Here is a 137,033-nt window from a genome sequence, read left to right as displayed (position 1 = left end):
AAACGGCAGGATATGAATCTTTCTAGAATTAAAGGACTTCTGGTTTAAACACATTAAACACATTAATCAGCTCCCATCACCCACAGTGATAGCCCATTAGAAATCTGGATTGCACACACACACATATGTAAAGATGGCCTAAAACAAGGACAGGAGTTAGCTAATGGCCAAAATAAAAAAATAAAATAAAATAAAAAATCACTTAAAGGGTTAGTTCACCCAAAAAATGGAAAATTATGCCGTTAATGCCTCATCTGAAGGATGCTCCTTTTTAAAGGTGGCTATTTAATTATTTATCAAAAATTTGCTTCTTATTACATTCTGAAGTCCAATTTGTTATGCTAAGAGTTTTGGACCTCTACAAGTCAGGGAATGATCGTCCCCTGCAGGCCAGACTAAAACTAGCTCCAGCAGCAAGCTAGTTTTCATAACAGCCAATCAGCATTCAGAATGTGTTACCCGCCTTAAAAAATAAATAAATAAATAAATAAAAAAAAAGGTAAAATTCGTAATTCAGCTGGGGAATTCATGACAACAGAATATCATAAGGCCAGTTTAATACCTCATCTGAAGGATGCTGCTTTTTAAATTCTAAAGTCAGCATTATTAAACTAGGACTTTTGCACCCATTCAAGCCAGGGAATGAGCATGTCCTGCTGGCTGGACAAAAACTAGTTGCAGCAGCTAGTTAGTATTTCAAAAAGGGTCACCCACCAGTGTATTGACCAGGCTCTGACCTGCAGCTTTAGCAAGGAGCCAGACTCTACATATTGCATGCAACAGCTACATTTATTGTCCGTGCCTTAATAAAGCTGCTCTGATAGAGGGGTAGCGCATCCTGACAAGCTCAATATGACCATCAGGATGCGCTACCACCTTATTTACTCACCCTCATGTCATTCCAAACCCGTAAGACCTTCGGTCATCTTTTGAACACTAATTAAGATATTTCTGATGGAATCTGAGAGTTCTCTGACCCTCCATAGGCAGCAACGATGTTAGCACAATCATCACACAGAAATGCAGCAAGGACATCAGTAAAATAGTCTATGTGACATCAGGGGTTCAACCGTGCACAAAGAAAACAATAATAACATAATTTATTCAGCAGTTCTTCTCCCCAATTTACTGTTTTCTGCCGTTTTGGAGAGTACTCCAGAACTTAATCAATGCAGTCATGCTTTCTAATGAAAGTAAACAATACAGATTTTCAAGTGGATTTTCTCAATATTTAAATTTTTTACACCATTAGGTTCCAGATTTTCAAATAGTTCAGCCAAATATATTCCTATCCTAACAAAACCATAACATCAATGGAAAGCTTATTAATTTATCTTTCAGATAATGTATGAAATTTAGTCTAATTGCTGGTTTTGTGGTCCAGGGACATAAATATCTTAAAATCATATGAAATATGATTATAACATCATCTAATAATATCATTTTGGGGAAGTGTCAGCCTAATGTTTAGAGAGTTTGACTCCTAACCCTAAGGTTGTGGGTTCGAGTCTCAGGCCGGCAATACCACGACTGAGGTTCCCTTGGGCAAGGCACCGAACCCCCAACTGCATAAATGACTGCCTACTTCTCCGGTGTGTGTTCACGGTGTGTGTGTGTGTGTGTACACTACTGTGTTTGGATGGCTTAAATGCAGAGCACGAATTCTAAGTATGGGTCACTATACTTGGCTGTATGTTACTTCACTGCACTTCAAGTATGTCAAAATATGGCTTGAGGCTTTGTAGTCCCTTGGTGATACAAAGTACACAGACTCCAGCTCAGGTCTTAGTTAGAAAGTGACACAACATGATAAATATAGAAAATGATGAAACTATTCTTAATCCAAATCCATTTCAGACAGCATTTTAATCTACATTCTGCTGCTGCTACGTAAAATAGTTCATTTCCATATTATTTTGTCAACATCACAATATGTATTTTCATGTATTTTCACCTGTGCATGTAAAAAGTTTTGGTTGCTTTTTATTTTTTGAAATGCATATACATAATTTATACTGCCGTAATTTATTTATTTTTATGCAAATTTCTACTTATATTGTTTTTTTTAAACCATGTGTTGTTGTTGTTTATATTGAAATACATCTCTTTTGTGCAAGTAACTAAAACACAAACTTCCAGCCCGCCTCGAGTCCCGGACACACACACAGTCTGTGGGGGAGAGAGCTCATTGTAAACAGTTGCAATGTGACGTGTGGAGGAAAACTGGAGCTCAAACGGGAATGCAGCACCTTTCCCACTGACAGAGGAATAAAGTCATGGAGCTTACACGGTGAGAACTTTATTCCAGATTTATTTAGATTCCACTAAGTGGTCTGAGATGTTTCGAAAATAATATCAGTCTGTTCTTATCATCAACAAACTTTCATTATAACCAGCTTGGAATTATTTTTTTATTCATGACGTATTTAGTCCGCGTGGGAATTTTTCCTTTTAGGGGTGTCAGCGTCATTCCTGTCAGTAACTTTGCAACTGAAATATGTGATATTTATTTATTTATTTTTTGCCGATCTTTTAACGCAAAATAATTTAACGTCAACAGTTAAAAAAAAAAAAAAAAAAAAAAAAAAAAAGATCAAGTGATAAATAAATGACACCTACACGTCAGATATGGAATGTAAAGATCTGCAACTTCCACGTTCCACTTCACGTGATCGCTATTTATGTTCGCCTGCGAATAATTATTTAGAGCAATCTGAATAACTTGTAATCTGACATATCTTTGGTTAGTAAGGCTTTGCTGAACACTATAATTATTCCCCCCTCCTCCTAAACCCCAATTATCAGATTCTTACAGGAATTAATTCCGCAGAATTAAACTCACTTAATTGAATATTTGACACATTTTGTTTAATCTTAATGTTTGCAATGTTGAATTTGATGTCATGGTTTAAATTAAATGCCTTTATACACAGTGTCATTGTGATCTTGGCCCAGTGTGTATGGCCCTCGTGGACTCAAGTCATCCACCTCACAGACATGTATGGGACCATCAAGTCTCCAAACTTTCCTGAATCCTATCCGAAAGAGATAAATCAGCAGTGGAATATAACTGTAGCAGATGGATATAAAATCCGACTCTATTTTATGCATTTCAACATAGAGCCCTCATACTTATGTGAGTATGACTACTTGAAGGTAAGTCAAAATTTACACTCTCCTTTTTAATAAAATCACCTTTACTAATTCATGTTCAATAAATATTACAAAAATACATGAATCAACGACACGGGGGCATATTCATATTCAAATACCCCCAGTGGGTGCCACAGCAGTGGACCAAAAATGTAAATTTTAAATGGATGTCGGAATTTCATTTATAGGGTTTCCATGTATTCTGTGTGACATTGCTGCGAAATGCAGCTTGTCTTGAACTTGAACTCTTTTGTCCTTTTTATATGTGTTATTAACATGCTAGTGCAACTATTTTGCTCGAGGTGGGTCTGGTGGAATAGCTGTGTAATTAGGATTCTTGCATTGGCATAAGCATGTCTCCCACACATTTTTGATTTTAGTTGCTGTATCTCTGTGTTGTCTGTGTTTGTGAGGCTGTTTTTCTGTGCATTGTGCTCAGGAATTAATTGCCTACGGACATCTTTGGTAACCGTAGGTTACCCTCCGTTCACTGACACGGGTAAAGTAAACACTCAAGCTGGGAGACAGATAAGAGACATGTCTAGGGCTGTTTGTGTGTGTTTGTAGAAGCACAATGAAGACTTGGCTGTGGTCTCAGTCTGCAATGTTTGTGTGTATGACTTTGGTTTGACTGGCAGTTTGGCTGTCTGCTGAGTGTAATTGTGTTCATGTGCATGCCAGTTTTTGTGTTTGTGCAGATATTTCTAAAATTGAGGGTTTGCCAGCATTCTTCTGGGTAATTTGTGTGGGTACATGCACAGCAAGAAGCTGGGAGTATTTATATTGTGTGGTTTTTTCAGATGTTCGTGCATGTATATTTAGAAAATGAGAACATATTCAGTCCTCATTGTGTCGTTTATTCTCTCTTATGTTGTTCCAAATCTGTTTGACTTACTTTCTTCTGTAGAAAAAGTGAAAATGTTGTGTAAAAACACAGCATGAACATTTTGTATAATATCTGCTTTTTTGTGTAATGAAAGAGACAAAGTTAAACCAGTTTGAAACGACATGAAGATGATTTAATGATTGAAAGAATTTTGCACAGAAACTGAAAGCTTATTATTTGGTACGAGTATATAAACGTTGAAAGAAGTCTCACTTGAATTAAAAATGTAGTAAAAACTGTAATATTGTGAAATATTATTACAATTTAAAATCACTTTTCTATTATGGGGCACTGTTTGTAAAGAGGCTCACACAGTTTGTCACATTTTAGCTTCAAACAATGTTTAAAAAACTGGTGTGAATTTTTTACGGTCACTCTTTAGCACATTTACAACAATTCAATTCAAGTTTATTTGTATATCGCTTTTTACGATACAATCATTACAAAGCAACTTTACAAAAAATTACGTTTCTACAATATTTAGTACTGGCTTATAAGTGGTGACTGTCAGTTTGTGCACGTATGACAGGATTTTTCAGAAAAATACATATAAGACGCAGTCAGCTAGACGATGAACATTATTAACAGCAATTATTATATGATGCAGTCACACTTGTAGCAATATTTGTTAGTTCTGTTTGTTGATTCAGGGTTAGAATAATCTGGGGTCCTCTGAGGGGTCAGCATCATCTATTCGGGGGCAGCTGTGCCCTAATGGTTAGAGAACCGGACTAGTTACCCGAAGGTCGCCGGTTCGAGTCTCGGTGCTGGCAGGAGTTGTAGGTGGGAGGTAGTGAATGAACAGCGCTCTCTTCCACCCTTAATACCCATGGCTGAAGTGCCCTTAAACAAGGCACTGAACAAAAAGTTGCTCTCAGGCACTGGATCTATAGCTGCCCACTGCTCCGGGTGTGTGTTCATGTTGTGTTCACTTCTCACTGCTGTGCGTGTGCACTTGGATGGGTTAAATGCAGAGCAACAATTCAGAGTATGGGTTACTGTACTTGGCAAATGTCAGGACTTTCTTTCTTTCACTTTCTCAGGTGTTCTGGATCCAGACTGGAGCTTGTGTAAATCCTAGTTACCATGATAGAGACATTATTAGCATAGCTGCTGTTCCAACAAAGAAAATTAATTAGTTTAACCCCGAGCTAAAGAATAAGAATGTGCAATGTTAAATCTAAATGTTAAATCTTAATGTTAAATCTAAATCTAAATCTAAATGTTAAATCTAAATCTAAATCCAAATGTTAAATCTAAATGTAAAATCTAAATCTAAATCTAATTGTTAAATCTAAATGTTAAATCTAAATGTAAAATCTAAATCTAAATGTTAAATCTAAATGTTAAATCTAAATCTAAATGTTAAATCTAAATGTTAAATCTAAATCTAAATGTTAAATCTAAATCTAAATGTTGAATCTAAAAATGTTTCGGGTGAAACTAAATATTTAACTAATATGTAAATTAAAAAAACAATAACCGGAAGTGCCAGAATAAAAGCTCGAGGAGGTCAGTGAGTGTTAATAGCATCGTGTCAAATAAGTAATGAATAAAAACCATCTCATCCGAGGAAGTTGACTCTTGGACATGAATTATCGTGATAATAACTACCTAAAATATTAAACACGTTTGGTGAAACTCTATTTGAAGAGTAGGCTAGTGTCACTTTTATGAAAAGTGCTGGACTTATGATAACCTGTAGCCATAATAGCCAGCCACGAGGGGTCTCACTTTGACTGATTGTTATGTCTTCACTCATCATGTCATTCTTTCATCACTCTCTGTCATGTTCGCAATCGCATGCTTAAACGCCAGCAAGAGCCTATATTCCCGCCCACCCCTGACCAGGTACGGTAACTGTTAACGTTACTGTCATCCAAAATGTCCAATGAATCAACGTTAGCCGAGAGCATAGGATCTTGCTGGCGTTTAAGAATACAAACATTGTCATAAAAGTGACACTAGCCTACTCTTCAAATACAGTTTCTCCAAATGTGTTTATTATTTTAGGTAGTTATTATCACGATAATCCATGTGTAAGAGTCAATTTTCAGATGATATGGTTTTTATTCGTTACGTATTTGACACGATGCTATAAACACTCACTGACCTCCTCAAGCTTTTATTTTGGCACTTCCTGTTATCAGAAAGTAAAATTCACCCCAAACATTTAGAGTCAACATTTATATTTATATTTATATTTAACATTTAAATTTAGATTTAATATTTATATTTAACATTTAGATTTTACATTTATATTTATATTCATATTTAACATTTAGTTTTAACATTAACATTTAGATTTCACATTTATATTTAGATTTAATATTTAGATTTAACATTTAGATTTAGATTTAGATTTACATTTTACATTTAACATTTAACATTTAATATTAAGATTTAACTATTTAAAATATCTCTAAATTGACAAATATTGTTGTACATGTACTAAAAAGTGATTGTCAAAAATTCATACCAGTTTTTTAAACATCGTTTGAAGCTAAATGTGACAAAATGTTGCTGTTATTTTTAGCGTGAGCCACTTTACAAATGGTGCCCTATATTCTATTTTAATATATTTTTAAATGTAATTTATTCCTGTGATGTAAAGCTGAATTTTCAGCAGCTATTACTCCAGTGTTCTGTGTCACATGATCTTTCAGAAATCATTCTAATATGCTGATTTGCTGAAAGATTTCTTATCATAATCAATGTTGTGCTGTTTAATATTTTTGTGTAAACTGTGATTCTTTTCTTTCAGGATTCTTCTTTCAGAACAGCATTCATTTAAAATAGAAATGTGTTTGCTCGCACAGGTATACTCAGACTCTGAAGAGCTGGCTGTGTTTTGTGGAAAAGAGAGTACAGACACAGAACAGGTTCCTGCTGATAATGTCATCATGTCCCCCAGAAACGTGCTCAGTGTGGCGTTCCGTTCAGACTTCTCTAATGAGGAACGATACTCTGGCTTTGAGGCTCACTTTAGTGCAGTTGGTGAGTGTTTGGAATAACAAAACAGTGCACATTCATTTCAGTTTCAAACGTCCAATTTGCTCATTCTCTTTTCTTTTTTCCTGCAGATGTAGATGAATGCAGAGACAGAAATGATGAAGATCTTGTCTGTGATCATTTCTGTCACAACTACATTGGAGGCTTCTACTGTTCTTGTCGTTATGGGTTCCTGCTTCATTCTGACAACAGAACTTGCAAAGGTAATATTTCAAAATAGCAAAATCAGAATCAGAACATTCTGTTTTGTGTTATAGTTGGATTTTCCTCTAATGTAATAAACTTGTTCATGTCAGCCTCGTGACCCACTTTATATAATAAAATAATAGGCAGATGCCAAACACCCTTTTTTTACTCGAATCAAAGTCTGACCAATTTCATTTTCTCTTTCATGCCAAAAGGTGGTAAAATTTAAACATTATTTATATGTGGCTTGATGAAGAAAATCCTAATATTCCTGGAAATGTTGGTTAGTCAGTTAAGTTAAATGTGTGTGTGTGTGTGCGTGTGTGACTCTGTCACCCAATAAAGGGTGCGCACTAGTTGTATACATAGTTTTTACCATAGTGGTAGTTTAAGTGTGTGTTGGAGTGTGTCTGTCTTATGTCTAGCTGATTGTAGCTAAGCAGCAACTGCTAAATATTTACACTGTGGTGGTCAGTGAGATGTGGATAAACTTGTGAACTTCAAACACCCGATTAGAATGGGAGCTATTACTGCAGCTTCCATGCATTGCACTGCAAACATAATTCTTTGAGGGATTTTTAGCAAAAGATTTACAGTACAAGGGAATTATTGTTTAGTCATTTTATGATAGCTGTTAATGTTTTCATTTTGAATGCTATACTGAATGATAGTGAATTATATATATGTGCATTTGTAATCTTTGCAGTTGAGTGTAATGAAAAGGTGTACACAGAGCGCTCTGGAGAGATCACCAGCGCTGATTTTCCTGAACCATACCCCAAGAGCTCTAACTGCACATATCGCATTGAGCTGGAGGAGGGTTTTCAAATCACTCTGGAGTTTGATGAGACCTTTGACATTGAAGACCACCCTGAAATCACCTGCCCCTATGACTTTATCAAAGTGAGAGTCCTCTTACAATTCCTTTGCAGCGTTTTTATAAATAAACACATACACAGTTTAACCATCATTATACAAAATAATGACAGAACATTGCATTTGACAAATTCAAATGAAGTATTTAGTTAATATATGTAAATATAATTTGTTATTTTTTTATATAATATGTCACTTAACATCACATTTACCTCAGAAAATAAATTTAATGGCCATAGCTTTTTGATTAGCTAAAAAAAAAAGAAGAAAGAAATATATATATTTTATATATATTTAGCTACATTTTTATATACTGTACACCTCAACTTTGAGTATTTAGCATTAAATAAATGTGATCAGTTAATAGATAATTTAATTCATTTTTCATTGTACATTTTTTGGCTAAATGAATACTTTCATTTCAGTTTCAGTCTTCCATTAAAAAAATATTTCAGTACATCACTAATCTTAATTAAATATTATGATAATAGTTAAAAGGTGCTTTTGAAACACTGTTCATGAAGCTTTGAAACCTTTGCGAATCATTCGTTTTCAAATCAGTGATTCGGAGTGTGTATCAAAACACAAAAGTGACTTGATTTCAGTAAATGAAGCTTTATTAGATCATAACTGTTTTGCAATGGTGAACTGTGAACTGCTAATGTATACTGTCCTCTATTTGGCTTTTAATAACAAGATTGTATAATAAAAAGGAAGAATTCTAGTTTCATCTTTTACTGGCCTGATTAACCAAGCTCTCCATAAAAAAGCAAAACAAGACCTACACTTTAAAAAAGTATACACTTCATATTTAATGGTGTTAGATTAGATTTTGTGTTTTGATAAAAATTTGAAGTTGGTTTGTGTGCTTTGAAAATGTAAATCATTTTGTGCATCAATTGAATTGAAGTTTCAAAAAGCTTAGTTTTTCCCATCACTAATGATACAAATTGATACATTTGGTTGGAAAAATAAAACATTAAAACAATATATTATTATAATGGTGCTTTATCCACAGATTAATGCAGGAGACAAGGATTTTGGCCCATTTTGTGGTGAGCAGTCACCAGGGAAGATCCAGACAAGAAGTAACATTGTCAACATCCTGTTTCACAGTGACAGCACTGGAGAGAATCTTGGCTGGAAACTCACTTACACCTCCACCGGTCAGAGACTGACCAATGCATATAACTACTAAAATGAATTACTTCATGTAAATTACTTTCCGAGTATGGTACTGTGGCAAAGGTGTAAATGTTATCTTCAGGTTCTGAATGCTCTCCTCTGGCGGCGCCCCTTAATGGGAACCTGGAGCCTCTGCAGTCTAACTACATCTTCAAAGATCACATTACGCTGACCTGTGACCCTGGATACTCACTGAGACAGGTCAGAGAGAAGCGGCCATTCACTTCTGCTGATAAAGCCAGTGAATGATGCAAGCTAATTGAAACAAATCAGTACTGTTTTACATCACACTAACGCTCACATTCTCTCTCACAGGGTGATAAAGAATTTGAGCATTATCAGATTGAGTGTCAGAGGGATGGGAAGTGGAGCAGTGATGTCCCGCTGTGTAAAAGTAAGTCTATTAACAGACACTCTGTATTTCTATTTACCTCCTGACTTTTTTTCTCACTTTCCCTTTCTCTATTTTTCTCTCTTCTTTTCCTTCTTCTCCTTGCTGCCATCAGAGAAGGAATCTCAAAGGAGACATCATTCCCTAACAAGCATTTTAACTAATAAGATGCTGAGTTAAAATCTAAAGGGATTGGTTGGTAGCCAATGAACTTCCTAAACTACAAATGAGCTTGAAAAATACACTACCATTTCCATTCAATTGATCAAATGTCATTTATGTTGTTACAAAATATTTTTTTACATGCTGTGCATCAAAGAATTTTGAAAAAAAAAAGAGTTTCCACAGAGAGATTAGACTAAATATTGCCAAAAATCAGCATATTAGAAGGATTTCTGAAGGATCATTTGAGGCTAAAGGCTGGATTATTGATGCTGAACATTCAGCTTTGATTTTAACAATATAATAAATGTTATTTTTGTCATGATTCTGCCCTCGTGTCCTTGATTTTTCCTAGCCTTGAGGCAGGATCATGACAGACCCGTGTTTTGTGTACAAGCGCATGGCCTTGTCTTTGGGCCATGTGCTTGTGTTGTCTCGTTCCCTTGCCCTGCCCCCTTGTTATCCTAGTCGTGTCGTGATTGTCCTATCTGTAACACCTGTCGTGTCTTGATTAGTACCCCTATTTAGATCTCCTAGTGTGCTCTGTCTTGCGTCGGTTCATTGTGTACTACTTATGTGTTCTACACTTGTGATTGTACCTCTGAAGTCCCTGTATAACCGTGAGTGTTATTTGTAGTTAGTGTTCTCTAGTTTTGAGTCTTTGTTTACCTTGTCTGATCGGTCCTGTTTAGTATTTGTTGTATCTGCCCTAGTCCTGTTTTCCCCCTCGTGGGTTTTTATTTTCCCCTTTTTGTAATAAACCTGTTTGTGTTGTAAATCCTGTCTGCACCTGAGTTCCTCCCTGCCAAAACCCTGACAGAATGAACCGACCAAAAGGGAACTCAGCAGACAGGAGGCAATACTGGATGTTGTCAGCCAGCAAGCGAGATTGTTTTGAGGGCTCTCGCCTTGTGGTGTTCCGGGGGACCAGGGGAGGTCGTTCCGGAGCGAGCGGGTGAGAGGAGGAGCCCCAGAGGTCCCCACCTACCCAGCTGCCAACGGTTCCAGAGGGTCGTATCCTGGCCGTGGCCACTCTGGGGGATCAGGCACATCCCTCACCGAGTCCTGAGGTGCCTCCCACACCCGTCGGTCTCCCCGGGAAGCGAGGGAGACGGTTATCGTGGGAGTCTGCCTCGGAATCGTCGGAGTCAGCCCTGCCAGAGACCGAACTCCCCCAACCCGCCTCTGACCCAGCTGTGGTCTCTGCACCGCGCCCAAGGAGGAAGAGGAGGAAGAGGGGGCCTGCCGGTCCTGTGACCCCGTTTCCTCCCGTGCCAGCAGCGGAGAGCGCTGGCGTGCCCGTGCCAGCAGCGGAGAGCACTGGCGTGCCCGTACCAGCAGCGGTGGGCGTGCCCGTGCCAGCAGCGGAGAGCGCTGGCGTGCCCGTGCCAGCAGCGGTGAGCGCTGGCGTGCCCGACCCAGCAGCGGTGAGCTTGCCCGAGCCAGCAGCGGAGAGCGCTGGCGTGCCCGAGCCAGCAGCAGTGAGCGTGCCCGAGCCAGCAGCAGTGAGCGTGCCCGAGCCAGCAGCAGTGAGCGTGCCCGAGCCAGCAGCAGTGAGCGTGTCCGAGTCAGCAGCGGTGAGCGCTAGCGTGCCCGAGCCGGGAAAGAAAGCTGTATGCAAGTCGGCAGTCGTGAGAGCGGAGGAGAGAGCCGCGGCCGACTCTGCAGCAAAGACTCTTGTACAGTCGGTTTCATCTCATAAGGAGATGCCAATTGTCCTAGCTGCTAAAGCATTTTCTGATTATTTGTCTTGTCCAAATTTTAGAAATCCCCGTCAGTCCTGTCTTGTCCCCTGACCCTGTCCCCAGAAGTCCCAAATGTCCAGCCGTTGTCTCCCCGTGTCCCGTTGATGTGGCCCCGTGTCCCGTTGATGTGGCCCCGTGTCCCGTTAATGTCCCCCCGTGTCCCGTTAATGTCCCCCGTGTCCAGTAGATGTTGTCCCCCCGTGTCCCGTAGATGTTGTCCCCCCGTGTCCCGTAGATGTTGTCTCCCCGTGTCCAGCCGTTGTCTCCCCGTGTCCTGTTGATGTGGCCCCGTGTCCTGTGGTCTCCCCGCGTCCCGTAAGTGTTGTCCCGCGTCCCTTGTCTGGTCCTGTCATGTCCCCTGTCAGTTGTCCCGAGACCCCTCCCCGTCCCTCACCACCCAGACCTGCCCGTACCCCCCGTCGTCAGCCTTCGTCCTGTCCTCCTAGGATTCCTACCCCTCCCACCCGCCCTGGTCTGTCCCCCATGAACTTTGTGGTCCCGCCCCCTCCCCTTCCCTGTTTGTTTTTTTTGATTTGTCACCCCAACCCTGCCGTTGTGTACTCATGTTTGCCTTTGTTGTTATTTGTCATGTCCTGTTGGTTTGTGTCTGTGTCCCAGTCTGTCATGTCAGTCGTGTCCCGTGTTTGATGTTCCCTTGAGGAGCGTCTGGAAGCCGCTCCTTAAGGGAGGGGTTCTGTCATGATTCTGCCCTCGTGTCCTTGATTTTTCCTAGCCTTGAGGCAGGATCATGACAGACCCGTGTTTTGTGTACAAGCGCATGGCCTTGTCTTTGGGCCATGTGCTTGTGTTGTCTCGTTCCCTTGCCCTGCCCCCTTGTTATCCTAGTCGTGTCGTGATTGTCCTATCTGTAACACCTGTCGTGTCTTGATTAGTACCCCTATTTAGATCTCCTAGTGTGCTCTGTCTTGCGTCGGTTCATTGTGTACTACTTATGTGTTCTACACTTGTGATTGTACCTCTGAAGTCCCTGTATAACCGTGAGTGTTATTTGTAGTTAGTGTTCTCTAGTTTTGAGTCTTTGTTTACCTTGTCTGATCGGTCCTGTTTAGTATTTGTTGTATCTGCCCTAGTCCTGTTTTCCCCCTCGTGGGTTTTTATTTTCCCCTTTTTGTAATAAACCTGTTTGTGTTGTAAATCCTGTCTGCACCTGAGTTCCTCCCTGCCAAAACCCTGACAGAATGAACCGACCAAAAGGGAACTCAGCAGACAGGAGGCAATACTGGATGTTGTCAGCCAGCAAGCGAGATTGTTTTGAGGGCTCTCGCCTTGTGGTGTTCCGGGGGACCAGGGGAGGTCGTTCCGGAGCGAGCGGGTGAGAGGAGGAGCCCCAGAGGTCCCCACCTACCCAGCTGCCAACGGTTCCAGAGGGTCGTATCCTGGCCGTGGCCACTCTGGGGGATCAGGCACATCCCTCACCGAGTCCTGAGGTGCCTCCCACACCCGTCGGTCTCCCCGGGAAGCGAGGGAGACGGTTATCGTGGGAGTCTGCCTCGGAATCGTCGGAGTCAGCCCTGCCAGAGACCGAACTCCCCCAACCCGCCTCTGACCCAGCTGTGGTCTCTGCACCGCGCCCAAGGAGGAAGAGGAGGAAGAGGGGGCCTGCCGGTCCTGTGACCCCGTTTCCGCCCGTGCCAGCAGCGGAGAGCACTGGCGTGCCCGTACCAGCAGCGGTGGGCGTGCCCGTGCCAGCAGCGGAGAGCGCTGGCGTGCCCGTGCCAGCAGCGGTGAGCGCTGGCGTGCCCGACCCAGCAGCGGTGAGCTTGCCCGAGCCAGCAGCAGTGAGCGTGCCCGAGCCAGCAGCAGTGAGCGTGCCCGAGCCAGCAGCAGTGAGCGTGCCCGAGCCAGCAGCAGTGAGCGTGTCCGAGTCAGCAGCGGTGAGCGCTAGCATGCCCGAGCCGGGAAAGAAAGCTGTATGCAAGTCGGCAGTCGTGAGAGCGGAGGAGAGAGCCGCGGCCGACTCTGCAGCAAAGACTCTTGTACAGTCGGTTTCATCTCATAAGGAGATGCCAATTGTCCTAGCTGCTAAAGCATTTTCTGATTATTTGTCTTGTCCAAATTTTAGAAATCCCCGTCAGTCCTGTCTTGTCCCCTGACCCTGTCCCCAGAAGTCCCAAATGTCCAGCCGTTGTCTCCCCGTGTCCCGTTGATGTGGCCCCGTGTCCCGTTGATGTGGCCCCGTGTCCCGTTGATGTGGCCCCGTGTCCCGTTAATGTCCCCCGTGTCCAGTAGATGTTGTTCCCCCGTGTCCCGTAGATGTTGTCCCCCCGTGTCCCGTAGATGTTGTCTCCCCGTGTCCAGCCGTTGTCTCCCCGTGTCCTGTTGATGTGGCCCCGTGTCCTGTGGTCTCCCCGCGTCCCGTAAGTGTTGTCCCGCGTCCCTTGTCTGGTCCTGTCATGTCCCCTGTCAGTTGTCCCGAGACCCCTCCCCGTCCCTCACCACCCAGACCTGCCCGTACCCCCCGTCGTCAGCCTTCGTCCTGTCCTCCTAGGATTCCTACCCCTCCCACCCGCCCTGGTCTGTCCCCCATGAACTTTGTGGTCCCGCCCCCTCCCCTTCCCTGTTTGTTTTTTTTGATTTGTCACCCCAACCCTGCCGTTGTGTACTCATGTTTGCCTTTGTTGTTATTTGTCATGTCCTGTTGGTTTGTGTCTGTGTCCCAGTCTGTCATGTCAGTCGTGTCCCGTGTTTGATGTTCCCTTGAGGAGCGTCTGGAAGCCGCTCCTTAAGGGAGGGGTTCTGTCATGATTCTGCCCTCGTGTCCTTGATTTTTCCTAGCCTTGAGGCAGGATCATGACAGACCCGTGTTTTGTGTACAAGCGCATGGCCTTGTCTTTGGGCCATGTGCTTGTGTTGTCTCGTTCCCTTGCCCTGCCCCCTTGTTATCCTAGTCGTGTCGTGATTGTCCTATCTGTAACACCTGTCGTGTCTTGATTAGTACCCCTATTTAGATCTCCTAGTGTGCTCTGTCTTGCGTCGGTTCATTGTGTACTACTTATGTGTTCTACACTTGTGATTGTACCTCTGAAGTCCCTGCATAACCGTGAGTGTTATTTGTAGTTAGTGTTCTCTAGTTTTGAGTCTTTGTTTACCTTGTCTGATCGGTCCTGTTTAGTATTTGTTGTATCTGCCCTAGTCCTGTTTTCCCCCTCGTGGGTTTTTATTTTCCCCTTTTTGTAATAAACCTGTTTGTGTTGTAAATCCTGTCTGCACCTGAGTTCCTCCCTGCCAAAACCCTGACAATTTTATTGAGCATAAAAGACTAGCAAACCTTTGTGTTTCTTTTTCAATATTCCAAAGCATTCAGTTATTGTCCTTCAGTCATATTTCAAATTTCCTAAATCTCTGTATTTGTACTAGGTTTGCGTTCCAGGTTACAAACAAGTTTAAGACTAGTCCTAGACTTAATGGATATGGTTTGGGGTCATTTAGGCATAGCCTTAATCTGTCTGCCTGTGAATAAAAACAAACCTAAAATTACAACAATTCTTACTCAGAGTTTATTGTAGTTTGAGGTTTGGTTCTTTTGTAAAAAATAAAATAAAACAAATAACACAAAAAAAGGCAAAAATGCATTTAATACCATGATCAATAAAGATTTAAATAAATATCACTGTTTTTAATCAATTGTCTATGAGTATGTAAGGTGCATTTTTACTTATAAGCACTAATTCTGATAAATTCTCATAAAATGATAAAATTATGATCTATCACTTTGTTTTGATGATAGATTTTATTACAGATTTTGTTGCTAAAGCTTATACAAGCTGTCTGTGCTAAACATTATCAGTGTTAACTTTACATCCTCCACGTCTAAGTCTAGTTTTATTGCTCTGACAGTGAAAGTGTGGTTTGAAGGCCGCACTGAGTTAATGTATCATAGAATGTCTCCATCTACTGGTCATTAATGCTTTTTGATAAATAGGTACTCTGAAATAAACCAGTGAGCATGTACATGTATGTATGTGAACATGATCTTTATATATATATTAATATATAAATGTATATTAATATATATATATATATATATACATATTAATATACATTTATACATCTCTTTTTCAGTAGTACATTTTACTTTCATTATTTGGTTCATTTTGAGATAGAAATACATAAATACACTTAGATTTTTAGACAGGACTAATTATAAAACTACCTCACCTTTTGGGAACACACAGCACATGTTGAAGAGTGGACACTTAATGTTTGGTATGATTGTGATCTTTACTGTTTAAATGGTTTATTTGTTCATAAAATTATTTCCATCATAAATCCTCTTATAATACACATTCCATGTCCTACTGTAAAATCATCCAATCACATTTGATAATTCCTGTAATTGTTTTTCTATACTTTATGATTCATAACATCCGGAGCCATACAGTATTCATTTTATCCTGCTCCCATCTAATCCATAATACAAATAAGGCCATACTTTCTAAATTTTGGTAGAATTTTTAAGAATATTTAATAATAAAAACTTTCACGAAATAGATAGAAATAGGAATCTAAATCAAATATGACACAACCCAAAATCATCATCCAAAGAATTAAAAAAGGACTAATATCTGTGACTCAATTTCCTTCTCATGATCTCCTTTAGTGGTTGACTGTGGTCCAGTGGATGTAGTACTGGGTGAGGTGATTTTTGAGAGCTCTGGAAACAGTACTGTGTTTGGATCCAGAATCCAGTACAGCTGCAGAGACTCTCCCCAGGTCAACAGTGAGTATTTCACTGTCAGTCATTGATGCATGTAAGTCAAGTCATATTTGATGTCACAGTGGATTTGACTCTGATTGGTCTTACAGACACTTACACCTGTCATCAGAGTGGGGAATGGGTGAGTGAGGACGGGACGCCTCTGCCCACTTGTTTACCAGGTATGGTGTTTTACTGAGAGTCACTTATTTTAAAATCACTGTTGCATTAATTAAGGTCTATTCAGTTTTGTTTAGTTGCTTTATTATAAACATGACTTTGTGTTCATAGTTTTGGAATGGTATAATCTATATGACTACAGTGTCTGCCATCGTTGTTTATGTATTTACTGTAGGAGATTTCGAAAGAACCTTGAGTGCCAATGCGGAATCTCAGCTTCCTACTCCACTAGAAAGCACTCCTCTTGGTAAGACTCAAAGTTTCGAATGGAATGCTTTGGAAATGTATTGCAGGATATCAGACCATGACTAAATAAAAAAAAAAAACTTGCCATTTTGGATCATTCAAAATCATCAAATCATCGACTGGCCTGGGAAACATTTACACATTCAGCTTCATGAGACATCATTTTGTTTACTTACTAACTGTTTATGACAACTAAAGATATGAATTCACAACATTGTTATACATTATATGTGTTACATGATATTATATATTATTTAAAATAAATATTTATTAAACTGTACGCTGCTTTTCAAAAGTTTGTGGTCAATAAGAATTTTTTAATGAATTTAATAGCAATAATGCATTAAATGGATGTGACACTAAATACACTTTTTTTTTTTTTTTTTTTTTTTTTTTACAAAAAAATATATTTCAAATAAATTTGGTTCTTTTGAACTTTTTTTCATCAGAAATTCGGAAAAAATATTTAACAGTTTCCACAAAGAATATTATTAAAATATGAATTGATGTTAGAATGATTTCTGAAATTTCATGTGACACTGTCTTCTGAAAATTCAATGTCAAGAATACATTTTTAAATTAAATATATATAAAAGCTGTCAGTTCAAATCATTACTGTTTTTCTTCATTTTTAATCAAATAAATGCAGCCTGCATGAGCATAAGAGAATTCTTTCAAAAATATTTAAAAAATCTTACAGAACCTATTTTATTTTTTTATATTATTTTAACTTTTTTCCAACAGGCAGACCAAATTCATATTAAATGCAACTGAAAAAGTGCTGATAAATAAAACGTTAAATGTGTAAAATATAATAAGGATTTTTTATATCTACATTAGAAAATTTCCAAAGTAACACAAAGCACAAAGTAACTATTTTCATCCAGTGAATCCATTGTCTGTCTAAAAAAGTAATATGTCTAATAATAGGATCCTTGTGTTTTTATTTATTAATTTATTTTGGTTTGGCACCCTGTGTCTCTGTTTGCTTTAAGTTACTTGTATTTGTTTCTTAGATTGCTATCCATATCTGTGTTAACTTGCATAAGTTTTTGTTTCAGCATGTGGTGAGCAGTCACAGTTCTTCCCAGCCCATCAGAAGCGAATCGTAGGTGGGAGAGCAGCATCTCCCGGTCTGTTCCCCTGGCAGGTTCTGCTCTCAGTAGAGGATTTGTCCCGTGTCCCTGAGGACCGCTGGTTTGGCAGCGGCGCTCTCCTCTCCTCCACTTGGGTTCTCACAGCCGCTCACGTTCTCAGATCACACCGCCGTGATCTTTCCGTTGTCCCTGTCGCTTCTGAACACATCCGAGTGCACTTGGGCCTCACAGACATACGGGATAAGCACCTGGCCACCAACCGGTCCGTAGTGAAAGTCATCCTCCATCCTCAGTTTGATCCTCAAAACTATAACAATGACATTGCCCTGATTAAACTCAGCCAGGAGGTGGTGCTGTCTGCGTTAATACGACCCGTGTGTCTACCAAGGCCTGGTGTAAAAGGTCATGTCCTGATGCCTCTGCCCAACACATTGGGTATAGTGGCTGGTTGGGGCATCAACACAGCCAACGCTTCTGCTTCCACAAGTGGCTTGACCTCAGATTTAGGCACTGCCTCCGAGCTGCTCCAGTATGTGAAACTCCCAGTTGTGCCTCAGGACGAATGTGAAGCTAGTTATGCATCACGCTCTGTCAACTACAACATCACCAGCAATATGTTCTGTGCTGGCTTCTACGAGGGCGGTCGGGACACCTGTTTGGGGGACAGTGGGGGAGCGTTTGTCACCCAGGACACCCGCAGTGGGAGATGGGTGGCACAAGGACTGGTGTCCTGGGGCGGACCAGAGGAATGTGGCAGTCAGAGGGTGTATGGTGTGTACACTCGGGTGGCAAACTACATCCTCTGGCTACACAGGCACATGGATGTGGACCGCTCATGGTGAGGAAGTTACAAAAGTGTAGTCGAGCTGGAAGTCTCTCCTTATTTTTGTCATCTTATTTGATCAGTCTTACCATTTTCCACAAACTAACTTAAAGCAAGGCAAAAATTACACCCAGAGGTGTTCACAATCTTAGGCTATCAGTTTGTGAATTGATTTGTTGTATAGATGGTACGAACTTGCTCTGGGCGATTGAGTCAACTAGAAAGAACCATATATTCATCAAGATAATAGCATTTTACTACTCTCATTTTTTGGCCTTTAGCTTGGATCCTTCATAATTTTTCAACATCTGCTGTTGTTTAAAACTTATACTATACTCTTATAAAATCATATTACCCTTTAGTACTTGTTAAGGTTTTTAGAATATAAAGACAGAATGTATTGGTGCAGCCTTGGTATGAAATTTCTTTCAAAAAGCAAAAACAAATTCCTTTTTATACAATTGAAGTATTTCAATGAAACTATATAGTACATAAGAAACATAAATAATATACATCTTTAAATTTATAATAATATAAATCATTTAAACCTAAATAAATGTATTTCAGCACAAATATACAATGTTATACTTTTAGAATGGTTACACTCCTATTAAAACTAGACATTTCTATAACAAATGCAATGATATTGTTATATTTGCACAAAGTGATGTAATATGAATTAAAAAATTACAAAAATTAAAACCTGGTGCATTACTTGCTGTATTTGTCTAACATTGTGTGATGGCTTTATTACTAATATTTGCCTGTCAACTTCTTACCCACAAACTAGGAGTTCGCTTTCATTGTGCTTCTATTCCCTAAGTAGGCAAAATATTTACTTGTACAATAAAGTGTCTTCAATTACAAAAAATCACAAGGGGTTAACCAAAAGGATCAAAACCAGCCAGATATCCTATCAACAATCATAAATGCATATGGTCACTAATCAGCACCAGAATTGAGTTGCAATCTCGTTTATTCTGCATTTTGTTTTAGCAGCTTGCATTAATAAATTGAAATAAGACAGACAGATTTTGTAGATTTCTATCTGTTTTATTGTCAAGGCTGAACAGCCTCCAGTCAAAGTGAGAAAATGACAATAGTTATGTATATTACAGCAAGCAAGAAGTCTTGAGGCGCTGGAGTAAATATTGAGATGTGCAATAATGGAAGCCATGAGCTAATTCCTCTCTGATTGGCTAATGCTTCTGACATCATAAACAGAACTCATTTTATGAAAGCAATACAGTTTAGATGTTTAATTTATATGATGATGAGTCAGAACTGGAAATAAACAGTTTGATCGGATATTGAAGCTCTAAATCAGTTATCAGTGAGAAAGAACAGCTCTGGAGCAGATGATTAATGGTCGTTCAGTGGTTAGTGAGTAGCCAGCTGGTGTGCTTATCATGCATATCATCTACCTGCGATATTACCCTGTGAAACAAACAAAATACATATTTAACATATAAATACAAAATACAAGATATTATTTTGAATATAATTAGCATTTTAGTTTTTCTATTTTCATCTTACAACACATTTAAACAAAAGATTTCCGTTGCTCTTACGTACCTGTTTGTGGGGGCGTGGTCAGAGGCGGAGTCTATCCTCGGCTGCTGGGAAGACGGCCTACGCCAATCCGGTCAATCGGAATATTGACTCGTCGCCGCGGCAACTCAACGACCTTCCTGCAGACATAACGCAATGAAATCAGCCATATCCTTTAGATTACCTTTTACTCACTCAGTCACTATCGTGAGTTACTTCTTTTCCCCTTTTCCATCACTCACTGCTGATTGGAAAGACATGCCAAGGTGAGTATCGTTAAGCATATGACTCTTAAAGGTATAGCTCATAATTAAATATTTATAAAAAAACTATGAGAATACTTTTTGTGCACGAGGAAATAAAAAATGATGACTTTATTCAAGAATTCTTCTTCTTTGCGTCACTCTAAAACCATTTTGGAGAGTCACAGTGCTTGCTGTGGTTGGTGTTGCTGACCTGTAACAAAGTCCCTTTAAGGCAAGTCATGTGACTTGACGGCCATCTTTGAAATGCCTCCTGGGCATCCAAGTGCAGCTCCTATCTCTTTTAATGGGGAAACATTAAATTCTCCAAAACTTGTCGAGAAGCTTATGATTAAATTTCATATTTGAATTCACCAATGAAAGCTGACTACAACTGTATCATAAATTAGGGTTGAAGTAAATGTCCAGACCATATTAAATGTCCATGTAAAAAAAAAAAAAAAAAAAAATACTGGCAATATCTAATATATGTGTTTGTAAATTATTATTATTATTTATTTTTTATTGAGTGTATACTGAAGTATTTATTGAGCAGGAGGCACATTTTCCAATGATACTAATAATAGTCTATTATTAGTGCTACCTAGCGTCAGAGTTTTTTAAAATTATTTTTTACTATGGACAAATCTCAATTTTTGTCTGGAAAAATCAAGCTTTGGAAGAAGATCTGAAAAATATATTGAGAAAATGTAGATGCCTAGTAACAAAATCTAACATAGGCTTTCAAGGTGAATATCTTTACTGAGGATCCATGGAACAGTCGCATAACTACGCAGCAGTTTTCATGAGCTTTCATGTGTTTATCAGGCTCATGATAGATAGATTTGTGTGTTGAGATTTGATAATGCATGGCGTGGTGCTTTCGCTGCTGTTCTTGGCTTCTGTCCTGATCTTATCAAGTGCTGAGGATCATTTAGATGCAGCTTTGTGAGAGCCTCAGGCCATGCTGAGTTACACTGCATGTTCCATCCAGCAGGGAGATCAAATCATTCACTGAGATAAAACAGTTTTGATCATTGACTGGAAGTCTGATGCTACAGTCATCAGCACAGTTGGACTGTCCGTTCCCGTAAAGCAGCATCAGACACTTATTATGTCATACAAAACCTCAATCCACACCACAGTGACTCCACCCAAGAAATAGAAGTACTTTAACTGTGGGGTTACAGACAAAACATTAATTGCACTTAGTGAACTGTAAAAGCACAAACAGGCTCACACAAAGCTATCAAGCTGTGCATGACAGACTTCAGCCAATAAAAACAAGCCATGGCCAGTCAAGGCTACATATGGTTCATCGTCTGTTTGGGATCATAATAAGTAATAATTCATTACATTTATAGTGCTTTTCTAGGCACTCAAAGCACTTTACATTGTCAGGGGGTATCTCCTCATCCACCACCAGTGTGCAGCATCCACCTGGATGATGCGACAGCAGCCATAGTGTTCTTATTGGTGGAGAGGAGACGGAGTGATGAAGCCAATCAGTAGATATGGGGATTGTTAGTAGGCCATGATGATCAGAGGCCAATGGGCAAATTTAGCCAGGATGCCGAGGTCACACCTCTACTCTTTTCGAAAGACATCCTGGGATTTTAAATGACCACAGAGAGTCAGGAGCTCGGTTTAACATCTCATCCGAAGGACGGCTCGCAAATCAAAAGTTTGTTTTGTATAGGTTTTTCAGACTTAAGCCAGGGTTGACAATAAAATTGCAGTGCTGTGATTCAACTGTGAAGATGACAAATCGTCAAATGTAAACAAATGTAAACATATTTAATTATAATCCATGAAATATTTTAATAATAATAATCATATAAGTATTTATATTATTTCACAGGCTAGAATATTTTTTCTTTCTGTATCCAAACTAAAAGTGTGTTTCTTTGTTCTCATTTCTTACCTCTGCTTGTTGCTTTTGGGATCCATGGTGCTGATTGACAGACGGTCAAGAGGCGTGTTGGATCCCGGGAAGCTGCGTTTCCTCTTTGTCTCAATGACATCGTTCTCCAGTCGGACCAGCTGGTTGTGCAGGAGGTGTTTAGCGTTCACAGCTCCTGAGGTCTTCTGCTCGGTCTGGCCTCGCTGGACGCTGCGACCCTCCATGACAGATGGCTCCACATACTAGATTGGAAATAAATGGAAATGCATGGTGTAATGCAAATTATGTCTTCATCAGTTACACCAGTTTTTAAATTTGTCAGAAAATTAAGTTTTCCTAAAAATAATCTTCATTCTCTTTGATGGACAATTCATCATCAAAGCACAATTTTAAGGCGTTAGACTGGTTTTAGATGGGTTTTAGCTGGACTAAGCTAGATATTTATGGTGCAAAGTTCACTGGGTCCTGCTGATGGATATGGTTCTGACCTTTATCAAGCAATTTATAGCTGGTCGACCAGTTTGGGCTTGTAAAAAACAGAAGCTTGAACACCCCAAGCTGTTGAGTTGAGAGACCAACTCAAGATCATTTAAAATGCAATAATAAAGTTGGCTCTTTTCCTATGAAGAAACAGGAAGAGTGACAGACTGGGTGACCCAGTGGGTCAGTTCTCAGACAGGTAGCTCATGTTCATAAGGAGAGGGTGATGGTTGCCTCCTGCAGAGACTCTCAAGGGGAATCCCCACTGTATTTAGAGAATACTCAGCCATTTGCATTCAGTCTGTTTTTGTGTTTCTGAGGACCAGCAGAGTGAATTTCCTCACAAAATGCATAATATAACATTATTTTCTCAATCTCTCATATACAGTTTGTATATTTGTATATCAGCAAGACCTGGACTCACCTCTGATCTTAATTGGGGTAGAAGAAGGCTTTCCGCACTACAGTGGAACAAGGTCAGTGTCAGCAGACCAGAGAGCAGCACACATCCACAGCCCAGCATCTACAATACAATTAACAATGTGATTATTGGGGTCTTGGAGTCTCTTATGCTCAGCGAGGCTGCTTTTATTTGATCAAAAATGCAGTAAACGGTTATTCTGTGAAATGTTATTTACACATAAAATAGCTGTTTTCTATTTTAACATATTTAAAAAAAAATGTTATTCCTGTGCTAGTAAAGCTGATTTTTTTGGCACCCATTACTATAGTCATCAGGTGTCACATGGTCCTTCATAAATCATTCTAGAATGCTGATTTGCAGCTCAAAAAACATTATTATTATTATTATCATTTCATTTTTAATTTTATTTTGTGGAAACTATAATAACTGTGTTTTTTTAGTCGCTTTTGATCAGTTTTAATGCATCCTTGTTAATGAAATTTAATTTCTTAAAAAAGGTAGTGTGTACAGTATATATATATATATATATATATATATATATAGAGAGAGAGAGAGAGAGAGAGAGAGAGAGAGAGAGAGAGAGAGAGAGAGAGAGAGAGATGGATACTGCATCATAATTTAATTTATTACAGTTTTTATGTCTCTGTGTCAGTGCACTGTCAATTGAGCGTGCACACACACACTTCAGCTTCAGTACCGTGTTGAATTACTGTGATACAGGGCTGTGTTTACATTCATCCAGACTCCATCTGTGAAAATACACTCTGACTGGGCGGTCCGGCAGCCGCGAGAGTGTGAGAATGCTTCTAACACACACCCTCTACACAAACACATGAACTCAGCCCAAACACACACTCTGACCTGCACCCCTACCTGTGTGTCCCCAAAACACACTCTTAAACACACTCATACAAAAACATCCTCACAGCAGGACTGCACATTACTGTAGTTTCGCATCACTTGAGTAAAAGTTTTATATTGATGGTGATCAAGTAATTTACAGTAAATAATTTATGAGAAAACTTTTGTCTTAGCTCTTTCACTTATTTGATTTCTAAAACCACCTTATTTAGATAATGATGCTGCACCGAATCTTATTTTTTGACTGCCACCTGCTGGCACATTAATTGCAACTGTAAAAATGACATTCATCCTGATATTTGTGACACTTTCCTTTAAACATTATTTATTTTTAAATTAATTATATATATATATATATATATATATATATATATATATATATATATATATATATATATATATATATATATATATATATATATATATATATATATATATATATATATATACACATTTACATTGAATATTAAAATCCAGTTACTAGTAAAAACTAGTAAAAAATAATAATTAATATAATTAAATAATTAAATAATTAATAATAAATTATTAAAAACATAATTAATAAAAGGCTATAGATAGACAGATAGTGCTTAAAAGTGTCTGCTAAATGCATAAATGTAAATGTAGATAGATTGGTAGACACATTAAAAAGTGGTCTTTGAAAATATCAAAAACAAATATGAAAAACTAAGATTGTTAGAATACGTTATACAAGAAAATATTTTTTTCCCTCTAATTCAACATTTCGTGCTTAACTCATTGTGTCCCTTGCAATTTGTTTGTAAGTGTAGAGTTTGCTATTGTATTTTAAGTGACAATTATTTCTACACCAATTTTTTGTATAGTTAGATAGTTAGATAGATAGATGGATAGATAGATAGATAGATAGATATAAAAAGTTAAGATAGAAAAATCTAAACAAAACTTAATGTAGCATTTAAGAATTTCTGACCTTGAATCATGTAATCCATGGTTTGCATTACCCATTATTAGTTTTGACATTTTATTAATTCTTCATTTAAAATTTTTCTCACCTTAAATAAACACCTGCTACAGTATTTCTCCTATACATTTTTCAAAACTCTTTACTATCTGTAAATACTGCCCAGTAATGCATTCATCTGACCCAGAGTGTCCCGTCCTTGGCATTTGAGGTCTGGTGCGCTGAGTTGAGCAGATGCGGCCCCTCTCCCGCCCCACGAATGGGGAAATGCATTGTCCAGCAACATGGGCTAACTTTAGCATTTTCCGTCCCCAAAAATAAACAACTCCAGCCATCTCCCATTGCCCACACACACTTCACTGGACACCCTGCATGCACATACACACACACACACACACACGCTCTCTCAAAGACGCTCTCAACGGTTCTCTGATACCAGGCATGATTTCACACCTCTGTGTCACTATTGCAGCAATGCAACATCACCAGGATGTTTCCGATACTGGTTCATCCGTAACCCTGAAGCTCAAACAAATTCACAGTTGCTTATCAAACAGCAGATTCTGTAGCAACTAACCAGCGTTATTCTACTGCGACTCCTGACAAACGTGTTCAAATACACCTGTCTGCTCACCCAAACACACACACTTAACACAGCCCTGTAGGAACATTCAGGTTGCTCTTTCTCCAAGGCTCCTTACCCTTAATCTGATTCGGTTTCAGTCACACGGGGATGGACAGATGGACACTGTGCAGTTCCTGGAATTTCGCACGTTCTCTGCCTTTGCTGGTTCCTGCTGTTGTCTTTCCTGGTTTTATAGGCTCTCGCCGGGAATCTCCACTCCAATCGGTGGTCGCGATTGCTCTGACATCATTTCTGCAGGTTTTCCACTGTGGCTCGCCCTGAAGCCGCTCTCCCCAACTCTCTCATCCTCATTACGATTGCAAACTAATAGCAACCGGAGGGAGCAGCTGGACACGTTTGAATGTGCGTGTCACTTCTGTCCTTCTTTCTTGGCCAAGAGTGCCTGGAAGGTCATCTTCTAACTGAGAACCTGCTGTGTTTCCACAAGTTTGAGAGTGTGTGTGTGTTGGAGGACAGTGTGTGTAGGTGGTTTATCTCTCTCTGGCGTGCAATCCTTTCTCTTGTGTATAAACGACACCGTATCTGGCCACATGAGTGTGTGTACGGATGGTGGTTGATGACCTGCATCTTGTAATTCACTCAACTTTCCTCTCGGTCTGAGAGAGTTAGGTGGTGTTAGTTGTGAAGAGTTCCCCTCATACTGCCTGTTCTCACACTATATTTATCTGCACACACAGAGCTCATCTCTCTTTACTCCCACTGTTAAATAAAGAGCAGACCGGCCAGGCCTGTCTACCACACCAAAATTTCCACAGACCCCATGATGATCCCTCTCTCTCTCTCTCTTTCTCACTGGCTCCTTCACTAAGATGTTTTGGAAAATCAGAGGACACCAAAGAGGGGAAGCCAGGAGACGTGCATGTGTGCGTGTACAGATACAATCAGTGTCTTTGTCTGTACCAGAGAAAAGTTGTATTGCTTTTTCATCGCTCAAGAGATTCAATGGGGTTCACAGTTAAGCATGTTACTCCAACAATTCCTAAAGAGAAATAAAAATAGAGAAAAATGTTAATTAGACAAGAGACAAGTACAGTTATCATTCAACAGCAACTGACAACATAATAAGATTAGAGAGGTAAAATGGGGTTTACAGATTTGCTCAGATTACTTATATAATTTGATACAAAAAATGATACTGAAATCTCTTACTTTTGATTGCAGACTTCGAAATCTTGGAACATCTAAGTGAAAAATGCTTGAGTTAATACTGAAATCTTTGATGTTTGATTGCACACTTTAAAATCTTGGAAAATCCAATCATCGTTTGAGACTTCAGACTCAGATATCCTTTGGAAATCTGAAGGAAATTTGAGATTATAGGGTCTTTCCTCAGAAGAAAAATCTGAGAAGCAGGAGACTTAAAGATGCAATGCAAAGAAAGTAGCAACAGGTCTCTTGTTCCATATTACGTCACCCAAAATGTATTATCAAAAATGAAAAATAAATTATAGTGGTTGATAATTGCATTGAGACAGATCTTAATGCGATCTTTAAAGTCGGGCAGAGGTTTAAGTGGACTTAATGACTGGAGAAGTCTAGCATATCAAGAGAAAAATATCTTGTCCCGCTGAAAGTTTTGATATTTCAACTACAGATTATGAGGTAAAGCTGGAACACATTAAACACATGCATGGGTGAATCATTTACAATAAATTCAATAACAAGGATTTAGAAAACAGATATTTCATTCATACCAACCTTTAAGGACATCCATTTGATGTCCATCTACTCTCATTGCTGTCTAGAAGATCCAGTTATAGCAGCGATGTCTAATTTGTGAATGAATCATTATTTTGAATAAGAACATTTCAATGAATCGCTTGATCCAGTTCGCAAAAACCTGAATGATTCACCAGTTGATTCACAAATTAGACTGAATCAGTTTTCAAACTCACTTACTCCACGTGTTTTTAGCCCGGTAGAGGCAGAGATTATCAGAAAGTATACCAACTTAAATTTCTATGTTTTGCAACACAAAGCTATTGTACGACTTTAAAAGACTTAAAATATAGCACACACTATTTAACGCTTTTTGTATGTATTGAAAGCTCCTGGCTTCAATTGCATTTCAATTCTGTTAATAATCTTTTCTTTTTTGTTTTACAGAAGTAAGTCATACTGCTTTGGAATGACATGATGGGGAGTGAAAGATGATAATAGCTTCATTTTATAGGTGAATTATCTTGTTTTCTTTAGTTAAAAACTTTTGTCTTATGGGCATGATACAGAAAATGAACAAAAAAAAAAAGCAAAATCCATTATGTTATGAGAAAAATGAGAGTAAGAGATTGAAAGAAAGAAACGGGATGAAACGCGAGAAAGGAAACCTGTTTCTACACTTATTGAGATGTGGATCTGCAGTGTTCCGTTACCCAAAATCCTTAGGGTGAGGCCAGATCTGTGTGTATAGCGACCAGACTCAACACAACCCCATTTAACTATAATCGGACATGAAGGTGTGTGTGTGTGCATGAGATCGTATCTGTGTTTTTGATTGCTTATCTTCAAGTCCATCGGCTGGCAAGCTTCTCGCTGAGACTGTAATATCCAGGTGGATGTGAGATGAAGAACACCTCTTTAATTGCACGCATTTGCTGTGTGCGTGCAACCGAATATCTCTTGTTGCTCTGCCATTTAACGTTGTGTGGTGTCGGAAGCGTCTCCATGACGATGCTCTTTTAAAAGAGGAAGACCGTCATGTCTGGCCTGAGCTTTCAGGATCCCCATGCTCTCTTGAACATGATAGCTTTCACAGTGATCCAGGCGTCGCATGAGAGTGCAAGTGATTTGGGGAGTTTTGAAAGTACCGAAAATAAGATAATCCTTTGGTCCACCAATGTATGCACGCATACATCAGTCTACATCTCAAGAACAATGATCAAAAATAAGAAAAATGCAAAAATAATATAGTTGTTTCATGTAATCAAATCTACAATCCAAACGTAGTCTATAAAGTTAGAATTTTGTTATGTTGATACATTTCAGATGAATATATATGTACAAAAATGTACAAAAATTAATGAATATACTGTACGACAAAACACTGACTAAATGTAATATATATATATATATATATATATATATATATATATATATATATATATATATATTATATAAAGTTTTTAAATATTTGTTGTAATTTTTCACTTTCTCATAATTAAAATGTAACTTGTGTCATTTGAAAATAGTTGATATTTTAAAATGAAAATGAATGAATATGAAGTGACAAAACATTCCGTAAATATAAAGGTTGTTTTCATCAACACAAAAAATATGACTACAACAATATTACATATAACATATATTGTTCATATGCATACATTGTTCATGTAATGAACATATAAAACTGGAGTACATGCACAAATGTACATTATGTGTCACCAAACAATAATGAAGACGAGATGGACCATAATGAAAAATGTAAATAAAAACATTTTAATGTTTTACTAAACACATTGTATATTATGTGTCACCAATAATGAGATGAACATTTTTCATAAAAACATACTGTTTACCAAAATATGACAAGAAAGTCATATATATTTTTAGTTATTATAAAAGTTAAAACATATAGTTTTATTTAATCTTAAGCAATGAAGTCAGGATTTTGTTAAATGTAAATATGTTCAAAGTACATAAAATGTTGTTTTGATATTCCCATAATTCTCATTAAGTAAAATGTAATTGTCATCAAATTAACTAATTACTTTAGTAAGATTAAAATGAATATGACAAAGGATGAGTATGACATAGGACAAAGTATGAATGCACATTATGTGTCACTGCATCTTAGGTTCATCATTTGTGAACTCAGTTTGACTTTTGTAGGTTCATGGTACATGTGTGAGAAGAGTCTCGTGTAGGCAACACGGCGCCCTGTCCCATCTTGGCCCACATAGCGTCTATTCAGAACGACGAAGGGTTTGCTCACTGTGAAAACACACCTGGCCTAATAATGACACTACTAATACAACAATAATGTGGGAGTAATGTCAGAATAATGTCGGAAAAAACAGCCAATCCCCCTGCTCGTCATTAACGGGACCCTCTCCGATGGTGATGTCACCCATCCCACCTGCCGTAGTGAAGAAAGTACTTCCGTCCACTCCAAGGAGACAGAGGTCACGGGGTCAACCACTTAGCGTTCGCATGAAAGGAAGGCTAAGAAGAGTAGTCAAGCTAGTAACCGGAATGACGTTCCCGCACACAAACACACTCACCTCACAGTAGCCCGAGCTGGAAAAAGTGAGCATGTGGCCGTGTAGTTAAGTGCTATGCTAAGCGTGTAAAGGTGGCTTTCTCTCTCTGCTTCTGCCTCCCGGCTCTTTGAGGTGTTGTTTTAGTGGTCTGATCCTAATCTCCTTTGAAATGTCAATTTTCACGTAATCAAAACACCATCTATATTTAGTTTCCTGCAGGCGGGCCATTATGTTTTATGTGTTATGCTTGATAGCCTAGCTGGACACACTCATTCGGACATAACTACAGCTTTAAAAACTATTAAGAGCTTGTCGTTTGGATGCACTCTGTAGAAAAGGTCTCAGTGGTATATTTGAGTCACCTTTGAGGCAATTTTTTTTTTAAGTTCACTGTAATTGTGGCAACTGACAGGATGTTAGCGCTAATGCAACTAGCTAGTTTCTATGGTAATTCCACCCATGTGTTTACAATCACAGAGTTTTCCCCCCCTTGATTTCAATTGGTGTTCAAAATTCCTGGATTGAATCTATGGGATTCTCTCTTAAAATATGCTCTGTCTTTTCCTGGCAATTCTTTAGAATACAGATGATAGCAGTTGTGTGTGTGTGTGTGTGTGTGTGTGTGTGCGAAAGAGGTGGATTAAAAGAAGCGCACAGCTGTGCAGAGCGACTCCGGGAGGGAAACCCGATCGGATGAGAAGTCCGGACAGAAGACGAAACAGGGTGCTGAAAATGAGAGAAAGAAGGCTCTTTTTTTCAGTCCGCAGATACAGCGAGATAGTTTTCTCAGGCTGTTGTTTTAGCCACTGAGAGAAAAACCATGTGTGTGTTTTTCCATTTTTGTGTGAGAAGACCCTGAGAAGCAGAGAAATTCCCACTCTCTACTTAATTCCTTTGTATGATGGGACTTGTCATTTGGCTGGCTGCAGGGTTCTGTGCACCTGTCCCAAGCTTTAGATACAAGAAAACGTCATGCTGTATAGCAGTGGTGCTCAACTGGAGGCACGCAGGTCTGGACAGAAGAACGAAAACAATGCTTAATGCAAAACAATAAAATGCAAATATATAAACATGAGGGGAAAACACTGAACATTTCTTTTGTTGTAGGACTTGCGTAACTCATCTGTCATTTAGTAAAACTCAAATTAGGCATATGCCAATATCAACAGGTTGTGTGGGATGACCCCGTCCTCAAAAACCAAGAACAAAACTACACGAGGTAAAAGACAATAGATCCCAGATTAAATATATCATTGGCAATGCATTTAGTGATTTAACAACAGCGACAAAATTACTTTTAGAAGGTGAATTCTGTAAAAACCACAAACCCCAAAATAAAAATGACTTATTCACTGTGCATATTATTTTGCATATTATTCTAAAAATGTGCAATTATTCTAAAAAAATCTATGCCAGTGTTCAATATGTTATTATAAACTACCATTCAAAATTTTTGAATTATAAAGTTGATCAAAAGTAACAGTAAAGACATGTTACGTTACAAAACTGATTGTTTCCTCAAAAATATTAAGCATATTATATTATATTACATATAAACGGTTTTCATCGCTGAAAATAATAATAAATGTTTCCTGAGCAGCAAATCAGCATATTAAAATGATTCCTGAAGGATCACGTGACTGAAGACTGAAGAGTAATGATGTTGAAAATTCAGCTTTGTCATCGTCAAAATAAATTAGTTTTTAAAATATATTAAAATACATAACAGTTGTTAGAAATGCTAATGTTTCACAATATTACTCTTTTATTGTATTTTTGATGATGGGGAGCATAAGAGATTTCTTAAAAAAAAATACCTTGAAGAATCTTACCGATATATGAAACAAATTTATATATCTGAAAAAAGGTCTAGTTTTTAATTTTTTTTTTTTTTTTTGCATATTATTAGCCTTTATGCAGAGAAATTGTAAATTGCATTGACTGATTTTAAGAACATCTGCTACCTAAAAATATTAAAATCCAGCTCCCAAACAAACCAGTTTTTATGCAGAGATTGAGATCTTTGAAAATAATTATAAATTACCATTGATTATTTAGAATTATTCATTAAACAGAAGGATTACAAATACTGATGCATGTTTTGCTAAAAAGAGATAATTGATAAAAGAGAAAGAACAAAATGAAGGAAGAATGTGGTAAGAGTGTCAATAATAAGAGAGCATTTCAGGGGAATAGTCATATGACATTAATATAAAGGGAAAAAAGAAGCAAGTGATTAGCGTGACACACATTTTCCCAATCTGAACTCACTTGTTTCAAACCACTGGGGACTGAGTCCACCTCACAGACAGAGAAACAGAACGAGAGAGCGAGAGAAATTATGATGACGCTCATCACCCTGGAGACGGGCAGTGGTTACCCCAGTTTAAGGTAAACTTCCCGTCCACTCCATCTCTCTGCTTCTCGTGGAGGAAATTGGGGTTACGCTCTTACCAGAGGGCCAAATCTAAAGTTTCCCCACATTTATTCTGAGGGGAAGCAAAGCTAGAGCAGTGCCTCGGGTTATGGCCCAGACTGAAAGAAAGACACACAGAGAGAGCTGAGGACGGAAAGAAGGGAGTCAAAGTGTGAAGACGGGAGAGAAAAAGGATGGAAAAATCGAAGGATTGTTCAACAAAACGTGCCATTTGTGTCCTTTGTATAAATATTAGCTGATGCTGAATTCCACAATTTGTTTTTACAAAAAAAAAAAAAAAAATGCAATGATTGTTTCTAGTCTTGAAGAATTATACTTCCAAAGTTTGATGGAGAGAAAAAAAAAGAAATTAAATATAAATTCACTAGTGTTTGAAAGTTTGGGTAATTTTTTTATTTTTTGTTTTTGAAAGAACTCCGTTATGTTCACTAAAGCTGCATTTATTAGATCAAAAATACAGTAAAAATACTAATATTGTGAAATATTATGACAATGTGAAATAACTTTTATATTTTAAAATGCAATTTATATTTGTGATGCAAACCTGAATTTTCAGCAACTTCAATTTCATAAACGTTGATCCTTTAGAAATCATTCTAATATTCCGATAGAAATAGAAATCTTTTGTAAAATTATAAATGTCTTTACTGTCAGTTTTGATCAATTTGAAGGTTCACCCAAAACTGAAAATTATCCTGTATCTAACACTCAAAAATTATTCTTGCTCTTCCAATGTTTATAATGGCAGTAGGTGGGTGCTTTTGTACACAGTCGAAAAGTAAATAAAGTGCATCCATCCATATTAAAACATACCTCACACAGCTATGGGGGGTGAATAAAGGCCTCCTGGGGATTTCTTTTGCTAAAATAAGGAAACTTTCCTTCCTTTGCTCCTGTAAACATATCTCAGAGGAGCATGCGCTGCACATACGTCCTGCGTCACCCGCCGGAACAGCTTCCGTGTATGCCACTCAGCGGAAGTGAGAGAAAAGTGTTTAGAACTTTTTAAATATGGATATTTTTCTTACCAAAATGCATTGATTCACTACAGGAGGTCTTTATTCACCCACCGGAGCCATGTGAGCCATGTTTTATTATAAATGGATGCTCTTTATTTAACTACTTTTGGACTTTTGAAAAAAAACAGCCTACTCCCATTCTAACGCTTGAAAAAGCATGGGTAATTTATTTTTATATAACACCTAGTTGGATTCGTCTGAAAGAAGAAAGCCATATACACCTAGGATGCCTTGAGGGTGAGTAAAACTTGGGCTAATTGTAAGTTTTGAGTGAAGATTGAGTTTTAAATCTTACAAAAGCACCATTTCATATGATGACCCAGGAATCGAGGGAAGAGAAGTGAATGAGAGGGAGCTGAAGGTGCAGTCTGGGTCCTGAGGTTTGTCGAGCCGTTGAAGCATGTGATTGCGCTCATTGCTGAGTAAACATCGGCTGACAAGGAAAACAGTAATGCTTCCTCTTTCCCAGAAACCCACTAAGGCTCCTCAAAGACACCGAAGGACCACAGCATGTGGCTGCAGAGCCAATCAGATAACTCACAATGTGTGAGGGGAATTTTGAGTAGAATTTCAGGATAAAGATGTGCACATGATCGATAGTGGGCCTGAGAGAGAAGAGAATTATCTTTTAGAATAATTTCTTATTATTAGCAATGCTCTTGTGCTGCTTAATATGTTGTGGAATCTGTTATACAAAAGTCTGTTGTAAGACAAAAAAATACTTTTATTCAGAAATTATGCATTGAATTAATAAGAAAATAACAACAGCAAAGACAATAAATGTCACATAAATATATATATTTTAAAAACTGCTGTTCTTTTGATCTTTCCATTCATCAAAGAATCCTGAAACAATTATTTGTAAGTGAGCATTAATAATAAATGAGCAAATTAGCAAAATATTTTAATATATAAAATAGGGTAATAATAATATTTCATAAGATTGCTGTTTTTACTGTATTTTTGCAACAACTCCGTATCCGCCTAAAACAGCTGAGTGCATATAAACATGCTAAAAACACTTAGCACTTCTACAAATACAACCTAGCATTGTGAGCATTTTCTGACAAAACTTGAAAACTTTGTTTAACCAGTGTGACTGATTTGTCCCCGTGCAAAGGCCAGTCAGGAGTTTTTATGTGTATGTGTATATTAGCGTGTCTTAAATCAACATGTGCATCAGCTTTAGATGGTCTATGAGCCAGCTTCCTTTTAGCTCTTTACTGGCGGAGACTGATTTGCATTGCAAACAGTGAAAGGCCACAGGGCAGCTCTTTGAATCACAGCCACAATCAGCTGTAAACATCTTTACTGACACACAGTATAATTTATGAAGTATGTTAAAGCCTTCAGCACTGCCAATCATTCTCTCTGAGTCTCGCTCACACGCACACGTTCACAAGATGTAAAATACATCGCTGTTTCATTCAGTTTATCAAAGAAGTAAATGTTTTCTGTGGCAACTCAGTTATATACCTGTTTTATAGCAAATTCTAAATATTTGGAGATCACATGAAATTTCAATTTAATTATATTTAATCAGAATTAATGTCCTGCATTTCTTAAAGTGGTCTATTTGTTAAAAGCCGTTCTCCTTTCAGTTTAGAAAATGGTTTTTGGCGCCCTCTAGTGGTTACAACGATAACATGGTTTGATTTTTGGAGGATTTAAATTTGTCGAAATGTGTGAATTATTACCTCAAATAAAACATTCCTTCTACTTATAGGTGTACAACAAAGCAATAAAAAGTAATTTTTATTATTTCGACGTCCGATAGAGATCCCATTGTGCTGTTACAACTCAGGCAAATGCGATTTACTTTCGCAAGCGTTTATTTAGTGCCACAGGTCTACGTGATGCGAATATGTATACCCTCTAGGAAAGGTCAAAGAATTACGTATACCCACTAAAAAATTCGTGCGGATACGTAACAACATCGTTTTGTGACAGACCTTTCACATGTTCATTAATAAATTCACTCTGTCTGTGTTGCGAAGCACTGACTTTTTGATAGCCTAGGCTGTTTCTTTTTCTTTCGTGCAATTTTTGCGCTGCATTGAGTGTGCAAGCATGAAATTAACTAATGTGAATCACTAAAGGAGTTATGAAATGATTATACTTTTTCAGTGTTTTCGTAAGCCTGCCCCTGAAGCTGCTGCTGCTAATTTTTGAAGTTAATTGCACCCATGCAACCTTAAATTAGGTCATTTTCGTGACCTAAAATGTGGCAAAATGACGAGAAATGTATTCTCTTTCTATGAGAATATAAGTTGACACAGTCTAGTGATATAACATAATGTCTACTAAATTGCAACAGACATTTCAATGCACGAATTCTGAATATGGGTCATCATCACCATGGTTGAATGTCACGTCACTCACTTCAATTTCTAAACATATTTTATCCACTTGTCTTGTAAGGGTGTTGGATGCAGATCTTGTTTCCACCAGCAGATAGCGCCACATCACTGGTACCTCATACAAATGGCATTTCATTCATGTTAAGCGAGTGTTTGTAGGCCTGCATGTGTCGGGAACGCTTCCCATAAGGTTAGTAAAAGGCTTGTAATTTCTGGATTGGTTCCTTTTTCCTCCTTTGAATCTTTTTTCCCCTTCTCTTTCTCATGTCACCCCTTCAGGCTTGGCTCCTGTCCAGATCTAACCCTTTTAAATCTGGCACACTTGGCGTCCAAGACACACACACACACACACACACACACACACACACACACACACACACACACACACACACACACACACACACACACACACACACATTTTAGGGTCCAAGCCCTAAAAACAAATATATACACACTTGTGCCACCCCCACACACACACACTACATTCAAATTCTATTACACACAACAGACATACACACTATTGTCCAAGATTGCCTACACGATAACATGAATATGCTCACACTGCACCCCACAGATTTAATTTAGGACCTTTACGTCTACAGATCTACCAATACAGTGTTTATACCTGGCTACAATGTTTGGATTGAGATAACATAATTGTATGCTATGCATTATTTTATTTTTTTTTACTTCTGCCTTACAATTTAAAAGCATTTCTGGTGAAATTTTAGGCCCGATTGTTTTCTTTTGAAGATGTTGCAAACTAGGACTTATGACAGACTGAAGGTTGCTCAACACTGTGAAGGTGCTCCAGTTGGGATGGTTGAGATTTGGACTGGTTTTGGGTCTCATTATGGACTGGAGAGGGGGTTATTTCTTGGGGTAATGGGGGTGCAGCTGGGGTCCATGCCAGGGCCCCCTCGAAGCAAGAAGTGCACAACAATCAGGAGCTCTGATTGGACAATAGGTTTATCATCCGAGCGACGTTGACAGCCGGCATAGAGCCACACACATAAACTCCCGCTTTCTATGTACCTATTTTTCTTTCAGTCACGAACAGGGTTTATTTAACTTTAAGTTTCCCTACTTGGTATCAGTTTGCTAAAAAAAAAAAAAAGTGTCATATTAGGAGTGTATTAGTTTGTTTTACATGTGTACAAAGATTTAGGATTAAATCTCCCACCCCAACCCCCAACACACAAACGCACACACACATAACTCAGGTAAAATAAAATAAAAAAATACAATTACAACTTTTGGGCAGGAAAACTAATTCCAGCTTCACAAGTTGTAGTGTATTTGTATTCGTTCAGACAAAGGGAATACAGACCCCCTCAAAAGACCCCCAAATGTCTGAACTCTCTCAACTTTCTCCCCTCCCTTTCTGCTTCAAACACACACATATACAACTATAAAGTGAGGTCACCTGAGTTCAGTAAAGCAGATAAATCCACTAATAACACACATTACAATCATACATTCATTTAAAGCATTTCATCATTCTTTGATAATATTATTAAATCAGTGTTTTTACACTACCATTTAGCTTTTTTTTTTCATTCAGCAAGAATTTATACATTTGACTGTAAAAAGAAGTTACGTTTCAAATAAATTATATTCGATTTAATCTTCTATTTACCAAACAGTCCGTTCAAAAAAGAAACTTTGATTATAGGAAATTTTATTATAGGAAAATACAAAAAAAAAAGGGTGTTTTTGCAATAATAGCATTGATTAACCTTTGTTTTATAAGACACTTGTAATACCTCCCCCACTAAATTTACTTGATCTTCCTCTCTCAACAAAATATGCCACTTTAATATATCCATAAGTCATCTGAATTCCCAATAATTAGTCTATAACATCTCATAATTAACCAAAACCAATTTACTAGGAAGTCTATGAAATGTAGAACCTTTTAGATCATCATTTAGACAACTTTTGAAACTTTATTAATCCTGTGTTTTGTTTCCAAACCCTTAACGTCTCAAAACATTATTCTGTTATGCCAACAAATCAATGAAACATATGATCCATAATAGGCGTAACCTAACACTTGAGAGTTAGTTTTATATTTCAAACATCAGGGTGGAGTCCTTACAGAATCACAGTCGTTGTTGTTTAAAAGCACTTGTCCTTTACCTTTCATTAACTGTGGTTTGAAATCTCAGTTCCAGTTCTCCAGCATTGCATTTACACTCGAGACAAATGTTCAGAGGATTCGGAGCTTAGAAAAAGATGGAGAAGAGAGAAAGGGAATCTGGCTGAGCCAAAAGGGATGCTGTTGGAAGATTAGAAAGATGAGACAGTTAAACCCTCATCCTCCCCCTGTCAAGACACATTCTGCATCATTTGTTTTGCTTTAATGTTCAGTGATCAGTACAAAGTGTGTGGGATTTACAAGCTATCAATTATGTGATCATGTTTTCTCTAAGACTTTCAATACATGCAGTTTGAAATCTTTTATGTCATGTCAGATTATCTGATTGTAGGATTTCTCTGTCATTAGGTCTCGGAGACACTCCCGTAGATCAGATAAATGACAGGCGTTCATCCCAAGTGCTGACGTCCCAAGACGGTGCGTATGACCATTCAGGAAAAACAGACTCTGCAACACGTTGCTCAAATGGCAAGGGTTGTTTAAAGGTTAACCTCAATAAAATGAACCTCAGAAGTAGTGCAGGTCCTCCCCATTAGGGTAAAAAAGTAATTCTTTAAAACAATACATATCTAAAGGAATAAATGTAGCTCTTGAGGGATTCATGCTCCCAGTAAAAGACAGCAATATGGTAGTTTGTCACAAAAAACACTCTCTTAAAAATAAAGGTTCTTTGATGACATCATTGGTTCCATGAAATGAACATCCATGGAGCCTTTTCCATTCAACAAAAGGTTCTTAATAGTTCAAAAAAAGCATCTTTACATTATACAAATGTTTTTCACACTAAGAAAATGATTATTTTAAGACCTCACATTTAAAAGTTCTTCGGAGAGCCAGAAATGGTTCATGTCATCACAATGGAAACTGCATGCAACTTTGAGTAAAGTATTTAGACACTTAAGCCTCATTTAAAAATATACCATGCAACAATGACAAAAAACCAATTGACATTTTTTTTTTAAAGAAAATTTGTGGACATTTTGGCACCAAGACAAGTGTTTGAATTATTCATTCAAATAATCATAAACTTCTTCCTGCTTCTATGTCTTTGTTGGGATGGTAATCTAACGGCTAGCTCACTGCCTGACGGTTGCAACAAGAAACTCATTGTCTTGTTCAGCATCACTCCATTTGTGCTGAACATTACAGTGAGCAACTGTTACTTTCGCTTTTCGTGTTTCTTGTATCAAACATTAGCTTCTGTTGTTCTGATTTCATCGCACGTTTGATAAACTCTGTATTTTTTTTTTAATGCTCACCAAGTATTTGTTTATTAGATGAAATATATAGTAAAAACTAAACTAGTCCAATAAATGTATTTCTGTTATGCCAAAGCAGAATATTTTTTCTTCAGTCTTACGTGTCAAAAAATCTTACAGACACCAATCATAATGTATGTTGGGCTCTATACTATTGTGATGGATTCTGGTTTAACTCTATAGCAAAATCCAGAAACACTACTACTTAATCCGCTAGTTGTGTCTGACATATTTGATTTTCATAGATCTGTACTCGGTTCAGATTTTCAAAAATATTTTAAGACCACCAAATAATAGGAGATTTGTGGGCAGGTTTCAGAGTTTATAAGATTCTTTTTGGGATTAGAACAGTTGTGTGACTTTTATGAATCCCTACAGGGGATACATACTGGGGAAGTCGTGGCCTAATGGTTAGAGGGTCGGACTCCCAATCGAAGGGTTGTGAGTTCTAGTCTCGGGCCGGACGGGATTGTGGGTGGGAGTGCATGTACAGTTCTCTCTCCACCTTCAATACCACGACTTAGGTGCCCTTGAGCAAGGCATCGAACCCCCAACTGCTCCACTGTGTGCTCACAGTGTGTGTGTGTGTGTGTGTGTGTGTGTGTGTGTGTGTGTGTGTGTGTGTGTGTGTGTGTGTGTGTGTGTGTGTGTGTGTGTGTGTGTTCACTGCATTTCGGATGGGTTAAATGCAGAGCACAAATTCTGAGTATGGGTCACCATACTTGGCTGAATGTCACTTCACTTCACTTCACTACAGAGATTTATTGAGATGACCTCTAGAGAAGTAAAAAGTTAGGCTTCCAAGTTCTAACAGCTCTTTCAGTCTGTGTGTGTTTGTGTATATATATATATATATGAGAGAGAGAGAGAGAGAATCCCTAAAAGTTTCTTAAGAGTTCAAATAGTTTGAATAGATTATATATAATTATAAAAGTGGACTAGAGAGTAGACAAGTAAACCTGTTTGACTTGATGACGTCTGATGTAGCCCTACTGTATATAGCCACTTGTTAGCAACCACCTTTTTTCCAGACAATTCAAAAAGATTCAAAAAGGAGCGTGTTGATGTATTTCATGTTGCAAAATGAAAAATGAATATATCTTGTACTTCAGGCATTTAATCCATTAAAAAAAAACATTGACTCCAGGACAATTGAACTGGAAGTGATAAAATGTAAATTTATTAAACTCATTCCTTTGGCTTTCAAAACGTCATCATTCCTGCAACACTCTATTACACTCCGTTATTATCAGTAAGAATGTCTACTTATAGTTTTGTTTTTATGATAACAGAAAGATTCATGAGAATAATGCACTAAACAGTTGACTCGCATCATAAAAAATGAGAAAATGTGTAAACCGACTTTGTAGCTTCAGGCAGCAAAGCACAAATATATAATTCAGCTCATTGGTATCAAGTTTAACTCTAAAGCCACTAACAAACTTTTGACGAATGCATTACTCTTTTCCCAAAAGCACACATCAACCTGGTACCTCCATAACACGACAAATCATTTTGTCAGGCCAGAACAAATGAGGCCTTCAACACCCGCTAAACTCCAGTGTGTTTGCAGCTGAAGTGATGTGAACTGAATGAATGATATCACTCATTTTTCCAACCATTCAGTGTTCCTCTGTTGTTTTTTTAACAGTCAGAACATTATGCTCCCTACTTTTTTTAGTATATCTTTGGCTGACCAACAGCCACATATTTTTGACTGAATGCCCAGGTGAATGACCCTAGAAGAGGAACACCATAACCCGAACACACACACTGGCACACCCTCAGTAGTGGATTAAAGACAAAGACATCACTCCGGTCGTGCTCTGCTGCCTATCAAGTCCTCCAGGAACTTTTCTATTCCTCACGCTTCGCTGCTCCTGTAGAACACTTTGTCTAGCAAAAATTTCAACCTGCAACCTTCTCTCTGAACTACATCACATGATCCACCTTGGCAGCCAATCAGAGGCCGAGGAGAGGATTAGGTCATGCTTAGGCGGCAGGCCCATTGTGTTCGAGGGGAACCGAGTGGGCGAGCGGAGGTGTTGTCGGCGCTGGGTGACACCTGAGATCAGGTGTGTTCTCTCTGAAGTTTATGTTGTAGGTGCCAGACTGGGGGAAGGTTTAAGGCATTCCACCATAATCTGTCTTCTCATTGATCATCTAATAGTTTCATTAGAATAAAGAGAAGAATTGAAACACAAGCACATAATCAGAGGCAAGTGCACTGGGGTGGGTTGCGTTTCGGTAATGCTCACATTCCACACTTAAACACCCAGACTGCATACATCTATACCTGCCAGAAGCCAAGAGGGACAAAGTTATGCAAGACAAGTGAAGCGAGTTGGTAAAAATTGGTTAGAAAATTGGCATTTTTTTTGCATTTTGATATCACACTCGGTCTTAAAAGGTGAAGTGTGCCCTGTATATTCCCATTCACAAGTTCAGGATCTGTAAGATTTTTATCATGTTTTTTGTGGGAAAGATGCATTTTATTTTCACCAGGACTGCATTTCTTAAAATGGTAATATTGTGAAATATTATTATGATTTAAAATAGCTGGTTTCTGTTTAAATATATTTTAAAGTGCGGTTTATTCCTATAACGCAAATCAGATTTTCCAGCAGCAAATTTTCCATTACTTCAGTCTTTAATGTCACATGATCCTTCAGAAATCATAATGTGACCAATTGTTGCTCAAGAAATATTACTTATTATTATTATTAATGTTGAAAACAGTGCTGCTTAATATTTTTCTTTGATTAATAGAGAGTTCAAAAGAACACCATTTATATGCAATAATCTTTTTTAATTATGATGTTATAAATGTAATTTAATGCATTCTTGCTTAATACATGTATTAATTCCTTTAAAAAAAAAGACTGACACCAAGCTTTTGAACGGTAGTGGTTTATATCTCGTTTGAGATTAGTAATCTGACTCTTGGCTAAATGTGTTTAATTGGCAGGCTTCAGCTTCATTGTCTGTATAATGTGAATAACCTTTAATAAATGCATTGTACAAGTCAATATATTGCTCAGCACCAACAAAACAAGTTTGTCTGCTGAAATGTATTTGTTACTCAGATTGAAGACTAGACTGAAATCTAAGATTAGAATTTTTACAATCATTTTATTTCAGATGACTGAAAGGCAGTTACGCATGTGTTGCAAGGTTGCACAACCATAGAATATTACATTACTTTGGAAGCCTTAGTGGAATGTTTTTATTTATTTTATAAAATGCACCAAGAACAATAATTGTATACATGGCTGTAGCCAGGTTTTTAAAATTAGTGAGGTCCAGGGGGTTATAGATTGTGTCACATCAGAAAAGCATTTATTTTCAATGAAAATTAAGCAAATAATCAAAAAGTTAAGGGTAGGTTTAGGGATGGATTTATTGTCCCAATAAGGTGGCATCCATTAAATTAGACTCAAGTTATTATTGCATACTGTGTTATGATACTACAATACTCAGCGACCATTTTCATACCACGGATGCTACAAATTCTGAATTATACATGCAGACATTCATATGAGGAGTTTAGCAGCAAATTAGTCAGAGAACACATTTTATTTTCGAATAGCTATGAAAAATTTACAGAGGTCCGGACCTCTGTGACCTCATAGCTGGCTAGGCCATGATTGTGTACATTACTGTATTTTTAACTTAAAATCAAAAGAAACTAATGACAAAAGACAAAAAAGTAATGATGCTTGGCTTCTTAGTGCTTCTGTACATATTTTATAGTTAAAACGTCTTACTGACAAATACATGTTCAGAAAACAGAGAGAAGTCAGTTCTGATGCAAACACGCATATACAAGTATTCCAGTATTTTGGTATAAATACAAAAAGTAACTTGTTATTTTACTTCTAAAAGTACCAACTTCTAAAATCTAGAAGTATTTAAAAATGGATTGGACACACCACAGATGAAGTCAGGCCTGGCAAAGGGAAAAGAGGGTGTACCATTAAACGGATGTTAGCGGAGAAAAGAGACGCTGTGGCACAGACACCGTCGGCGGTACTTTTATCTACGCAGCGTCAAGTTCAGCCCAAGAGGGGGGCTGTGTATATCCCGCCGAAACCAATATGGCTTTGCTCATGCCACACAAAAGGACCCCTGCTTAGGGCTGCCCTACATGTGCCTGTAGTGAGGGAAGGGGCGTTCAAGATCGGGCCGGAACATGGGTAGCTGTGGCAGGCGGAAAGAGAGCCCTGGGCTTAATTGGCAGCGTGTGCTCGGCTGGAGGCCATTGTTCAGGTAAAAGAGGCTTAGCATCGCAGCATGCTAACAGCACACCGAGTCTGCTTTGACACGCGTATGGAGCGTAATCTCGATGGAAGGGGGCAATTTTCTCTGAGGGAGGGGGCTGGTAATAATGAGATGGAGGACCCCCGTGAAGAAGTCAAGGGCTATGTTGACTTTGTTTTGACTTTACGTTGATGTGTGATTCTCAGTTAATTGGCCCGTCTGTGTTCCAGAGGTCTGAGGACCTTTAGCTCAGATTACTTACTGTACAGAGAGTTTTACATCAAAACGGCACTTTAGAAACAAATTGATTTCCTGAACTCCATCAAACTGGAAAGAAAATTCACAAAAACACTGAGGCCTCTTAAATATCTGAACTGTTTCTTTTAGACAGCAGTTATATTAAATGGAGGGAAAATGGAGACCTGTTTCTTAGTTTTTCTTATGTGGACAAATACTTTTAGCAATCTCAAATGTATCTTTTCTAGAGGTAACAGACAGAAAGTAGTAACAGCAGTAACAGAAGAGGGCCTGCCGCCCATTGAAGATAGGCAGAACCTACTGTAGGTACACGAATAAGTTCTGAATTAGAAGACCGGAGTACGTGAGAAGGTATATAAGAAGAGAGTAGGTCAGAAAGATAGGAGGGAGCAAGACCTGTGAATGCCTTAAAGGTGAGCAGAATGATTCTGTATTTCACACGAATAGATACAGGCAACAGGTGAAGATTAAATAGAATAGAATATAATTTTTTTTTTTTGTGGAAGTTAATAATCTGGCAGGAGAATTTTGAATGTACTGCAGATGAACGATGGAGTGAGCTGGTAAGCCAGAGAAAAGAGCGCTACAATAGTCAAGGCAAGTGGTAATAAAGGCATAATAGTTCCGCATATTTTCTACCGAGGAAAGGAAAAGTTGCACAAGTTACATCAACATAACAGTGGTAGTTAAAATGACAAATTATTTGACCAAGAGGCTGAATGTAGAAGATGAATAATAATGGTCAGAGAACTGAGCCCTGGGGAACGCCCTGTTTGAGCAAGACAGTGGGAGATTTAGAATTATGGAGTGAGTTGAAGTATTGCCCATCTGTGAGATATGAGGAGAACCAGGATAATGCAGAACCAGAGATGCCAACTTCTGCAAGGCGAGAGAGCAGTATCTTAATGGCAAACAGTATCAAAAGCTGAGCTGAGTTAAAGTAATAAAATAATTGATAAACTTCCTGAATCACCAGAAATTAATAGATCATTGACAAACTTTACTAGAGCAGTTTCCGTACTGAGCCGTGTGCGGAAACCAGACTGAAAATATCAGAGAGATTGTTACGAGCTAGATATGACTGCAGCTGCGAAGCAACAGTCTTTTCCATGATTTAAGATATAAATGGCAGGTTAGAGATTGGATGGTAGTTGTATAGTTTTACAAGATCCATATTTGTTTTGTTGAGAATAGGAGTAACAGCAGCAGACTTGAGTGATGTACTTTATGAAAAGAGGAAGAAATTAATCATCAAATCCCTTGCACATTTAATATTCCGGTGAATCAGACTTCATGTATGTAAGTGTCCAAACACTTACAAAGACACACACAAACACACTTAAACAAGCATTTAGCCTTTAACCAGTTTAGTGACCACTTAACATATCTAACAGGTTGCAAGTCCACATGAGTCCAGCTTGTTTGCCAACAAATCCTGAGCAGCAGTGTCTGGTTATTAGAGCCCTCGGTGGGGAGCTGCACAGGAAAATGGCCGGGACCCATAGACAGCTGGGCCGGGGGCAGAGGGGTTAGACGCCCAGGTATCTCCACCTGTACCACCATCACCGGCCCTGAGAGAAGGCAATTAATTCTCCAACTGCTGAAAGAGGGAGGCAGGGTGGGGTGTGTACAGGGGTGGGGGGTCTGATGGTGTGTGTGTGGATGGAAAGAACTGAGTTATTATATTTGAGAGTTTAGTGAAGTGATATTCATTGTGTATCTGTTCTGTATAAACTTAAGGGTCTTTGATGTGTCTGACTGAACCAGAATTGGTTTTGCGTGCTGTTCTAAAGTCTTTTGATTTCTTAAGCCGCTTGACCCTCCTCTTCACTCCCACTGTCTGCAGTGTCAGCAGGGGTCATAGACCCCCCCCCCCCCCCCCCCACACACACACACATACACTTTTTGCTTCTATATGCTCCTCTTATACATTAACATTCATGGACACTTCTGTCCAAAGCGACAAAAAAATATTCATACAATCAATACAAACTTCCATCATTGCTTCAAAATAGTTTGAGTGCTTACCTGACATGAAGCAGATTGATGTGCTTGTGCCATCAAATCATATTAATTGTGAAATTATATGGGATATTTTCACATTTAAAAATATTTGTTTGAGGTAAAAATGTAAGGGAAATGGTGACTACAGGACCTAACAGTACCTAAAGTTTATAATGTATAGCAATTTGTACACACACACACACACACACACACTCATACATACATACATACTAAAACCCTAAAAAAATGTATGCTATATATTATGCCATATATTGTGTTAGACAAATGTTCAGAAAATATATTATTTATAATGACAGTTTTCTTGTAGCTAGATGCTTTATGAGCTTTTATTCATGTATTTATGTTCATGTATTCAGAGCTGCATATTTTTACCAAATATCCTACATTATGCATCCATTTCCGGGACATAAATCTGCCTTATAAGAATAATCCAAATGGAGAGAGAGAGAGAGAGAGAGAGAGAGAGAGATCCACTAGCATTTGGATTATTATTTTCTTTCTGGCACATAGTGATCATTTTATTAAAGTTTTTTTTTTTTTCAAACTTTCATTAACCTTGTTCACAGCATAACAAAGGCTAATGAATTCATTCTGATAGTTCAGCATGGTTGATAGTTTAGCTCATCAGACATAATTCATGCAAATAAAATATTGTTCATTCATATAACTATCCAAAAAAAAAAAAAAACTTTGTCTGCTCTCAAACTGACATATTCAACCAAGGAAAAAAAAAAAAAAACTACATAAATGGAGCTGTAAAATCAGACCTGTCAACAGACAGAACGTCAGCCCTGAAAAAAAGGACTCTACCAGCAAACAGATTGATAAACAGTCAGAGCAGCTGACAGCAAAGGACAGAGGCTGTTTAATAGAGGTAGGAGGAGAGTGACAAACTGCCATTCATGTCATAATGAGGCACCTGACAACAGCTCCGCTCTTAATTACCCAAGCTGCCAGTTTAGTTAGCACATAGAGGGGTGCACCAGCACACACACACCAATTTCACACTCCTCGAGAGCTGGCTTTCTTTAATAGACTTCAGCTTAGTCTGCCACACACTTGAAGTAATATATTCTGTGGTTTGTATTATAATTTTAAATATGCAATGATTGAGTGCACTGTCCGAGTCATATTTTCATTCAGTACATCACACATAGTAAGTACATTGAGGCTACTTCATCACTTTCTAGGATGATTGGCATGAACCTCACAGTTCACATCCTGAAGCAGCATTCATTTGAAAGATGTACAAAATGATCAATCGTGATGCAGGATCACTGCAATTACCATTTGAAAGTCCGGGGTCTGTAAGATGTTTTTGAAAGATTCTTATGCTAACCAATGGTGTATTTATTTGATCAAAAATGCCGTAATATTGTAAAATATTATTACAGTTTAAAAGACCTGTCGACTGTTTTAATATGGTTTGAAGTGTAATTTATTACTGCGATTCAAAGCTGAATTTTCAGCATCATTACTCCAGTCTTCAGTGTCACATGCATGATCTTTCAGAAATTGTTCTAATATGCTGATTTGCTGCTCAAGAAACATTTCTTTACTTTCATCCTTTACTGTCATTTAATTGAATGCATCCTCGTTTAGATTTATTTGGAACTATATATGCATCGATTTCTCATAAAGTGTTTGCAGACTGTTTAGGAAAACTTGCACATACAAAGATTAGTGCATGCTTCTGCAGAATCTGAGTTACTGGGTTTCTGTATCTCTGGTATTGGGTGAAAGAGGACTAGGAGAGAAAGACAGAGAGAGTGAGACTGGACAGAAGATTCAGATGAAATGACAGAGATTTCAGCCTGTTTAATTGGCAGTTATAGTGTAGTGAATTAAACACTATCACCATATCCCTCCTCTCCTGTCTCCGCCTCCAGCTCCTTTCTACACACAGGCAATGCTGCTCCCGAAACCTGCACAAAGTCATTCTTAAACCTGGCAATTAATGCCCACAGGCCCCCTGTACATCTAACTGGGAAAATATCATAGATCTATTTTGTTTTTGTTTTTATATAAAGCCGATTACAATTACTATAGACTTTATTCCTTTTTATTAAACAGTTTTCCAATTACATTTTTTATTAATATTGATTAAAATTAATATGAACATAATGTTAAAATAAATAAATAGCCTATATTTTATAAATTGAATTCCAGTATATATATATATATATATATATATATATATATATATATATATATATATATATATATATATTTTTATATAATCACCCTTTAGTTATATAAAATAGAAGCAATTTCCCTATTCTTATATATTTCAACATACCATATCATTAGCAAATCTATCTTTTCTAGCCATAACTTCATTTGGTGATGTCTTCCCAATCAAGTGCAAAGTACAAAAACCCACGTGAGCATGATAATATTTCAGTTCTTTGAAAAAAAAAAGAAGAAAAGAAAGAAGGTTGACAGAAATGCTCAAAAGTATGTTAATGTGTCACTCTGTGGTATGCAACTTTCATTTAACTCTGTGAGAAGGGGTCATGAACATGTCCTTTAGCTCGTTTGGTTAAATTAATTCATCATGCTTCTAAACTATCAGTTGAGCAATTATACATTAACCCATTGGACAGCGCGCAGCAGCCAGATGCGCAGAGAATACCATCTAGCTCTCCATCCCAAAGCAATAAAACCGTGCATTAGTAAAATCACGCCTCTTAAGGTGAACAAACCACGCGCACTGCCTTCTGCTCGTGCACATTGCGCATCTACGATCCAACAGTTGAAGCCTCACGTCATCAATTTGACAGCTTCACACCAAATCAGGTTGCAGCTGCGCTCTGGAGAGCGAGTGTCCAAGCAGTTTGAATGAAGTTTTGCGCACTCGCTTCTCTAGGTCTTTGGAGAGCTCGCACCTACCCGACTCATCCTGCCCCAAAACTGGTAAGTGCTTCTGATTATTTAATATGCACTTGTGAATTGGAGTTTTTTTGGGTCTCCGAGTGCCATATGCGAACATTTTAATGTTTAGAAGTGTCTGATACATTGACAGTTATTTGACATGCATAATTAGAAGCCTACACAAAAGCAATGTCAGCGCCAATGATAAGCCATTAAAATGAAAGCAGGTTGTTGCAGTCAGTGCAACACGTGGGTACTGTGGGGCATATACATGGAAAGGATGTCAGTTTCAATAAAATATTGACTGATAACGCGAGTTTTTGTAATTTTTGCAGTTGCTCGTTTTCGTCAGTAACATCCTTTTTCCATTCATTTATTGTGACATTCATTTATTATGTGTTTAATGATATAAAATAAATAAATTAAACTGGATTAATCCGTTATTAAGCTCATATGAAATAAAAAGATAGGCTATTAAATAAAAAAATAAAAAAACTTCTCACTGCAGATTGTGACTTTGGCACCACTTCTAGGTTGAGATATAAAGTAAAAACATTGTAAAAACATTTAGCATAACATAGCAGCGTTTTCAAACAACAGTTTAGCAGCCCCAGAAGTTAAATGACTTGTTACTCGAAGTGCAGAAGTCACGTTCATTGAGTAACCATAGCAACAGTAGTGCACGTTGCTCGAGAGGTTTCCGCTAGGATCCGGATGGACAAAACAAAAATACTGTCAATGTTTACCATTTACGAAACATTTGATATCGCAGGTAATAACACAAAAGTTATTGAAAAAGTTCAGATGGTTCACGTTTAGGTCCTCGGGGCGCCAAAAGGCAGACTTATTGCGCAAGACTAACTTCAACAGATTGAGAAAATGGCAGAAAGTCCCTTAAAATGTAAATAGTCATAACGTGATAAGCTAAATAATTAGCTATAATTGATGTTTAGTTTATTTTTGTGAAGTTTTCAGTTCCTAAACGTTGCTTGCAAGACGTAGTCTAATGAAGCAATTTATGTCACAAAGTGCTTAGTTTAAATGACTTTCTTGGTGTTTGTGTCCATTTTTAACGTAGACTTGACATGCTTAAATACTCAAAATAATAAAAAGTGAAATAACTGTCTCGCCCTGTTATGATGGGATTTGTAGAGCACCATGCTGTCCTGCCAAGACCTGAGCTTTGCGGGAGGGCAGCGCTACGACTTCTCCGTCTCGACGTCAGTTGACGGTAGTGTTGACGTTTCCACAGCAACGCTCGTCTCCCTCTGGGACGCCGGTCCCCTGGACAACGCTGCCCGCCAGCACGAGCCGCCTCGGCGGGGTAAGTCCTGCAACATAAGCCGGGATCAGCGGCGCGAGAGGCTTCCCGCCTTGACAAACTGGAATTTTTCCATCTGGGATTTTTTTTTTCGTCATGTTTTGTTAGAGTAGCAATGGACTGTGGAGTATCTGGCCACCTCCAAAGTGTTAGTTCTTTTGGGCTCTTTCTTTTGTTTTTAAAGTAGCCTATTTATTTAATTGATGTTTTTTTTTATTCTTTTTAATCTCACATTGCTAGACCATTACTAATCAGGATAACGCCTGTGTTTCAAATGTACTGTTTGTTTTAGATGCACTGCCTGTGTCTGAGCATGGACTGGGACATCGGCCCACCTGGCCTGACCAACTGTCACCTCAGCTTCAACGAAATAAACAGGTATTTAAATAGATCAAAAATAGATTATAATATTACTCAACCAAAGCTGTTGACATATTGTTAATGATTGTGGTAAAATCTTGTCCCATAAAGCTCCAAGACACCCTTATGCAAAGAGAAGAAGAGCTGGCCAGACTGCAAGAAGAGAACAACAAGCTCAAAGAGTTTTTAAACTCCTCATATGTGAAGTCTTTAGAGGAAAAAACTAAGGTAAATCACACTATCCATCTATCTGACAAGTGAAAATGGATGGATGGATGGAACAGACATATCATACGGTACTTCTTAAAGGGTTAGTTCACCCAAAAATTAAAATTGTGTCATTAATTACTCACCCTCATGTCAACCCAAACCGATAAGACCTTCGTTCATCTTCAGAACACAAATTAAGATATTTTTGAAGAAATCCTAGAGCTTTCTGACCCCGCAATAAACAGCAAAGCAATGCAACTGATGCATTTAAGGCCCATAAAGGTAGTAAGGACATAGTTAAAATAGTCTATGTGATATCAGTGGTTCAACAGTTGTTGTTTTTTTTTTTTGTTTTTTTAATGAAACTATGAGAATACTTCTTGTGCATAAAGAAAACAAAAATAAGGACTTTATTCAACCATTTCTTCTCTTCAGAGGAATGCACATGTATGGGTCATCATAATATTGTCTTTCCTGCACATCGAAGACTGACAGGGAAGAGAGGAATTATTGAATAAAGTCACTATTTTTGTTTTCTCTGAGCACAAAAAGTATTCTCATGCTTCGTAAAATTACAGTTGAACTACTGATGTCACATGGACTATTTTAACAAAGGCCTTACTACAGTACTTTTACATGTTGAACGGCATGAGGGTGAGTAATTAATGGCAGAATTTTAATTTTTGGGTGAACTAACCTTTTAAGGGCCATTCACACCAAGAATGATAACTAAACGCAAAAAGCCAATCAGAATCCACTATCATGCATTGGTGTGGATGTTAATATATTTATTTAGTTTTTGGCATGAACAGCACTGTACTGTCGCTCATGTCAAATCTTTCCTCAAAATACATTTGTAATCAACTTTTACATTCTCTTTTATACAAATCACAGAAACTCCTTTCTAACTGCAAGGTTCCAGATGGTTCAGGACATCGAAAGAGAACTCATGGTGATTTCCGGAACCTGAGCCAGCTGCTTCATAATGGTGAGGGAAAGCGGACATGCCGCAATCTTTCTTTGGAGTTCTGCTCTGCTGAAGAGCTGGTGGCCACTCCACCTCTAGACTCATGGATACTAGAGACTCTAGGCCTGCAGGACGAGAACACCATAGACCCAGAAAGCAGTTTCAGCACCCCTTCTTTCAGCTGTCCACTTCCTACAGAAGATCCTTACAGTACGACAAATGTAGAATACAACAACATTGTAGACTCATCAAGCAACTGCAGTCTGGACACCTCCAGTGGCTACAGCACCTCTCAGAGCTTGGGTTCTGATTATTCAACCCTAGACCCTTCAGCTCTCTACACTATCGCATCTAAAGGGTCACTGGTCAGCTCTCCATCATCAATGACCACCACCCAACACTTCACACCCCCACGAGCCGCCTCCACTCCATATCGTCCCCAAGATGTAAGTCCTGGTCCATACTACAACACACCAGCCTGTGGTTCCTCCAGTCCACCAGGGGGCGACAGTCTACTTTTCTCCACACCTCGTATGTCCCGTAGCAGGACAGACTTGGCATTTAGTATGTCACTAAGTCCACAAAACAGTGTGAAGACGCACAGTTTCCCTCAAGGACAAGCTTTCACACGCAGAGACGCACAAGGAGGATGGAACTTCACCTGGGTTCCTAAACAATGTTCCTAAAGACATTTTTTAAGGATTTTGTTGGAAAAAAACAAACAACTTTTTTTGAGGATTGATAACCCAACTTGTTCCATATTTACAGGAAAAAACAACTTCACTTCTACGGGTTATATATTGTATATTTTGATAGCTTTGTGATATTAAGTCATGAATTTGTATATTGTGTTTTTTATTCATTGTGATTGAAAGGCTTTGATATTAGATGCAGGATTATGACTGAATTAATTAAAATCACACTTTTTTTTTTTCAAAATAAATGTTTCCTTTAAGTTTTGGTACTTACAAACTGTAAAAGAAAACATTAAGATCTGTCCCCTTGAATTAACATTGTCACCACCCTTGATGTTACAACACTAACTAACACACAAACACAGCATATGTCACTCGCTTTGACACCTGGATCAAATACAGTTCGCATATGTCTTCTATTGAAAATAATAGCTCACCGTAACAGAATAATTGTCTCTTTAATTGTGAACCGACGCATTACAAGTATCAACGTGGTGAGTCCCAAATCTTATCGTGCTACGGCGTTAGCCCTAACCTGTCATTCACGCAGCTGTCCCGCTTTCCTTCCCTCCTTCCCCTATCACTTTCCCTCCCTCTGTTTCTCTCCGGTACGTCTTCTCCATTCTGCCGCCACTGCGAGACAAAAGAGAGGGCCGGCTGGTCTCGAGGGAGACTTCCTCCCTGATCCGCCCCACAGGTCTGAGACCCCCATGGGGGTCTAACGTGGGATACTTACACCCTTCTATCCCTCCCCTCTGCCTAGCCTCTTACTCTCTGCTCTGCCCTCAGGGAACTGGGGACGACAGGGAAAGTTTGGGCCTGGAGTTAGCCATGGAGAAGCCAGGGTGAGTGGTCTATCTCTAATGATACGGTTAAGCCCCCTGCAGATGGCCTCCAGATTGAGAGTTTGACAGGCAAGAGCACCTTGAGAGGTACAGGAGCCTATAAAATAATGGGTACAGGTGAAAGAACAAGGAAAAGGAGAGAATCCTTGGCTGGGGGTGACAAAAAGGGAATTTGACAGATTCTGGGTAATAACAATGACCTCATTCGGAAACTGCAATTCCATATTATACATAAAACATAAATATGTTTGCATATTTCGTATTTTAGATAAAAAAAAATTGCATGCTCCCATTCAATACAAGGGTTTGGGACATTCAGTTCAACGGAAGAGAGTCTTTTATTTTATTTGAATTTTTAGACCAAAACCCAGAAACAAGTTTGCATTTTAGCACTTCTGGTTTCATCATACTAAAGCCATTGTTTTTTTAAGGGATTTTTGATTAAATAGTATAAATAACAAATAAAATATTTCTAAAAGCATGTTAATATACAAAAGCAATACAAAAGTAATATAGGCCTAGACCAAATTAGTCGAGAAAAAGGTGAATCTCTGTGCCAGTCTCCCTCTGGTATCTCCCTCTGAAGATATAAGCACTACTTCAAATTCATTGTGATCAAAGGCAAGAACATGCATGTAATGTGTAGGCTACATGCAATGTGTGACACGCATCTACAAAGCTAGTGGCCAAAAACACTTTTCTTACAAAGATAATACTTGAAGTGCAGGATACAACTCTTGCTGTCTGTTGACGTGCAATACATATTGAAAGTTACGTACCTGTCTGTTCTACTCATTTCAACAGACTTGTGAAAACTGCGAAAAAAATTCTCTGACATGTACCAACTTTTTTTTTCTCCAGTAACGCAAATAGTTACTTTCCCTGGTAACGAGTTACTTTTATTATAGAGTAATTCGGTTACTAACTCAGTTACTTTTTGGAACAAGTAGTGAGTAACTATAACTAATTACTTTTTTAAAGTAACGTTCCCAACACTGCTGGTAGCTGATTTTGCAGCTAGGAAATGTAGGAGTGTGCCTCTGTAGGGCCTCTGAAAACTGATGGTAGTTAAAATGTTTAATATAGTTCTGTAGAATAGCAAGAATTTGTGCTTAGGGCACCCAAATGGCTAGTGCCGGCCCTGATTAAATGCCAAATTAATGTTTGTGATTAACGCAAGCTTAAGATATTTTTCATGTTTTACTCTACATAAAATTAATCAGGAATGATTACAAGTCTCTAAAAGGGACTAAAGTGGTTGTCAGGGACATTATACAATATAATGCCAAACAGGTACACTTGTATTTTGCCTTCATAATTCATGAAGGTTGTATTCATTTGTGAAGTCTGAAGCCATGGTGAAGAAAATGTTCATAAGAATCATAAACATTGGTTACAGAGGTTTATCTGCACTTCAAAAGCAAATAGAAATGTCCTATTGAGATTTTGTTGAGGGAACCAGGGTCAGGCTTACTTTTGGTTTGGCCCAGAACAATTTGCATCACTCTATACAATGAAAGGGACACTACAAGCCAGCTGGTAGTCTGATTGTATAGGATATTGGTACCTTCACAGTTTGTTTGCCAAGATGGAGTGGATAAAGGTGTGTTCACATTTGGATGTAATCATTCCAGCATCCAGAGATTGGAAACCAAAGGATGGTAAATTTTTGAATGTTATACAGTTACGTGGGATCATTTAATTACAAGGTGCCTAAAAAACAAAAAGGTAAAAACAATAGTGAATAAAAAGTATATCATTATGGGTATTCTTTTAACATATTCCCGAAGAAAGCCTCTGGTTAACTATGTAGACAGAGAGGTGTAACATTAACTGCATGCCTCCATAAAATTCACACAAAAGAAGAACAGGTGTTAAAATAAAATACACTATGACAAACCCTATACCTAAAAGAAAACCTTTTTTTTTTTTACTCAAATAAAGCTTATAAGTACAAGATCTAGCTGTTCTCTTGTGGTAATTCAAACACCCACAAATTATAGTCAGGTAAACCCCAAACAATGGCTAATGATGGTTATTCATTATCTCCAGTCTCTTAGCTGTTCCTTGCACCACTACTATTATAACCAAGAACACCATTTACACTATCAACCGTAGTACAAAAGGTAGTATGAGTATCAGTAGAAAGAATTATTAATATTACTACAGATTAGACTGTCAAACTAATATGGGTTTTCCTTTGGCTAACAGAATATAACTAAACTTGTCTACATCTCCTGGCATAACAGTTCAAATAGCTATCTGTGCTGGGGAGAATTACTTATAAAAGAAATGCATTACAATATTGTGTTACGCCATAAAAAAGTAACTAATTGCATTACTTAGCTGCTTTTTATGGAAAGTAATGCATTACATTACTTTTGCTTTACTTTTTATCACCTGGGGTGTTGGGGTTGCTTATTTGTTTTTGAATAATGTCATTACTAAGCCCCCAGCTAAAGAAAATGCCTCTTTGTCTGCATGTCAATCCCATTTTCTCTCAACATGGAGACAGGAAAGGTGTCAATGGGAAAACTAAGTAACTGGCATTACTTAGGCGATTTGAAAAAATAACTCTATTTCATTGTACATTTAAAAGTAATGCACTAATTTACTAGTTACGTCAAAAAAAGTAATCTGATAATGTAATTAACGTTACTTGTAATAGGTTACCCCAACACTGGTAACTATTGTGAGGCAAACTAATTCAGAAGCAACAGCTATGCATATATGTTTGAGTATAAGCAAATAAAAATAAAAATCATACCTGTATCTTGACAAAGTTGGTGTAGGTGTTAGACATTGGGAGAATTCGCAATAGAGATCAAGTTAACGTTTAAGCAGGCAGTGTGTGCATCTCTAATTAAGGAAGCCCTGTTATCTTGATCTCTAATAGGCCTGAAGTAATACATCATGTATAAGGTGGAGAGAGTATGCCGGAATGCTGCTCTGCCTGGTGTGATAGTTAATGTGTTTCTATGGTTGTGAAGCTTGAGTAACTGTACACTGTAAACTAAAGCTACAGTTTTTTGTGATTTATCCCTTTTTCTCTCTGTTTAGTCAGTGAAATACTGGCTGTGAGACCCATTCAGTGCAGTGTGCTGTGATAAATACTGGTTTCAATGCATTCATATTCTGTAAACAGTTCTGATACTATATTCTGAAGAAAACAGTAAGTGTATCATGCTATTCTGAACATAGCCCTGGTTTAACATAATCATCAATATAAGAGACATACTGAACAGGACTATGACTATGTTCAAAATAGCATACTAGCCACTCACTGAACACTACAAAACACTGTATGATACCTGCTAAAACAGTCACAGAAAAACAGTAGGCATTATTCCATAATGAATGTTGGCATGTTACCTTATCATATTAATTCAGCAATGCCATCCTGTTATTATATTATATATTAATTAAGCATATTTAATAAAATGTTGCAAAAACAAAGTACTTTGGGGCTTAGTAAAAGTTATTTTTATTAATATTGTTCTGTTATGTTTATATTTGTTTTGATATTTCAAATATTTTATTTATTGTATTGGAATATGCATATTTTCTATGCTAAAATTGAAAATTTTGTCTTGTTTTACCTCATTTGCTCTATACTGATACACTGTCGATAAAAAAAATAATTACAAAAAAACTAAATATATTTAAGCATCGGAAATAATGTAACCAATATTTTAGTATGCTATTGGAACATAACCATTATAAGTGTGTCCGGCTCACAGCGCCACCTACTGGACTCAGTTACACACACGCACACACACACACACACACATATATATGTAACCAGCAAACTCTGAAATAAGGCGATCCTCATTTTAAGAGCTACAGAATATAAAACGTCACTTTGATTAACAGAAGTTCAGACAGGTTGAGGGAAAGAAAGAGAAAGACATTTCGTTGGTAGATGTAGGCGTTTAGGTGACAACACAAAACCCACTGAGGTGTAGCTGTAATATAATGAAACGCGCGGAGAAATCGTGACAGAGAGCAGTTAAACTATTGTGTGTGTGTGTGTGTGTGTGTAGTGTTCCGCTCCGAGGATCGTGTTGCTGCTGTCGCGTGGCAAGTGTGTCTGACTGGAATGCGACGTGACCACATTACTTGACCCCTCATGCAGCTGGAGAGCTCACGTCGCACCACATATTCACAAATACTAACAATTAAATCCTTACAGCCACTGATATAGGCCTATGCATGGACAAATAAAATATCACATTTGAAAAGTAAGAAAGTGTCATTGTACAACAGAGGACTAGAAAGACATTTGCAGCCTTGATCATCAATACTTAACCATTGAGCTGTCAATCAAACCGTTCATCCTTAACTGCCACATTGCACAACAGTGGAAGCTTATCAACTATCATCAGCATTAAGCAAACATGGCACAGACCACACACTTTCATATATAGACTATTACTGAGACTCAAATATGAAACGAAAATCACATTTGCAAGTCCAAATGTGCCCAGTGGAAATCGCTTAAAACACTTTTAAGGGATTTTTTTTTTTTTTGATATACTTACAAGTTTACTTTAAAAAAAAAATTCCATCAGTGTATTTACAAACATCACAGGAGGTCTTTTTAACCTCATGATTTATGAACAAGTGCCATTCCAATACATCTCAACTCTCATTTTCATTTTGTGGTGAAAATTCATTCAATAAATTTTTGTTGGATGAAAAAAAATGACCCTGTGTTTCACTAATGCTAAAAGTTCACAGCTAACGTTAGCATTTCATGTGTCCAGAATACATTACTTATATACTTAACATTTTCATACTTTTTAAATTATTTACAAAATCATATCTTGTTTGTAAATGTCACCTTGAAATGTACCTTCAATTCTCATGCATGCTGAATGAAACATGATATTCACTGGTAATTAAGAACTTTTGAAAATCACTTTGTGTTTTTAACAGTGGAACATGACACTTTGCCAGTCATAATTGTGTGTGTGTGTGTGTGTGTGTATATATATATATATATATATATATATATATATATATAAAATCTAGATCCTAATCATGTTTTTTACATAATAAAAATTAAAATGGTTTATCTAATGGTTAATAATTTTAATGGTTTAATGGTTTAACTTTTTGTTTAGATCATAAGTGATAATTAAATGCCATTTAAAAAGTAGCAACAATAATTGAGGTTAGTGTTTTAAAGCAACTTATAAATAGAAAGTTATCTGTTAATAAAAATTATAGGACATGCAGAGACTGTAGCTGAAGAAACAAAGATGTATGTCACACTGATGTTCACTGGTTTTATAAACCCTGGATGTTATCACATTTAGTCACTCAGCTTTCACTGTACCTAAAGGACATGCTCAGAAATCTGTACAGAGTCCCATGGGATAAATGTTACAGAGATCATGATGGGACTATGATGTTGGTATTTGCGTAGGCACACCCAAGTGATTAATTAATGTGCACGCGCGCACACACACGAGAATTCAATACTTCAATAAACATTCATAGGTCCTGATTAGCAGAGAGGAGGAAAGAAGAGAAGAAACAGATGCAAACCAAGAGCCTCAGGAAAAAATAAATTTTGAATAATCCTTTTCCTGAGCAATGATGCATTGATTGGAGTGTGTTTGTCTGATGCTTCCCAGACTAACTTGACCACTTAGTGCTCATACTTCGATATTGCTACCTATTATTAACATTATGCAACAAACAATCTATCTATCTAATCTACATGACCTTTGAACTTTACATTGCTAAGGTTGCCAACATGCACCTGTTTTGGCTATGGCACATACAGTGGGTACAGAAAGTATTCAGACCCCCTTTAAATTTTTCACTCTTTGTTATATTGCAGCCATTTGCTAAATCATTTAAGTTTATTTTCCTGTGTTTTTCTGTCAATATGGGGTGCTGTGTGTACATAAATGTGAAAAAAATGATTTTGGCAAATGGCTGCAATATAACAAAGAGTGAAAAATTGTGAAAAAGGAGGTCTGAATACTTTCCGTACCCACTGTATATGCATACATGTAATAAATTTAACCTGCTCATCTTCAGATGTTTACACAGTTTATCCTGCTAATCCTTCGCAACCAATAAACATCCTCAGTCATGTGTAACGTTAAACCTATAGACTGAAATGACACAAATTTACTGAGATCCAAATCTTAATATCAGTATCAATCTTTGTCACATTAGAGTGTTGCACTTAGTTGCACTTACGTAAAATGGAAGTGAAATTTTGGAACTCTTACAGATTATCTCTGATAAACAGCTCTCTCTAGTGGAATTATGTGTAATTGTCTCAAGCGATGTCGACACCAAAACACGTTGTAAAACTGCGCTGACAGAATGCAGACACTAGGTGGCAGTAGTTACTGAATTACTGGACCGAAAAAAAAGACAGATTATCATTAAAAAAACGTCTTTTAGCTGGAATTATGTACTTCAATTATTTAAAGTAGTCATTAAACCACAGTTGCCAGCATCTGCAGGACAATAAGGGTCAGAATAACGTTCTATCCGTTTCACATATTTTAGTAGCTTACATATTTTTGTTTATGTTAGCAGTAGGTGCGTATAAAAATATCACAGGTTTACTTGATTAAATAAAATGTAATATTGGCTTGTCAAGTCAAGCCACCTTTATTTATATAGCGTTTTACCCAATACAGATTGTGATAAACCAGCTTTACAGTGTTAAATAGGAAAAAGGTGTGTCAATAATGAGGACAATATAAAATAGGCCGTTTTGGGGGGGTTCATTGTTGATTCAGTGATGTCATCGTCCAGCTCAGTTAAGTTCAGTGTCTGTGCAATTAAGTCAATATTATTGCTAAAAACTGTGTTGTTTGAACAAGAACTTTGTGTAGGATACATTCATTTTAAAACAATCACATTCCGCATATATCAGTTTAGCTTTTACATAAAGAGAGAAAAAAAAAACAGACACAAAAGATAATTCAAGTTTTGAGAGAACCTTACAAAATTGCAAAATTGCTTAAAACCGTTAACTATGAAATGTAAAAAAAATTAATTCAAAGTGCAATGGCATTTTGCTTGCTACAGTATGAGGAATTGATTACAACATGGATATTGTCCAGCTTGTTGCTTATGTCCTTGTGGCATGCAATGTGGAAAACTGACAAAGGTTAGTGTCAACAAAAGTCACTGGAGATCTACTAAATAGTCTAACTCAATACTAAATAAATCTCAGTCTAAAGTACAAAGACTTCAATAAGATGGAGTGAAAGGTCTCATTATCAATTTCTTTACATTTTCAGATATATAATGATAATTTCAGTGCAGAAGAATAAGAAAATTGTATTTCTTTAAATGCTGGTCTGCATTTAAAAATTATTTTTTCCAAACTGTATTTTTTGGAGTTGATAGTTGGGGTCATTCTTCATAGCAGAGAACTGCTGTATTCTTGAATCTCCCAGATTGTTCATGTACAGATCCAGTTCTCTCAGGTGTGAGGGGTTCGATCTCAAAGCGGATGCCAGAGCATCACAGCCATCATCTGTGAGACCACAATATTCAAAACTGCAAGGACAGATTTTGATTAAGGAGGACTGTTTCATTCACCCTATCAGAGAAGATGTAGAGCAAAAGTAATGATCTTACCGCAGTATCTCAAGTTTGCTGTCATGCTTTTCCAGAGCTGTAGAGAGCATTTTAATCCATAAACTTTTTAGTTTATTTTGAGAAAGATCCAGCTCTCTCAGGTGTGAGGGGTTTGATGTCAATGTTGAACCCAGAGCAGCACAACCTTTCTCTGCAATTTTGCAATCCCTCAGTCTGTAGATAAAAAAAAGAATTGTTGATTTTTATATACATTGTTTTTTTGTTTTTGTTTTTTGTTGGTAAAAACAAATAAAGTTGTGTCAAACAAACAAATTTCTACATAAAACTATTTTGTGCTCTTGCTAAATAACATGATCTTTAGCTGGAGAATGTATTTTCATTAAAACATAATTTTGAAATCCACTATGCAATAAATAATTATGTAAAACTGAACAGATTGATGACTCTCTCTGTGATAATAAAAATATGGAGTGCCACAAGGATCCGTTCTAGGTCCCCTTCTATTTTCAATATACATGTTGCCCCTTGGTAATATTATTAGAAAATACGGAATTAGCTTCCACTGTTATGCTGATGATACTCAGCTATATATCTCAACGAGACCAGATGAAACTTCTCAATTATCTAAGCTAACAGAGTGTGCTAAAAATTTAAAAGATTGGATGACAAATAATTTTCTCCAATCAAATTCGGATAAGACAGAGATATTAATTATTGGACCAAAAAACAGTACACAGAATCTTGTAGATTACAATCTGCAACTAGACGGATGTACGGTTACTTTCTCTACAGTCAGAAATCTGGGTGTTATATAAGACAGCAATGAAAATCTTTTGTCTTTTGAAAATCATATTTCCAATGTTACAAAAACTGCATTCTTCCATCTTAGAAACATTGCCAAGCTACGAAACATGTTATCTGTTTCTGATGCAGAAAAGCTAGTTCATGCATTTGTAACCGAGGCCAGCGAGTAGTGCTGTGCAGGTAAACCTCACTCCCCGATCTCAAGAGACGCACTAGCGACAGACGCTAGTGGCTGTAGCCATTTAGCCTCCTTGTTAGTGCGTCCGCCTCCCATGCCGGAAGACCCGGGTTCGAGCCCCGCTCAGAGCGTCAGAGAGGACCCGGGTGAGAGGGGTTACATTGGTGCCGTGACCCGGATGGGAGTGAGGTTTAGGGGGGTGAGTGTAACGGAGGCCAGCGAGTAGTGCTGTGCAGGTAAACCTCACTCCCCGATCTCAAGAGACGCACTAGCGACAGACGCTAGTGGCTGTAGCCATTTAGCCTCCTTGTTAGTGCGTCCGCCTCCCATGCCGGAAGACCCGGGTTCGAGCCCCGCTCAGAGCGTCAGAGAGGACCCGGTTGAGAGGGGTTACACATTTATGACCTCTAGACTGGACTATTGTAATGCACTTCTAGGTGGTTGTCCAGCTTCTTCAATAAACAAGCTACAGGTAATCAAAAATGCAGTGGCTAGAGTCCTTACCAGGTCAAGAAAATATGATCATATTACCCCAATTTTACAGTCTCTGCACTGGCTACCTATTAAGTTCCGTATCAGTTACAAATGATCATTACTTGCCTATAAGGCCCTAATTGGTTTAGCTCCAGCATATCTAACTAGCCTTCTACCACGCTACAACCCATCACGCTCCCTAAGGTCACAAAACGCTGGACTTTTGGTAGTTCCTATGATAGCAAAGTCCACTAAAGGAGGTAGAGCTTTTTCACATTTGGCTCCCAAACTCTGGAAGAGGCTTCCTGATAATGTTTGGGGTTCAGACACACACTCTCTGTTTAAATCTAGATTAAAAACGCATCTCTTTCGCTAAGCATTCAAATAATGTATCTCTTAAATTGTGAGTGTAATTCAGTGGTTCCCAAAGTAGGGGTCGCGACCCCATGGTTTCAATTAATTTAACTCTTTCGCATCGCACGTACGATCACACCGGTGTGATCAGTCTAGGCTAGTCCCTGGAGTGTACGACCACACCGGTCAGTGCATGACGTGAAATTCAAATGTGCTCTCGCGAGTTGGCTGGCGCTGAGCCAGAGACAAGTGCGCTCAGAGCTGTCATCACAACCTTTCAGTGTTTTCAACCACATAATGTTTATTTTAGGTTTCAGACATATAAGTACTAGAAAAAATAATACATTTAGAGTTTGTAAAATACACACTGATGTCAAAGGAAGAGGCAATAATAATCTTTTTCATTATAATTAGACACATTTTATTCATATCAGATACACATTGTGTAAGTAACTTTAAAGTTTACTCCATTATTCTCCCAGTTCACCAGCCACTTACTTTTATGTATTTCGGGAGAAGTGGATGAATTCACGTGTTGTAAATCCAACAGATCTGATTCTCTGAACTGCGTCTGCGGCACAAACTAAGATGGCGGCGCCCAACGCGCATACAGCTCAACTAACGCGATCGTTATAAAGGTGTTTAAACAACAAAACACTTCCACTTGCATATATTTGACAATCGGAATATCAGCTATTTCATACCATATCTAACAAATTTGTTAATATTTTGAATAAAAAAGGAAAAATGACAAAAGCAGATCATTCATTCAGCTCTGTTGTTGCTGCGGTATGTCACGTGACAAGCAATGACGCGTCACCATGGAAAGCATAAAGTGACACATCTAGCGGATTAGCAGGAGTGTGTGTGTGCGCGTGTGTGTGCGCGCGCACGGGTGTGAGCACGCGTGTGAGCAGCTCAGACTTACTCGACTGGTTCCTGATGGCAGAATAATGAACGAGTTCAACCCAACATAGCTGCACAGTTACTTTCCGAGAGAGAACAGGTGGATATCGAGCAGCTCATACAGAATTGTAACACTGATTTTGCACACAGAACAATAAAATATAACTTCGTGTGCTTTGAGACTGGGCATAAAATCGATTTGCTGTACTACATTTCACGCGACGAGAGGTGTTTTTTTTTTTTGGGGGGGGGGGGTGGTGTTGGGTCGCGGGGCAGCAGCGCATTTATCATGGGGTCGCGGGCTAAAAAGTTTGGGAACCCCTGGTGTAATTGCATCTGATCAAATGTGCATTTTTATTCATTAGCTTGGGTTAAACTAATTTTACTTTGTTGGATCAGCAGCTATGCTAATGATGCCTCTATTTCGTTTCTATGTTTTGCCATTCACAAGCTCCAGTCTGGATCCAGAACACCTGAGAAGAGATGATGCTAACCCTGAATCAACAAACAGAACTAACAAATATTGCTACACATGTGACTGCATCATATAATAATTATTAATGAATACTATTAATAATGTTTGTCGTCTAGCTGTCTACGTCTTGTATTCATTTTTTCTAAAAATCCTGTCAAACGTGCACAAACTGACAGTCACCACCATAAGCTACTACTAAATATTGTAGAAACATAATTTTCTGTAAAGTTGCTTTGTAACGATTTGTATTGTAAAAAGCGCTGTACAAATAAACTTGAATTGAATTGAATGATATGATGAATTGAAAATCAGTGGACCGTCTGCAATATGAAAATAAAGAAATATTTAAATCTGCATTTTCAGCATGATTTTCAAATTAACTTACCGCAGAACTTCCAGTTTAGAGTTTGGATCCTTCAAAGCTTCAAACAGTGCTTGCACACCTGAGTCACCGATCTTATTCCAACCTAGATCCAGTTCTCTCAGGTGTGAGGGGTTTGATTTCAAAGCTGAACCCAGAGCAGTACAGCCCTCATCAGAGAATTCACAATGATTTAACCTGCTGAGAGAATTACAATCATTTCTGTTTCTAGCTTTCGAACAAAGGACTTATTTTGACAAATGTGGTGAATGCAAATCTTGCCTGAGTGTCTCAAGGTTACAGTCAGAATTCTCCAGATCATCAGATAACTTCCGCAATCCAGTGTCTCCAAGTTTATTGCAAGACAGATCCAGTTCTTTCAGGTGAGAGGGGTTTGATCTCAGAGCTGAAGCCAGAGAACACAACCTTCATCTGTGATACCACAATCCCTCAACCTTCAAAAAATATACAGCATACAATATTCATTAATGTGTGTCAGATATGACTCTCCGTACATTAGTCTGTGAGATAAGCTTACCTCAATATCTCCAGTTTACAGTGAGGATTCTTTAGTCCTTCAGCAAGCTTCTTTATTCCTGAATCTCCTAATCTATTCCCAGACAGATTCAGCCCTCTAAAATATGAATGCTTTGATCCCAGAACTAACGCCAGAGATGCACAGCCATCACTTGTGATACCACAAAGTCTAATCCTGAAGAGGAAATGAAATCAAATGTAGATTAATGGACACCTTGTTTATGGTAACAAAAAACCAAATGTCAAAATATGTGTTTTAGGATCATTTAGAAGTATTCTTACCACAGATTCTTAAGTTTACAAAGAGGATTCTGTAATTCAGCAGAAAGAATCTTTAATCCGGAGTTAGTGAGTTTATTTCCAGACAAATCCAGCTCTTTTAGATGTGAGTGGTTCGATCTCAAAGCCAGAGCCAGAAAATCACAATCCTTATCAGAAACACCACAAAACTCCAGTCTGCAAAACACACACACACACACACACACACACAGAGAGAGGTTTCTTCATTTAAAGACTTTTTCTCAATGTCAGTTTTGCAATAATTCTGAACCATGAACCAAGAGAAAACATTACCGTCTACAGCCGCCAGAGGGTGCTCTATGTTTTCAGTGTAGGCTACAGGAGCACTGAGCAGCATAGAGCGCCCTCTGGCTGCTGTAGACGGTAATGTTTTCTCTTAGTTCATTTCTCTTGGTTCATTTCTCTCAGTTCATGTCAAATTAATTTTGATAAATTAGTCACACCTGACTATAAGTCGCAGGACCAGCCAAACTATGAAAAAAAGTGCAACTTAAAGTCTGGAAAATACGGTAGATAACTTTTTCACTGCAGAAAGCAAAATTATGGATAGGGGACGTATTTCAGCTGGAAGCAACAGTTACAAAGTTAACAGTTGCTACCAAGACATCAACAGGAGCACTCAGCAGCAAAATTTTTTTGGCAAAATCTTTAGTTTTAATCTCTTTTAATCTCTAAGCCTTTATTTTTAAGATTGAAGGTACATTTTTATGATTACTTGCCTATTACAGTTTTTGCCCGTTGCTTGAACACATTTTGCAAAACTTTGCTCATTGTGCCAAAACTCTACACACAAGTAAACATGACACAACACTGGGAAATATACCATTCACATCTGTGTCAAACTGAAGCTCTACTATCAAAACCTAAACTCTGCTATCAAAACCTAACATTCCTTTGTCAAAGTGTAACTCTGATGACAAAATGACACATACTTGCAATCTTATGCATACACTTTCAGATCAGGGGGAATACACTAGTCTACTTTATATAAAACACTTCAGTTTTGAGGCACATTTTCAAACAACCAAAAAAAGCAAATAGGCCTACTCAATTTTGTACATTGTATCACTGTACATTGCAGTAACATTAATTCAGATAAAGCAAAAAAAAAAAAAAAAACAAAAAAAAAAATATATATATATATAATATAAAAAACACTATACTGTAAACACAGAAAATCATGGCAATTGTGCATTCGTGGGCTCATGGATCCCGCCGTCTGTTGGCCTCATCGACATCGCAAGCAATGTCTTCTCCCACTAGGCACCGGGGAAAATATCCCCTTGCATGTTGAAACCATCCATGGATTGCTGTCACCTGAATGTCACCACTGTTACATTGCCTGCAGAAGAGACATGCGGCATGTGGGTGGACTCTCTGCCCAGCTTCCCTCACAGTCAGGCCATGGTTGATGACATGGTCCACCAAAGTTGCTCTTATATCATCAGAAATATGGGTCCGTGCATGGCCTCTTCGACCTCCTCATCCTCCTCTTCCTCTTGCTTTTCCTCTTCCTGCTTTTCCTCTTCCTCTTGCTCTCCCTCCATCCATGCATGCAAAGTTCTTGAAATGGCTAAACTGAGGGCTTTTTGTAGCTGGCTGATTGGTGTTCAGTTTTGCAAGTAAGTGCCTTCAGTTGCGTATTTGAGTGGTAGCAATTACCTGATGTTTTGAACGAAGTGTCTTATGTATGAAATAGAGTCTAGTATGCAGAATATGTGTGTTGCATAAAGGAGTAAGTGTGTTGCAGAATTGCAACTAAAGTGCAAAGCAGCGCTTTTGTTTAAGGTATGGGTAAATGTGTTTGAGGTATGGTAACAAAAGCTTCAAGTTGTGTTACTTTAGTCTAAGCATGGGTCTATAGTGTTCAAGCAACGGGCAAAAACTGTAAGACTTTTTCATAGATTGCACTTAACGATGTATTTTGTCTTGTTAAGCGTGAACTATATTTACTACTTTATTATTATTTCATTTTGGCAATAAAGGAATTAGGTAAATAAACCAAATCTATGAAAATGAAGAAAAAACAAAAGAGGAGGAACTTACTTCAGTGTTTCTAAACGACATTGAGGATTTTGCAGGCCATCACAGAGTAGCTTAAGTCCTGAATCACTTACATTACTCTTAGCCAGGTTCAGCTCTCTCAGACATGAGGTTTTTGATGTAAGAACAGAAGCTAGAGTGGCATAGCTTTTTCTTGATAGGTTCTGATCACCAAAACTGGAAGAAAAATAATAATAAATCCCACCATGTATAGACCGTATTGAGCAGATTAATTCTGGAATTTACACAAATCTTTTAGATTCCAGAGTTTTAATTAAGATTAATCAAACTTTCTAGATTAACCAAAATAACTTAATGCAGAAAAATCTTGTGCAAAATCTAACAAGATAAATATAAATATAAGGACTAAAAAGGATTATTACTGGCGTGACATACTTTGCCGTTCTAGATGCTTCAAGCACTGGTTGTAGCTTTTGAAGACTTTCATCTGGCAAGACATGTGTCCAAACATACTTCTTTAAATCAAACATATCTAGTTTTTGCCCTGAGGTCAGCAATACAAAGACCATAGCTGACCACTGTGAGGCTGTAAGTGTGGTCTTTATTTCTGACCCTGATTTTAGGTAATGCTGGACTTCCTCCACTAGTGAATGATCCTTCAGTTCATTTAGGCAATGGAACAGATTGATTGATTTCTCTGGAGATGGATTCTCTCTGATCTTCTGCTTTATGTAATTAACTATTCTCTCTTTGCTGTCAGAGCTAAGTATGCCTCGTAAGAGCATCTGATTGGCCTCCAGTGAGAATCCCAGAAAGAAGCGAAGGAAAAGGTCCAGATGTCCACTTGTACTCTGCAGAGCTTTCTTTACAGCTTTCTGATAGAGGTCATATATTGATAATGAACCTTTTGTAGCACAAGTCAGAACACTGGGTAGAAGACTAGGTTGGTCTATCACATTTATACTTAGGTTCACAAAAGAGAGGTACACATACAAAGCTGCAAGATGTTCCTGAACACTCAAATGAACAAAACAGTAGACTCTCCTCTGAAACAGCCCTGATTCTTCTCTGAAGATCTGAGTGCACAATCCTGAGTACACAGACGCTTCTTGTACGTCAATCTCACATTCCTTAAGGTCTTCTTCGTAGAAGATCAGATTCCGTTTCTCCAGCTGCTGAAAAGCTAATTTACCCAGTTTGAGAACCATGTCTGTATCTTTAATTTTCTTTTCGTAGTCCTTCTCATGCATATTTCTAATCTGAAGGATCAGGAAGTGTGTGTACATTTGAGTGAGAGTCTTGGGAATGTCTCCACTCTCTGCTTGACTCAACATCTTCTCTAGAACTGTGGCTGAGATCCAGCAGAACACTGGGATGTGACACATGATGTAGAGGCTCCTCGATGACTTCAGGTGTGAGATGATTCTGTCTGAGAGGATCTGATCACTGATTCTCTTCCTGAAGTATTCATCCTTCTGTGGATCATTGAAGCCTCGTACCTCTGTCACTCGATGGACCCCCTCGGAGGGGATGAGATCAGATGCTGCTGGTCTGGAGGTGATCCAGATGAGAGCAGAGGGAAGCAGATTCCCCACAATGAGGTTTGTCAGCAGCACGTCTACTGAGGCTGATTCAGTCACATCACACAACCTCACACTGTTGTGAAAATCCAAACCCAGTCGACACTCATCCAAACCATCGAAGATGAAAATGAATTTACGTCCATTTGGAGAGATTTCAAGTTGTTCTATTCCCATGAAAGGTTGCAGAAGTTCTTGAAGACTGAATGTTTGGTCCTTTATCAAATTGAGCTCTCTGAAAGGAAGTGGAAATATGAGGTAGACGTCCTGATTTGCTTTCCCTTCAGCCCAGTCCAGAATGAACTTCTGCACGGAGACTGTTTTTCCAATGCCAGCGACTCCTTTAGTCAGCACAGTTCTGATGGCCTGATCTTGTCCAGGTAAAAGTTTGAAGATGTCATTCAAGTTGATTGGCGTATCATCTGAGGTTCCTCTCCTAAATGCAGTTTCAATCCACCTGATCTCATGCTCATCATTGATCTCTCCACTTCCACCTTCTGTGATGTAGAGCTCAGTGTAGATCTCATTGAGAGGAATGAGGTCACTCTGTCTTGATATCCCTTCACACAAACACTGAAATCTGCCCCTCAGATTTGACTGGACTGCTTCTTGAACTTTATCAAGGGGTGAGGCAGCACTGAAAAATCAAAATAAATCTTGTTATGCATTTAAACTAATTTATAACACACATAGCAGACCGTTTAATCCACAATTGTTAAAATAGTTAACATTATCTCTTTTTTATTTTATTTTAAATGATATTGCCTAAAATTAAAAACTGAAAAGTGATAGTGAGAAAAAAAAACTAATAAGTATTGATGTACCTGGATTCTTTTAAATTCTCTGGATGACCCATGGAGTGATCACTCCTCATGGATGCATGGCTAGGAGATGGAGATGCTGATCTCCCTTGCTGCTCTGAGCTGCAGTGAAACAGCGACATTACAACATTAATTCAGTGGATCTCCCTGTCATTCAGAACCAAGTGCTGCGCAATGAACTAGGTGTAATTGTGACATTAAAAATGTGCAATTGAGAGTTATAAAACATTTTGGCTTTAATATAGTTACATAATACTAAAGACTAACAAAGCTTTAATTTAAATGGAGTTTGATCAAGATCATTTACCTGGGCTTTTCAACCTTGAGTTGATCCATTGAATGATGACTCCTAATAACCAGGTCTTTTTAAATATGATCTCCCCTTCTGGGATGTGCTTCAGGAAAACAGAAATGGCGATTAACTACCAGACTAAAGACTAAATATTACATGAAGTAAGAAACCAATTTGTCTATAACTATTACAATGTATTAATTGAAAGTATTAATGCAAAGTAATAATTGAGGGGTTACTTGCCACCCATACAATTAGCCAAGCATTTGCTTACTTACTAGTGGGCCTCAGTATTCGGTTACATTTTCAGAACTCATTCCAGCTACAATCATTCTGCAAATATACCAAATAAAAGTAATAGTAGCAGCAAGTTAACCAAATGGTCAAAATATGGCCAGAAACCTAATTCATCATACAGACTATCCTAGATTATGAAACAACATGTACAAATGTAAGAAATGCAACATACTGGACAGAAGTCACATACCGTAAACATTTTTGTTTTTAAGCAAACTTGTTATCTCTCAAAACAATAGTTTTTGTCAGAGTAAAAGGTGAAACATGTAGCCCAACTAGTTGTGTACGTCATGTGCCGTCCTGTTTTTTTTTTAGACAGATGAACTGATACAGTCTTTCAAATTCCAAATTCCTCTCTGAAGGCAAAATAGAAAAATATAATAAATAAATAAATAAATAATAATAAATAATCACTCAATTAAGTCTTATTTCAGTAAATAAACAACATTCAGTTTTACTTAGTATTATAATGCCTGGCTGAACCATATTGCTTTTGCAGGTTAAGGAAACAAAAGATAAATATGTAATTCGGAACACCTTTATAAAAAAGTGACAAATGACTGTTTAATATCAAGCTAATAAAACAGCAACATCGCTCAGCCTCATCTCTAAAGATCACGAGGATCCTTGACAAACCAGTTTCAGCGATTAGTTGTTAGGCAGCGCAAGGCTTTTTAAACTAGTTACAGTATTAAAGTACTTTTTATACAGCAACCTGAATAAAATTGGCCTGAAACTCATTACTCTGTAATTAACGCGATGTCCTGTTCAGTCGTGTTGTAAAGCACTATGATCACCAGCGAATTAGTCATTCAGGAAACATTTGTCACGGCGATTTTACTTTAAGTAATATGTAGTCTAGGTCTAAACAATATCTTTCATAGTGGTTTTCATCTTGAAGAATTTCAAAACATTAACCAATACTTATGAGTATAATAAATAACCACGACCTACCTTTTATGCAGACCTTCTTCCCGAGAAGCAACTTACTGTAAATGTTTTCACTTTCTGATTTGTGTACTTCTCATCTAAACAAGTCAATGGGCGTTCACAAAAACAAACAATTGATACGTTTCAAAAACTTCTTGTAAAAATTAGTTTTAAATGATGGGATTTTCAGTTAAATCCACACAGTTTGAATCGACAGCAAAACACGTGGGGTTTCCCTAAAACACATTTAAAAAATATTCATTTTAAATAAAGGAAGAAATACTGAAATACACACTGATAGCAACTTTTAAATAAATTAATCACAAGTTGGGGGAAAATTGCCCATTGAAACCTTATCACTCTGCAAAATGTAGAATATATTATATAATTGCAATATAAACTAAACACAAAAGTATAAAATGATTAACTATATGTAGTTGCATTATAAACAACTATATTTGGTTATAAAGACATAAAATAACATTAAAAAGGTAAAGATTTGACATTTAACAGAGAACAGAAAGAAATGTTCTCCATTTCATGACATGGCCATCCGCCGGGATAATAATCTCAAACACATTCAGAAAATATTTCCATCACCTAATGTGTTGGACAGATTTTAAAACACCAAAAAACAACAGATCACATACATTAGAAAGGGTTTAATTGTGAAAATGAATGAATTATATGCTAAAACATAGTCCCAGGTACAGCTTTACTGCAGCAACGAATCCGACGAGCAGCCCAGTTCATAGCTGAACTCTCTTCAAATGTAATTTTTACAAAAAGAAAACATTTAATGAAAACACATCCATTATTACAGATAATAGTGTAATTCTTCAAAAAAAAAAAAAAAATGCGTTGACAATCTTATTTTCCTAGTGCAACATTTGTCACTTGGTTAATAAAGATTGACAAAAAAAAAAAGATTCATAAATATATATATAAATATCTCAAACATATTCTACTTTCTCCAGTTTATATAGTGGATCCAATTTTATAGCAGAGAGCTGGTTTGCTCCCATGTCTGTGATATTATTTTTAGTCAGATCCAGTTCTCTCAAGTGTGAGGGGTTTGATCTCAGAGCTGAAGCCAGAGCAGCACAACCTTCATCTGTTACATCACAATCTCGAAGCCTGGAGACAGAACAATGACACAGCATTAACCCTCTCATTTCATATATATATATATATATATATATATATATATATATATAAATATAAACACTTTATTATAAACTTTTTTTTTGCCTGGTACTTACAATTGGTACTTACAATTTGCCTGCTTTAAATAAATTTTCCATCAACTAAAAAGGTTTTTATCTCACCTATCTTGAACAAAATTCTTACCATAATATCTCCAGTTTACAAAGAGGATTTCTGAGTCCATCAGAGATAAAGTTAACTCCGTCATCTCCCAATACATTCTCAGACAGATCCAGCTCTCTCAGGTGTGAGGGGTTTGATGTCAGAGCTGAAGCTAGAGCTGCACAACTTTTATATGACAAGTTACAAAATCTCAGCCTGCAGAAAAGAACAATGGGACACACTGTAAAATTCTTTACATTTGCTCAGAAGCTCTCAAAGTATACATTTACAGCACCCCAGGAGAGTACAAACATCAGTAGGACAGATTTAGACATCTACATTTATAATTAACTTTTTAACATTTTTTTTTTTTAATTCTAACACATCAAACCATTTAATTTACTTTTCTATTTTTAGCTTTTGAATAACATACTTTAGTGTCTCCAGTTTGCATTGAGGATTTTTTAGTCCATCAGAGAAAAGCTTCACGCCTTGATTTCGTAGGTTGTTTTCAGACAGATCCAGCTCTCTCAGATGTGAAGGGTTTGAATTCAGGGCTGAAGCCAGAGCGGCACAGCATTCGTTTGTGAGACCACACCGCCACAACCTGCTCCAGACAGTTTTGTTTGCTCACATTCCAGTTCCATTAATACAGCGCATGATACCAGAGTATGTACAAATTCTATTTTAACTGTGCAGGATCTATTTGTGGTTTTGACAAATTTCAGGACTTACCACAAAGTTTCTAGTTTGCAGTGAGGATTTCCCAGTCCAACAGAAAGGAGCTTCACACCTGAACTCTGCAGATTATTGAAGTTTAAGTTTACTTCTCTCAGACATGAGGATTCGGAGCTGAAAACTGATGCCAGATCAGCACAGCAATTCTCTGACAGGCTACAACAGCCAAGCCTGAAAAATATAAATAAACGAATAAAATAAGATCGCTCACATAAAAACAGGAGAAATTACAGAAACGTTATTTATTTGTTTTTTATATGATCATTAATATATACTAGAAATACTCTTAACATCTCTTAATGTCACAAGGAAATATAATTAATGCTAGTAAAGTCCTAGTCAAAGGCACATATCTGTACATGTACAGCAAGTTCAAAACAAGGCCCATTATGTACAAGAAAATATGGAAATGTTTAGTCAAATCTAAGCACATATATACAGTACTTTTTACTCACTGAGCTGATCTGGACAGTTCAACCACAGGCAGTAGATTATGGAGAACTTGATCTTGTGTGAGGTGTTTTTGGTTGAACTCATCCCTGATGTATTTGTTTAGTTCAAACACTTCCAGTTTTTCTGAGGTAAGCAACACAAAAACCAGCGCTGACCACTGAGACGGAGACAGAATGGCATCTTGGATCGTTCCAGCATTCAGATAGTCTTGGATTTCATTTTCCAGAGTATGATCACCTAGTTCATTCAGACAGTGAAACAGATTGATGGATTTCTCTGGAGAAAGGATCTTCTGTAATCTTCCTCTTGACATACTGGATAATTTGCTCCGCGTTGTGAGATGTTGCTTCTGTTTGTGTAAGTAGGCACTGAAAAAGAGTCTGATTGGACTCTAACAAGAGACCCAGAAGGAAGCGAAGAAAGAGGTCTAGATGGCCATTCTTACTTTTCAAAGCTGTTTCCACAGCCCGCTCATAGATTGTGAAACATACTGGGTACTGAACATCCTGATTTAAGGACTGGTATTCACTGAGAACATCTAGGTTTTTCAAATTGAATGAAAACATCACGTACACAGCTGCTAGATGTTCCTGAATGCTCAGATGAACGAAGCAGAAGACTTTCCTCTGACACAGACCAAACTCCTCTCTGAAGATCTGAGTGCACAACCCAGAGTACACTGATGCTTCTGTCACATCGATGCCACATTCTCTCAGATCTTCTTCATAAAATATCACACTGCCTTTCATAAGGTGCCTAAAAGCCAGTTTCCCCAGTTTGAGGATCATGTCTTCATCTTTCACTTTCGTTTTAAAGGCCTTCTCATGCATATTTCTCATCTGAAGGATCAGGAAGTGTGTGTACATTTGAGTGAGAGTCTTGGGAATGTCTCCACTCTCTGCTTGACTCAACATCTTCTCTAGAACTGTGGATGAGATCCAGCAGAACACTGGGATGTGACACATGATGTAGAGGCTCCTCGATGACTTCAGGTGTGAGATGATTCTGTCTGAGAGGATCTGATCACTGATTCTCTTCCTGAAATACTCCTCTTTCTGGGGGTCATTGAAGCCTCGTACCTCTGTCACTCGATGGACCCACTCGGAGGGGATGAGATCAGCTGCTGCTGGTCTGGAGGTGATCCAGATGAGAGCAGAGGGAAGCAGATTCCCCACAATGAGGTTTGTCAGCAGCACTTCTACTGATGTCTCTTTGGTTGCATCCAGTAGAATTTCATTGCTGGGAAAATCTAAGAGAAAACGGCACTCGTCTAGACCATCAAAGATAAACAACACTTTATATTTCTTACTGAAAACGTCCACTTCCTTTGTTTCAGGGAAAAAAACTTGGAGAAGATCTAAAAGACTGAGCTTTTTGTCATTTATCAAATTCAGCTCTCTGAAAGGAAGTGGAAATATGAAGTGGACGTCCTGATTTGCCTTCCCTTCAGCCCAGTCCAGAATAAACTTCTGCACAGAGACTGTTTTTCCAATCCCAGCGACTCCTTTAGTCAGCACAGTTCTGATGGCCTGATCTTGTCCAAGTAATGGTGTGAAAATGTCATTCAGGCTGATTGGGGTATCTTCTGTTGCAGCTTTTCTTGATGCTTTTTCAATCCAACGGACCTCATGCTCATCATTGATCTCTCCACTTCCCCCTTCGGTGATGTAGAGCTCAGTGTAGATCTCACTAAGAAGTGTTGGGTTTCCCTGCTTTTCTGTTCCCTCACATAAACAGTGAAACATTTTCCACAGATCTGATATATGTTTGTTGTGGGCTTCAGCATGTTGACAGTCAGTGCTTCAACATAAGTTAGAAAACACAAATTAGCAAGCAATAACAGATGTATACACCGGCAGACATGTTTTTTAATGAAATGTATTGTTAAAAAACTAATCAGTGGTCAATTTTAATTTACATGCATTTATATGTGTGAATACCTGCACTCTCGGAGTGCTGGCTTTTTCCCATCACAACTCTGACATTGTCTTCTTGTATGTGACCTGAGTGAGCACATTACAGACATCAGTATATGGACAGTCGTTACTTTAAGTAATTATACACAGATCAAGGTTCAATATTGAAAGATTCCTTGGGTTTACATTAAAGAAATGCCTCCAATGTTTTACTTTTTATTTTGAAACATACCTTTGTTCATTCCTGAAGAACACTGGAAGCTCTATTGACTGAGCACTGTTTATGGACACACAGCTGGGCGCCAGTGAATCTGCTCTTTCTGACTGCATCAATCTGAAACATGACAAATGAATGACTGCTCCATTCAGAACACTTTATCATACAGTAATGTTCTTGTGATCAGAGCAGACTTTATTGATAAAAACATATTAGAAATGTTTTTCCGAAGTTGTAATTTTGAAGGACATTTTTCTAAATATTTTAGTATTTCTACTTCAAGCTTTAATGCTTAATTCAGTGTATTGCATGCTGTTTATTTGTATTTGTGAAATGTATTTGGTGAGATTTGTTTTCAAAATTAAATTAAAATTAAATGTTAAAAATTAAATTTATGCATTTAGAAGAAGCCTTTATCCAAAGCAACTTACAGTACATTCAGGCTAACAATTTTTTAACCCACAACCCTGCGCTGCTAATGCGATGCTCTATCACTTGAGTCACAGGAACAGTGTACATACTTTTTCACCCACATTACTCACCTGTGTTCAGAAATGTCTTTATTAGTGCTTTCAAACTCTATCCAAAAAAAAAAAGTTTAAAAAAAAGCATAATATTTGTGTGTGCTATTTATAATTATGTACACTCTAAAAAACGCTGGGTTGTTTTTTCAACCCAACTGCTGGGTTGAGGCCGTTTGATAGGGCTTTGGGATGTTTTAACCCAAGTTTGGGTTGAAAATAACTTTCTTTTTTAACCCAGCGGGGTGGGTTGAGGACGCGGACGTGAAGGAGAGCACGCACGTCACGTCAAAATCGTACGTCTCCTGTGCGAGCAGCCGCCATTTTCTCAGCGTGATAGAAGCGAGAAGCGAGTGAAAGACTATGGTAAGTAACGTTAAATATTCAAAATGTAAAGTTATCTTTTATTGTTTACCTGGTTGTATGAAAGGCGGAAGGTTTTATGAAAGGCGGAAACAAAGGAGCTTAACGTTATATACGTTATATATAAAAAAACGGACGCGGTTTTCGCCTCGAACACGGAGGTCTTAACTGCCTCATGTAACGTTACTGAACGGAGGACGTACTTTGAATATAACGTCTGTGAATGTATTTTGTCATATTTACATAAGATTTTACATTATCTGTTCTCTTTGAGGCGTTAACAGACGGTTATGGTCACGGTTACGCTCATGTGAATTTGTCTTTTTTTTCGCGGTTAAACTGAATGTATGTTTGTCTCCTAAAGGAAACGGCATTGTGTAGTAAAGACTAGCATAATTATTTTGAGGCTGTTGAAGTGGTAACTGTTAAAAGTATGTTTTACATGTAATATTTCAGACTTGTCCAGCTCCTGTCTTCATTGTCCTCGCGCTGGGAGTTAAAGACACAGAAGCTGTTTGTGTGAGGAGTCACAGACCTGTGTGAGGATGAGGAGGAGTTGTTCTTCTGAAGAGTGGGGCAGACGGGTTAAGGAGAGTAAACTTCAGAATAACATCAAGTTATCTTTATTTTTACTAAGACTAAAATAATGTTGTTGTTTTTTTAGATGTTGAAATCCAGAGACAAGATAACTTCATTCTTTTGAGACTGATGTGAGTTAAATTATTATTACTTTTTTTTTTTTTAGAAAATTAATGTTTCTGTTGTGTCCTGCCTGTTAACTTCACATTTTGATGCAAAAACAGTGTGATTTTATATATGTATGTGTATGTTAATATTTTATTGAAACCATTGATGCCCCTTCTTTGCAGAACTCAAACTAACTGAAGTTAAGGACACACAAGTGCTTGTGTGAGGAGGTGGTTTTCTCAGCTTCTTCTGAAGACAGGGAATGATCGTTTAAGGCAAGTAAACTTCATAATTTCATGTTATCAGTTGTTGTGTTTTACTAAGAGTAAAATAATGTTTGTTTTTTGTTTTTGTAGATGTTAAAAGCAAGAGACATGGGAGAGCATCATTCCTTTGAGATTTTATGTAAGTTATTTTTAGAAAATAAATTTTTCTGTTGTCTCCTGCCAGTTTACTTCACATTTTGATGCAACAACAGTGTGATTACGTGCTCATTTCATTAAGACCATTGATGTCTGTGTTTTTTATTGCAGAACTCAAACCAACTTTGGAGTTGTCTGATTTGGAGAGTCATTATTCTTGGTCTTCGCTCTTAGAGGCATACCTGTCAAGTATCCCGTTTTGGCCGGGAAAGTCACGTATTTTACCCTTCTTTCCCGCCGTCCTCCCGTATTAGTATTTTCCCGTAAATCTCCCGTATTTTTTATTTTATTTTTTTTATTTTATTTTTTTTTTTTTTTTTTACCTGCGTTATTAATAAAATAATAATAATAAAAACATTCCCAATCTGAGCTCTGTCACTAGTCTCACGATTACTCCCACCTGTAGTAGCCTGTCGCGAGGGGTGTGTGAGGTCAGATGACATGAGTTATAACGTGGGAAAAACAACAACAACAACAAAAGAAAAAACAGAGACGGATGATGGATGCTACAATAGAGAGTGAAGGCACACCTGCCAAAAAACCAAAACCCATGTGTAAATACCGTGATAAATGGGACAGCGAATTTACTTTTTTTAAAGAATGCAAAGTCTGCAACAAATTGGTACAACAACTCACTAAAAGAGTAAAAGAAAAGTTATGTGAAATGAAAAGAAAAACTGTTAAAGAAAAGCAATATGAAATGAAAAGAATGTGTGGAATTAAAATAAAATGTAAATGTAAAGACATCAATGTTAAATTAACAGAAAATATGCAAATAAGCCTTTAAATAAATGCTCTTCATATATACCCTTTTGTGTTTTAATTTGGGCTATAACACCTGTCTTAAAATGTAAGGGATACTGGAGCTTTGTTGGGGTGGTGGGACTGCTCGCAATGGGCGCTGGAAAATTTCCCTTATTTTCAAATCCAAAACTTGACAGGTATGCTTAGAGGTAAAGTTCACACAAAAAATAATTTACTTGCCCTCAAGTCATTCCAAACCTATAAGACTTTTGTCTGTCGTTACAACATAAATTAATATATTTTTAGTTTTCTCATAATATTTGTTAATCCATTTATAGTTTAGATAATCAGTATTTTCAAGCTTCATAAATATAGAGTTATTGTAGAAGTAAATTCTGATATTTATATATGAATACATCTTAAATTATATGATAGCAAACATGTATGTTCAAAATAAAATAACACAAAAAGAGAATATTAAATATATTCATACGTTTTCCAAAAAATTAGCAGATTTTGTATGAGTCTGGAAAAACATGAGGAGAGTAAATTATAAACATTTTAATTATTTGGTGAACTAACGGTTTGAAGAGCAGCCCTCCATGTACATGAATATTGTGAGGTATGTGAATGTCATGTCTGTTTTAATGTTTCAGTAAAGAAGCTTTCTGAAAGCGATATTTATTCAAACAATATCACCTGCCCTCACACTAGTGCTGCCATTATAGACTTCATGAGAGCTGTGGTGGACTGAGACATTAAACAACCACACAAAGTGTTGAAACTTTAAAACCGATTATTTACCTATCCTTACAGATGTGAATACACCTCTACCTGAAAATGGATAGTTTAATTAAATGTTTAATTTTTTCAAATGTGTTTCTCTTAGGCCACTGATGAAGAACAGGCGGTGACTGGATGAATCCTGGTCAGAGAGGAGAATCTTCTTTCCCCTAAACAGCAGTGGTTTTAAAGAAGGACGCTGCCCTGGATGATGTAGAAGATGTCAGATGCTGTGCAGATGGGGTTTCTTCATGATTACTTCAGTTATGCTAAAGAGATCGTGAAAATTGACTGTGATGCATGATCTGTATTCATGGACTTTGAAACAAACTGTAAGTGTATAATTTGTTAAAAAAAAAGTTAAATGCTTTTTCTGTGTTGTTTAGTAGAAGAGTTTACACACTGTCATTCATACACCTGCTCACATTCTTTCACACACACACACATGCGTCTGTTAAATGTTATAATATCAAAGTTAATGTTGTGATTTATTTGTGTACTGTCATGCCAGAATAGTTGGAAAAAAACCTAACTAATTGTAAATTTATTGTATGTGTTTTCGTATATTTTTATACAATATATACAATTGAACAAAGGCCAATTTGATTTTAAGTTATATTCATCAAATGTTCAATGCTTTATGAACTCTGTAGCTGTTAATGCCATCCTTTTCTGCATATCTTCTAACATGTTACTTTTTGACTTTTCTCTCGTTTTTAATAAATATTTTCCTTTTGGTAATTATTATTTGTGTGTAAAAGTGATATTTAAAATGAACAACATTTGTAGGTTTAATGCCTAACTCAATTTGGGTTAATTTTAACGTAGAAATGCATTGTTTCCCCACATGGCTGCACTCTGCGAGTTTATTTTCTGCCAGCAGGAGGCGCTAAGAGCGGGAGGTAGGTTTCTCCGGTAACGGCTGCAGAGCGGTGCTGAGCTCACAAACGCTGCCTTATCAAGCACATTCGAAATGATATCGAACATTTTCTAAATACAGTAGTTTTCCTTCTGAAATACAGTGATAAAAAACACCCGCTCTGTTTTTTTAAACCCTGCAATATAGTCATTTTGAACTATAAAAAAAGGCAACCCAGCAGGCTGGGTTAAATATGATAACCCAACTGGTTGGGTTAAAACAACCCAGCGCTGGGTTCGTCCCTTTTTGACCCAGCGCTGGGTTGTCAAAATAACCCAAATTGGGTTGTTTTCAACCCAGCAGTTTTTAGAGTGTAAAAAAGTGAAAGTGACGTGACATACAGCCAAGTATGGTGACCTATACTTAGAATCCGTGCTCTGAATTTAACCCAAAGAACCCATTTTTGTTATCTATCTATCTTTGCTATTAACATTTTTTTTTTTAAGTACCTTAATTCTGGGTTGCCACTGGCAGCATCTCTACAACATCTTTTGCTTAACCCGTGCTTTATGGGTTCACAGCATGGCTCTAGTGAGCCTGGTCTTTCTGGCTCCATTGATCTGTAACAACAGCAATAAAGCATTTCTTAACATACACACACACACATATACATATACATATATATATCCAAGACTATTCTCTTTTTGTGGACGGAAACACGTTTAAAATGCATTTTACAGTTTTGATTTTTTAATTTCAAAGTGGCATATAAACATAATAAACGAGAAAACGCATCAGAGGTCTACCCTGTTGAAGCAACTACCTCTAGCAACTTTTTCTTCCAAAAGCATCTAGCAACAAATTTATCTATTTTTAAAATGTATTTGGCTACTTTTAGAATTTTTTGACACAAATGGTAAAAAGGCACACATTTTCCATCTAAATTACAGAAAAAGAGAAAACCAAAGGTGCCTGGCAGTACATACGTAACGTGAATTTATTTAACTGCTATTTCCAATTGTTATATAATAATAATAGGCGTGTTTGGTTAGTATATTTCGGTTAACATGGCGTACAGACTTTTCTGAGGGTAGCTAATAAAAGCTATATATATAGTGCTGTCAATCGATTAAAAAAAATTAACTAATTAATCGCACAATTTTTAAAAATTAATTGCGATTAATCGCGATTAATCGCAATTAAAAGACTGAAACTTTTTGGATATGTAAATGTAAAATGTAAATAATTAATGTAAACTCAAGACAAAGAAACTATTTAAATTCAAAATATGATTGTTTATTGGAATTTTTGTTTAACTTGTAACACAGATTTTCTCATGTAAACAACATACCTGCAATAAACCATCAATATCCTCCAAATTAACTGTTGGCTTGAAAGCCATATTTATTACAGAAATAAAAACACAGGCATGTAAGTACCATTTGAATTTCAAAACAATCAATGCCAATAAAAAACAAAAATGATTTCCATGTTGAATTCTAAGTGGACTGCAAAAAAATTCCAAAGTATAGTCATTGCCAGTGCTTTAAGTGGGCCGGTACGTACTGGTACTCAGTACCGCCACTTCCAAATATAGCTCTTGAGCGTACCGCCACCTCTCCGTGCGCCCAGAACGTGCTTGTAGCGTACCGCTACGCTCATTTGGACATCTGTTTTAATAGAGGTTTTAATCTTTTACCTGCACTGCCGATTTTCAGAGCGCCCTTCACAATGCAAGCTTCCTAATTCATCCCACCCAGAGCAGAAACTACATTACCCATTCACCCTTAAGTTATACAAGTGAATAGCGCATGTGTCGCTTTTTCCACTGTTAAGTGTCAACAACTCAACGTGCCCGGAGAAGGTGTGTGAAACTCGTTGTGAGTTATACTAAAGCAAAATCTTGAGTATTTATTGTGTGATAAACATTAAAAACTGTCTGCGGAGGTTGAGTCGTCCTGCAGCCCCCGCTGGCTGTTCATTGGCTGCAGCATCTTTTTTCTAAGTTCTAAAAAAATACCGTAGACGGCAAGGCACAAATTTAGATATTAATTTATCTAATAATCTAAAGCCTATGCACAAAGACAATATGATCTTTTTGTCCCCTTTTTGTTTTAAAGCCTGATGAAGATGAAGTTGAAGATGAAGTTGCTGCAGCTGAGGAGGACAGTGATGCACGCGCACAGGAGTGATTGACAGTTCGCGGCACTGTGTACAAAAAATACTCCGCTACACACTTATTTCGTTATTTTCGCTTAAGCTTATTAACGTTAGCGTTACAGAAAGGTCTGATTTACGCACTGTTACAGTCATTGGTTTTTTTTTTTTAAACAATGACATTTGAGTTCATGATTTTAATGTTGCTGTTTCTTGTGGCAGACTAAATGAAGAGTAATGTTTCTTGTGGCAGACTGAAGAGTAATCCGGCAGAGTTTTATACTGAAACTATCCGTCTAAAAGTCCTTCCTTGGTCTTATCCATATTTCTTTGCACGTTGAACACACATAGGCCACAACTGGAAATAAAAAAAACTGCAACCGCGTTAATTGCGTTATTTTTTTTTTAACGCGTTAAATATTTCAAAATAATCGAATGCGTTAACGCGCTAATTTTGACAGCACTACTATCTATCTATCTATCTATCTATCTATCTATATATATATATATATATATATATATATATATATATATATATATATATATATATAGTAATTGTTCAAAAAAGAGTTTAATAATTCGATATTGTATTTAAATTATTTGTAAATTCATTGCTACTATTAACGTTACTCCCATTGCATATTTGTAGACTCGATCGTCATCTCAATTTGCATATGTTACTGCTGCTATTGTTATCACGTTGCACTCAGATTGCACGTTGGCGATTATAGTTTTTTTTTTTTTTTGCACAAAATAGTTTCTATTTAGCGGTTATATTATGTGTATATATGTGCACAGTTTTGCAATTGTCTTGGCATTCATTGTGGACGGCAAAGAATTTCATTGCTCGGGGAAACTTGCTTTTCTCATTGGGCATATGACAATAAATGCTTTGAATCCTGAATCTTTGAAAAATCCAGGTATTTATATCTTAATAGAATGATGTATATCATTTAACAAACACATCTAAATTAACATATAAAATATATATTTTTAATGAGATCTGATGCAGTGCAAATTTTGCGTCGTGATTACGTGGACAGACCTTTGCAGTGTGTGTGTTTCTGCTCACCTGTGTCAGGTGGATCTCGCTCCGCCTCGGTTGTTTGTTGATCCAGCACAACGGTGATGACGGTCCAGTTCAGTTTACAATGCGTGAGGTAACTGAAACAAAAACAAGACAAAACAAAGTTCCCCCAAACCGGGGCTAATTAGCGCGACTCACACTCGACTAACTCCAAGACTGAAGCTGTGTGACATTATCTCCAAATATTATTGCGGTCACAAAGACTTTCAAGCAGAAGAGCATTCCGACGCGAGTAGACTAGGCTTTCACTTTAGTGGGGGAAGTTTAGGGGTGGGGTTAGGTATTCATAGACTCCGCCTCTACCTGTTCCCAACCGTTTTTAAAAACAATAAAATATAATTTTATGAAACGTACATGCTTACTTTGTGACACAGCTGAAAGTCAGGGTTTTAGCAATAATTGTCAACAAGTTTTTTATGTAAATAATAATGATACAAAATGTATACTGACAATATGGTATTTTAAAACAGTGATGTTAACGGTGTAATAAAATAATGTTAAACGGTGGTAAGGGATTTCTTCTACACACAATGAACTTCAGAAAAACATCCAAGCAATGTAAAAAAAGGCATTGTTGAATATTGGCTGGATGTACAGGGATAAGTTATAGTAAACAGGTAGGCCTATAGTATGCAGTGCAGTAGCATAAATACACGTTTACCTCAAGCGTTTCTTCTGTGCTAACACATACATCACTTTCTTTAAAGTGTAGTGTAGAAGGAATAATAAATTTTTGTTCAAATATCTAATCTAACAAGTTTTTTGTAGTTCTAGCTCCGCCTAACTTTAAAAAAGTCCTTCAGTGAAGAAACAGTAGGCCTGAGGCATCTTTTAACTCGAAGTATTTCCATGACATTAAGAACAAAAAACAAAACTGCAGATAAAGGAGACAGATACAGGGAGGGTCTGCTGTCAATAAAGATTAAAAAATAGTAAAAGAGAAAAACATGCCTGGTAAAACCCAAATTAGAAAATTAGGACTGGCTATCTTAAATACCTGCTACTGCTAAGCAACCAAATAAGAAACACAAAAAGATACCCAGCCTTTTTTTAATTTTTATAAAAATAAAATAAATAACCTAATGGTTGAACTAATAACGATATAGCAGCATCCCCATCTCATAAGGGGATTTGGAAATAATTTAGGTTTTGCACTCTATGATCATTGTACTCTCTTAATAATGAGACTCCAGTCCAGAAGTCATTTGTGAACATGCACCTTGTCGACTTTTTCCGTTTCAATTCAGCATACTTGTTTTCCCTTCAATATGCTGTATGAAAATTCTGTCCATTTAATAATGTTGTTCTGTTTCTTGTAACCATCTCCTCTATCTTTTCCAGGAGTTCAGTGACCTGAGATCCACCACACCCCAGTTCTTAGTATTGAGAACATGATACCTGTTCCCACAGGGAATGAGCCAATGGAGGGCATCAACATCACTTGCAATGTATAACTCTATGGGAGGTTCTCCTATAGTTAATCTCCAACAGCTAAAAGGACCAATGTGTGATTCCAGACTCTTTAACCAAAAATAATTTCTCTTCTTCAGCAAAGGAAGACTTAACGCTCTGGACTAAAATTAAGTGTAACAATCAATATTTATCACCAAACTGAAAAACCTTTTGAACTGTGGATTCATGGCACGGAATAATGACATTTTAATGGATAAATGTCTGGATCAGTCATTTAAAATAATGCATTAACCGCTGTTATATACAGGTAATGCGTTTTCAGAGACATTTTGTTGCCTAGTATAGCTTGATTACAGAGAACGTAATTTTTTTCCTTTATTACTGCTGCCTAATTGAGCCAAGTGGTTAAAAAAACAGTCAGGTGTGTTGGTTCCCTAAAACAAAAACAAACAGACCCATAACAAAGGAATCAATGTGAAATACAACATTTAAGCTCCACAATCACATTTACTAAATGAATTAATGAATGAATAAATTGTGTACATATTGAACATAGTGAGCAAAGGTGTACAAAAAAGGAGAAAGTGCAAAAAATTGCTTTAAAAATTAAAAGTTGTGTTTAAAAAGCCAAACTTTTAGAGATGTTGATGACATATAGCTGTACACAGAATAGAGGTCCAACCTATTTTAGCCAGGTCCACTCATTTGCAGATTTATTGCCTCACCACTGGTAAAGATTTATAACTACTCAGAAGATTCTCGAATCACTATTTAAGTATTTGCCTTTATGAAATGTATGTTGCCCTCTGCTGGTAAATGATTTACATTAAGTCCATTGTGTCCTCAGAACAGTCACTCTTCCCTGTGACTCCAGTAGGGGCATCAAAACATCATATGACTAAAATTGAAAAGAAACAAAATGAGAGACACTGCAGTCTTTATGGCCCAATCATCATTTCACATCTGGGGAATAAAAAGTCATCAAGTAAAAACCAAAGAAACATTTATTGAGGGCATTTATTTCAAGTTACTCAAATCTGCTAATGTGATCCACATATAACCACAGAACTGAATAACGTTAGAAAATAAGTAAACAGCCAACATGCCTTATTGTAGTATCAGTCTGGATGACAAGATCTTACCTGAATATTTCCACTTCATTTAAAAAATGCTTAGTAAAACGCATCAAAAAGCAGCTGCACTCCTAGATCCTCAAGTTTATTAAAAGACAGATCCACATATTTCAGATATGACTTAGCTGATCCAAGAAGAGCAGCCAGAGCAGAACATCCTTCATATGTGAAACCACAATGTTTCAACCTGTAAAAGAGAGAGCAGTAAGAAACTCGTAACTTTATTTATATCAAAGTCATACACGAGCACTACCACTAGGCCACATCTCCAAAAAAACACACAAACAACAGCAAAAAAACGGTGTATATGTTTCTTTTCCGTCATTAATTAAATGATCACACTTGTGTGTTAGAGATATTTACTTAAGTATCTCCAGTTTACAGTTCTCCAGTCCAGTACTTAGACGATTCACTCCTAAATCTCCTAGTTCATTATCCGACAGATCCAGTTCTCTCAGGTGTGAGGGGTTTGATCTGAGAGCTGAAGCCAGAGCAGCACAACCTTCATCTGTAACACCACAATCATGCAGCCTGTGGAGAAAACAATAACGCTTTATTCTATAGGAGAATAGGTTCCTTATAAAACAATGGTTCATAAGTGAATGATCTATTTATAGAATATTATAATGGGTTTGCTTCAAAACTAGTCAATAAAATATTCATGCATGCTCACAACAGTAATATAACCCATTTACTAGTGTACATATCATAAGAAAAACTGTCAAAAGATACCAAAGCATCTCCAGTTTACAATGAGGATTGCCCAGTCCAGTAGAGAGCAGGTTCATTCCTGAGTCTGACAGTTTATTTTTAGACAGATCCAGCTGTCTCAGGTGTGTGGGGTTTGATGTCAAAGCTGAAGAAAGAGCCGCACAACCTTCATCTGTGATGCCACAACTCACCAGCCTGCAGAGAAAACATTTTTCATTAAAGACAAACTTAAAGGGTTAGTTCACCCAAAAATCTAAATTATGTCATTAATACCTCACCCCTCATGTCGTTCCAAACCCATGAGACCTACGTTCATCTTCAGAACACAGTTTAAGATATTTTATATTTAGTCCGAGAGCTCTCAGTCCCTCCATTGAAACTGTGTGTACGGTCTACTGTCCATGTCCAGAAAGGTAAGAAAAACATCTTCAAAATAGTCCATGTGACATCAGAGGGTAAGTTAGAATTTATTAAAGCATTGAAAATACATTTTGGTCAAAAAATAGCAAAAACTACGACTTTATTCAGCATTGTCTTCTCTTTCGGGTCTGTTGTGAGAGAGTTCAAAACAAAGCAGTTTAGTGAGCTCCGGTTCACGAACGAATCATTCAATGTAACCGGATCTTCTTGAACCAGTTCACCAAATTGAACTGAATCGTTTGAAATGGTTCGAGTTTGAGAGGGACTGAGAGCTCTCGGACTAAATTTAAAATATCTTAAACTGTGTTCCAAAGATGAACGGAGGTCACACGGGTTTGGAACGACATGAGGGTGAGTTATTAATGACATAATTTAGATTTTTGGGTGAACTAACCCTTTAAGTCTTAAACCACTTACCAGTATGCAACCTTAGATGTATAGAATACTATATATAATAACCAGATTCACTCAGAATTGTGAAAAAAAAAAAAAAAATAATTCACTCAGAATTGTGAGTGATAATAAACTAAATAGTGTTTGGCTAAATAAATATTATGATCTCACCTCAGTGTTTCCAGTTGGCAGTAATAATTATCCAGTCCACTAGAGAGCATCTGTACTCCTGAATCTTCTACTTCATTGCCAGACAGATCCAGGTCTCTCAAGTGTGAGGGGTTTGATCTCAGAGCTAAAGCCAGAGAAGCACAACCTTCATCTGTGATACCACAATTCACCAACCTACAGAAAAACAAAGCACAATCTTCAATGGTTTAGTTCAAGACACATAGCTGTGATGCTGACCTCCTAGAATAACTTAAAACAAAAATCACAATTAAAATGGCTTAAAAATAGGTCTTAATAAAAATTAACACTGGAAATTATGATCTTACTTAAATGTTGCAAGTTTATATAGATGACTCTCTGGTCCAGCAAAAAGAAACTTGACTCCAGAATCTCCTAGTTTATTATCAGACAGATCCAGCTCTCTCAAGTTTGAGAAGTTTACTATTAGAGGAGAGGCCAGCGAAAAACAATCTTCATCTGTGAGATCACAGTCCTTGAGTCTGGAGAAAGAAAAATTACACTTTTCCTTTTCTCAGCATGGCAAACACTTCCTCAGTTGTAGACAGAATTCCATAAGGACTAAGGATAAGCTTCCTTATTCCTTAAGAGTTAAGAAGGAACATCCTGATCAAAGTGGGATTACAGTCTAACCGTGCATGCTTATGTATCACAATCATTAAAAAAATAAGTGTGTATTAAAAAAAAATGTTTTTTGAGACCCAATTCTGTTGCAAGACTCAAAGCAATGATCTTACTTCAACGTCTCCAGTTTAAAGCAAGGATTCTCGAGTGCATCGGAGAGTAGCTTTATTCCTAGATGGCCAAGTTTATTCCCAGACAGATCCAGGTTTCTAAAGTGTGAGGAGCTGGACCTCAGAGCTGATACCAGTGCAACACAGCCATTTTCTGTAATATCACAACTCACTAACCTGCAGAGAAAACAATAACACATTGTTCACTTTTTCACAGTTGTCTCTATCAGATTAAAGTTGCTTTGCTGTAACTACATAACTGAATGTAACTAGCTTTTATTTGACACTCAAATTAATCTTACTTGAGTGTTTCAAGTTTAGAGTAAGGGATCTCCAGTGCAGTGGAGAGCATTTGTAGTCCAAAGTCTCCTGCTTTATTTCCAGACAGATCCAGCTCTATCAGGTGAGAGGGGTTTGATCTCAGCGCTGAGGCTAGAGCTGCAAAACCTTCCTCTGTGATACCACAATCTTTTAATCTGAAGAACAGCAAAATGCCATCACTGCATTTAGGGCACAAAGCTCATTTCATAAGATTTTGGAGAAACCACTCATTAGTATGTCACTATAGTTTATAAAACATATTGTAAGAATTTACCATACAGGACCACAATCTAGATATTATATATATAAAAAAAATGTTCATACTAGTATAGGTGAATTACAGCACTCAAAGAGATGATCTTACTTCAATGTTTCCAGTTTCCAGTAAGAACTTTCCATTACAGCAGAGAGCAGAATCATATCGAAGTGACTTAGGCTATTCTTTGACAGATCTAGCTCTCTCAGGTGTGAGGGGTTTGATCCCAGAGCTGAAGCCAGAGCAGCACAACCTTCATCTGTGATACTACAACTCACCAATCTGCAGGAATAAAACAACAAACAAACACTTTTTTCCTTTTGTTTTTTTTTTACTTCAAGACACACTGATCCTGTGGTTTATATTCTGCATATAATATATATATATATATTAGTGGTGGGCCGTTATCGGCGTTAACGTGCTGCGTTATCGCGAGACTCTTATCGGGCGATAAAAAAAAATATCGCCGTTAATCTATTCTCAAAGTTGGGTTGGGAGCTGGGTCTATACTAAGCAAGCTATGATGACGTTCACCTTGATATTTTATATAACCGACTGGCTGAGGCCAGCCTAAAAAGATGCTCAGGACAGTTGACGGGCCACTGTTGCGCATCGTCACGAAAGCTTATATTTTTCACATGTTTTTAAGTCTTACCGCTTGTCGATTTAAACATTAAAGCAGAGAGAGAGAGAGAGAGAGAGTGAGCCGCGTCTGACAGACAGTAACACTGAACCGAGCTCTCTTCTGCGAAGTTCTCCTCAAAGTCCCTCCTGCATCTGAACGAACAAATACATATCGCTGTTTGAACAAACAAAAAGATGTGAAAGATCCCAATTCAGTACTCGCAGTGTTCTGGTGTTCAGGGCTCACACAGAGAAAAGAGTCACAAAACACTTGAACATCGAATTTGCTTATTTTTGCTGTAGTGCCGACAAATACATACAAAATATGTCAAAATATCCAACTTGGAAACTGTGCTCGAAAAAAACTGTCAGTTATTTCTTAAGTGAAAGTAAACAGTTGAGGAAAAAAAATGGGATGTGTATTATATTGGATGCGTTCATCGTCTCTTAAAGGGACCGCGCCTAATTTAGCTACTGGCTGCTGTAATGTTAATCCAAGAAAATGAAAATGAAAATCACTCACTGCTCTTGACTACTTTGTAGTTTTAACAGTCAAACCAAAAATTACTCAAACACCAGATATATTTTTTCATATAAAACTCTAATAATGTGAGAAATGTTGAAGGTGTCTGAATAAATGTAGGTTTGATTGTATATTTCATTTTTACATTAAAGACACACAACTGGTGCTTTTTTACATTTAATTATTTAGTTTCTGTACCTTGACACCTACAAACTTGAAAAAACTTAAACATTGTGTAAATAGCACAAATAAATAAAAATAAACAAACATACAAATTAAACAATTTCAAACAGGGCCCACTGGTACAACCTTCACCGGGGTCCCGCTTGTGCAATGTGGAATTAGTTTACAGCTTTTTCAAACAGTTTGTGATGCATTTTGGAAACAGGAGATGTACATTTCTAATGCACCACCTAGCTTGATAAACCCCTTCTCAAAGACTTACTGTTTGTCAATTTTATTTGGGTAACACACATATTCTGAATGCCTTCTGCAGAATTCGAATGAGCCATTTTAATCTAGATTAATTTCAAGATCACAGTGAGATTAATCTAGATTAAAAAAAAAATAATCTATGCCCACCTCTAATATAATATTTTGAGATTTTCTTGGATTTTATTTCCCATCTCAGGTTTGCAACTTCAATTCATGATCTTACTTCAACACTTCCAGTTTCCAGTAAGGATTTTCCATTACAGCAGAAAGCAGCATCATATCGAAGTAACCTAGGTTATTCTCAGACAGATCCAACTCTCTTAGGTGTGAGGAGTTTGATCCCAGAGCTGAAGCCAGTTTAGCACAACCTTCCTCTGTTAAACCACAACTCAACAACCTGCAGCGGATGGAGAAAAAAACAGTACATGTTGCTAAAGGTCATAATCAAAATATACATGTTTATATATTGACATTAGAATGGGGTTTCTCAAAAGTTGAAAATTGTTGCTTAAATTATTACACTTGGTCCAACAATATGTTATCTTTTTAGTTCAAGATATCGTGGGCAGTACAAGGGTGAGTTTCTGGGCTTAAGTCTTCAGTGTTTTTTGTTTGTTTGTTTCTCATTTTTGTGACACTCAAAATCTTAAATTAAAATTATCTTACTTAATTTTCTCCAGTTTGCATGAAGGATTCATCAGTCCAGCAGAGAGCATCATCATGTCTAAATCATTTAGGCTATTCTGGGACAGATCCAGTTCTCTCAGGTGTGAGCTGTTTGATGCCAGAGCTGAAGCCAGAGGACCATAACCTTCATCTGTTATTCCACAACCAATCAGCCTGCAGAGAGTAAAATTATATGTTCCTTTTTCTCACTTCCATATCAGATAAAACAATAACCTTACACAACAATTTTAGTATGTTCCCATAGATGTAACACGATTCTTAAAAAAGACCCATGCATCACTTAACCAGATTAATGCATATTTAATTGTAGTGGTTAACCATATCAGCATTGTCCATTAGTTTGTTTTTTTGTTTTGTTTTTTTGATGACGATGAGTTGGTTTTAACAATTTCTTTCTTTGTGGAAAAAATACAGGATCATAAAATTGAAGAACAGAATCAAGTTGCTATATAAATCAGAATTTTAAGTTTACATTTTGTTTTAATTCTAAATTATTTCAGTACATAGTAGAACACTTTTAAATATAAAATTAGTGCTGGCAACAATTAATCATGATTAAATCACATAAAATAAAAGTAAACAAATATAAAAGTAAATAAGTTAAAATTGTTGTGCACATAATATATGTGTGTATACTGTGTATATTTATTATGTAAATACACATGTATATATTTTTGAAAAATGCTGTTTATATATAACAATTTTTAATACAATAGAAGTTATATGAAAATAAATACATACATGCAAATATTTTCTAAATATATGTGCCTTTATATATAGATAAGAAATATACACAGTATACACATTTTGAAAGTTAAATTAATCACGATTAATCATTGTCCAGCACTAATAAAAATGTATTTCAGCAATGCTGTGTATGTGCTATTTACCATCTTTAAATTAAAATGAGTGATATCATTTTAGCTAAAAACAGCTCAAATGTAGAGGGGATCGAGTTTTTTTAGTGGTTGGGCATCGATTATGGATTACTCTGCCACTTGAGATTGAAGTGGCACCTTCCCTATCCATTTGGGAAGTCGTGGCCTAATGGTTAGAGGGTTGGACTCCCAATCGAAGGGTTGTGGGTTCTAGTCTCGGGCCGGACAGAATTGTGGGTGGGGGGAGTGCATGAACAGCTCTCTCTCCACCTTCATTACCACGACTTAGGTGCCCTTGAGCAACGCATCGAACCCCCAACTGCTCCCCGGGCGCCGCAGCATAAATGGCTGCCCACTGCTCCGGGTGTGTGCTCACTGTGTGTGTGTGTTCACTGCTCTGTGTGTGTGCATTTCGGATGGGTTAAATGCAGAGCACAAATTCTGAGTATGGGTCACCATACTTGGCTGAATGTCACTTCACTTTCATTTTTAAGTCTCTTTTAAAAACACTTGTTTAATCTGGCCTATTAATATCCCATTTTATTACATTGTGGTCTTGTTTATATGTAATCCCTTGGGTTTTAAATTCATGTTTTATTCTTTCTTTTATGTGTTTATTGTTATTGAGAACCATATATTTTACAAAAAAAAAAAAATTACATCACCATTTTAAGGATTTTAGTGGTCTTACTTAAGTGTTCCAAGTTCAGACAAATTATTTTCGAGTCCAGAGGAAAGCAACATCATTCCTAAACCTTCTAGTTTATTTCCAGACAGATCAAGTTCTCTCAGATGTGAGAGGTTTGATGCACGGGCAGAAGCCAGAGCTCCACAACCTTCATATGTGATACCACAGTCATTTAACCTGCAAAACAAAAATATAACACGATTGAACCTTCAGGGACTGCAGAACAACCTGAATCTTGAACTGATAAAGTTGGCATTTCATGGTCATTTGACTTCAAAAGAGAACCTGATGATTTACCTCAGTGTTTCCAGTTTACAATGAGGACTCGCCATGGCACCAGAGAGATTTACTCCTGTGAATCCTAGATAACTCGTCAGATCCATTAATGACGGCTTTGGTCAATGATAACACAACACACTTCACTCTCTCTGAAGTTAGTTCATCCCACTTGTAAAAAAGGACGGACAAATTTGATTTAATACTCAAATGCATAGAGCCAACAACAACAAGGTGTCAGTTCTCGTGCACATTCACGCAGCAGTAAACCATTACTGATATTAGCCTACACAGAATGATGCTAAATGTAACAGTCATAAAACAACCGATATTAAAATAAAGAAAAAATTTTCAGCGATGTACATAAACGTAATCTTTCAAAGAGTCACGGTTAATTATACATCTGTAACAAAAAATAGACGTATTCCATCTATTCTCTGAACTTAAAGTTTCGTTTTCGATTACTGTTCGTTTAACATGAGGCGGACATAATTTTCCTCCTGAAAGATGCCTCATAGCTCAGTTTGATCTAAATAAATATGAAATGCATGCATAAATGCATACGTTTACAGGCAATTCCACAGGATATTGACACACGTAGACAGATTGTTACCAGCTGTTGTGTAGGCGTTACGTCCGAGAGGCAACCTCCCGCTCTCGTAAAGCCAGCAAACAAGGAAGTGACTAAAACTGTAATTCATCGACTGGCCGCTAGAGGCTGCTGCAAAAGGGAGTCAGTCCCAAGGATTTCCAAAATTAATATAACAAATTTACCGCTGTGCCTCTGTCAAATCACACAGTTTATATTAATAAATGGAATGTTGATATAATGTCAGAATAATTTCACAGGATTCTGTCTCTGAAGAGCTAAAGAATGAGATGAGAGTGCTGGATGTGTGGACACTTTGACTATGAAAAGAAGGGGAAGTTTTTAATATATCTTATGCATTAAGTTTTTCTATATGTTTTATTCAGTGGCCTATACAGCAACGTGTCATGCTTTCTCTTCACATAATGTGTTGCAAGTGGTTTCCCAAAAGATTTGTAAACAGTTCTGAGTCATTTAAAATTAAAGAAGAAATGTAAAAGATGATAGTCATAATTTTAAACGGTACAATAGTAATACCTTAAAACATTTTAAATCATTAGCAACCTTTTGTTCATTATAAATTAAATTCACTACACTTGCACAACATGCCTAAAATAGTCTGAATGAATGGCAGATTCAAATGAAATGAATTGTTTATCTTTTAATATAATACATTAGACAAAGCACTGTGTATGTATAAATATGTTTATATAACTTTTTACATTAATGTTTTATTTAATACAAATAATGTATTTAGTGAAATTAGTCACATGACAAAGTATATTTGTATGAATTTATGGGAAGATTACTATGAGTCCTGTTTATGATCTGAGTTCTCTTTGAATTTATGTAATCTGAAAAAAAAAAGACACACACAATAACATTTTGATTAATTTACAATTTAAATGAAAATATGGCTCAACTGCCTATAGAAAAGTAAAATAATAATTTATATTTATTTAAAAGTTTGTAACTTACATGAAATCTTTTACTTTTCTACTCATATCATCATCTGGCAAGGGTGGATTCTCTATGAGAACTGAAGACAGAGCCGCTAAACCCACACCTGTGATGTCACAACCATACAGCCTGCAGAGAGAACTCATTTTTCAATCTACATATCCACTCATCTTTGAGAAACTTTATTACCAGAGTGAATGTAGATGGCTTGTTTGTGATTGAATGATCATCAGTTTGACTGTGATGTTGAGAAAGCATAATTGGTAAATATCGTTATACCTCAGTGTCTCCAGTTCACAGACAGGATTCTTCAATGCGACAGAAAGATGGCTCACTCCTGTGTTTGTTACTTTTTGGTCACACAGATACAATATTTTTAAATGTGAGAGGTTTGATGTCAAAGCTGAAGCCAGAGCTTCACAACCCTCATCTGTAATGGCACAATCAATCAGCCTGCAGAGAGAGAGAGAAAAAAATTATATATATATATACACACACACACACACACACACACACACACACACACACACACACACACATATATATATATATATATATATATATATATATATATACACTGTCCACACAAGATATGTCTTACGGATACAGATAGGTCCATATATATTTGGACACAGCCAGAATATTTATTATTTTAGCTGCTGTAACACATTCAAGTTACAGTTGTAGTATATAATGAATATGGGCTTAAAGGGCACACCCTGATCTTTAATTTGATATATCAAAATTGGAGGAAAGGTTAAGAAATTACAGCTCTTTAAATATTGTTTATTGTTTAATTTGTTATTTCTACATCAACTAAGCAGGTAAAAGTTATGGAGTTGATTCTAAATCTGCAATTTGCATTTGAAAGCTGTTGCTGTGAACCCACATCATACGGTGAAAGGAGCTCTCCATACAAGTGAAACAGACGATTGTTAGGCTTGAAAAACAAAACAAATCTATCAGAGAGCTATAGCAGGAACATTCGGAGTGGCCAAATCAACAGTTTAGTACATTTTGAGAAAACAAGAAGAACACTCTCCAGGAGGCGCACTGGGTTACTGGTGTTTACTGAGGACGTGAATGAGGAAAGAGGCAGCCAGATGAATTTTGAAGTGTATAGGGATATACTCTCTGCCCAGACTCAGTCAAATGCTGTAAAGTTGATTGGAAAGCTTTTCTTAGTACAAGTGAACAGTGGCCATAAAAATACTGCAAAAGCAACCCAGGAGTTTTTGAAGGTAAGAAAGAGGAATAATCTGCAATGGCCAAGTCAATCTACTGATCTCAACCTGACTGCACATGCATTTCACTTGCTTAAGACAAAACTAAAGGCAGAAAGACCCAAAAACATTCAATAACTAAGTCAGCTGCAGTAAAGGCCTGGCAAAGCATCACAAAGGATAAAACCCAGTCTCTGGGGATGTCCATGAGTTCCAAACTTGAGGCAGTCATTGTCTGCAAACGATTCTCAAAAATAATAATAATATTATTATTTTATTATGATTATATTTATTTGTCCAATTACATTTGAGCCCCTGAAAATGGGGGACTGTGTAGGTTGTAATTAAGCATTTTATTTAATATTTTTGATCAACCCCTTGAATTAAGGCTTAAAGTCTGCACATTCATTTCATCTTGATTATTTCATTTTAATTCTGGTGGTATACAGAGCCGAAATTATGTAAATTGTGTCGGTGACTAAATACAGTATATATGGACCTAGATGTATGAATGCCATGTAAAATGAGTTTACCAAAGTGCTTCCAGTTTGGGGTGAGGATTCTTAATTTTAGAACAGAGGTGTTTAATTCCAGAGTCTCCGAATTTATTTTCTGACAAATTTAGCTCTCTCAAACACAAGTTGTCTGAACTCAGAGCTAAAGCCAGATCAGCACAATCTTCTTCTGTGAGACCACAGTCTATCAGCCTGCAATTGATTGTAAATAAAACAGTGACACACTCTTCATGCTTTCTGTTCAAGGTATACTGTTGATATCTTAACATTCATAAAATACCTTTAAACAAATAATAATTATAACGGTTTACGATGCAGTGATGTGTGAGACTAGATAATGCAATACCTTAGTACTTCCAGTTTACAGTGAGGATTGTCTAGAGTAAGGGAGAACAGCTTTCTTCCTGCATCTCCTATATTATTATGAGACAGATCCAGTTCTCTCAGGTGTGAGGGGTTCGATATGAGAGCTGAAGCCAGAGCAACACAACCCTCATCCGTGAGACCACAATCATTCAGCCTGCAGAGAAAACAATGATTAATTATTTTATTGCCATAGAAAAAAATGGGTAATTTACCATATTTAAAAAAATACATTATAATTTGAGTAGGCTACTTGTACAATATTTGGTGAAGAATGTTGATAATATAACAAAATGTTAACTCCCTGACAAAAACAAAACAAAAATCTAGTTAGCAGAACAAAAGTTAGCTCTGAGAAAATCTCTAGCAGCATTTGTTATATATACCTACATACGGGCTTCCTTAATAGCCACCATGTCTATACGTAAAAGAAAAATCTTACCACAGAGTTTCCAGTTTGAGGCATGGATTTTTAAGTATAGCAGAAAGCAACTTAATTCTGGAATCTCCAAGGTTATTTCCCGTCATATCTAATGCTTTCAGGTGTGGGTTTGAATTTAGAGCTGAAGCCAAAACATCACAACCTTCATCTGTGTAAAGGTCACAGAATCTCAGCCTGCATAGAGGGGGCATAATTTAGTTTTAGAAAATTTGACACAGACCATTAATTTGCAGTTTAAATAGGCCTTCATTTATAGAAAGTGACTTACAAACTCAAATAATGAGAGATTTAATTGTACCTCAAAATCTCCAGTTTACACCAAGGACTCCTCAGTCCATCAGAAAGGATGTTGATTTCTGCATCTCCGAATTGATTATTAGACAGGTCCAGATATTTTAGTTGTGAGAGGAATGACAACACGTTATAATGTCATGGTATCAGTGAGAAAATTAAAAATCTTTTTAAAACTAGAATTTACTGTGTATGGAATGTCAAAGAAAATCATACTTCAGTTTTTCCAGTTTACAATGAGGGCTCAGTAGTGCACCACAAAGCAGCTTCAATCCTGAGGCTCCTAGTTTATTCTCAGACAGATCCAGCTCTCTCAGTTGTGTGGACTTTGATTTAAGAACTGAGTTCAGAAAAGTGCAACCTTCGTTTGTGATGTCACAGTTCCTCAAACTTCATAAAACAAGTGGTTTTAATGACTTCAATGCTATGGTTTTGTGTAAATAACGACTATATTAAAGAATTAAAAACATAAGACACCACGACATTGACAGTTACCTCAGTATTTCTAGTTTACAGTGAGGATTCTGCAGTCCTTTAGAGATAAACTTGACACCTTCATCTTTCAGTGTATTTTCACTCAGGTTCACCTCAATCACGCATGAAGCTTCTGAGCAGAGAGCTTTGGCAAGAGGAACGCAGCTTTCTTCTGTCAATTCACACTCAGCGAGCCTAAAAATACAAGTTTTGTATTTATTGTACCTCAAATTAATAAAATAAAATAAATGTAAATGTGCAGTATGTGATAGTGTAGTAGTTGAAATGGGTACTGCAGTCCGAATTCTAAATATTGGAGAGAGGCATTTCTACAGCCCCCTCCTTCTCAGACTCTTTGCTCACATGGGTTGCTAGATTAAGGATACATACTGTAACAGAAATGAGCGCAGCTAATAACGGAAGGTAACAAGCCTTATACAAATTTCTTGAGTCGATTTATCCATGTTTTAATATGCCCCTGGTCATAGAGATTTTAGAGATCTTTTTGGGTCAAGGAGAATCTAATCTATGCAGTTGATTGGCTTGCTTTCATGGCTGCAATTAGCTGTGTTTTCCACCAACTGGCGATCAAAATACTATTGAGTTAATTGGCAGTGGGCAGAATCACATTGTCCAAAACAAAAACAGACATTCTGACACAGAACACACATTTCAAAGTAGAATATCTGGCTTTTTTTTTTGAAGAAAAAAGTATGTTGTGAACTTGGAATGTTTCCTTAATATCTGCAAAATATGGTATTTTCATGCTTCAGTGCAGTCAAAATATAGGCACAACACCTTTAATATTGCTATTTATAATATTTTGTTGATATGGCTATTGTTATTATTACTTACTGAACTGATGTTGATGCTTCAATCACAGGCAGCAGTTTAAGGAGAATTTGAAGCCTTTGTTCAGGATCCTTAACTGAAGCAAAATTCTTAAATTTAAACACACCCAAGTTCTCTGAGGTCAACAGAACAAATATTAGAGCTGACCACTGTAAGGATGACAGGGTTTTTAGGAGAGATTTAGAGCTTAGATAACACAGCATTTTATCTAATAGCGAGTAATCACCCATATCATTCAGACAGTGGAACAGATTGATGAATTTATCTGGAGTGGGATGTTCCTCTATCTTCTTTCTGATGTATTTGACTGTTTCCTCTAAATTATGGAAACAACAAATTCCTCTAAATCTGCTTTCTGTCTGCATCAGAAGACCTTCTAAAAGCGACTGATTGGAATCCAGAGAAAAGCCCAGAAGGAAGCTAAGAAAAAGGTCTAAATGTCCAGTTTTACTGTATACAGCCTCATCCACAGCTTTCTGATGTAGGTCAAATATTAAAATCTGTTCATTTTTTGTTTCATAAGTTGGTACCGTAACATTAAACACATTAATGTTGTTTTTCGTAAAGGAGTGATGCACATACAGAGCAGCTAGGTGTTCTTGGATGGTTAGATGAACAAAACTGTAGACTCTCCTTTGATGCAAGTCCTCTCTACAAGTGCACAACCCTGAGTATACTGATGCTTCAATCACATCAATGCCACACTCTCTCAGATCTTCTTCATAGAACAACAGATTGCCTTCAGTAAGTTTCTGGAAAGCCAGTTTCCCCAGTTTGAGGATCAAGTCTTCACTGTTCACTTTCTTTTCGTAGTCCTTCTCATGCTTGATGTTGGTCTGTATGATCAGGAAATGTGTGAACATTTGAGTGAGAGTCTTGGGAATCTCTCCACTCTCTGCTTGACTCAACATCTTCTCTAGAACTGTGGCTGAGATCCAGCAGAACACTGGGATGTGACACATGATGTAGAGGCTCCTCGATGATTTCAGGTGTGAGATGATTTTCTTTGCCAGGATCTGATCACTGATTCTCTTTCTGAAGTATTCATCCTTCTGTGGATCATTGAAGCCTCGTACCTCTGTCACTCGATGGACACACTCGGAGGGGATGAGATCAGCTGCTGCTGGTCTGGAGGTGATCCAGATGAGAGCAGAGGGAAGCAGATTCCCCACAATGAGGTTTGTCAGCAGCACGTCTACTGAGGCTGATTCAGTCACATCACACAACCTCACACTGTTGTGAAAATCCAGACCCAGACGACACTCATCCAAACCATCGAAGATGAAAATGAATTTACCTTCATTTGGAGAGATTTCAAGTTGTTTAGTGCCCATGAAAAGTTGCAGAAGATCTTGTAGATTGAATGCTTGGTTCTTCAATAAATTGAGCTCTCTAAAAGGAAGTGAAAATATGAAGTGGACATCCTGATTTGCTTTCCCTTCAGCCCAGTCCAGAATGAACTTCTGCACAGAGACTGTTTTTCCAATCCCAGCGACTCCTTTAGTTAATACAGTTCTGATTGGTCGGTCTTGTCCAGGTAAAAATTTGAAGATGTCATTAGAATTGATTGGTGTATCTTCCGTTTCTTCTCTCTTGGAAGATGAAGCAGTCTCTCCATTTTCACCTTCTGTGATGTAGAGCTCTGTGTAGATCTCATTTAAGAGCGCTGCATTTCCCTGCTTTGCTATTCCCTCATGCATATGTTGAAACTTCTTCCTAAGCTTATTTTTGAGTTTATTGCTGTTCAAATAATTAACAGACACAGAAGAGAATGAGTAGGTTACACTGACCGTAACACAAAAAAGTGAATAAGATCAATAACCCTACCTGTGATCACAAGTGCTGCCAGTTTCAGATTTAGCACACAGAACATGCTTTGATGTGTCACTCTTCTTGAACATGTAACTGGACTCCAGTGAGTTTGGTCTTTTCTTTCTATAACGCAAATGTACCTTACTTAATGAACAGCTCATTGAGTCCATAGAGACAAAAAACAAAAAACAAAACTGCTGATTAGACTTAAAATGACCGGCCAGTTGCCTGAAATTATTTTCACAGCTTAAAATAAAGGATGGACTCTAAACCGCAAATCATTTATTTACAATGAAGTTGCATGAGAAAGATCATAAAATATATTCCCTCCAAAAGTATTGCATTGATTTGTTCCATCTGAGTTCATTATTGAAGCAAGCACCTTATCTTGAAACACAAACAGAAAAACTGAAGCTTCACAAACAAACTTAAAGAGAAGGATGAAAAACTGTCATTAATGGAAGGGTGAAAGCTAGTTATGAACAATAATAAAAAAAAAAGAAATAGCATTACCTCCTAACTGTAAATTTACCTGGACCGAGAATCACTGTCAACTTTAAATACAGAAAATGGCAGATCTTTTGATGTGTCACTGCTCATGGACACACAGCTGGGCTCTGGGGAGTCTGATCTCTTCTGCCTGTAACAGAGAATACTGTAGATTATGCTTAAGTGAATCGCAAAAAATACCACGGTGAGAAAACTCTATGCTTCTCCATTTAATAGGTGTAGCGGTAAGACCATGCATTACTCCGGATTTAGGAGAGATAAACTGTAAGTGTGGGTGTGTTAATAAGGTTATTTCAAACAATGTTCAAGTATTATTATTAACATATTTGGAATGACATGCTCTAAAATATACCTGGACTGAGAATCGCTATCAACTTTAAATACAGAAAATGGCAGATCCTTTGATGTGTCACTGCTCATGGACACACAGCTGGGCTCTGGGGAGTCTGATCTCTTCTGCCTGTAAACAGGGTGATATAATCTTTATAAAACTAAATTGCATAGCAAAATTTACTCAGTCATGACCCTCCTTGTCACCCCTAAACTGAGTTGCTACAGAGTGCTTAAATGTATTCACACCTTAATAGTTAACAGTATGTTTGGGTTTCAACCTGTTAGACTAGTTTCTTTGACATTTTTTTTTCTGTTCACCTGAATGCAGGACAATCTCCATGTTCAAAATGATTTGGGGGATCCATTGACTGTTCACTCTTCAACAAAACACTCCTGGGCTCTTTCACTCTATTACTGAGTTAAAGAAAAAAAAATAGTTTTAATTAATCATTTTGATTACATATGGCAGAATTAATATAATTAATACAACTTTATTGTAAAATGTAATATATGTGGATTAAAAGAAAAACCTTTAGTAAATTCACAAATATCAAAATCATAGTAAGAGCTCCATATTTTATTAACACTTTGAATACTTTATATATAACCTACTTTTAGACTTATGATACATACAGAGTACATTTATTACAAGCTCTCATGTTAGTGACTTAAGTATTTCTTTGTCTAGTCTAGGATTTATCAATTAACAATATTTATTGAAATTTAGGTAAATAAATTACCATACATATTAAAATCAAAATCAATTACAACTTAAATGTCAAGATATTGTAATATTAATAATACTTACAGTTATCATAGAGCCTTATGTTTCATCTGCCAGTGTTAACTAAAATGAAAGTAAAAGACCTCTTATAAGGGACTTTTTACCAACATCAAATCTTGCTTTTCTGGAAATGTAGCTTTGCTTAACCATGTAAAACTTATCTTTGAATGAGATGGTGTTGCACACACACACACACACACACACAGAATGGCTGAGAACTTGGTAAAGAAAGGGGTCTTTATAAAAAAAATTGTATAGTCTATCAAATTCATAATAGAGGTTATTATTTTTATTTATTTATTTAAAGTTGCTTGTAACTGAACAAAGATAAACTTTTTTTTTTTTTACCCTTTTTGTACCTTTTCTTCTGAGAGTGTACATACCTAAAGTACTTCATGTCCATTCTGTTAATTTATTTAAATGGAATCACAAACCTAAGTTATACTTCTATAGTCACACACTTTGTGAAATTACTTTTATAAAATGTGAAACTCACCATTTGTGTTGAGAATTAGGCCTTCACCTGAAGCACAAATAAAGACTCACCGGCCACACTACAACCTCGATTTAATAGTCTGTCATCAATTATTCCACTATAACATAGCCATTGATAATTCTGTTTATTATTTTAATTATAAAAAACAAAACTATTTAATAAACAGCAAATACGTAAACATTAGCACACAAAAATATTTTCATCATACAGTTGATATGACAGAATATTAGAAGACACAACAAAAAATGTTCTTCGGTTTATTTTTAACCAAACGGTAGCCTTAAAAATAAGTTTTTTTTTTAATTATAAATAATTGAATAGCTAAAAACATTGCTATTGTGAAATAGAAACACATAGATTGAAAGACAGACAGATAGGGCAATTGTACCATTTCTCTTTCTTTAACAGACCTCTACAAATCCACCTGTCATGTTTTGTTATAATAAACATGCATCAACAGTTATTGTCAGATTAATACTCTATATATATTAGTCTTCATATATTTACTCATTAGTATATACATTTTATAATGACATAAGCATTAGAGGGTGACAAGGTAGTAGATATTCAATGCATATAGTCCAGGGAGAAGCCCATAGAGAGCCCATAAAAGCAATGGGACAAAATTATTCAACAACGTCTGCAAGATTCGAGGGGTGATTCAGATTTCTCTTGGCACAGCGATTAGAAGACTTACAGGTTGCTCACGTGACATCTACGTCATCAAGCTCAGTTTGAGTCTGCGCAGTACGCTCAACCCCCAGGAAGTGCGTGCTTCTAATTGACTTCACTTGTCTTCGTTGAATGCAATGGGGTCGCTGTGTCCATTTCTTTTACTGTCTATGATTTAGAGCGCACTATTGCGATGCTGTTGTGTAGGCTTTGTCTAAATGCTGCGATGGTTCCTTAATAAAGTGACCATCAAGAACTTTTGGCTCCTCAGTGTTTCCTCTTCTAGTTACCCAAGATACTACAAGGCTACAGATCACAGCATGCCCATCTTAAATAATGCACAATGAAAGTGACGTGACATGACATACAGCCCATGTATGGTGACCCATACTCAGAATTTGTGCTCTGCATTTAACCCATCCAAAGTGCACACACACAGAGCAGTGAACACACACACCCGGAGCAGTGGGCAGCCATTTATGCTGTGGCGCCCGGGGAGCAGTTGGGGGCTTGTTGCCTTGCTCAAAGGCACCTAAGTTGTGGAATTGGTGGCCCGAGACTCGAACCTACAACCTTAGGATTAGAAGTCATTCTTTCTAACCACACGCCAAACTAATATAACATTGTCAGCATTAAAAGGCATAACTCCTGCTTTCTTCCGTGCAAATTTAGTTTGTAATGAAAAAAACAATTAATTTTCATCAGTTATTTTACCTACAGATTGATGTATTTCTTACAGATTTCTGCTCATTCAAAATCAGATACAGATGAAGTAGCACTGTAAGATTACTACTTTTTTTAATGCATTATTGCAAAAGCGACTGTGTATGAATGTGCTTAATCTGTTTAAAACATGCTTTAACCCGAAAATATTCTGTAAAAGTAACAGACAAACTCCTTGAGAATTAGCCTTTAACTTCCCGATCGGTTATTATACTCGTGATGGAGCGGTGGTGGAGCGCACTTGGAGCGAGTGAGAACCACGACGCTCCGACTTTAAAAAAAATCTGCTCCTCGCTCCAGTCAGAATCACACCGCTTCACACACATACTCTCGTTGGGTGTATGCGGCGCTCAGAAAAAGCACAAGTCAGAGCAGCGTGCAAATAAAACATAGCTTTTTTTACAATTTTTCTAATTGTAAATTAGAGAGCGCTGAGTTAACTGCTGTGAATGCATGTGGTGTTGCTCAGTAGCTATATGACAAATGCACCAGTGTTTGGCTTAAAACAAGGGTAGAGATTCTGAAGAATGTTTCTATAAAACAGCTTTGACTTGCATAGTATGGAAAACTACTATGGTCGTGAAATGGTGACAGAAACCCGCTTGTTTGCAAACATTCTTCTAAATTTCCTCCTTTGTGCTCAGCAGAAAAAAGGAATTGATGCAATTGATGACAAAACAGTGGTATTTTAATTACATCCACTTCACCTGCGATAAAATACGCGAAGGCGATCTTCTCCTCCATTGAAAACATTTGCAGTCACAGCGAGATTCAGGAAGTGTCCGACTTTAAAGTTCTTTTTTGACCCCTCCCCTTACTGCAGCCGCCTACTTTCGCCTACATTTCAGGCGAGGCAAGTCGCATCTCAAACAAGCCTAATGTCAGCATCTACTAAGCACACTGTACACATTTATTTCAGTGCTGTAAAAACATAAATGTAAAACATTATTGTCAAAGATTAGGCCTATTGGAGTATGTTATATACAGGAAAATACTATAGCATTTTTTGTACTTTAATATTTCATGTTTCAAATGTGTTACTAGAGATGTAAAAAAAAAAAAAAAATCACCCAATAATAGATTGTTCAAAGTAAAAGAATGAATGCTGAAAAGTTCAGTGCTTATTCACAAGGGCGAGGTGGATCTTGTGTCAGCCTGTCAAATATGAGTAGTAATTCATGTTTAATTGTGCAGCAGGATCATTGTTGCTCCTGATGTCTCAATACTCTGAGTAAGATTCAGATCTGCAATTGGATAGACTGAAAGAAAAGCAAAGACAAGTAACAAATAAATTACATCTCTCCAATATATAATTGATAATGAGTATACAGATAATGAGAGAATAAATCTACAAATAACTGCTTAACTAAAGTCTGTTCCTCACAGATAAAGTGATGGCTTAGAAAGGATTGCAATAAAGCTCAAGGGATGTATGACTACTTTGACATTTAAATGCTGTTTAAAATGCAAAAAACAATGTAAATTAATATTATTAATAATTTTATGAAAGGGTAGCTTTCTTTAAAATAGTACTTGCATGCAGGATACGAAATGTTCAGGTTTTGGTAAGTAAATGGTTTTTGAAAAATCATTTTAGGTGAACTATCCCATTAAAACTTAAAACTCACTTGACTTTTTTCAGCTTATTATCTGGATGTCCCCTGAGAGCTAAGAGGCGATCCTCTGTTGACTTTTCAATTTTATTCCCAGACAGATGCAGCTTACTCAAGTTTGAGAGGTTTAATGTCAGAGCAGAAATCAGAGCCTCGCAACCTTCATCAGTGATACCACAATCATTCAACCTGCAGGAGAAACAAAAACACATCCTCACAGTTAAGGACTCAGACAGATTTGTTATTTTTGAGTTTGAGTTTGTGAAGTTATGTGACTCTACCCGAGTGTCTGCAGTTTACAGTGATGACTCTGCAGTACTTCAGAAAACAGCTTCAGCCCTGAGTCTCCTATGAGATTGTTAGACAGATTTAGCTCTTTCAGCTCCGAGAGGTTTGATGTCAGAGCCAAAGTCAGAGCACCACAACCTTTGTGAGTGATACCACAACCAGTCAGCCTGCACAGAGACATTTATTAGAATACACTGTACTTGGGGACAGGTAATGTGTAACCCAGGAAAGTTTTCATACCACAATTGTTCAAGGCCAATAGCAGGATACTTTGGTCCTTTCGAAAGAAGCTTAATTCCAGAGTCTCCCAGTTTATTCCCAGACAGATCCAGTACTTTCAGGTGAGAGGGGTTTGATCTCAGAGCTGAAGCCAGAGCAGCACAACTTTCATCTGTGACACCACACTCCATAAGCCTACAGACACAACAAAGATAGATCTTTCACCTGTTTTATGCATAAAACACAGAACAGTTTACCAGTAACCACTTGAGCAGACTAGATGAGTTCATACCTCAGAATTTTCAGTTGACATTTAGGATTCATAAGAGTGACAGACAGCCAATTCACTCCCACATCTCTTACATTATTTTTAGTCAGATCCAGCTCTCTCAGGTGTGAGGGGTTTGATGCCAGAGCTGAATCCAGAGCAGCACAACCTTCCCCTGTTACATGACATTTCCTCAGCCTGCAGACAGAACAATGACAAACTTATTTGTGTGTAGGTCTATTGTGGGCAGACTTAAGTCTTCTGTCAACACAATGACCAAAGAGATCATACTTCAGTTTCTCTAATTTACATAGAGGATTCTTTAGTCCATCAGACAGACACTGTACTCCTATATCTCCTAGTTCATTAAATGACAGATCCAGTTCTCTCAGGTGTAAGGGGTTTGATATGATAGCTGAAGCCAGAGCAACACAGCCTTCACCTGTGACACCACAATCATTTAACCTGCAGAGAAAACAATAAAATGTAGCTCTTAGTTCAAGCAAGATCAAATGTTTTTTCACTTCTTCATTAAAAGTGAACCAACAGTATGCACATTTAAGTACTTGCTAATATATATATATATATATATATATATATATATATATATATATATATATATATATATATATATATATATATATATATATATATATATATGTAGGCTTATGCATCAAATAAGAACCGTTACCCGAGATTCTGTAGTTTGCAATTCAAATTTCCCAGTCCTTCAGAGAGCATCTTCACTCCTGCATCTTTTAATTCATTTCCATTCAGTTTCATTTCCATTAGACATGAAGACTCAGAGGCAAGAGCTTCGGCCAGAGGATGGCAGCACTTTGGTGTCAATCCACAATGAGCAAGTCTATGAAAAATTGCAAAATTGATAAGGCTTTATTTCAAACTAAATCAATTGATATAAACTAAAATGTAAGACATTTTGTATCGTGGAATTGCATAAATGCATTGTCATTATGACATACCGAACTGATTTGGATGCTTTAACCACAGGCACAAGATGCCGAAGAACTCGCACCATTCGTGCACAGTTGGTTTTCCAGGCAAATGCCTTCAATTCAAAGACATCCAAGTTCTCTGAAGTCAGAAGAACAAACACGACAGCTGACCACTGTAAAGTGGTTAATTTGGCTGTGGTAAGAGCTCTTCGATTGAGATAACGCTGAATTTGTTCCACTAGTGAACTGTCACCCAGATCATTAAGGCAGTGGAACAGACTGATGAATTTATCTGGGTCGGGATTTTCCTCTATCTTCTTCTTGATGTATTCGACTGTTTTCTCTAAATTGTGGCTTGTGGGTTCTGTCTGTGACAGAAGGACTTTTAAAAGAGTCTGATTGCAATAAAGCGAGAAGCCCAGAAGAAAGCGAAGAAATAGGCCCAGGTGTCTATTTTTATTTTGTAAGGTCTGATCAACAGCTTTCTGATGCAGGTCAAATATTGGAATCTGTGTATATGTTCCTTCTTGAGATGGTTCAGTAATTTGGTGTAACACATTACAGTTCTGTGTTGTGAAGGTGTGATGCACATACATAGCAGCCAGATGTTCCTGAATGCTGAGGTGAACAAAGCAGTAGATTTTCCCTGAATCCAACCCAAACTCCTCTCTGAAGATCTGAGTGCACAACCCCGAGTACACTGATGCTTCTGTCACATCGATGCCACATTCTCTCAGATCTTCTTCATAGAAGATAGCACTGCATTTCACAAGCTGCTGATAAGCCAGTTTTGCCAGTTTGAGGATCATGTCTTCATCTTTCAGGTATTTCTCATAGTGCTTTTCATGTTTGATTCTGATCTGAATGATCAGAAAGTGTGTGAACATTTGAGTGAGAGTCTTGGGAATCTCTCCACTCTCTGCTTGACTCAACATCTTCTCTAGAACTGTGGATGAGATCCAGCAGAACACTGGGATGTGACACATGATGTAGAGGCTCCTCGATGACTTCAGGTGTGAGATGATTTTCTCAGCCAGGATCTGATCACTGATTCTCTTTCTGAAGTATTGCAATTTCTGAGGGTCATTGAAGCCTCGTACCACTGTCACTCGATGGACACAATCAGAGGGGATGAGATCAGTTGCTGCTGGTCTGGAGGTGATCCAGATGAGAGCAGAGGGAAGCAGATTCCCCACAATGAGGTTTGTCAGCAGCACGTCTACTGATGTCTCTTTGTTTACATCCTGTAGATTCTCATTGCTGGGAAAATCTAAGAGAAAACGGCATTCGTCTAGACCATCAAAGATAAACAACACTTTATATTTATCACTGAAAATGTCAATTTCCTTTGTTTCAGGGAAAAAAACTTGGAGAAGATCTAAAAGACTGAGCTTTTTGTCATTTATCAAATTCAGCTCTCTGAAAGGAAGTGGAAATATGAAGTGGACGTCCTGATTTGCTTTCCCTTCAGCCCAGTCCAAAATAAACTTCTGCACGGAGACTGTTTTTCCAATCCCAGCGAATCCTTTAGTCAGCACAGTTCTGATGGGCTGGTTTTGTCCAGGTAAAAGGGTGAAAATGTCATTGCAGTTGATTGACCTATCCTCTGTCACTAATTTTAAAGCTGCCATTTCAATCTGTCTGATCTCACATTCTTCAGTTATTTCTTTAGCATCTGTGATGTAGAGCTCAGTATAGATCTCATTTAGGAGTGTTGGACTTCCTTGCTGTTCTGTTCCTTCATGTAAAAACTTACATTTTTTCGTCAATTTCATTTGGAGTTGAATTCTGCAAAATGTAAATAATCACACATCACTCATATGTAAATGTACTGTATATATGTTGAAGACTTGTGATGTATTATGCAAAAATAAAACATTATTAAGACTTTTATTTGATAATTTTAAGTATTCCTCATGTGTCAGATGCCTTACTTGCACTGTGTGTATGCAGATTCCTGGGAATCATACTCATTTATGGACACAGCACTGCTTAAGTCCATTCTTTCCTGCTTTGTTAACCTAGAGTAATAGATTTAGGAAGCATAGACAGAGTTACTAAATATCCAGAAAACTACAAATATGCATCAGACCTAATAAAGTTTTATTTAAAACAGCTGTTGTTAGTATGTTTGCTTCACATTTAACTAGCAATTACTGTTTGTTTAAACAAATATTTATTTATACATTATTTGTAGATAGTTTCTAAATAAATACTGATGTAAAAGCTGTAAGGATAAAATAGTAAAATAATTTATGTAAACAAATAATGAAATGCTGAAATGTACAGTTTTGTAATATATATATATATATTTAATTAATCTGAATGTTCATAGACCATTAAATGGTTAAAGACACACAGCTGTGCTGAATCTGATGTTCCCTGTTGACTAAAAACTGAAGCAAAGCACATATTTCCTTCATGCAATAAATAACATTTTGGAAAACAGTGCAGTAATCATAGCAGCCATTTTATTTTATGTGTGAAAAATATTTGTTACATAATGTATAATCATTGATACATGTTTGTCCTATCTGTAAATTTACCTGTGTTTATATTGTTTAACAGACGATGACAGGTGGTTTTCACTTCTAATGGACACACAGCTGGACACTGCTGATATCTTCTGCCTGTAAATGGAAATATTATACTTCATATAAAACAGTAAATAAACAATAAACTTTAATAGACTGTTCAGAATAACAGTAACAAAGATAGCTGCACGCAGCAGTTACGGGGTCAAGCACTACAGAAGCAAGCATCAGACCAACTGCACAAATTAGTAATTGAAGCCATTTAAGGATAACTTTAGTCAAAAAGGCAGAAAAATCCCAAATACAACCTCTAGTAACATGATTTATTGCTTATCACATTTGACCAATAGGTGGCACTGTTATCAAATTGATGTGCTGGGTTCTGTGTGAGTTGGCAATGGCACACATAAAGTTTGATGTCAGTATGTCAAACAATTGCTGAGATACAGCCTCAAGTGTCATTTTGGCATCATGCCTTAAATTCATTGCTGTGGTATGCATAAAGGGTTTTGTCTATCAACTCAAAATTCATAACTTTTTGTCAGCATGGTCTGAAGATAATATTATTCAATTTGGTAAAAATCAAACCAGCGGTCTAGGAAGAGATCCAAAAAGTAGTAATAGAATCAAAATGGAAGACAGGAAGTTTGGCTAACAATGGCAACACTTATTACTCAACATGACCCAAGGATTCTATTAATACCAATCCCATTACAATAGGCAAAATGCACAGAAATGCATCAGCTGTTTTAAAACTGTTTGAGGTTATGGTCTCGATGATACATACAAAGTTTAGTAATTGTACACCAATGCACTCGAATAATATAGCATTCTATATCATAATAATCTATTGTGGTCAATGTCAATTTCATGTTTTGTTCAATTATAGCGCCACCAAGAGGCACAGTCCCACCACATTTTGTATGTGTCCTTAGAGTGTGCCCATTCATATTTGTGTCAAATTTGGTGAAAAATATCTTATTTTGTTTTGGAGTTATAGAAATTTTTATGAAAAGAGAAAAAAATACTGATGGACGACTTTGTTTGCATTTTTTTTGCCACTTAATATCAATATTTTGACAATTTGGCATTAACGTTTAGCCAGGCATGCTATGTTCTCATATTTCCTATGGTGGTTTTGTGTCGATCGGAGTTAAGGTTTCTAAGATATTGGCACATGTTTTATAAGCGCCAAAATGCAATGTTTCACAAACCTATAAGGCAAAACCTGACATGTTTGTTATTGCTGGACTCGCCAAGGATTCAGGAGTCTAAAAAAGTGTCTCTCCTGAAAATAAGTTGACTACACCCGAAGATATAAGCATGTGAATGTTTGATTATACCACTAGGTGACACTGGCTCAAAACATCTCAGGCTCCTTTAGGACATATTATTGATGACCCATACCAAGATTCATAACGATATGTCAATATGTTTGAAAATATAGCATTTTAATAAAAAAAAAAAAAAAAAAAAAAACAACATTACAAATGGCCGATGGCCAAAATGGATGACATGGGAAAATTGGGTATCAATAAACTCGGTATGATGTTATTCTAAATCTAAAAAACCTAATCTAAAGAAACCAGTTTTCTGATTTTTGGCCAAACCATTCAGAAGTTCAGATGGTTTTTTTCATACCTTCTGACCACTGGGTGGCACAGCGCCGAAACACTGCAGGTACTCTCATGTCATGCTTGGTATAAAACAAACCCAGTTTGGTCTCAATACACCACACTGTTGCAGAGATGCAGCCTCAGATCCATTTTAGTGTGCTTTTCATCAAATTTGTTCACGTGTTATTCGAGAATGGTTTGAAGTATCCACTTGAATTCCATATCTTTTTGAGAGCATGATTTGAAGATGAACTGAGCCAATTTAGTTGAGAATCAGACAAACAGTCTATTTATATAAATAGCGAAAAAACTAAACCTTTAAAAAATGTTATTTTATTTTTTGTGTTAATTCGACTTGGCATGAGTCAAGGATTCAGAGGAATTGTTTATTTTTATGGTTCATAAGTCATTATCATAAACATGAGTAAAGTTTTGGACAAGTGGTGGTGCTGGAGAGTTTAGAGACCCCAAAATTTGCTATGGTTATGGTTTAGACTGTCCTTTATCAGTGTCCCAAATATCACAACTTTCCCGTAAGTGGTTCTATGGGCTTCCATAGACTCAATCGTGGTAGAAATATAAGAAGAAGAATATTAATGCCAGTGAAAACAGTAGGTGTCAATGCTCGTCCCCTAATAAGCAATCGCACATTTAATTTGCAATCTTAATAAAGATTTAGATCATTTCCACATGTGTCACACCATGTCAATTCAAATATTTGATTTAACAAATTAAAATATTAGCAAAATAATTAATTAACATTTAATTACCATTACATGTATTTATTACAAATTTAAATGTGTTATTAACTGCATCTAACGTTGCAACAGTAAATTATACGTTGCAACAATACGTTGCAACAGTAAATTATTAATGATGCTTTTTTTTTTAATGAGTTATAATTACGTGTAAAATAGGTTTTTATATAATTTTGACATTTTAATGAGAGATAAGAAGTGATAGTGACACAAGATTGTCCATAAAGGTACCTGTCTTCAGAAATGCTGCCACCGTTGAATTCATTATACAGTTCCTTTGATGCGTTGCTCTTGAAGGACAAACAGCTGGGGTCTACAGAGTCCGATGTGTTCTCCCTGTAAAGGTGCAGTTTTTACTTCATTTATAAAAACAGCAACAACTATGTGCTCTGAATACATTCATTAAACTTAAAACTCTCTGTCGGGACTTAGCCTGCCTCAAATCTATATTTCTGAAATAAATATGTGCAATTGTTATGTCATGAGCAATTTTATTCATTGATGCATGTTTGTCCTATCTATAAATATACCTGTGTTCAGAACTGTGGACACATTTAGAAGCAAGTGGCAGATCCTTTGATGTGTCACTGCTCATGGACACACAGCTGGACTCTGGTGAGTCATATCTCTTCTGCCTGTAAACAGAGAATAGATTATACTTCATATACAGCACTTAAATCCAAACAAAACTAAACAAAAAATACCACGTTCAGAAAAACTGTAACAATAAGTAACAATCACACATATTACTTGCAATGTAAACTTAATAGTTTTACATAATTCCCACATAAATTATGAGATATTAGTGAAATAATTACATTTCTGAAAAACTAAAAAAAGCATAAATAAATGTCTACAAATTAATATATTTATTATTACAAATTTAATATTAAATATGATTGATTGCATCTAAAATTAAGTTGAGATTAATAACAGGAAATGATTTATTCATTTTTACTGATTCACAGTCATAATTATATTTGTATGTGTTTCTCCACTAAACTTGTTAAATATCTGTTTTTATATTATTTTGAGATTACATTTTCGGAAGAGGAAGTGAGTGAGTGAAAAAAGATTGTCTATAAATGTACCGGTCTTCAGAAGCGTTGTCATCTTTCAATTCAACACACAGTTTATTAAATGCGTCATTCTTCCTGGACACACTGGGCACTTCAGAGTCTAATATCTGATGCCTGTAATAGTGCAAATTTGACTTCATTTATAATAATAAGGAAAAAAAGCATAATAATCTGTTCAAAATTAACTGTTAATCAACCTGACTTCTCAAATTTGAATTTTTTTCTTTCTTTCTGTATGCTTACTCGAGTGCAGGAATTTCACTTTGCAGTAAAGGGTCCATTGCAGTTTACTTTAAATCACAGTCACTTGTTCTGAAAAACTCATGTTACTGGGCTACAGGAAAAAAAAGGGTTTCAGTTAGAAATGCATTTTATATACAGCAGTGATTTAAAATGACTTTCATAAAATATTTAAAACAAGTTTTTAAAATGTATCTAAATATAAATTATATGTTTAATTAATACGTTTAATATACCAAAGATTTTTCTCTTTGAACAGCCTAACCCATCACCTGTTGAGCAAGTTTAAAACAACAAACTTCAGCCTTTACAAACACACTGTAATCCACTGTTATTGAACTTGTGTGACAACATTTTTACATTTTATGTTGGCATTCTATTTAGGTTTTATTTTATAAGCCTAAAGCTCTTATAAAATAGACATGACAAGAGTTATGGTAGTGATACAATAATTTTATTTATATATATATATATATATATATATATATATATATATATATATATATATATATATATATATATATATATATATATATATATATACACATAATATCTTAATACAGCTTTTTGAATTTTGGCACTTTTTTCTCTCTATATAGGTGTTAATATGACAGACAACCAGCCTAGTAAATATGCAGCTACATTTTATGCTAGCACGTATGGAAATGTTTAACACCACGTAGTTTGTGCACCACGTTTTAAAACCACTTTAAGAGAGGAGGAGAAAAGATATACAAAACCAAAAGATATAGGCCTACAAAAAACACTTACAGCCAATTAACATGTGTCTAAAGCGAGCTCTGAGGGTTCAAGACGATTCAGCTTGCGCTTAAAATAAAGAAACTAAAAGTAAAATAAACTAATCGTCCGTTTGAATGCACAACAGGGAAACAGGCTTTATTTCTTCGGAGGGAGATTCACTTATTTTTTATATGTATATTTCACAATCTATTTCATTTACATACTGTAATATTTAAAAACGTAATAAATTGAACTTACCCACAGTTTTACCCGAGCTTTTTTTCACGAAGTGAAAGTACATGTTCTGTTTTCAGCAAATAATGCATTCAAATTGCTATAACCTGTCTTACTGGAAATATAGCTTTATTGTTACATTTTCTAATTGGGCTGAGTTTTAAAACAGACAACACCCTCATAGCTGCAGACAGTGACATGATGTGAGTAACAAAATTCCAACCTTATTTCTCCACGATTCAAGTTCATCCATCCGTTTGCAAAGACCAGAAATTAGACGATTTTTCTTTTCTTTCTTTAATTCTTTCTTTAATTTTGCAAGTAAGTGGTGTTTTGTAAGGAGTGTTCAGTTTCTATAGTTCAAATAAAAAATGAACTGTATTATTCTGAAATGGCTTATAAGCAGGATTTGTGGTGACACACCATTACAGATGCATTAAACATAAACAAGTGATCAATGATAGTTCAGAAAAGCCTTCAGTTTACCTCCTATTAATCTTTAGTGTTTAAAATGGAAGACATTTTACAATGAATAAATGTCTGCTTTATATATATATATATACATACATACTGTTTTTGGTAAATCATTATTTAAGTTGGTATGAAAATGACGGCTGAGATTTAAGTTTCTGGATTTAACATTGTACTAAGTACTTTGTACTGTAAGTCATATAAAAATAAATTTAATAAAATATTTTTGTATCCGTAGTAACAGCATATGCACTTTCAGATTTATTAGTTCACAACCTGTTTGTCTTGTTCAAAAATAAATAAATGAATAAATAAATAAATAAATGAAATTAAATAAATAAACACTGCCCACTTAAATCTTGCTGGAATGTTTATTTTTAAGAAATCTTAATTGAAAATTTTTATTTTACTTTATTCTTCTAATATGCTAATAAGTTTTTGCCATTTGAAATAATTATCCTATTTGAATATGCTTTTTAGTATATGTTGATTATTACATTGTTGAGTGTATGACACTAGGGGTCGCTCTTGGAAGCTCAAACACCTCTGACATCTTTGAGGTAAGGCTAATGAAATTGTGTGTGCAGAATTTGCATAGCAGGCCACAGCCCCGACATATGGGTATAAATAGGACAGCTTGGTATCTGCTCACTTGTTCTATTTTTCGGAGCTGAATGCAGCATCTCTCATGGAGAAGTTTTTCCCCCTGGGAAAATTTCCTCTAAAAGAGTACAATATCTTTGAAAGAGCTACACGGGTGAAATTGTGTGTTTCATCATGCCTTTCTGTCTGTGTGTTTCTGGTTGAGGTTGGCACATCTCAAAAGACGAACAGCATGAGCATTGTATTCAGTGTTTGGGCCATGCTAATCCTATTGCCAAAAATGTATTTGCCAAAAGACCCAGAGCTGCTTGCTGGACAGGCACCTGTCTGCTTCTACACTTAAGGTGTACATTGCCACGATTGCAGCTAACCATGACACTGTGGGAGGCACTGTGGGGAAGCACGATCTGGTTATAAGGTTCCTCAGAGGCACCTTCTATGAAGACGGCCCTCCTGATTGCGCTCACTTCTATCAAGAGGGTGGGGGACAGACTCTCACTTTGTCCTGAGACCTCTGCCTGGATATGTGCCCAAGGTTCCCTCAACTACTTTCCAGGATCAGGTGCTAACATTACAAGTTATCCTCTTCCAATAAGGAGACCCCAACCTGTCTCTGTTGTGCTCAGTGCGAGTCCTACGCACAAACCTTGCACTCAGAGTTTGCACTCGATCCATCAGGGAACAAGGGTTTCCATACAAAACAGAGATCTTTTTTTTCTACGCTAAATAAGAAACACAGCATTTATCTGTAATGGAAACCTTCCACAACGACATTATACTTTACTGTCCATTTTTGTCAATTTCAGTGCATTCTGGCTAAATAAGAAGACAGAAAACAAAAACAAGGCCAAACTAGATGAAGACTTACGACGACTCTCGAGAGTTCACCTCGTCTGATGCTCATTATCAGGTTGTAGATGGTCACAGTCAAATTCTTGATGTTCGAAACCCTTGTGTTTCTAACCTGCTCATTCTGTGTGTACACAGAAAAATTCACCAACCCTCCTCCAGCTCTATCACATGCATAATCTTAAAAAAAAAAATATATAGTTAGTTATTCATGGCAGAAAGTGGCATTTCTCCACGAGTGGACCATTGATATTTTGACTCTGACATGTGGATGCGTAGGCTGCCACTGCATCGCACAGCACAATTCTCTTGGTAAGCTCCAGGATCGATCTGCTTATGACATTCTCTGAAAGGCCCTGTCCGGTTTGTGATGATCTCACAATAGCGCTGGGCATTCTCTCTTTGGTTCGCATTGCAGGTTGAGCATCCAGCACTAAGACAACCGGCTGAGGAAAAGCCAGCTGCTGCAGCAACCTGCCAGCTCTGTCCCAGACACATACTATGAATGCCAGGGTGTGATTTTTTTATTATTATTATAGATCAGAACTGACAGGAAGTGGTATCACTGTCACATTAAAAGGTACAAGACTCATATTATCAATGCACAGGGCTGCTAACAGGTACATACACGTGCCCTGGAACTCAAAATGGAATCGTTCGAATGTGTGATAATGTGGGTCTAATGAGCCTATGCATACAGTGCATTCAGTGGTTGGCAGCTGCGACTTCCATTAACTGTACAGCTCTCACAGACAGCACAGGACGAATAACGACACACCAAAGCACTTAAGTTACTGTCACATGCGTAAAGCCAATGGCACTGCTCATCTGCCAAGAAAGTTTGGCCTTGCTGGCAGTAGCCACCTTCGTAGAAGCAGCCACATTGATTGGTGGGACAATCTACTGTCACACTCACAGGCTTCCACACAGGTATCAGTGCAATTCGGCTGCTGATTTGGGTATGGACACGTTGCTGGACACGAAGACGGACAGGCCTCATAATGACTGTTGGGTGGGCAACTCATAGCTGTAAAAGAACAAGAAGAGGTCCATGGTTAAAGTTAAGCATACAAACATATGCTCTATGAGAGTTTAAACAAACATACATCAATTAAATCTTTCTCTCCAATCTGTAATAACGACACCCTCTTGAAGACACTGTTGGACGTATGTCTCCAGAGCCTGACAGAGAAGTTTTCGGTCTCCGTAATTGAAGAAGAGATCGTACACACAGCTTTGCTGGAACACCTGTGGGTACACTTTAGCATGACATGCACTAAACACATTCTGGCCTATATATGTCAGGACACCACAGAAATGTCTGTTTCGTAGAGGGCACGTTGATCAGGAGGGCAAGCAGAGCAGTCGGTCTCGTATGCATCATGACACACTGAGGTGATACTGTCTTCTGCTCTCCAGCTCTTTGCCCTCTGGTACAGACTGGGCAGAAGGTTTCCAGCAGGGTCTCTCAGCTCATCTCCACCGTTACCGTTGAAATTACCACACAGGCCACACACAGCTCATAGTAACTACTGGTCAGACGCAGATCAGCACTCCGTGCCCCAGATAAAAGAGACGCATACCAAAGTCAGTTTCCAGCATAGCAACTCTGTCTCACCTTCACTCAACCATCATGATGGTCAAAAGAAGATAAAATCACAAACCATCCACCTACATAAGAAACACAGAATGAAAGTGCTTTTTAATGTAAATACATTTTGATAAAACTTTTCCATAGGGTGTTATTTTATATTTATGATTACCAATTGTTTTATTATTGCAGGTAAAATATTTTTATATCTGTCATGAACTGGGAGACGTTTTTTAGCCAGGACCTCATAAGCAGGAAGACTATTATTTTGCTGGCAGTTCCTGGTGACAGCATAAGTCCAAGTGCTCATGAAGTCAAAATAATGCCAGTCAAATGTGCTATAGTGAGGGTCACCTGTTGTCCAACAGATTCCAAAAGGTTTCTTCACACATCATCTGGCACTCCTCATCCTCACTACAACAGTGACGTGCTAGGAATTCTACTACAAATGGAGAAGATATACATTACATTTTAAGCAGCATAAACATAGAGTCAGTTAAGCTATTACCAAAATCGGAACATTTAATTATTCTGCTGTAATTAAGACTACTGTCTTACTCATTTAAAAATACATTATTGGATAGGGATTTTCTTAGCTTCAGACTGGTTGCACCAACACATATGTTTTAAAACTGAAGGAAGAATTTTTCATTGACGTACCTGGATCAATGCATGCAGCTGGGGCTCCGTACCCATTCACTTGCTGTTTTCCCACACTATAGACTCCAAAAGAAGCATTTGGATGGGTTAATTTGTGCCCACCTGCCCCAGGTTGGTAAACCAGCTCAGTCTTAAGAGTACTCACAGTTTTAATGACCCTCCACTGAAGGTTTCCAGGTAAAGGCAAGCTATCAAAATGAATCACTGCTTGTTCTTTGGTAGAAACAATCAGAAGAGCTTGAATGTCAAAGCCAGCTATCCCATCAAGCGCATACGAAGAACAAAACTGGTCGTTGGGCAGAACATTTATAAGAAACGGGTCATATATGACACCATGGGATGTTTGAACACCATTAAACAGAAAAACACCTGGATTCCATTGTCAGCAACAATGTTGAGACCATTTGGAAACTGGATTTTGTACTCTTGGTTGAGTGTGAAGCTGTGAATGTATGTGTGTTCCCGTAAGATCTCCTTGGCTTTGAATTTATGGATTTTCAAAAGGATCCATAACCACAACTTGTTTACTGCCAGCACTGTACAAATGTCCTTTGAACCGGACCACTCGAAGGAACAGACTCCTTCAGCATGGATGGAGGGGAGCTGGTGGGGGTGAACACAAAATATTCAGTACCCCTTTTGTTCATGGGGTAGACCAGGGACGTATCCACCGTGAACTGCTTTGAGTTTAGCAAGGAAACCGTTATGTCATCAGATGCCTGAATGAAGACCTCCTGGTGCCAGACAGCTCAATTGTTTTGGGGAGAGTCACAGTGAAGCCCTGACCTGCAGTCCGTTGCACATCCTGGTTAAAGTTGAGACTGGGCACACTGACCTTCACCAGGCAATTAGAATTCAGAGAGGTGATGTAAAGCTCAAAGAGCGACAGGTCAGAAGAGGAAACACAGTTCTGCATGAACGCGGTGCAAACTCTTGTCCTGCAGATCTAGCCTGGCCGCCATCTTTAAGCAGTCAAAAGAGAAAGACTGAGAGAATTAATGCAACAACTACAAAAATATGTTTGGAAATTTTTTTGCATTACATGGCAGTGCATCCAATCTTTATAATTTAACTGGTTAAATAATAATAATAATAATAATTTAATATTTTAAAATAACAATTTCATAATTTTCAACATTTCATAATTATTTTGTCTCAATAAATTATTTTAAATAACATATATTTTTACTTTTAGTTTTTTTTTTAAATGCATCATGAAGAAATAGCATCATCCACTAAATAAAAAAATAATAATATATGGTTATATTATTTATATAATATCAATATCAATATCAATCTCTCTCTCTCTCTCTCTCTCTCTCTCTCTCTCTCTCTCTATATATATATATATATATATATATATATATATATGTATATATTCTTTTGGAAAAATAAACTAAATTATACTTCTTATGCCACATTTAAAATAAGTTTTTAATGCTGCTTTCTTCCATGGGAATCAATAATTATGCAGTCTATCCTATGCAGCTTTTTAAATCAGACATCCCAACCTGCAAAAAGTCATTTCAGGGAGGTATTCCGAAGACACCCCCCCCCCCCCTCAACAAAAAAAGGAAGGAAATACATCTCAGCTGTAGTCACCTTCTCAGTGAGACTTTGCCTATCTGAATGGGAGAACTTCCCTGCGCTTAGCCTCCCTAACATGTTGTGGTCCCTAAAAGATATAGCATAAAATATTATTTCTATAAGCTATAGGCCTATGTAATTATTCGTTATTTATGTTTAAATATGTAGATTACTTTTACTATTTATATAATCTGCTTATACAATTTATGTAAACTGCTTTTATTTATTTTCCATTGCAACTTTAAACAGGTCTAAAGAGTTTGTCGTTTTCATGTAGCCTTGGCAACTAGCCTGAATAATATGCAGATGAAATGAAACTTGTCAACTCACCTCAACATGCCTTTTGCAATAATTTAACCTCCCATGGGCAATGCTTGAGCAAGACTGTCATTATGTTTTACATATATACATGGCCGCGGGAAGTGGGGGTGCTGGGGGTGCTGCAGCACCCCCTAGTGACGAGAGGGAGATAAAAAAAAATTTAGGCCTATTAAAATATTTGTAACGCGCTTGTAACATTTATTTTTTTGGCAACAAGTGTGGGATCAGCTTTGACTAGCCAAGCAATTGTAAGTAGTACACTATAGTATTTTTTTAAGGTGGTGGGGATGGAGATGGAGAGTATTATTTCGTTCGTGTGTTCTTTGTGTAATGGTTGTGGAGAACCGTTAAATAACGTTTAAATAGTAGGGCTGGGTATCGATTCAGATGTTCCAGATCGATTCGATTTCGATTCACAAGCTCTCAAATCGATTCTATTTCGATCCTCGATTCGATTTCGATTTTCGATTCGATTTTCTATTAGAGATGTAATCGGGCCTTAAAATATAAGCCCGACACGTCCCGAGCCGACACGTACATTTTGATTGACAGCTTTTTAAGAGCCCGAACCCATTTACAACCCGACATTATTCAAATGTGCGCAGCACACAGCTCTTTTGCCTTTTGTCAGGAATGAGTCATTTATACATAATTTAACATAATTTATACATGACTAACGTAATAGGCCACTTTGAAGTTTGAACAAAGAAATAAAATAAGTCCTCTGTAACATCGTAACATCTCAGCACTCTATAAATAGCCCTAAGGTATAGGCTCATTTAGCATATAAATAGGCCAACGCACCAATAAAAACAAGTCTTTCTTAAAAAATTTAATTAAGATAAATTATAAATTAAGATGGGTATTTGGCAATAACGAAATGAATTAATATAAAGGCTCTGCCGGATTTGCTTCGCCATAGCAGCTGACATAATAAAATAATAATGCCAACATTAGCTTATATAGCCTACTCTGTCTACATTATGCATTTAAGACTCAAGTAATATTTAGTTATTATTTGAAAAACATTTACTCACCAAGATTAGGTAAGGCTTAAGTGTTTATGTGGAGGAAAATCACTGAATCCACTGTAGATGTCTTCAGCGCGTTCCTGCGCTCACTGATGGTGCGTCATTATTCACTCATTATTCTCATTATAAACAAGGTCAAAACTTTTCCAAACCTCAGACTTTGCTTTAGTTGCTGGTGCTACCAAAACGTAATCGTCAGAAGCAAGCCTCCGTTTCAACTACTCAGCATACATTTTCGCATATTTCTCGCGCTAATCGAAACATTACATGACCGCTCATTTACCGCACAAGCCCGAGCCCGGCACGATTAGTTCGATTGGCAATGGGATTCTTCACACTGCCTGAACATGTGCAATTGTGCTTTTGAAGACTACTGACCACGCGCACCTGTCCGCGCGGTTGTCTGCTCTGCTCAGACTCGGTACACACTCTCCGATGGCGATGTTTACATCAAGCCTGCATAGCGGACTCGAGGACGCAGAAAGTATAAGAGGCTTTAAGATGCAGTCTGTAAGACGCGAACGGGAGCATGACCTGACGCACATTGCAGAAAATGGAACCACTGCTTTAAACTGAATGAATGAATGATAGGTTCGTTGGTAACATCGCACAAGGCAGATAAGAGGGTGGCATCTAGTGGAGGAGATTTGTAATTAGATTAACGCTAATCTTACGTTCAATGTATGCGGAAATAAATACGGAAAATAAATCGATTCATGGCCTTTGAGAATCGATTTTGAATCGACCACATTTTAAAAAACGATTAATCGAAAAATCTATTTTTTACCCAGCCCTATTAAATAGTCGGAGATTCCTTGTGGTTTGTGTAAAAAGGTTGGAGATGGAGACAGAAAGCTTTATACTGTGCGTGTGTTCTTTGCGTAATGGATGTGGAGAACTGTTCAATAAACAAATTGCTTAAATAGTCAGAGATTATTTCCTTGTGGTGTGCGTAAAAAGATTTTGGAGTTAATAGAGTTGCGTGTGACATAAACGTGCAGTGACTCAAGCCAGCTGACCAAATCGATTGCATTGTTTTAGCGTTATTGTGAAGTTTGATTAATATTATATTTTGTTGTAATATTATTTGTTGTATCTAAATGAGTTGCATGTATATATAGGCTATCTGAAATTGTAATGAAAGTAATTATTTCGTTTTTTTCGATTATTAAACTATTATTTAAACTATTATTTTTGATTCTGCTTCAGATTAATAGCGCATTGCGCATATCTGAGAACTGATGTCTGTGTGTTTCAGACCCTGGCTGGCTGTGCACTGAAGTGTATATGACAATAAAGTAGTAAATCTCAATGTATATATTTTTAAAATGTATTTTAAATAGGCCTATAGGCTCATAGGTTTTTTGTAAAAAAAAAAAAAAAAAAAAAAATTCACAGCACCCCCTGTTCAAAATTACTTCCCGCGGCCCTGCATATATAAGACAGGGGTACACTTTCGTGTAGTCTGCCGGAAAATGTGTCTTATACTTTTTTTTTTTGTGGCACTTTCCCTCTGCCATGGTGCTCCTGTTTCTAGATAGACATAACCAGGGCTGTGCAGAGACCTTTGGAGGGGCAATACAGCAATATATTGTGATGCATTCCTTGCCGATTTGCGTATTGATATGGATGATTATGTATTGATACAGCAGCAAATGCTGTGATGCAGTTTTGAAAAAGAAAAAGATTAGAAGAGACAATTTTAAGTTTAAAAGGAAAAAAAAGAAAAAAAAAATCCAACTAATAATAGCTCTGGGATGAGAAACTGAAATGTCTTAAATTGTCCCAACCTGATGGCTTTTTCTTCTCTGTTCTACAGAATAATTAAGAACAGCTGTTATAGTAAAAACTACAGAAAACACTCTACATTTTCCTCTTTCTCACCAGCCTCTGTCTCCTGGCTTGCTTACCTGCTTTCTGTCACTTGTGCGTCTACATTTGCCTCTTTTTCTTCCTCTATCTCCATCTCCTCATCTGATCTATTACTTTCCAGTCTCTGTCCATCTAGGAACAAGGCACAATCTACTATTTCATTATCAATCTATTATTTTAACCATCACTACTATTCTTGCACCTAATCAATAAGTCCACCTTAAATATTGATACAAAACAACAAACAACTGAGTCATGCAATGAAAGCACTGTATAACTTATATAGGCTTATGTTTTATTTATTTTTCCTTTTTATTCAAAACAATTCCAAACATGCTTAATATATCAGGAAATATCTCGATTCTCAAACGTGTAAGTAAACGCGTTTTGCACCTTTATAGATTGTTATTTGATCAATAAATGGAAAGTAATCTATTAACTACACATAAAACACCGACTTTTTACTTAAGTAAAAAGTTTACTTAAGTTTACTTAAGACTGAATTTGTATTTAATGTGAATTTTAATAACAATATTGTAAGTTACTTATTTTAACACTTTCATTTTACAGAGAGTAAAGAACATTTACATTATCAAATAACATTTTCATTCAGTCTAGCCAGAGTTCAGGCACTCTCAAAAACTACCATTACAATCACTGAAGCACTTTACAGTACATTACGCACATCAGGATTTTTTTTAGTTTTCTCTCTCTCTCTCTCTGAAGAAAGAATTCGCTAAATAATTCAGTCAGCTAGCAAGTGAACAAAAACAGCGCGTTTCATGATGACTCTTCTGCACGTCTCCGATTGGCCATTGTATTTGCGCAACAGAACCATTGATTGGTTATCATGAAGCGTTGTACGAATGTCTCTGGCTCAGCGCCAGCCAGCGAACACAGATTTGATGCTGCACTGAACAATCTAATCACAACAGTGTGATTATATAAAATATATAAAAAAATATTATTATGCTGGTTTTTTTTTTGGTCGTTTGGAAGCTGCATTTAAAATCAACTTGGCTCAGAAATCTTTGAATGGGCATGACCAAGGGGCAAGGAACTCGACCGGAAGTTGAAGTCGGGTGGGGGCTGCCATCTTTTAGCAGAACTTCACTTGCGTTAGCATTCCCATTGACTCCCATTCATTTTGTCGTCACTTTGACAGCGAATAACTTTACATCTGAGGCGTTTAAAGACACTGTTTGTCCATTATTTATTTCTAAAGATACACGACAATGTATAAAGGGCTCCATTACCTTCTATGTTACATTATGGCCCCGTATAAACAGTTTTTGTAAAAAATAGGCTAACGATTGCGTCATAACCACTCGGCTCTCTGTCGCATTACCGTACAGACAGGTGGAGAAGCTCGCAGGCAATTAACTTAATATGGCGTAGTGGCGTTACATTTTAAAATACTATACAAAATAATTAATCAGAATACTTACTCCTGCTCACTCACGACAAAGAACTCCCCGCTCAAGCTCGCCGTCTCTGCAAGATTAACGATGGCAGTTTGCACGCACAGCTACTAGAAGATTTACATCTGTCAGACAGGTTGCTGACGTCGTCAAGCTTCGTTTGAGTCTGCGCGTCAGAAACGGAAGTGCTAAAAAACGCTAAAACTGGGCTTCATTTGTCTCAATTGAGTTCCAATGGGGTCGCTGTGTCCATTTCTTTTACTGTCTATGGGCATGACGCCTCTGCCCTCGATGCCTGTGAAACGTTTCTCCCTACAACAGCACGCTAACGTTACTCTACACTACAGGCTACACACCGCAATATAAACAACATATCTGCATGTTCTCACATCACGTCGTTCTTGTAAAATAATAATAAGTCAATAAATATCAAAATCACTTCGCTGAGTATGAAACACCACTTACCAGCTTCCGTGGTGTTGAAAATATCCTCTGACAATTAAAAAATGTGCGCGTGCGGCGTGACGAATCGTCCTGGTCAGATGAAGAGGTCGTCGTCGTCAGGTCAAAGGTCATCATGTTGGTCATTTTATTGATGGCTAAATTATTATTCAAAATTGTACTAATATTTATATTGGGCATGAGCAGGTATTCACAAAAGGAAACGTTATGACAAAAAAAAAAAAAAAATTAGAGGAAATTTTGCTTTGACAAAAGGGCACTTTGGGCACCAAAGGGCAAAGGGGCAGGTGCTCAAGCACCTTTTTTTTTTCTCATCGTTTTTTTTCACAATACATTTTACTATGTGTGCTTCTACCAAGTTGAGGAGTGAGGAAGCAGGGCTGCGTCGTCGTAGAACCAAACGCAGGTCGTTTGCGAGGCGGCTGGTTCTGATGTTCATGTGCAATGTGTGTAAAAAAATAAAATATAACTTTAATTAGGGTTAAACATTTGAATTCTTACACTTAAAAGCTGAGGGCGCATCTCCGCTGCTGCACCCGGCTGCCATGTTTACATCACCACAAAGCCATCGCAAAGCTCCTCCCTCCCGTACGCAATGGGTTGTGGGCAATATTAGCACTTAGAGTGTGCATTGATCTGCACTTCGAATTCTAACCGGAAATAGTAGATTCTAGTTTTGCATACTATTTAGGACGGATAGTATGCGAATTGGGACTCAGCAACAGTATTTGTTTCGCATGCGCGCTTTTGCTAGCTCGGTCTAGATTCCGGGAGATTTTAACTAATTTGCGGGTCTCAGGGAGCCGCTTTCAAAATGCGGGAGACTCCCGGAACTTCCGGGAGACTTGGGATGTCTGTTTAAATACCTATTATCCCAAATCTTAAAACCATCAGAGCACTGCCACGTTTGGATCCTGGAACTGGGGACATGACCTATTTATATTTATATATACAAAAAAAAAAAAAAAAAAAAAAACATGCGATCTTTGTATCTGTGTTTTATTTCTGAGCACACAACAAATTACACTGTTAAGTCATACAAATAACATGTATGTACACTGTAACACTGATATAACAGTATTGGGGAAATAAACAAGAATGCAGAACATGAGAAATGCTACTATGCAGCATTTCTGAAACATTTGGGCTTGTGATGGTAAATGATGCAAATTATGTGGGTTTGGTTTTCATCAGAATAAAACAATTACATAATATTTAAAATTCACCAGGCTTCTACAGCAATCTGTCTCCGTCTAAAATATTCCTTTCCTAAAAGCATCTGTTTGCACCTCTCCATGAATACTTTCTAACAACTGTTGATTAAATTAGGTTTTCTGTTTCTGTCAAAGCCTGCAAACAAGGCAGCATTACAAACTTATAATCTGTCTTATAAAACAAGCATAACATTCCTTTTTCTAAATGTTAGTCTTTTATTATAGTGCAGAACAAGACTAATGGTCTCATAAAAATATTTGCAGGAGTCTCATTTTTCATGAGATCTTATTCAGATTTGAAATAGAAAACTCATGAAACATGTGACTTTCAACCCAAATACTTTTCTAGATTGCTCCAGGACTCATTTCATGTATTTTTATATCAAATAAAAAATATATATTTAAGCGTGGTATAACTTTTTATACGTGGTATAATATTTTTGAGCATTATCAAATCTGGTTGATAAAAAGGTAAAGCCCAAAGGGTCTTCTTTCCAAAGACACCAAAATAATGTTTGTAACACACTGAAGTAGGAAACTGTTACAATTGTAAGTTAGGTAAAGCACTTCAGCTGTGAGTCCCATAATAGGGGGTGCTGGCCAACAGGTTAAAAATAAATAAAATAGACAATATTTATTATTAATGTTATCTAAAAAGTACTTAACACACACAAAACGACATGATTTTTATAAAAAAATATATAATCCGGAAATATTTTATAGAAAATACAAATGTTTGTTTTCAGTTTTGTTTAATTAGTATTTAATTATATGCAATTCCTCGTAGTTGAAAAGAAGGTGTTTGCAGAAGGCAATGCAGAAGTGTATAATTTCCGTGTGGTTACCACTTCCTGAAGAGCCTTCTGTAGTTTCAACATTCATGTGCATCTTCACACACAGCATATCGGTCTACAGAGAAAGCTTTTTTATTTGACCTTTGTACACACATGTGCGCAAATTGCATGCAATGATTAATCAACGCTTCTAGGTTTTCCATAGTTTGATGTCTCTGGAAAGATCAGTGGGTGAGTAAGGAAAAAACTTTCTTTCTAATTAACCTCTGAGTTTTGTTTATGCTTTTGCTGATCAGAGCTGAGAACCAGAAGTTCTGATGCAAGTGGTGAAGTCTGCCAGTTGCAGTCTTATTGGTCTTACTGTCCAGTGTGGATCTGAATAAAGAGAAAAACAGAATCAAATACTGATCAATGCAAAAAAAAGGGAAAAGAAAAAAGGCAATTTATAAGAGATTAACATCCAGCAAAGAATAATAAATATACAGTTAGGCTATTTAAAAGTGTCTCTAAAACCTGTAAATCAAAATCAAAATATGTAAATAAAGTTAGAATGCTATTAATTAATAATCACAATAAGTACTTACAAAGAGCCCAAATCCTCCACTTACAGTTCTCAATACTGTACATTGGGCCAACACTGCCATCTAGTGATGATATAGCTTAGGTCTACACAACTCCATTTAGGCTTTATTGGCTGCTCTGTGAATAGAAAATAGATGCCAGGATGAAATTGCTAATCTAAATACTTGCCTGTCAATAAAGGTGGTGCATTAAGAATGCATTGCACAAAGCCGCCAGAGCTCAGATCTGAATACAAATAGCCCAAACGTACAGTTTAGTGGCATTTACTCTGCACTAGTGCCATCAATATCATCATATAACACATCCCATAGTGGCTTCCCTTGACACGGTTTCATTTGGCAATATGCCATGCATAAATAGCTCAATATGGTGCAATTAATGCTTCAAACTTGCTGCGGGTTGCATGAATATGAATGCGGACAGAAAAAAAAGGTCTTGCCATCAATACAGTGAGGAGTGATCTGCTGCATAAGGCTGTTCCTATCTTGTTTACCTTCATTGAACTAATACAAACATCTTCACCATCATTTGTCCAAAACACAGGACCGCCCATCGCTATATGATAAAAAGCCATCCTAGACTGCTGATAATATTAATGGAATAAAACTGATTATTTTGAAGAATGGTAAACAACATAGCAAAAGAGGGGAAAAGAGTTTTCAGATATTATAAACATATTTGTGAGGTTTTATGAAGGTAAAATTTAAACTTTTTTTGATTGAGTAAATATCTTGTATGAACAATGCACTTCCAATAAATCTCAATTACTTTTTAATAAATTTTACAATAAACAAACAAACAATCAAACAAAAAACACTTATGTTTTGAATATATCTGCTCCCAAACACTATGCAAATTACTTTTAGTGTACCTTCCGAACACTCTGCAAAGAAAGTTCTCCATCAGTATTTTTGTTTTGATTTCCAGTCTAAATATCTAAAGAAAATACTAAATTACTTGAAGCAAAATGAAATGAGTCTTTTTTTTATGATTTAAAAAAAATATGATTTTTTTTTTTTTTATGAATAATTGATCAAAATGAAGTGTTCATGATTAAAACATGGACAAATATCTGCTAAAGTGCAGAAAAATAAACTTAATTCGAACGGATCCGATCAGAAGTTTCTTCTTGGTTTAAGCATATCTTGCTTCATTTTATTTTTATTTTTTTTTACTTTCCAGAAAACAAGACTTCAAATGTTCAGTTTGCATGTCAAGGAAATGTATCTTGATTTAAGGATGTTTAGATTTGTCTTGGAAAACATAATAAAAACACTGAGGCGGAGTTTCTCTCTTTTTATGGCAGCGCATGCAGCATTCACATTTTGAATTTAAATTCTGATGTTCCGTTCTGTTCAGATAAAGAAAAAACACACACATTTGACAAATTAAAACTTTTAAAAATATATAATATTTATAATATGCACATTTTATTACACTTATTTCAAAAGTGAAATTCAGCAACAGCTGTAGTTATTCTACCTGCACATGTGTTTCTAGGACTACTTCAAGCCTTCAGATTACCTTTACATCAGTTGCAGTTCCCACAGAGGCCACAGGGAGCAGCAGAGCATTAGTTAAAGAACACAAGACTGCCTCTCCGTCCCAGATATTCAAAACATTATACGTCTCATACATCTTCACTATCTCTAAAGAACAAAGACTTTCTATCTCCAGCCTAACATTTACATAGTAGGGCAAACTGAAAGGTACAGGTTCAGGCTGGAGATGATTAGAATTGCAAACATTCCCTCTAACTATGACTAACTCGTTCCTCCTCTGGCCGTTCACCTGGATAGATCAGGTTAGAGGACATGCCATATTTCACTCATAGTAACCCAATACAAGACTTATCTAAGACAAAATCCTGCCTGAGGAATTTAATATAGAAATAATAACTGCATAAACACTAATTTAAGTTAAAACAAACAAAACAACAACATTAGCAGGTCTATTCATACTTATCCAATAAATAAGGCATTTAATAATTTACATTTGGGAAATGTTTAATCCATTTCTTTTGTTAAATGTTCTTCCTTCTTCTCAGACCTCCGCTGAAATGCTTTGGGCTGTTGTTCATACTTTTGTCTCTAACCGTGAACTAATTGTTTAATGAAGCGCTTTAACATCTGAATGTCAGTGCATTTACCTGTGTGGATCACCTTAGGCTCAGTCAAGGGATCATGGAAATATGTGACCCGTTTTTCAACTCGGCTTTTGAACACTCTGACCCTGTAAACCTTTGTGTTCTTGAACATACAACAAGCCCATTTGCGCTGGAACCTGTTAGTTATGATGCAATCATTGCAATTCGAAACAAGCTGCCCCCATTCTTGCCTCGTCGTCCCTTCCCCACACCTCCACTGCACACAAACACACAATTGAACACATTTGTGTTTGTGATGACGGCGGGAGCATATCCAGACAACACCCCTCTAGCCTACTGAATGGTTATGTGGTCTTTGGGTAATAGAGTGTGAAGAGTTTGCACGGTGGAGACAGTTTTTAGATCCTGATCGTTCTCAAAACAACTGGTGTGCACCATATCAGTCCATCAAAGCTACAATGTGGGCTCTTCGAAGACTAGCGTGTTGCACATCTGTGTACTTTTAGTGCAAGTCCGTTTTGAGGTCATGCTAGTGAACTCCTAAAAGTTTATAAAATTGCTACAAGATTACATTATATTATAATTATGCTTCTCATTGTTAAAAACAGACCATGAAGATTCTCATCCTGCACCAAACAGATTTGAGGCCAATCAAAAGTAGTATGGCAATGTTCCACCCATAATGACTAGCAATTGCAAAGAGCAAATAATTGCTTAGCTGTAACAAAAAGCTACTTCTCCTGTTTCTTTTTTTTTTTATCAACTTTTTATTGTCTTTTAAGAGATTTTTTCTGTTTCAGTAGAAAATATGGAAGCACAGAAAAGAAAATTCAAAACACAAAGAAAATGGTCATTAAGGGTAAGCTTATGCTAAAATATAAAATGGATGCGCTAAAATAAATAAGATGAGGATAAAATAATACAAATATTATTATGAAAATGTCATATAATTTGAAATCATGAAAAACATCAAAAATAATGTTGAAATTATAAGAAAAAAACTGTCACAATATAAGATTGTGAGGGAATCTGTAGTATTGCTAAATAATTTTATGTGTCATAAATAAATATACACTATATTTCAAAAGTTTGGGTTCAGTAAGATTTTACATTTTCTTCCAGCCAGGATGCATTCAGTTGATAAGAAATAAAAGTAAAGACATTTATAATCTGTAAAAAAAAAAAAAAATTAAGAAATGTATCGTTTGCATTAAAGTATTAAGCAAGAACATGTTTCTTGAGCACCAACTTAGCATTTTAGAGAGATTTCTGAAGGATCCTGTGACACTAAAGACTTAGGTAGTCAAAAGAACAAATTACATTTTACAATATATTTATTAATTTATATTATTTAATAATAAAACATATTTAGTATTTAATTATTTTTTAAAATACAAATAATACTATTTTCCCCTTTATTTTTCATCAAATAAATGCAGACTTTGTACATAAGAGACTTAAATGTAAAAAAAAAAAAAAAGCTTTCCAGTCCCAAACTTTTGAACAGTTATGTATAATTCTTTATTTTAATACAACACTAAAACATCATTATATTTAATATATATCAATATGACTGAACCAACAACAGTATCTTAAAAAAAAACTTTAACATTGTACTAATTTATATAATAATTTCCAGGGTGATTGATTAACTTAGAGAATACAGCAAATATCTCATACAGTTCCCATACTTAGAAACTTTATATTGTTCCTTTACAAGTCATAAACTGTGCCGAGCACCTTTTCAACTGTCTATCAGATCACCTGTAACTCACAGAGCATGTGTCCAAGAGTGACCAATAACAACGCATTTTGTAAAGTCACCTTTCAAACAAGTGTGGGCCTACCATTACTGGTTATGTAGCTTCACAATAGTCTTCACAAAATGCTAGCAGAAACCAGTCGTTTCTTTGCTGACTTCAGCTGAAAAATCCGCTAGAAAGGGCACAGGAGGAGGCCTCAGGGTAAGTGTTATTTCGGCTCTGTAATGTAGCTAAGGAGTAACACCTTTGCCTACAGGTCTTCAGCAATCCTTCGTCAGCCAACTAGAAGAAAGAGAGATGTGAGTGAGTCAGATACATGACCAATACTCAAAACAAGATCATATGATGCCATCAAGGAGCCAGGTAGACAAATATACAAACCTTCAAGGATCATATTTTCTCAAAGCGTACCATTTAGAAATGCAGATTTAAAAAAAAAAAAAAAAGAAAGAAATAGTTCTGTCATAGTTTACTCTTTCTCATGTCTTTAAAACCTTTTAAAACTTTATTTATCGTAAGCAATACAAAAGGAGAGGTTTAGAGCACATGTTCAAGCAGCTCTTTTACATACATGGCTTGAAAGTGAATGGTGACCAAACATTTCATGTGAGATTTTTAGTGAATAATGGTCTGGGTCCTTACACAAACCTATTGTAAAACTTTGCAATTGTAAAAGTCATATAGGCTGCTTTCATGATCCTTTTGAAGCTTGACAGCCTCTGGTCACCATGCACTTCCACTGAATGAAAGAACACAATTTTGACACCCTCTCCTTTGCTGTTCTACTGCAATAAGAAATCCACTGCAAACGCTGTGAAGATCTGATTCAGAAGAATCATTTGCTTAGACATTGTGTCCGTGCATATGTTATAATGGGAGTTGGCTGGGCAAGTCAAGGCTTGACTACACATTTGAAGGACATGAGGATTGTTCCTTCGTTTAGGTGGATTATATGTGCCTAATCCAACCTTTAACCTGTTTGTTGACAGCTAAAAGTCAAGAAATCAATCAAACATGTTCACAGCTTTAAATTACTTTCAGGTGTGACCCCTATTTAACATTGTAAAGCCGATATATGAAACAATAGTCAGAAAATTGTGTTATTTACTGGACAGTTTGCATGTGTTTTATATTTTAAACAGCATCATATGATACATCGGGCTCATATAGCATACTATAGTGAGAACATGGAGCTCACACTGAAGAACAGTTGTTATTTACAATAATATATGAATCACATTTGACATGATTTTGAATTGGACTTTTTTTTATCTAAAAGAAAACGTATGTTTGGATAATTAAGTTGCTCCAGTCCTTCATCAAGGTTATGCTTTACTTGGTAGACAAATATGGACTATTTATCAGAAGGCAGAAGGTATGTAGAATATTGTGTAACCTACACATATTTTTCAGCAAAGTTTTGATCACATTAATAATTCAGAGGTCTTGTGAATGAATGTATCAAATATGATACAGAAGGCTTTATATGGGTAAGCATAATTATATAGCTTTTTGTGTGTATGTGTGTGCGTGTGTATGGTTTTGCTTATTATACAATGCTTAGCCTACATAAGCAAGAGATTAAAATCAGGCAGCCTAACGTACACTTCAGATTTGACTTGTCAAGTGCACATATATTTCTACTAACACGGTTCTAAATAAACCCACAGAAGTTTCTGACAAGAAATGGCCATGGTGACTCAGTGTAATAAGAGTTACTGGACATACGACCTGAAAACCAGCCCGAAAGCTTGAGAAGGCCTGAGTAGAGTTTGAAATATAAAAAAAAACCCCGGACAATTCTTCTTTCCGTTTTACAGCTGGGCTGGAGCGTGAAACAGAGATGGAGGAAAAAAAGAAAAGGAAAAAAAGACCTCCTATATATTATTGACCAATGCTGACTGACATACTCTGTAAAAGTTCTGAAGAATTTTGTGTTTTGTTCACGAGTGAATCAAATCTTTTTAGTGAATGAGACGAGTCATATGTTCCCAAACGAGGGTCTGCATACTTGTTACAATGTTTTTTCTATATGTTACAATAAGATAAGAGAGAATTTTTTATGTGTTGATGATAATATTTAACTTGAAAAACTCTTAGCTAGTGTCTTTATAGGTTAAAATAATGTCTATTGTTTGCTTAAAGCTATCCAGCAGAGGGCAAAATAGAAGAGCAAATAATACATTTGTTTTGTTGACAATTGTGGGAAATGGTCATGACGCTTAAACACTCTGTCTCTTTTTTAATAAAGGATAATTAGATTAATTTAGTCTGGGACTTCAGAATGAGTTAATGGCGCAATCATAACATGCAAAGGCTTGCAGCCACCTACTGGCATAATGTAGCTTACTGCAGGGTCATTAAAGGGTACTCCACCCCGAAAGGAAAATTTAGTCATTAATCACTTACCCCCATGTCTTTACAAACCCGTATAAGCTTTGTTTGTCTTCGGAACACAATTTAAGATATTCCATTGACTGCCAAGTAAACTGCCCTGTCAAGGTCCAGAAAAGTATGAAAGACGTTGTCAGAAAAGACATATGACACAAGGATATGTTTTTCTGTATTCACGTTTTGATTTAAATGAAAACAGCGCATGCATCCGTGCAGCGTGGCTGACACAGAAAGGTAAACGCTGCTTGCGTTCAGCATATGGTCTCCAAAATGACGCTACAGTTAGAGATACAAACTATTTTGACAATGTCTTTCATATTTTCCTGGACCTTGACAGTGCAATTTACTTGGCAGTCAATGGGACAGTCACAAGCCTCCCGGTTTTCATCCAAAATATCTTAAATAGTGTTCCGAAGACAAACAAAGCTTTTACAATATGGGGGTAAGTGATTAATGACAAAATTTTCATTTTATTGTGGAGTATCCCTTTAAATGGATTCAAAAGATTCGAGTCGCTGAGATGAATCAAAATCCTCCCACCTGAGCAACCCGAGTGAATCATTTACTGTTGAATGATTCAGCTATGGCTCATGCTCAGATTCTTATTCATTGAAAACAATTGATTCAAAAGAGTTAATCATTTTCGAATGAAATGGGCTTCATTTGATGGAGTACAATGTAAACGTTTTTATTGCTGAAATATTATCAAAGTGTTACATTTTATTGCTTTACATGCAACACGGTACTTAATGTATATAGTTCAAAGTAGCTGAAAGACATTTAATAAAAGCTACACTGATTAAAACCATCAGCCGTTTGCTCTGAAAAGTTGAATGAATGCTATTAGCATAAATAAACAACAACATGTATTAAAAAAAAATAGATAGCCTCACACGTTGTATTACTGGTTGCTCAAACACAAACCAGTGACAACTTTAATATTCTGTAAAAAGTGAAACAAAAATTTTTTTGTAGCATAAACAATCAGTGCATAAAACAGTCAGTGAAATAATAATGCTTTATATTATTTACTGTTGAGCAAACGAATGACCAATACAATATAATCAGCCAGGTCTGGATCTTGACAGATCTTGTAGGCTACAGAAGGCAATGTGAGGACAGGAAAGAGGCTGGTTCCCCTGAAATGATGTTGAGCAGATGAAAGATAGAAGTAACTCATTGTGATATTCATCATTACATTCAACGCCCGAGGGGTCCAGCCAATCCCAGTTCTTGTCAAACATGTAATTCATACAAAAAGTACAACGCTCCTGAAACATCAATTCATATTCATTTGAGATTCATGGAATCTTTTCCCCCAGCATTTACAACTATACTATATAAATCATTCATGCGAAAATGCTGACTGCAAAAGAGAGAACCAGAATTTAAACTGATATATGATACAGAATAGGCCCCTCCATAAATGTCAATAATGCACTCTGTACAAATCCACACTTTTGCAGTCTGCACGGTGTAGGTGAGACTCATGCAGGTGTCAGATTTCATGTGGAGCGTCAGCCAATGAGACATTCACATCACGGCCCTGTCAAATGCACACAGGGTTAAGACAGCCAGGAAGTTCCTATTCTGCCAGGAAGGTTGACAAAGGAGCTCATGTAAGAATAGAGACAGTCATAAGCGCAAGTGAATGATACCTCCAGCAGAGGACTACAATTTGGTAAGTGGGACTGTTTTCTTCACAGCTTCTTACAGCACGGCAGGAGTAGTTGTCTCCAAAGCTATAGCCCTTTTTATTTCTCTTTATTAAAACATTTAGGTTACCTCAGGAAAATGAAGAATGGTAGCCTATCTCTTGAATTAAAACAGTTTTCATGCATACATTTCTATGCTATGCAATACAGAGTAAATGGAGACATGCTACAAGAATAATAAATGTCTGACAGCATGTTTACAGGCTACTGCAAATTTCATTTGTGGCTACTTTGCAGAATCCTGCAGAACTGCTAGAGATTGCATCACATGCCAGGATGTATATTTAAAGTGCAATCAGGCAACATGAATGCTCAAATAAAGAAGTCTTAGTTCACTGAGATAAAATTAGTCAGACGTTACATTGCTGACAGTCAGTGGTCTCTGTGACTGTTAACAGTTTCCACTTGCTTTCTATGTCCAAACCATTGCTTTAAACATGCGTGTCAGTATCAGCTTACTGGTCTCAGTTTTAACCTGTGTTTTACATATTGCATGGATTTATGTTTGAATTTTCTGTCAAACATTGACAAATCTATCTAGTAAAAACAGCAACATTGGGAACTTCTCCCATGTCAATAGGCTTTAAAACAGAAACAATTGCATCCTCTTTTTTTATTATTATTCCCTGTATATGTTTCCACTGGACATGGTGGTGCCACTTCAAAAGCTCCTCTGTGTGTGTGTGTTTGGGATGTGTTAAAATGCTCGACAAAACAGTGGAGCTTTGAGAATTTCTTTTAAATTCTAGTTGCTGAAAGAGGTAAAGACTTGCTATCACACTTAGAGATTTTAACACTTGTTATCAAGGAAATCTAGAAGTGTGCGCGGGAAATGCATTTCACACTGAACACAGAAGTGCTGTTTGCCACACGCACACGCGCCTATTACAGATATATGCATTTTATCATTAATAGCATGTATATTGTTATTATCATCATTTGATATTATGCATGTATCCTCCTGGAGGAATTTTAGATATGACTCGTGATACCCTGGTCCGCGCTCAGTTTCCAAATGTTTAATGCATGAAACTCACATATTGACAGCTTTCACTTATTAGTGCATCAATCTAAAAATAATTCACGGTACAGTGGCACATTTAAAGCTTTTATGGTTTCATTCCGCTGCTAAACATTACTCCCCCACATAAGATTCCCTTTTATGTTCTGCTTCGGCAGGTGAAGTGAAACTCGCGCACACGGAGCGCCGATCTGCAGC

The 137,033-nt window shown here is 37.0% G+C and overlaps 7 protein-coding genes, 1 long non-coding RNA gene and 1 pseudogene across 13 annotated transcripts; 2 read left to right on the top strand and 7 right to left on the bottom strand.

Moving 5' to 3' along the window:
• The first annotated feature begins 2,191 nt into the window (after positions 1-2,191).
• Positions 2,192-19,324, top strand: LOC113114955 (mannan-binding lectin serine protease 1-like). 2 transcript variants are annotated; one of them, XM_026282090.1, is made up of 12 exons: positions 2,192-2,290; positions 2,934-3,156; positions 6,859-7,036; positions 7,123-7,254; positions 7,944-8,140; positions 9,132-9,279; positions 9,381-9,499; positions 9,614-9,692; positions 16,218-16,337; positions 16,424-16,495; positions 16,669-16,740; positions 17,801-19,324. In XM_026282090.1, exons 1-12 carry the CDS (start codon positions 2,277-2,279, stop codon positions 18,676-18,678), a joined length of 2,232 nt encoding a protein of 743 aa, XP_026137875.1. In that variant the 5' UTR covers positions 2,192-2,276; the 3' UTR covers positions 18,679-19,324. The 2 variants fall into 2 exon arrangements, with proteins under 2 accessions (XP_026137875.1, XP_026137876.1); XM_026282091.1 differs by lacking the exons at positions 16,218-16,337; positions 16,424-16,495; positions 16,669-16,740; positions 17,801-19,324 and adding an exon at positions 9,805-10,127.
• Positions 19,325-19,697: 373 nt separating this feature from the next.
• On the bottom strand, positions 19,698-25,993 carry LOC113114956 (osteocrin). Its single transcript, XM_026282092.1, has 5 exons — positions 25,765-25,993; positions 23,260-23,358; positions 22,377-22,597; positions 20,235-20,350; positions 19,698-20,096 (listed from the first exon to the last, which is right to left on the bottom strand). Exons 2-4 carry the CDS (start codon positions 23,356-23,358, stop codon positions 20,266-20,268), a joined length of 405 nt encoding a protein of 134 aa, XP_026137877.1. The 5' UTR covers positions 25,765-25,993; the 3' UTR covers positions 19,698-20,096; positions 20,235-20,265.
• Positions 25,994-38,245: 12,252 nt separating this feature from the next.
• Positions 38,246-52,426, top strand: gmnc (geminin coiled-coil domain containing). 3 transcript variants are annotated; one of them, XM_026282088.1, is made up of 6 exons: positions 38,246-38,302; positions 48,557-48,603; positions 49,714-49,885; positions 50,175-50,260; positions 50,354-50,470; positions 51,347-52,424. In XM_026282088.1, the coding sequence occupies exons 3-6, from the start codon at positions 49,720-49,722 to the stop codon at positions 52,103-52,105; spliced, it is 1,128 nt and encodes a 375-aa protein (XP_026137873.1). In that variant the 5' UTR covers positions 38,246-38,302; positions 48,557-48,603; positions 49,714-49,719; the 3' UTR covers positions 52,106-52,424. The 3 variants fall into 3 exon arrangements, with proteins under 3 accessions (XP_026137873.1, XP_026137871.1, XP_026137872.1); XM_026282086.1 differs by lacking the exon at positions 38,246-38,302 and having other exon boundaries at positions 48,494-48,603; positions 51,347-52,426; XM_026282087.1 differs by lacking the exons at positions 38,246-38,302; positions 48,557-48,603 and adding an exon at positions 49,241-49,333.
• A 7,139-nt stretch (positions 52,427-59,565) lies between these two features.
• LOC113114949 (NACHT, LRR and PYD domains-containing protein 12) lies at positions 59,566-71,058 on the bottom strand. Its single transcript, XM_074559955.1, is given in 13 exon segments — positions 59,566-60,501; positions 60,583-60,756; positions 64,120-64,293; positions 64,378-64,516; positions 64,519-64,550; positions 64,634-64,807; positions 64,915-65,088; positions 66,979-67,152; positions 67,372-69,153; positions 69,341-69,439; positions 69,645-69,732; positions 69,908-69,962; positions 70,881-71,058. Coding segments are annotated over 11 exon segments (3,147 nt in total). The 5' UTR covers positions 69,674-69,732; positions 69,908-69,962; positions 70,881-71,058; the 3' UTR covers positions 59,566-60,305.
• A 358-nt stretch (positions 71,059-71,416) lies between these two features.
• Positions 71,417-85,368, bottom strand: LOC113114951 (NACHT, LRR and PYD domains-containing protein 3-like; annotated as a pseudogene).
• Positions 85,369-85,510: 142 nt separating this feature from the next.
• si:dkey-23k10.3 (ribonuclease inhibitor) lies at positions 85,511-93,494 on the bottom strand. 3 transcript variants are annotated; one of them, XM_026282084.1, is made up of 13 exons: positions 93,406-93,494; positions 92,814-92,963; positions 92,520-92,693; positions 90,930-91,103; positions 90,487-90,660; positions 88,790-88,963; positions 88,407-88,580; positions 88,108-88,281; positions 87,679-87,852; positions 87,353-87,526; positions 86,390-86,563; positions 86,021-86,188; positions 85,511-85,844 (listed from the first exon to the last, which is right to left on the bottom strand). In XM_026282084.1, exons 2-13 carry the CDS (start codon positions 92,897-92,899, stop codon positions 85,697-85,699), a joined length of 1,968 nt encoding a protein of 655 aa, XP_026137869.1. In that variant the 5' UTR covers positions 92,900-92,963; positions 93,406-93,494; the 3' UTR covers positions 85,511-85,696. The 3 variants fall into 3 exon arrangements, with proteins under 3 accessions (XP_026137869.1, XP_026137868.1, XP_026137870.1); XM_026282083.1 differs by having other exon boundaries at positions 93,357-93,473; XM_026282085.1 differs by having other exon boundaries at positions 93,363-93,453.
• A 580-nt stretch (positions 93,495-94,074) lies between these two features.
• Positions 94,075-101,997, bottom strand: LOC113114952 (NACHT, LRR and PYD domains-containing protein 3-like). Its single transcript, XM_026282082.1, has 15 exons — positions 101,965-101,997; positions 101,475-101,570; positions 101,176-101,283; positions 100,846-100,953; positions 100,329-100,436; positions 98,505-100,241; positions 97,671-97,844; positions 97,392-97,565; positions 97,183-97,240; positions 96,885-97,058; positions 96,426-96,599; positions 96,098-96,271; positions 94,621-94,794; positions 94,360-94,470; positions 94,075-94,235 (listed from the first exon to the last, which is right to left on the bottom strand). Exons 2-9 carry the CDS (start codon positions 101,519-101,521, stop codon positions 97,222-97,224), a joined length of 2,475 nt encoding a protein of 824 aa, XP_026137867.1. The 5' UTR covers positions 101,522-101,570; positions 101,965-101,997; the 3' UTR covers positions 94,075-94,235; positions 94,360-94,470; positions 94,621-94,794; positions 96,098-96,271; positions 96,426-96,599; positions 96,885-97,058; positions 97,183-97,221.
• A 2,819-nt stretch (positions 101,998-104,816) lies between these two features.
• LOC113114950 (NACHT, LRR and PYD domains-containing protein 12-like) lies at positions 104,817-109,803 on the bottom strand. The gene is made up of 10 exons (XM_026282079.1): positions 109,722-109,803; positions 109,110-109,196; positions 107,203-108,963; positions 106,911-107,084; positions 106,511-106,684; positions 106,244-106,417; positions 105,973-106,146; positions 105,726-105,899; positions 105,460-105,633; positions 104,817-105,090 (listed from the first exon to the last, which is right to left on the bottom strand). The coding sequence occupies exons 2-10, from the start codon at positions 109,175-109,177 to the stop codon at positions 105,051-105,053; spliced, it is 2,913 nt and encodes a 970-aa protein (XP_026137864.1). The 5' UTR covers positions 109,178-109,196; positions 109,722-109,803; the 3' UTR covers positions 104,817-105,050.
• Positions 109,804-116,860: 7,057 nt separating this feature from the next.
• Positions 116,861-119,505, bottom strand: LOC113115525 (uncharacterized). Its single transcript, XR_003293897.1, has 4 exons — positions 118,552-119,505; positions 118,246-118,333; positions 117,407-117,971; positions 116,861-117,327 (listed from the first exon to the last, which is right to left on the bottom strand). It is a non-coding gene; the product is annotated as an uncharacterized LOC113115525 (long non-coding RNA).
• Between the last annotated feature and the right edge of the window lie 17,528 nt (positions 119,506-137,033).

The sequence above is a fragment of the Carassius auratus genome, chromosome 15 (assembly GCF_003368295.1).
Source record: "Carassius auratus strain Wakin chromosome 15, ASM336829v1, whole genome shotgun sequence".
Taxonomy (NCBI): Eukaryota; Metazoa; Chordata; class Actinopteri; order Cypriniformes; family Cyprinidae; genus Carassius; species Carassius auratus.
The sequence above is the reverse complement of the archived record's forward strand: the minus strand, read 5'-3'. Positions and strand labels throughout refer to the sequence as shown.

Bases quoted from the DNA above. Each gene is read 5' to 3' on its own strand.
- gmnc (XM_026282086.1), top strand. From the start codon at position 48,529: ATGAAGTTTTGCGCACTCGCTTCTCTAGGTCTTTGGAGAGCTCGCACC. The intron at 49,886-50,174 runs GTAAGTCCTGCA...TGTTTGTTTTAG, and splicing joins GCACGAGCCGCCTCGGCGGG to ATGCACTGCCTGTGTCTGAG. The intron at 50,471-51,346 runs GTAAATCACACT...TACAAATCACAG, and splicing joins CTTTAGAGGAAAAAACTAAG to AAACTCCTTTCTAACTGCAA.
- si:dkey-23k10.3 (XM_026282084.1), bottom strand. From the start codon at position 92,899: ATGGATCTGACGAGTTATCTAGGATTCACAGGAGTAAATCTCTCTGGT. The intron at 86,564-87,352 runs GTGAGATCATAA...TTTTCTCTGCAG, and splicing joins TGCCAACTGGAAACACTGAG to GCTGGTGAGTTGTGGCATCA. The intron at 86,189-86,389 runs GTATCTTTTGAC...TTTTCTCCACAG, and splicing joins TGTAAACTGGAGATGCTTTG to GCTGCATGATTGTGGTGTTA.
- LOC113114955 (XM_026282090.1), top strand. The intron at 9,500-9,613 runs GTCAGAGAGAAG...TCTCTCTCACAG, and splicing joins CTGGATACTCACTGAGACAG to GGTGATAAAGAATTTGAGCA. The intron at 16,496-16,668 runs GTATGGTGTTTT...TATTTACTGTAG, and splicing joins TCTGCCCACTTGTTTACCAG to GAGATTTCGAAAGAACCTTG.
- LOC113114952 (XM_026282082.1), bottom strand. From the start codon at position 101,521: ATGGATCCCCCAAATCATTTTGAACATGGAGATTGTCCTGCATTCAG. The intron at 101,284-101,474 runs GTGAACAGAAAA...CCCTGTTTACAG, and splicing joins GGAGATTGTCCTGCATTCAG to GCAGAAGAGATCAGACTCCC. The intron at 100,437-100,845 runs GTAAATTTACAG...TTTGCGTTATAG, and splicing joins GACAGTGATTCTCGGTCCAG to AAAGAAAAGACCAAACTCAC.
- LOC113114956 (XM_026282092.1), bottom strand. From the start codon at position 23,358: ATGCTGGGCTGTGGATGTGTGCTGCTCTCTGGTCTGCTGACACTGACC. The intron at 22,598-23,259 runs GTGAGTCCAGGT...TTTCCAATCTAG, and splicing joins TACCCCAATTAAGATCAGAG to TATGTGGAGCCATCTGTCAT. The intron at 20,351-22,376 runs GTAAGAAATGAG...TTATGTCTGCAG, and splicing joins CCCAAAAGCAACAAGCAGAG to GAAGGTCGTTGAGTTGCCGC.
- LOC113114950 (XM_026282079.1), bottom strand. From the start codon at position 109,177: ATGGACTTAAGCAGTGCTGTGTCCATAAATGAGTATGATTCCCAGGAA. The intron at 108,964-109,109 runs GTAAGGCATCTG...TACATTTTGCAG, and splicing joins TCTGCATACACACAGTGCAA to AATTCAACTCCAAATGAAAT. The intron at 106,147-106,243 runs GTATGAACTCAT...TTGTGTCTGTAG, and splicing joins TGTCAACTGAAAATTCTGAG to GCTTATGGAGTGTGGTGTCA.